Source organism: Aythya marila, assembly GCF_965140915.1.
Source record: "Aythya marila genome assembly, chromosome: Z".
In the NCBI taxonomy this organism is placed as follows: Eukaryota; Metazoa; Chordata; class Aves; order Anseriformes; family Anatidae; genus Aythya; species Aythya marila.
The window spans coordinates 33,874,059-34,018,237 of record NC_139080.1 but is presented as its reverse complement, the minus strand read 5'-3'; the positions used below and the strand labels follow the sequence as shown (position 1 = coordinate 34,018,237).

The window sequence follows — 144,179 nt, the reverse complement described above, 5'->3', positions numbered from 1 at the left end:
CAACTAAATCTATCTGAACCATTACCAAGCACCTAGGAAGGAAAACTGTCTGTGTATAGAATTGTTTGGACAAGAATGAAGTAGGTATTAGTGGGAACAATGGAACCAAACATCTGAAGGCTAGAAATGAGTTTAAAGTGTAGTAGCTGGAATAGTTAGGATACCCATATTCTGCCAAAGACTCTAACTTATGGTACTAGGATGAAATTCAAGATAATAAAAACAACAACAAAAAAAAAAAAACAACAAACAAACAAACAAACAAAAACAGACAATCAAACAAAAAACAACTACTAGGTAGTCCAGGGATTAAAACAAAACAAAACATCTGGGAAGACAGGGCTTTTCTTAAGATTTCCTAGTAAGGTGGTTGGAGAATGAAGAGTTTTAAATGGTGAAAAAGTGACCCAGAAAATCAGGATCTTGATGTTGATCTGCACTTTCCAATTCTGAAATGTTTACTTTGCTCTTTAATTTATTATTATTATTATTATTTATTTATTTTTAGCTGTTAGGTTCTGAGCTGGAATTCTGGTTGCAGCATATTCCTCAAAGTATCCTGTGCAGGTGGCATACTTGGAATAAAGCTGGTTTAATAACTGAGGGATTTAAGTCAGATTTAGTTGAGATAAAAATAAGGATAAATTAAGCTTGTAACATTTCCTTCCTGCCTTTATCTATGTGACACTTCACTACAGCTAAAATTATGGAGGAATGAGGCATTTCAGATGAGAATAAAGTAACCATGAGATAGAAGCATTAATGAGGAGGGAGCTATTTTTTGTTGTTGTTGTTGTTTGTTTAGAAAGCCTTTCCTTTTCAAACCTGTCCTCCCTGCTGAGAAGAAAAACAAGATGAAGGAAAGGATTTCCATTGAATTTAGAGATGGCAGAGTCATCCTGGAATAACGAAAAAATGTTTCTCACAGGAGTGAAAGTCAGTCACTACATGTATGAAACTAAGAGGGAGTACGACAGAATCAGATGATGTTTCAAGACAAAGAAATATATTTTATTGCTGGGAGAGGACAAGGGCAGGAAGAGGAGCTCTATTTACATCAGAAGTTTCATGCATCTGGAGAATGTCTGACAGGCACAGAGTACAAAAGGGGACTGTTTTAGCCATGGGGACCTCATTGTGAGACTTTGAAAGCATGGCAGGCATTTGGAAAAGGACGGAAGCCTAACTCAGAACCAAATTTAAGTTATTCAGTACAGTTATCATCCTGGTGACAAATGTGAGAACTAAGTGAGCACAAATACAATGGAAGGTATTTAAATTTGGATGGGTTTGAAAACAAATGCTTGATGAGGTTCATAAATGTCAAATGAACAGATGGAGCTGAGAATGAAACCAGCAGGGAGATAAGGCAGAGATTGCTCCAAGCAGGGGTGGAAAACAGGAAACTCCAGTTGGTGGGCTGCAGGGTGAGGGTGAGGGAGCCAGGCCTGCCAAGATAAGAGCAGAGACAAAAGCAGATATGGATGGTCCTCAGGCAGCAATGAAGAGCAGGGGTCTGTGCCTTCAATAATGGGAAGAAAGACCCTTGCTTGCAGATCCTGGAGCCACAGAAAGTCTGGGAGAGGGGCAGGTGTGGGAACCCGCTTGCAGCCATGGACAAGGACGTGCCCCTGTAGGTCAGTCTGCCTGATGACCTGTATGTGGCACCACGTTCTGACACCAGCAGGGTTTGTGGTGAGCCACTGCTGTTCCACATATCCCTGACAGGATGTTTCTGCCTTGCACACAGCCGTTGCTGTACAGGGGGTGTATACATGACCACACGCTGTGTGAGCATCTGGAGGGCATGGGCAGTCTTGGTGGTCTGTGCTTGTATTTGGGACCTTGTGCAATGCAGCTGTGGCACAGACTCCGAGGTCCATGGATGTTTCGCTATAGATGTCATGCCAGAAAGTGAAAAATAAGCAAACCTACACATTTGTAGGTTCTTTTTTTGTACACACACACACACAAAAAATAAGTTGCAAGTTGCAACTTCCTTTCATTCAGGTCATCTTGCTCCTGCATGATGCCCATTTTAAGAGTCTGCCGTGACTCAACTTTATTTTTACACCACCTTAAAAAGTAGCCTAATGAATGCATGCACTGTGCAATGTGCTGCTGCTGTAAAGTTGCCCTAAGCAAACGACATCTTCCCTGTAAGCCTCAGCTGTCTCATAATTCTAACGAGTAATCGACCCTGATAATGCTGTCCACTAACTGCTGCACATTGGGAGTATGCTGCAGACCCAGGTGACTGCAGGTATCAGATACCAGGAATTTCCATTCGTGTAAGTTGTAGCAGGTTTCAATAGGATGCCTAGTGGTACTCTTAAACCAGCCTTCAAGCACATTATCAAATATACACTGACTCCTCTCATAGCATCAGACACTGTGCTTTTGTCTAAACATATATTCACTTTACATGTAGAAACATAAAAATCTGCTGATTATATATTTCTTTGTTTCTACAGTCTGATTGACAATAACTAACACCCCACCCCCACCCCAAAACAAACAAACAAGCAAACAAAAAAACTGGTGTTCCCAAACTTCACCTTTCAAGGAATCTTGCCAAATTGAAAATACTCCTTTCCCTTCAATGTCTCTTTTTTTTTTTCCTTTTTTTTTTCTTTCTTTTTTTTTTTTTTTAATATATATACATTATTTTTGTTCCTTGCATTCCCACCACATTGACTGAAAACAATATTACTGAAGAATAAGGTCTATTTTTTCTTTAGTTTGCTTCGTTAAGTTAGAATATGCCAAGCACAATCATTTGCTCTCCATGGGTACTGTTTAGGAAGGAGTACTAGCTCCCTGGGATGCTGTGAATTGCACTGCTATGCTTACTGTGTTTCAGAGATGGTCAGAGTGTGGTATGTCTGTAGCAAAATTTTTATGTGCATCAAAACTCAGTAAGTACCACACTGATGTATGTTCCTTCATACAGTTAAAATTCTAAGGCTTTGCACTCTTAAGTAATTTCTTTTTTTTTTTCTTTTTTTTTTTTTTTGTGACAGACTGCCTTTCTTTTCCATCCCACACACAAGGTGGTATGCAAGCAAGACAGAAATGTAAAAGGTGCTTAATGACTCCAAACACTTTTGTCTTGACATTGCTTACTTATAACACAGACACGTTTCCCTTAAGAAGCAATGTATTTAGGGTTCCGTGCCATTCTAGAATAATCACTATACATTTTGTGTTCCTTGAAGAAAAAATAACACTCAGAGTAAGTAGAAAAAATGTTGTAAAAGAAGAAATGTTATTTTACAGCCAGATAAAGACACTTGCAGATGTTCTTGCAGGAAGGCTGCTCCAGAGCTTTTATTTCACTATAAATGGTTCTAGTCCAATATTCCACCCTTCTTACACTCATTTAAAACTGAATCAGAATTCAAATAAGGATTAACCACCCACAGAGTCTGGCACAACAATAGAAGCACTTGCTAACTTTTTTTCCTATGTATTATTAGCAAAGGGAATCTAGGTTATAGAGTTTCATTACAAATTATGCCTTTTAATTCTTTATTTTCTATTTTATTTTTATTTTTCAGTTTCATTTCAACGGATGAAAATTGCCACATGCCCTTGTGGCCTAAGGTAATCTTCATTCAATAAATGTCTTGGGTAGTGAATAACGGACATTTTTGTGAGCAAGAGGAGAAGTGACTCAGAAAAAAAAAATAAAATTTGATTTCATTTGCTGAGGTTGAGTCTAGTACTTGGAAAGAAAAGGGAAACATTTCTAGTCTATCCATCCCTCTCCCTTAGACATTTGTTCAGAATAGGTAAAATCAGAAAAAGGCAGGAAATATTTATAAATGTTCATCTTATATTTAAATGTAGCTTTTCCTTCAGTCATTTTGAATGTTTGTAGTAAAGAAATGGAGGAAATATTGAGTTATCAAACAGAATGTAATTGATTGAAAAAACAGCATTTTATTTTTTTTTATTCCAGCCTAATTTTCAGGTCATAACATCTTAATGGATGGCTGAATATTGAAAACACCAACTGATGCTAAATACATCTACATAAAATTAGTACTGTTAAGATTGAGAAGGTGTATCCAAATGTGGAATTCCAATTGTGGAATTAGCTGGGTTATTGTCTTCATACCCGGGTATCTGCACATGCAACATCAGTAATGAGATTACTGAGGTAACTGCATATATATATAAATATCTTTGCTAAGATTTGGAGATACAGTTGAAAAAAAAATTGTGATATTGCCTGAAAATGTTATAATGAAAGGGATGGTCTGACAAGCTACCTTAATTGAGACAATAGTAAAACTCTCACTGTTATTTTAACAGGGCAAGAATTTCACCTTTGAGGCAAGTTCAATGAAGTTTTCCCCCAAACTGTAAAGAAACTGTAGTACTCTGTGCTACATAACTGTTCAGCTTGAACTGCAAGTCTAGGGAGGTTAAGAAGAAAGCACAGCATGAGGTGTTGGCCTCCTGCATTTCTAGTGAGGACTCTATCAGCTGCTGACTGCATGGATGTACTACCAAAAGTTGAAAAGTTGAAAAAAAGTTGAAAAAGTTGAAAGTTTTAAAAAAGTTGAAAAGTTGAAAGGCAGACAAGATGGAGATGACAGAATTGTAAGAAATGGAACTTGACAGAGCTTTACTGGTTTATAGTATTACCAGTACCTTTCAGTGGAAATCTATAGTCATATTACATAATTTCCTGTGATTTTTAATTAAATCTGAAACTAGCAATTAGGCCAATTAATAGCATTATTTCTTCCATTGCAGTAACAGAGCTTCATTTATAAATCTTGTCCCCACTTTTTATTGTCTAGATTTCTACCTTTATTTTTCTTCCCTAACAGCTAGTTCCCAGTTAGGGAGTATATAACGTAGAGACAGAAGTCTTTAAACACTGGTATGAATTACACACACTGTGATTAATTCCACTGAACCAATGTAGATGGTGTGAGAGTAAGTTTTTTCAAGGTTGGAGCTGTAAGTTACACCACTATGCATGGTAAAAATGAGATTCTGTGACTAGATCCTGCATTTATTCCCACTTTTATGTACATGATAGCATAGTACACACACACACACACAAAATATACACCTCAGCTGGAAAACTGGTTTTAGAAAGTGATTCTTTCAATTGCTGACATCCCGTTTGATTAAGAAGGGTTCATCTTTCAAGATATCTGTTTTCCCAGCTCTGAATTTCATGTCCGAGAACTTAATTTGCTAAGACACAATGTTCTCTGATTTAGAACAAAACAAAACAAAAAATCCCAAACCCCACCAAAACTAATTTCCTTAATTTTCTTTTGGCCAGACTGTTACATTTCTATAGAATTACATCCACTCCAGAGAACAAACTATGCAGCAGAATTTTTTTCCAAGTATTCATAGCTTGTATTGTCATTGGATAAACTTTTCTCCTGTGCAATGAGCTTGCACGGCACCCAATCATATCTTCCTTTTCATGTAATACTTCTGGGGAGAGAGCTGAAATAGCACAAAATTCTTCAACAATATTCTGAGAATTCTCAAGTTGTCCTAAAGAGATCTTACTTGCACTGGGAAGTCAAACAAACTCCAGTGTTTATCCTCTGAGCTTTATGTCCCACTTTAGGACAAATGCTGCATCACTGTGATGAATAGGGCCAACATTCCTCTGCAGTATCCATGAGCTTTTTACATTAATTTTGTTTTTAGTGTTTTTCCCTGCTTTTAGTGCTTGCTCATTGTGGATGTTCTGTCTCAGATTTCTGCGGAGAGGAGAGGAGAGGAGAGGAGAGGAGAGGAGAGGAGAGGAGAGGAGAGGAGAGGAGAGGAGAGGAGAGGAGAGGAGAGGAGAGGAGAGGAGAGATGGAGCTTGTAAATGTGAAATCCTTTCTGTAGTGGTGAAAAAGACGTGCAGTTTTCACATTCAGCAATGATCATGGGGTGAAATGTGAAGGACTTGGCTGAAAGAATGGCATTTCCTTTGTTTAAACATGGATTTCAAAATATACTGCTGTTCCTTCAGCAAAGTTTCGGTCAGCCTGAGGGTTGCTTTGCCATTTGTGCTGTTTGGTGGCCTCAGGCATGAGCATTGACTGGCAGGTGAGGCGTCCCTTTTGATTACCCATTCAAAACCCAGCTATACACCAGCACTCCTATAGCATGACTGGTGTGGCAGATGAAAGTGAGTCATGAGGTATGCACCATGCATGGTCCTCTGCTAGAAACCATTCAGACACGTAGGCTAAAGACTGTGAGGTAGGTAACAAGTACTACTTTTCAGCGCTAAAGTAATATGCTTAAGCTGGGAAGTTGGAAGAAGGGTGGAGCTGGCTTTAACCTTCCTCAGTGCAACACGTTTACCTGATAAAAGCTTAAAAACGCAATCTGAACTTCATGTTTTTAACATTATAGAGGTTCAACTACACACTGTTGGATGGAGTGCAAAACAAGAATTATACATACACACACACACAAAATATATGAAAGACATATGTTTAGTGGAATCTAAATCTTACGGTAATGAATGGGCTAAAATATGAAATTTGCTAGTCAAACATTCATCTATAAAGTATTTGCTTTTCTCTACACATTGTTATAAAACATGCCCTAAATTAGTCCCAAGACACTTGCCTTTCAAGTTCATGTTGTTTTTTGGATCTGCAAACAGACTGAAAATGACCAGCTAGTTAGAGACAAAGCACAGGATTATTTTTTTTTTAATTATTATTATTATTGTTTTCTATTAAGAAAAAGTATAACCAAATTAAATGTTCAGATTACTGTGATCAGCTCCTGTATACTTATTTGCATGACTTGCTAACACTTTTGCACATTTCAGGAAATTCAATTGCCTTTTTAAAATTGAGGCTGTAGTGTTCAAATGAAGTACCTACCCTTCAACTCAGTAGGTGCTTGATGGAGCTGAGCAGCTGCACCAGCTTGAAAAAAGTTTCTATTGTGCATTGCTCATAATGATCCTAAAAGCAAGAACTGACTGTTGCCAACCAGCACAGCTCTCCACATTTTTTGCTAGTAAAAATGTGGAGAAATGTGAAAAAAAAACATCACTTAAAAGACTGATGTTGCTGGGTATTTTACCCTGGGTTTCTTTCCCTTAGGCTGATATATCTCTTTGGACAAGCCTTCTCTTCTGTGATTGTCATCCTGCAGACAGTAGAATTGTAAGGGGTTCTGTCGTGGGTGACAGAGATGGAAGACAAAGCACTGACTTCTGTTACTTCATCACTACCTGTGCCCTTTCCCTGGCTGTAATCTCTTGATGATACCCCTGGCTAGGTAGCATTAAATATTTGCTATTTAGTCCACACTGCAGCTAGATGAGGAAGTGAAAGACATTGTTTTCCATATGCTGACTCATTCTGAACACCCAGTGCAAAAGTGCTAACCAGAAATAATAATGTTACATTCAGGTGTATACCACATATTCTCTGAATGTGCTCTTCGAAGTTTTGTGTTGTAACTAGGCAGGGTTGTACCTGATGATGACCAACTCTGCTTGCTCTGCTGACTGGCAGGTGTGGGTAGCCCTGCAGAGGTGGCACAATCTGACCCTGTGGAGCAGAGCTCTTCACACCACTTGGTAGCAATCTCTCCAGCCAATTAAGGAGATGTGTGGATGAAGTCCAAGGGGAGTTGCAAATCGTTCACCTTGGCTGGGAGAATGAAGGCTCTGGTTTATACAGGCAGGGCTACAAGCAGGGTGAAAAGGAAAGAGCTGTTTGCAAACAGTTCCCTTTTAGGAGAGACACAAATGAACTGGACACTACTGTAGCACTAAAACAAAAGTGGTATTTCAGAAGGGATAGGGAGAATTTTTTAATCCCTCATCTCTTGCTAAGCACTCAGAGATGAGTACAGCATAGGATTTTTAAATGTTCATGCTCCCATTATGGTGTGTCAGTGAAACATTGCTGAGAATTCATGCTGTATTTATTCACTCTTGCTTACAATGACATGGCTTTGATATTCAGATCACAAACAGTATGGGACAAATGCAGCACCAAGGGGATCTGGCAAACAGTGGAATGGATGTCTTCAGTTGCGGTAGTTGAAGAAAGTAGAGGCAAACACTGAAATTCTGTAGAGCCTGCCTGTAATGCTTTCCACTGTCAGACAGGACAAAATGAAACATTATTTAGTGATTTTAGAGGTGTGAATATTAGCTGGAAAAGCTGCCACTACTGTGACTGTTCCTAATGCCAAAGATTTATCATGTTTTTGTGGGTTTTGGAGGTAATATCCTCAAACCAAGTCTTCCGCTGTTCAGTGACAAAAGTGAAGAGCTATGTTTCTTTGGTAAGGTCTAAGGCTGAGCTAGAAATCATTAGACAGAGGAGGATGCCTATCTCTGACCAAAATAAGAATTCTGATCCTTTCTTCTCCTTTACAGAGCTTGGGTTAGTCAAATCTAGGAGACCATTTTGTAGTGCTGATCTGTGATGCAATCATTATGATTTCTTCATTTCATTAAAATCTGACCTTTGATATACTTAGAGGAGCCTCATGAAAACAGGCCTGAGCGTGACCATTTTTGCATAAACTGAGTTTTTCTTTTTAAAATGCTACAAGTAGGGCTTAGTTGTTATGAATAATTGGACCCATACACACTTTCCCTTATGCATAGTCCTGCCATCAAACCACATTCTCTTCGAGCCAGCAAAAAAAAAAAAAAAAAAAAAAAAAAAAAAATCAGTGGAAGAAAATAATCTGTCCATTCTTAAATGGTCCTTCATAATCAACAAGTTTTTCTGCTGCTCTGTTGAATCATTATTGTGTATCTGTGAATGAAGGAGCAAACGATATGAACTGTTAGTAGTTCTATGGATGTATTACCAAAATAACTCTTTAACTCCTTCATTAAACAAAATTCTCTGTTCATATTAAATTTTAAAGGATTTTGAAGAAAATAGCCTTCTTAGAAATTTGGAGGCACGGAATATCCATTGAGCAGGTGTAGTGGGTTTATGTGGCAAGGTTTTGGTAGCCACATAAACCCACTACAGCAGGGAAACATCTTTGCTAACAAATTTGTTAATCTTTTCTTCCCTACAAAGAGTGACCCCCAGTGATCTCCAATCATTTGACTACTATGATGTGATCTCAGGAATCCTTTTCACAGTGAGGGGTGGTGGGATAAAAATTAAATTTTGAAGAGTACATTTTTTTTTATTTTATTATTTTCAGAATTATAGAATGGTTGAGGTTTGAAGGTGCCTGTGGTAGTCATCCACTTGGTGGCTCAACCATCCTGCTCAAGCAGGACAACCTGGAGCCAGTTCCCCAGGATGATGTCTAGATGTTTTTTGATGATCTCCAAGGAGGGAGACTGCACAATCTCTTTGGGTAACCAGTGCTAATTATCAGTCACACAGACAGTAAAGTGTTTCCTGATGTTGAGAGGGAACCTCTGAACAGTGTGTGCCTATTGCCTCTTGTCCAGGCACTGGGAACCACTGAAAAAAGACTATTTATCACATTGACAAGATCCCCACCCCCCACCATGAGCCTTCTCTTTTGTTGTCTGAACAGTACCAACTCTGTCCACCTTTCCTCATAGGAAAGGCTCCAGTGTCTTCATCATCTTATGGCCCTTCATTAGACTCTGTCTGTTAGCTCCATGTCCCTCTTGTCCTGGGGACCCCAGAAATGGACACCACACTCCAGGTGTGGCCTCATTAGTGCTGAATAGAGGGAAAGAATCACCTCTCTCAATCTGCTGGCAACTCTTTGTATAAAGCAGCTCAGGACACCAAACTTGCTGAGGGTGCAACCTGTCACATCATCCAGATCATTAATTGTCTTGTATTGTTGCCTCAAGGCACTGGCAGAATTATTTCTCATGTTACGTTTCTGTAGTAGTGTCTCTTGGCTTCCAATAGAAGTACAGCTTGTGTGTTTGTACTTAAGAAACAGGATGTCCTGATGCAGGACACCTAGAAACTTGCTGGGCTGCTGGAGGGTGTGCCTGTGCCCAGCAATACTGTATTGTGAATACCATGTGGAGTCAGTTCCTCAAAAACTGCTAACAGTTGTCTTTATAAGCTGTTTGCTGCACTCACGCTCTGCACTTCCATCGCCACATATGAGATGACCAACAGGATTTTTTTGCCATTGTGGTGTGAATGTTAATTACAGGATTATCCTGGCCTCTCCGGGACATGTAGCCAGCTGAGCTCATTTCACTGCATGGGTAATAAATACCACGCACATATCCTGTTTCCTGAGCTCACACTGAGTATTTATATGTATGTAGATTTGATGGTTTATTTCAACATTTATCACTGTTTCCCAGCTCATTTCCGCCTTTCCTTCTCCCAGAAGCACAATCCTTCCTGAATTATATCAAAGTACATTTCTGGGTGGTGAACACTTGTTTCCGGACAGGTAACACCCAGCAGAAGCAGATAAGTTAGATAGCTGATGTCTCAGCATGCATATATTATTGAAGCCTACATATAGTTAAATATATATATATGTATTGAACTGAATTCTAACACAGCTTCTGTATGTCCTACTAAAGTTGGCAAAAATATAACTCTGCCAGCTGGTGTGGATCAAACTTCTCCTCACTCTTCGTTTTACTCTGAGCTATGTATGACACAGCAGTTGATGGTGTGCCTGAATGTAAAGGAAGAAAAGAGCTGAAGCAATGAAGTTACATCTAGTCTCTCATCTTTGCCTGTGTACTATATCTCCACTGCTTTGTCAAGTCTTATCTCATACCTACCACATAGGTGACGGTTTATTTACACATAAGATAATGCTTTTGTCATTACTATATGTAGATAAACTTTATTTTATTGGCAATTTTATAGTTATGAGGTCTACACATTCACTGCTGATCTGTTGTTTTCTTGTTTAGAATGTTTTTATAATTCAAGAGTGGGGATACGCACTTTTTATCTTAAGTAGTTCCTTATGCTTAAAATATATTTCATCTTCAAAATAAGCCTGTTTCTGTTTACAAATCTTAGTATTTGTACAAATGACATTTTGATGTCACTACAAACTGGAAAAAAAAGTCTTCTTTTTCCTCTGTAAACTCTTCTAACATGGATGGGAACAAGTTCTGCACAAATTCACTAGTCTGCATTGACCTACTCCTGGAGGGAGAGCTCTCAAAGAGAACTCTTTCCTCTGTACATTTGTAGTTTGGACTCAGCTTGGAAATTCAACAGAATTCAACTTGGAAATTCAACAAACTTTTACAACAGTTTTTTCCTTATCTGGGAGAACTGAGAAAAGACCATTTCAGAAAGGTCACAGATGCAACGTTTATTCAACACTGTATTCTGATATTAATAATTTTAATTATTTCAATTTGAATAGTTTAGCTCTGTATGAAGAACTTTTTAGTTGTCTCAGACCATTACAGTAACATTTATCCAACCTTTCTCCTCACACTCTTCATGCAAAAGTCTTTTGTATTTATGTAGCTCTTAATTTTTCTGCCTTCAAATGACAAAAGTAATATCGCTAGGTTTTAGTGGGAATTTTTCAAGGTGTGATGTTTGGGTTTTGACTCAAAGTGTTTATTAAATTTCATTAGTCATATGAATACTCCTCACAAAATGAATTTAAAGTTTAGGGAACAGTCATTTAAAACCAACAGACGTGCATCTGGAATAAAGAAAACTTAAACCTAGTGGAGGGGGACCAGACCAGTGAATATTTAAGCATATTAGACGTACAGAAGTATGGGATCTCACAGGGTGCACCCAGAGTTGCTGAGACAGCTGCCACATGTCACCATGACATCATTCTTGGTTATCTTTGCAAGGTCATGGCAATCAAGGAAGTTTCCTGAGGGCTTGAAGACAGCAAAAGTTACTCTTTTCTTAAAGACAGGCAAGAAGAAGGCTCTAGAAGCTCCGAGCTGGTCAACCTTGCCTCCACAAGGCAATCAGGAAGATTGCCGAAAAAACAGACGTGGCGTATTTCCAAACGCTGAGGACAAGAATGTGTTTGGAAGTAGTCAGCACAGGTTTATGAAGAGGACATCATCCCTGACCACACTCATAGTCTTATCTAATGGGATGCTTGGCTTGCTGGATGAGGGGAAAGCAGTGGATTTTGTCTATCTCAACTTCAGCAAGGCTTTTGTCATTGCCTTTCATAGCAATGTCATAGACAAGCTGATGAGGTATGGGCTAGGTAAGTGGAAAGTGAGGTGGATTGAAAACTGTTTGAGTGGCTGGGCTCCAAGGGTTGAAGCTTCTCCAATGAGAAGCAAAAAGTCCAGCTGGAGGTCAGTCACTACTGATATACTCCAGGGGTCAATACTGGGTCCAATCGTGCTTCTGTCTTCTTTAATTTGACATATTGCACCCTCAGGAAGTTTGTAGGTGATACAAAACCATGAGGACTGGCTGTTACATTGGCTATGTTGTTTTTCAGGACCTTGACAGGCTGAAGAAATGGGATGACACAAACCCTGAAGTTCAGAAAAGGGAAATACAAAATCTTGTACCTGGTGAGGAGCAATTCCATGCACCAGTACAGGCTGGAGGCCAACTGGTGTGAAAGCAGCTATTCAGAAAAGGTCTTGTGGGTCTTGGTGGACATCAAGTTGGTCATTAGAGAGCAGCATATCCTACTAGCAAAGTAGACAAATGGTATCCTGGCCTTCTTTAGGCAAAGTATTGCCAGCAGATTGAGGGACATGATCCTTTCCCTCTGTTTGGCACTGGTGAAGCCACACCTGGAGTTCTATGACTGGTTCTGGGCTCCTCAGGACAAGAGAGACATGGATCCACCAGAGAGAGTCCACTGAAAGAGTAGCCTATGATTTGGTGACTGATACAATTAAATCAAATGAAAAAAAAAATAAGATCTATTAATGTTTCTAGTACATAAAAGAAAATTGAACTTCAGAGATGGAATAGGTGAGTAAAAATATATGTTATGCAATAGATGGCATTCATTTTCTATTTTGGCAGCTGTTCCTTAACAGGTTAGTTTCAATGAGAGATAGGGGGAGTGAGTGAATGTTAAGATCATCTCCAAAAGTTGATAGCCTTTTACTGCATTCCATGAAGAGTATTTAAAGATGCTTCATTCCATGAAGAGTACATGTACTTAAAAATCTGAAGTTCTTCATTTGAGACCAAAGATAAAATACTACATGTAAAAAAGAGATACTGCATGACTTCTTAGTTACTCTTCCCAAATGTTCGGTGAACATGTTTAAAAACTTGATTACATGATTCTGGTAGATTATACCTGGGTTAATGCCAGTAAGTTACACACTCCAAGAAAGGTGAAAATCTCCCCAAACTACAGTGAAATTAATGCTGCCAAAAGCGAATTGAATACTCTCCAAAAGTATTTCCAAATAAAACTCCTCCATTACTCAGTTGGGTGCCAATAAACAGGTCCACTTTAAAGCTTGGAACTTTAAGTGCAATGAAAACCAAGAACTCATTTGCTACACTTTCATGACAAGCAGGATTTTATTTTTTTTCTTTTAATTTGAGCTATTAGAGGGCACATACTATATTAAAAACAAAAACAACAATAAAACAAACAAACAAAAAAGAATAAGTTGCCTCTCAGCCTCTCAGGGCTTTACTTAAATATAGTGATCATCTTATAGAGAATAAAAGAACAGGAGGAAGAGCTCTAAGACGAAATTCCTTTGCAATTATTTTGGTGAAAATATAGGGTCTTCATTTTGACTTATACCATTGTAACTGGGGAGATGATTCAGTTTTTGTTTGGAAATTGGCTGTGAGTTCCTAGTAATTTACCTGCCCTTTTATGCTTATTTATTTATTTATTATGCTGAAAGTTAGTCTAATGATATTTTTTTAGTTAACTGATAATGCCTGTATCCAATCCAGCTGTCAGGCACTGCATGTGCTATAAACACGTAATTGGAACATCCTGTTGAGTAAGTGTATAAATAAAATATAATAGTTTAAATACAAATCAGATAATTACAAAAAAGTATCCAGCTATGCATATGATTATTTTTACATTGTTAACATTATACATTTAAATCTTTTATGTGTCTTTGATCTCTAACAGAATGTTATGAGCCAAATTTAGCTTTTTTGTTACTCCAGTGAGCGTCATGCAAACATACCAGTAAATATATATTGTCCCCTATGCTGTTTTATCTTGTACCTTCTTTTCAAAGACATTTTGAGGTATGTCTCCTACAAGCCATGCTAAGCGCAGGAATTTGACCTGTTGTCATAACAGCTTGACTGGGCTTCCATGGAAGCCTGCAAAACTAAGTGCACTCCCAGGCTGAGTGACCAGAGCTGCCCATTGGGCAACTAAGTCACAGGTACTCTCTCTCATGCAACATGATGTTAAGCATCTCTGTAGAAGAAAAGCAAGGAAGATTTCTTACTAAATAATGCCCAATGAAGAAAGAAAAAATACTCTTAATGTAATTCTGCAGAGCACCTTTCATTATAGGAGGGAAGTGGACACCTGAATTTGCTTTCCCTTCACTACTTTAAATATTTTGGGGGTGAGGAGGGCAGTTAACTTTATAAAATCAGACACAATTAGCTGTCAAATTTCCAGGTATGCAACACTATGGCATGTTATAAAATGTCACACAGACATGTACATGGTACCTATGGCTGTTGATGGTATCTGCTGCATACCAATGGGCTTCTTAATGAGAGTTCTGTGTATAGGAATTGATTTTAATTTTCTATTTCAGTCTGTGAATAGCTATTGTTCTCAATACACAGTGTCTAGCAAAGTGTTTAATGGTAAAAAAAAAAAAAAAAAAAAAAAAGTAAGATTTTGAACACAAAAGAGTAGAAGACAGAAGAGACTGAACTCATTTGCTTTCAAAAAATGAAACTGAAATGGTGACAAGACTTTCACAGAAAAAACAACAACAACAACAACAACAAAAAACCTCTGCTAAGTCTCAAAACACTTCTGAGAAAAGACTGATGAAAGACTGTGAAGAAAAATGATTCATCACTGTTTGGGAGGGGAAAAAATGAAGTAGAATTAGAAAAACAAATATTTGGAGCAGAAAAGATGAAGGAGAATGCTCTTTATAAAGTTGATGGTAAACTCAAATGGAATAAAAATTCCGACAAATAGCTAAAGGAAAGACAAAGGGAAAAAACTATAAAATGAAGAAATAAGGTTATTATAGCATACAATATATGTACAGTTTGTTGTTGATTTACAAAATGGCTACAGATAAAAAGCTCCTCTTTTTTGTTTGTTTGTTTGTTTGTTTTCCATCTTTTCACTGAACCTCCTGGAGAGATCCCAGAACTGTATCTGGTGTATGTTATTAAATGCAGAAAAGCTAACATTTTTTTTCCTTATACCTATTATTTTCTTATGATACCTTGAGGACAAAGTGTGATTTTAGATATACCAGTACAAAGGTTAAAAAAAAAAAGTCCTGATAAATCCCTGTGCTTTCTTGCCTCTTACCTGTACAAAGTATCAGTATAATTTTTTGAAGGGCAGTGATGATGTTGTGTGAGGGTGTGCACTGACTCACTTTAACCATACCATAAAAGAAAACTGTTTTTGAGATGGAGGCAGAAAAGTGCAAGAAGGTGAAAGTGTGAACAAACATACTTTCTGCAGTGCTGTGGTAGAGGAGTTAGGGTCCAAAGCAGCAACAGCAGAGGGTATCTCTAGCAGCATCAAGCTTCTATAAAATTACCCACACATACTGCTGCTGCCCTAACTTTGCACTATGTCTGGCTGGGCTAACACCACTCTCCTTTTGGTTACCCTGGCTCTGACCCTGAAAACCCCATTCTGATAGCAGAAAAGGATCAATCCTCTCATCTACTGTGCTAGAACCCACCACTTGCCTTCCCCAAAACACATGCTGAAACCTGCTTTTCACAGCCCAAATGGGCAATATCAGAAGGATATTAAGTTCCCAGCCTGCAGTAGAAAGTCTGCTAGCAACACTATAAAATAATCATGAATGCATCTGAAGAGTTAAGGAGCATGGCTGTATGAGAATGGGGTGGGTGGGTGGATGTGAGGCAGTCAACATGGTCAACCATGGGAGAAGAGCTCGGGAGAGGAATTTCTTATGATCAGAGTACCTTGCAATACTTTTCTTTGACACAAATGTTTTCATATATGTTTCTTGTGATAGTCTTTCCACACATTTATATATAAGTTTGGTTTACAAAGGATGACATGTGCACCAATATGCTAGGGGCCCTGTGGCCTTACTCATTTATTTATAGCTGACAAAGGATTCAGTAGGTTTTGAAATAAAATATTTATTTTTTTTTTCAATGTATTAAAAGTGTTCTCCTAATAATAGAGGTTGTTATTTCAAAATATACTACTGGATTAATTTAATCTTCATGTAAAGATATTTCTGACTTTCCTTCTAATGATATTCTCCCTGTTGGCTGTGTCTAAATGCCTACCCCATTCAGTGTTAATACTGTTGTATACAGCTCATGCCTATGGAATACTATGCAACATGGAAGTAGTTTCTCCTATCTTTCTATATCTTCCACACTACCTCATAAATTTTTCTTCACAGCCCCAGGCCAGGAGCAGGAAAAAAAAAAAAAAAAAAAAAAAAGTGTTTTTTCCCTGCATTGCTCATGGAAAATAAAAATAAAAATCTGAAGCAATTAATTCAAAACAAAATTGTTTTTTTAATTTGATTTTTTTTGTTTGTTTGTTTTAATTTGAAACAGAATTGTTTTTTATTATTAGTGCTCTCCCAAACAAGTTATAACTATAGTACTGATTTAATTGAAAGATTATTCATCTATGCCATAAATTTCCACTTACAAGCACTGAAAATGGAAAGCCAAGATATAAAAAGAGGAGTTATCCTTGCAAACCTTTTGTGTTGATCTAGCATCTGTCCTTGGCATACCAGCCAGCAGAGACCTCTAGAGGCTGCTCATGGCTTCATCCTCCTGCGCATTGGCATCCATCATACAGGAGATGCATCTAAATACTCCACCATCTGTGGGACAGCCATTTGCTCCCATGGTGTGTACATGAAAGTCCCACAGCTTTCCCATTTCTGGACCATATGCTGCTCTCATTTATATCCCATGGATTTGGAACTCAGGCATAATGTAAATGGGAAAGCCTAGTTATCAGGATCTGCTGTTTAATTTATGCAAAACTAGGGCACTGTCATTCTGTAAATCATATGGTGCACATTTTCAGAATTCATCATTTACATAAAGGTGGGGGTGTCCTTAAAAGTGGTTGGGAATGTACAAAGGCACACATCTGAATCACAGAATTCACACCCAGATTTCTATTACTACCTCATCTCTGACTCTGTAATATTCTGATTTTCACATTTCAATTACATCATCAAAGACACAAAGACAAAATTTGCATCTGCGTAGGTTTCCAAATACCTTCCATATTTTCAATATTTAGTTGCATCTGCAGTTTTTATTAGCAGCAACAACAACAACAACAAAAAACTCCTCTTCCTCAAAATTCTATGAAGACTCTTCTTACTGTATTTTGAAAGTACCAGTTTATTCTACTAATTATTAGGTCTTCTTTGGATGTTAGACATTATTCTCTTTGAAAATTAAAATACTGAGCTGGTTCTACCATGGATATAAAACATGCACATGTAATCTGTCTTACAAGTCAGAGGTTGTGGATTTTTTTCTTTTAATTTAAAAATAAATAAAAATCTTATGGGTCTGGTAAACATCAACAGAAAAACTTAGAGTTCTGCTTCCATCAATGCAGAGTCACAATTTCCTGGTGCACATTAACCAATTCCAAATATTTAGAAATGTTGTGAGCCTTTTGTTGATGTCAAGCTGTTGGGCCCATGGCAGCACAATGCTGCAGATACCATCAAGTAATGCAACAGCAAATTGGACTTTGACTAAGGTAATTTCTCCCACCCTTGCGGAAGCCAGCCCTGATTTGCTAGGCACTTGGTAGTGTCTAGAAAAAGGAGTGGAGAAAGCTGCAACAGGGTAGACTCCTCATTGTATTTGCTGCCCTTGTTCTTTTCTCAGATGATGTTTTTTTTTCTGTTGTCCTGTGTGAAGGCCAAGTGCACAATTCTCTGAGAGTTTCTGGCAAGGAGTTATTTGTTTAAATGCTTTGTGGATTTGATCTTCAATACCAGCCTCCTAGCGCTATAAATCTATTGCCTCTGCAATAAGCCACCGTACCACTGAGGCAAACCACTGAACAATTGCTGGTGCCACCAGCAGACCTGTTTATTTCTGTTGCTTTGAAGAGCTTTATTAGGGCAGGCTACTTTTTATGTTGCATTTGTAGGTATTTCTCATAACTCACACTACTGAAGATGCCCTTCAGTAAGGACTAGCAGTATTCCACAGGGAGGAAAAGAAAAAAAAAAAAAAAAAAGAAAAAAAATAGTGAAGAGGTGCTGCCTTTGTTATGCAGTTAATCCTTCCCTTTACTTTCTGAAACACCAGCACAGGGTATAGAGGTTAAGGAAACACACAGCTGCTCACTCCAGCTTCCAGTAAGCTAGTGATGATCATCAAGTTGCATCCGCTACTCATTGCATAGTTATAGTAACTGGAGTCCAACAGTGTCTCAATGCCTCATGGAAGAGCAGAATTAGTCTGTTGGGGTACAACTGGTGCTTGCTGAATTTCTGGAAAGTAGGTAGGATGAAGCAGGGTTTAGCCAAGTTTCTTTTGTTGTTAAGTGATGCCACCATCTGGTGAGCTATCATTTTTCACAGCTGATTATCAGGATACCCTCCACAAGCTGAAGAGGATTATGGTTGAAGGTCAGCTCACCCATGCCTAGATGGATGCCCTTCTAGTGACCAGGATCAGGACAGCTGTTTTAGGGTCTGCACGGATGTGTGAAGGAAAGTAGGCACTTCTGAGGTGAACAGAGGAGCTGCGTGTCAGTTAGACCCTATCCAGGAACGTTCTGTGTTTCTTTTGGACTTTATCATTTCCTTGCTGGGGTGAATTCTGTGACCTAGTGGTAAGGTCAAGCCACTGAAGAGTTATTAAAGCCTTGAAAGTTCTTGCACATGGAACAGCATGAAGATCTTGCTTGTATGGCAAAGACGTGACAAAGGGGACACTCAGCCAGCAAATATTAGCAAAGTCTGAATGATTATGCAGCCTAGCAATTTGAGATGGGCAGTCTGCTATTACTTTTTAAAGTCCAAGTCCTTCTATCACTTTTTGAAGTCCGAGTAAAATACAATAGCACTTAACTAAATACAACCCTCTCTTCCCGAAAATCTGTATTTGTTATGCTATATTTTGTGAAATGTATCTTCTGCATGGAGGTCAAAAATCTTTCTCTCTCCTTTTAGCAGGAGCTTGGTTACTGAAGGGACAAAGTTTTCCCCTGTATTTTGTCAAAATAAAAATGGCTGCTTAGACATTTGATTCTTCAGAAAGGAACAAGTAGAAAGTTTGTCTCTCTTTCACAGAGACAATCCCTTCTCATACAGTACTTATTGCTGTGTGATTGATCAAAGTACCCAAGAAATAGGTCAAAGCCTTTACAGCACTACACGCCATGTTCCATTTGCTCTCTGGTTTATGTTGATTTTAAGAGGCTTGTCCTTCCCTTAATACCAAATATCTATTCTTCTCCATCTTTGATCCTAACCACATTTCCCAGTCTGCATGTTAAGCACAGTTTCCTGAAGGCCTGATTTCAACTGTCTTCTTTTTGCTCATATAGCTGGTCAGAGAACTTAATGTCACTGAGGCATATTCATTCCAAGCTCTGTAATCATCCTCCTGTACTGGGTATTATGTATTTTATACATCTTAATGCCAGCTGTCTGGTAATGATCAACAATGTGGGACTGATTATTGACTTTCATGAGAACTGTGGAGATTGTAAATAATACAGTCTGTTAAGTTTGATGAAGAGATGTTAAACTTGCTATGATTCATGAAGCCAAGAAGAATATTAGTCAAGAACAGACCTGTTGCTGATTACAGTGGCCTCTTTAGAGCACAATGTTCATTTCTCGAATCATTCATCAAATCACCTCATTGTAGTAAAATGATACTTGTGCATAGCCAAGACAGATAGCAGAAATCAGTGGGAGGAGACAGGTCTTGGTGAAATTCTTTAATTTCATTGTGCTCCAAACCACATTCCACCTTGAAAAATCTTGTATGAGCTTCTAAACCCTAAGGAAGTAGAGCAATTTGCCCATAATGGCTTTATCTAGATAAAGATTTCTTTTAAAAGTGTCATTTAATAGACATTTTTTCTTCTTTCTGCTTTTGCTTTTTTGGTTTCAGTGGCCCGTCTCAACTGTTTTCATCCTGCATGTCAGTCAAGGACTTTATTTCTTGGGGTGAGTTTTGCATTTCTTTGTCAGTAGTTAATGACATCACTAACACCTAAATCATCCTGAAGAATCTAACCTTGTGCTCTGCTTTGGGTGTTAGGACTACCAGCAGTTATTGCAGGAAACAATAAAGAATCACAGTCTTGGCATATGAAAATGTGAAATATAGAAGAATAGCATTATCAGCTATTTCACTCTTTAATGTGATTATAAATCTACCAGTTCAATATATCTGGTCCTGGTAAACTATCTGCCTATATATGTATTTGTGTGTGTGTGTGTGTGTGTGTGTGAAAAAAAGACAGAGGTATGTATAGAAGTATAGCAGGAATGTGAAATATGTGTGTGTAGGGGGGGTTGGGTGGGGGGGTTCAAACTAAAGCAAATTCTTTCTGCTTAGCTTGGACTTCATCATTGGCATGAATTCCTCCCTATGAGAAAAAAAGACTTAACTGGGCCTCCTGTAACTTTTGTTGTGTTTAGCTCCAGTGTGTAAAACACTTTGCTACCCTCAGATGGCAAAGTATCAGGAGGGTAGACAGCTGTCAGAGCAGTTCAAATCCAGAGATAGAAGCCAGGAATTTGTATTTTCAGTCTCACATCCTGTGGATCCATTTGTCTCCTATACAAGGATAGTTGAAAAATCAAGGAAACTGTATTTGCAGGACTTGGAGGAACAGAGCAAGAAACCAATCACTGCCAAACTTTAAGTGCAAGTGCTCTTTTCAACAGCTCTCCCAAAATGTCCTAAAGCTCATCTTAATGATATCAAAGTCCCACATCAGGAAGTTACAAGCACATAAATCCAAACTAGCCAAACTAGTACAAGAAATCTGTTACAATGCTGATTGATTAATAGTCACTGGAAGGGAGAAAGGATGGCACCACATGGAAATGAGACCCTGTGCTGCCTCCTTGGCTTACTTGTCCTCCTTAGGCTCAGTGCAGTCCAAGCATTAAGGCCTGACTGTCCAGGATGCCCAGGCACCCACCATGCTCTCTCCCACTCCCCCCAGCCCTTTCCTACCTGTCTTCCATGGAAAGGAAATGTCAACATGTAAAAGAAGCATAGCCAGTGACATCCATGTATCTGGAAGCCAGCGTAGCCACAATGTCCATTTCTTTAGGCTTATTTCTAAGCTGTGGAGTGTGGTGAGGATAAGCATGTCAAATACACAAATGTAACAGGCATGAATATAAGCTACAATTTGATACTATGTAAATTAATATCTCTCTGTTTCTGATCAGTGATCTGTTTGCCTAGGTGTCACTTGAAAGTCCTGGAAAACAATGATTTGCTTGTGGCAGCTGAAACAGCTAACTTTGGAGGTCCACTTTATTTTAGGCCCACTTTATTTTAGTTTCTAAATTGCAGTGGGTGCTACTGGCCTGTTTTGGTCTGAGTATTACCATTTTGTAATGTTCATATCCAGGATCTAGCCTGTTTTAAACACCAGGGTCATGTATTCTCAAATATGCATGCCTTGTATACCTAAGAAAATATACTTTGTGTGTGTGTGTGTGTGTGTGTGTGTGTGTGTCTGTGTGTGTCTGTGTGTGTGCGTGCGTGGTATGCTGTTGAAGCTATTAGGCTACCAGGTAGAAGTATAGCAGAATTGGTGTAATGAGTAGGGAATGTTGTACCAAAGGTAGATTTCAGTTTATTTTGATGCTTCCTGTAGTGTTAATTCTGCAGCTCTTTGGGATTCCTGGAGGATTAGTCAAGATTTCAACTCAAGGAGCATGAGATTAAAAAGGGAATGAGAGGAGGTGAAATGTTGTGAGAATACTCTGGGAAAAAAATCTTCCCAGACCAAAGCTGATAATGAAGGTTTGTCATTCCCTCAAGGAAGGGATCTGGTGTAAAGACAGTCTAGTTCAGCACTTGTTAAGGCTATTATTGTGCCATTCCTACCTCCTCTTTATGTTGAGGGTAACCAGTTCCTGGGTCTCTGCTTATTGACAACTTCAAGTTTTATTTCAACTTTCCCATTCCCTTGAAAGTCAAGGAAAATTTTGTAATACAGGTTTAATGGAACAAAAGTTATTGTCCTCTCAAGTCTGGACTTGTGTTGCAATGGTCAAAGAAAACTACAGTTATCAGTGATCATGTGTAACCTCTGGCTGGATTTCCAATACCAAATTTTGGCCCAAAACTGTTTCTTTAGATGCTAGGAATTCATTATTTTGCATACAAATGATTGGGGAAAGAAAATGCAAAATTAAAGTTGCTGTTCAAGTAAAGATAAAAATACCTTTGAAATTGTTTAACACTGAAAATCTCTTCAAACTCTTGATGCTATAAATCAATCTATTTCATGATATACTAATCTTCATCAGTATAGTTTCATTTGGCTGCAGCACTGAACAAGAAAAATACACTCTACTATCTTGTAGTCGAGCACAATGATTGTACTGACATCTACTGGTATAATAATATTTTAAATTATTTTGTGTTGTATTTGAGTTAAGAAATGACTAGCTTTGTTAGGTGTGTTAGAGAAACTTTCACTCCCTGCAACTCCTACCCTCCCGTCCAGTCCTGTCCCGTCCCTCACCTCCCCTCGCCTCCCTTCCCTTCCCCTCGCCTCCCCTCGCCTCCCTTCCCTTCCCCTCGCCTCTCCTCGCCTCCCTTCCCTTCCCCTCGCCTCCCCTCGCCTCCCCTCACCTCACCTCCCCTCGCCTCCCCTCCCCTCCCCTGCCTCCCCTCCCTTCCCCTTCCCTCCCCTCCCCTGCCTCCCCTCCCCTCGCCTCCCCTCCCCTCCCCTCCTCTTCCCCCCGCCTCCCCTCCCCTCCCTTCCCCCTCCCCTCCCCTCGCCTCCCCTCCCCTCCCTTCCTTTTTCTTTTTCTTTTTCTTTTTCTTTTTCTTTTTCTTTTTCTTTTTCTTTTTCTTTTTCTTTTTCTTTTTCTTTTTCTTTTTCTTTTTCTTTTTCTTTTTCTTTTTCTTTTTCTTTTTCTTTTTCTTTTTCTTTTTCTTTTTCTTTTTCTTTTTCTTTTTTCTTTTTCTATTTACAAAACCAACTGTGCTATTGTACTGATATCTTGGTAATAATAGGATATATTTTCAGGAAATGCATTTTCATTTCAACCTATCAACAGGTTACAATTTGGTTATTTTGGTTAACGTTTTTGGTACACCAACAAATTTGGGTTGGTATTTCAGTACCCCTTAGTCATACATTGAAAGAGATTGGTGATGATGCAGGATAACGCACTGCTAAACTCAAGTGATTGCAATGACAAAAAGGTTAGACCACAAAAGTAATGGTAGGCAGAAAATTTCCAAGTCAGGGTTTAAAATCGCCCTCCTATTACATGAGAAATGCTCCATTATCACTCTGACAGCACAGACATCCTGCAACCCAGCATCTGTATGAGGACAGAAAAACAACCATCTCTCTCCTGCAATCACCTCTGACTAAAGCTATTTTAACACTTCATGGAGGAGTTTTTAATTTATAGCTGGCCGAACACATCATGAAATGAAATGGAATCCTATTAGAAATGAACATGCTGATATATATATATCCAATGTTAGAAATGTTCTATCTGATTTTGATTGAGAGTCCCCTGACTGCAGAATAACATTCCTCATCTTGACCAGAAAAGAGAGACACAACGGTCATTGTGCCAGGAATGGAGAGAAAAAAAAGACAAAGAAACTAGATCCTCTAAGATTTAGCAAGAAATTTGTATGCTCTCTCTTTCAAAGGATTTTTGGTGTGGTCTGTTGAAAAGTCCACTTGGAAATGAAAGGTGTAAAGTATTTAGCAGCTGTTGCTTGATTTTTAGCTATGATCATCATTTAATTGACCTCATTAATGCAAAACATTAACATAACACATTTTAGTGTGTTAGACTTAACAGGGTAACCTTTAGAAATGGTTGATATATGTTTTACCTGCAGTCGGATTGGAAGTAGTACAGTGTTATGTTTATTAAATTTGATTTATATATGTATTTTTTAATCTCAGGTTTAGGACTTTATCAAAACAGTAAGAAATTATGAAGTTTGAGGTGAAGGAGCATTATTCTTGACAAGTGATTAAAAATGTAATTTAGGATTTGATAATACTGTTAAATACCTTGATTACCAGTAGCTTTGGACAGGATTGTATGTGAGCAGATTTCAGATTCTTTGTAAATTAAAATTCATAATTACATTACATTTATCCTTTTATGCTTTGGTTATTATAAGGATACATCACTCACTATTGTTTGCTAAGGGAAACTGCTGACCAGTAACTAAGTTAAATGCTTTCCCTTTACTGTTGTGATATAAGCTTTTTAAAACAATAAAAGATCACAAGAACTTGACCCAGTCTAACCCATCTTGACCCATCGTGACATGGTATGTTCTCAATGTGGCTTTAGAACAATGCATTAGGAATATAAACTCATTTATAATAAATGGTTATTATTTAAAAATATTTTAAACTGTGTTTTTGTTTCTTTTGTTTCTTTTTTTTTTTTTTCTTTTCTTTTATAGACTGATTTATATTTGCTATAGATAGTAACAATATGAAAAGTAGCTTTTAGCTGGGGTCATCCAACCAAGTACTTTACAAATTCTAGTTTTAATACATAGCTCTTCTGCAGTGTTAATTTATGGGAAATACATTCTTTCTGCATTTTTTAGTACAAAATAATTCTTGTATATCATTCAATAAATCCTAAGGCTGTGGTAACGGAAAATCTAAACTGACATCCAGGGCTGAAAATAGTGATTTTATTTAAGTTATTACGGAAATGCTGCTGTAACTAGAAAACCTAAATATTTGAAATGAGAACTTAATACCCCTAGACAGCTTAATTCAACTTTTGAACCCTAAACAGCTTAACTAAACCTTTCATTTTCAAAGTGTGAGAATTCTGCAATACAGCTTGCTCTTTGAAAAAGGAGACAAAGGTGAGCATACTGGTAACTTGTTACAGATATTTTCAGAAACTTTGCTTATAATTAGATATCTCACTTTTATACCTATATGACTAATTTTTCCAGCTTATACCTTAAATGTTGTAAAATTTTGCCAGCTATACCATCTTGACAAACCTATCACATTCTTCACGGCAGTAGACTTGGCATCTACCTTTGAAATACTGTCCTTAAACAAAGCGTGTTCCAGAATAAACTTGTCAATTCACTGATATTGTGATCATGAAAGAAATTTTAGTAAAACCAGTCTAACTTAGTCTGGAAAGTATGGGGCATCAGATTTTACGTAGGGTCTTCTTTTGCCAAGATCACTAGAATCTATTTTAATAGATTCTACTTTCTAGTTAGCTACTGCACTTCTTCCAGGAAGGCACTCAGGTATTACATGACTGGTCCTAATGAAGAGTTTGAGAAAATTATGATTTTAAAAGTAATCAATATTTTCTGTCTTATGGCTTTTCATGTCTTTATATTTAAGTTTTGAATAGTTTTTTATCCATATATATATTTTTTTTTTCTAATCATTCCCTGAAAACTTCTTTCCTGTGGCAGGGAGTTCCACAAATTGTACAAAGATTTACATTATTCTAATTTTTACCTTCTAGTTTAATTTGAGAGCTCCTAGTGGTTGCATTGGACAAGGCAATGAACTACTGTTCCCCATTTTCCTTCTTTGTATCACTCTCTGCTCTACAGTTTCCCTCAATCAGGTGGACTTCCTGTAAGCAAAGATTGTACCAGGTATTATGGTGTTTGTTGGGTGAAAATGTCTGATGCTGCACCAGTGAGCTAATTTGTATACATTTAATTTTAATCTTTTTAAAATCCTTGCTTACATTTTACTGTATTGTAAGATAGTGGTGGTATGTTAATTGCCTGCATGCACTATATATTGTTTATTGCCTGTAATGTATGTTTGGTACTTTTGTGCATCACGATGGAGCCACATGGGTGTCAGAAGCAGTGTGGTCATACTAGGACAGTGTCTGCCCGGACTAATATGCTTTGCTGCCCATAGCAAATAAGCAGTGTCAGAGTATTGCACTAATGCAGATCTAATGTTTCAGGTGCCCCAAATATCTCTGAATGTCCAAAGGTATTCTGCCTATACTGCCAATATTGCCTTTATTTTGCCAATACTGCCTATCTCTGCACAGCAGGGCATAATTACCCATAGGTATATTTGAGATAGCAACAGCACCACTGACAAGAAGTCAGGACTGGTCCCACAGGTCACTTTGGAGACCAATTCTGCAAAGAAACTGCTACCTTTCTTGCTCATTTCTTGTTCCATAAGTTACAGTTATAGGTTCCATAAGTTACAGTTGAGATACACTCCATTATACTTAATGTCTTTCCTCATCAGACACTTGATAGAAGTAGTCCTTAAACTTCTCTTAGTGTTTGTTGGGTGTTCACCTGATTTATTTACAGTTTTGAATAGAAATTAAGAAAACCTTTTTTGAGCCATATGCCAAACTAATTTGAAGTATAAATCTCTTTTGTTGATTATCCCCAAAATTCTACAATGGAAGTCTATCAGATTTATTATTTCACTCACTGAAGAAACACTTCCTTGAGTTTTAACAGATGTTAAAATTCCTTAATTTCTAGAGTTTGCAATTCTGCTTGGTCTTAATGAGTACCTTCAATACCTCTGGGTTACAAAAAGTTTATGTTCTCACATTCTGCCACACTTTAAAGGAAAATACCCTTGTAAGAAAAGTGTAACTGTTACTGTTGCTGTATATGGTACATGCTCCCTTCTCTGACTGATGATGCTTTGTACTGGGTCTAGTGGAAGCTTGATGCAGCTGGGAGTCTGAAGGCAATACTGGTAAGTGTATTTTTTATCTGTTTATTTTCCACAACTATTTATAGCTGGGTATGGGTATAAGCTTGCTGTCCCTCAACAAAATTGCAGAGTAAGTCCTATTACACTGTTCTGAGGATGAATTTGCCTGTTTGAAATACTTTGAACTTTCCCCTTACAAATCACACAAAAGTATTAAAGTCAAGACGCTCCCAAAGTTTGGGAGGTTATGCATGTATTAATGACAGACATATTTGGACCCTTTCCTGAGACCTGAGATTAAAAAAAAAAAAAAAAAAAAAAGCTGGTAAGAAGTGTGGACCTGAATCCAAACAAAATGTGATTAGTCCAGCTCGGTTCAAGTTTGCAAATGTATTTGCATGCCTAGTCCCTTTCATAGCTTTTAGGGCTTTGCTGAAAGTCCTAAGATATGGGCAGAAAGTATATGGTGTCTTACTAAAGGACACTAGGACAGCAGTTGCCTCAGCTATGAAGAATATAGACACAGGTATTGAAATATTTCTCCCTTGTGGGACCGAGGCACTTCTTGTCATATATGATTTTCAAATAATGAAGTTTTCTGAGTAGCTGATACCTGAAATAACAAGTTGCTCTCCTCCACCTGTAGTAGAGATGTCCACTTACACACAGAATAATTCAGTGTACAGGCTCTATGCCTATTGCATAGCAGACCTTAACTCAATTTTCATTCCTCCCTGTGTTTGGACTGAGGGTTTTCTTGATCAAGTACACTGATGTGACATTTATGTAGTAAGCGTGGTTTAAGAATTCTGCTTTTAAATGTAATGTATGTGACACTGTGTATGCAGTCTGCAAAGTGTAACACTCAGTGTCAAATGTAGGAACTGTGTCTAAGAGTAACTGTAGTTAGGATAGTCCAGCTTATTTTTGCAATAAATGTGAGCTTAAATCCCTTCCAAGAGGGTTTTGAAATTTATTGATTTATCTAATTGCCTGATTCTTGCTTTAAAACAGTGAAGGAGAAGCATAGTATCCTTTGGTCATTATGGTACCTGGTTAGGAAGGGAAAGCCTGGCTTCAGACCTCAAAATGAGATAGAAGTATGTTTGGATTCCTAGCAGACCTTACCAGAAGGTAGACCACATGTGTATCAGGAAACAGTCATCCAGGTAGATGAAATGTCCCAAACAATGTTAATAGATTTCAAGGAGTGAGGTCTCAGGTAGCAGACTTTGGAAAGTCTGAGTGTGGGGTGTAAAATTACCAGTAACCTTCTTTAGGTACTTACATATATCCAGAGAAAGACTTTTTGATCTCTTCAACTCCAAGAAATTCTTTAGAAACTTATTTATTTATTTATTTTTATTTTCCTGAGGATATTTCAACATCTAGTCTAATATTTAATTCATAACACTGGAATAGAGAGTGGTGTTATTAGAAAAAGCAACAACAAAAGACTTCTGCAGTGCAGGTGACCTTGTAGGCTGTACTGGGTCTGGTAAAACCACCACATAGGCACAGCTGTGTGAAGGCATCAGCAATGTTCTTGCAGTCCACACCAATTGTGATGCATTAGGTCCCAGAAAGGAAGACACAAATACAGTAACCTGGAGGAGGGAGGACAAAAGGCTTCTCTAAGCCACTTAAACTGGATGAAGGGCTCTATGTTTTGTGGTGGTGGTGAGGGGCTCCATGCTAGCGGTCTACAGAGTCCCAGCTGGTTTATGCACGGGAGTCCTAAAAACTACAAGAGCTGTTCTTCTACCAGCTTCCCTCAAGTTTTTCCTATTGAAAAAACATTCAATGGGGAGCAGAAAGTGTAGAAATGTCTCTCATTGTCTGCAGTAGCTCCTTTCTGCTGTTCGAATAGCTTTTTACAAAGCAGATGTGCATTTTGGATCTTTAAGAATGTCTATGCATGTTAAGGTAATATAGGGTTAAAAGACACAATGGGCTCGGTGTTTTTGCACCCTTTACCTCCCCTTGTTTCGGGTGTTGCCTGGGCACTTAGATTTAAAAGCTCAGGTTATCAAATGATATGGACATGTGAGGAACACAGGAGGGAAAGTCTGGTTTATTATTTTTTTTTATTATTATTTTTTTCTGAAATGACATTGTTATTCTTCATTCCTCCTGCATACAAATTAGATTTAGAGTTCAAATATTAGTAACAGCAGCTTTAAAATTCATCACTTTGCAGTTGTTAAATCCATTTCCTCTCAGTTTGTCCCCTTGGCAACAAAAATAAAAAGGCAACCATACGATGAAAAAAAAATTGCATCTCATCTGAGCCTGTCTTTGCATAACACATTCTGAGACTCTGTCTGGTTGCTAACTTGACGTTGGCTCAAGACAGAAGATTGGAGGAGGGAAGTTTATGAGTGCTTTGAGATCTTGCCCTGTGCTCTGCACACCGTATGAATTCTTAAAGACTGGAAAAAAAAAAAAAAAATAAAAAAGAGAGAGAGAGAGAGAGAGAGACTTAGCTAATGACAGTGGCAACACAATCTCGTTAGAAAATAAACAATTTTAACCAAAAAAAAAAAATATATATATATATAGGAAAGCATTTTACTGCTGAAATTGAGGAGTTACCACAACTGTGTGTTTTTATATAGAATATTCATTCTTATTTTTAGTTATGATGTAAGTCTGGCATTTACTGAATGGCTAAGGGCAAATTTTCACATGTTGCATATCAAGTTCTTTAAAAGCTCCTCATAGCCATACCACTGTGAGAAGGAACCCTTATATATGAGAAGCAGATGACCTAACTGAAGAGGTGTACTTTAACAGAAAAAAGGGATTTACTGAATCAGTTTACCAGAGTAACACAGCTCTTTTAATGCTAGTGAGAGTCCCATTGGTCTAAATTCATATCCGCTTCATTTGCTAAAGTGATTTTCACTTAATACTAAAGTCCTGTTTACGAATGATGCAAAATTGACCATACAGTTGTCAGGTACTTGTAAAAATGGGCTTATTCCAGAAATGCCACCCTTTTCCAGTTTTTCAGTTAGTTCAAAACTCTTTCCAAGTGGTATTCCTTTTTCATTTTTTTCTTATTATATTCTTGGTGGTGTGCAGAAACCATGAATGCCTCTGTATTGGCTGAGCATGTACATGGGAAGGCAAGTCTGGTACCAATCAAAGAAAATAGTAAGGATTTTTGCATTAGTGAACCTGCCTAAGATCTTAAAAACTTGGCCAGTAATAGGCATGCTCATTCACATCTGGGCCAAGAGTCTGCAGCACAGAGCACCAGAAGTTTCATCCTTTCATCCCGCTCACAGAATAGGAGATGTTCTCAATATGGGAAAGGTTACCCCACTCTGCCTGTCTTTACAGGTGCTGATCTTGCTAGACAAAATATCATTGGCATGGGATGACATGGTTAATTGCTAATTAACCATTATTTTTTTCCTAGTGCTGGAAAAAAAAAAAAAAAATTCCTAGTGCTGGGGCACCTGAAACATTTTTTTCCTAGTCCTTTCCCGGTGCTGGGGCCGGTCCTCTTTAATATCTTCATCGATGATCTGGATGAGGGCATTGAGTGCACCCTCAGTAAGTTTGCAGATGACATCAAGCTATGCGCATGTGTCGATCTGCTTGAGGGTAGGAAAGCTCTGCAGGAGGATCTGGATAGGCTGCACCGATGGGCTGAGGTCAACTGCATGAAGTTTAACAAGGCCAAGTGCCGGGTCCTGCACCTGGGGGCGCAATAACCCCAAGCAGAGCTACAGGCTGGGAGAGGAATAGTTGGAGAGCTGCCAGGCAGAGAAGGACCTGGGAGTGATGGTGGATAGTCAGCTGAATATGAGCCAGCAGTGTGCTCAGGTGGCCAAGAAGGCCAACGGCATCCTGGCTTGTATCAGGAACAGTGTGGCCAGCAGGGCTAGGGAGGTGATCGTCCCCCTGTGCTCAGCTCTGGTGAGGCCGCACCTCGAGTACTGTGTTCAGTTTTGGGCCCCTCGCTACAAGAAGGACATCGAGGTGCTTGAGCGGGTGCAGAGAAGGGCGACGAAGCTGGTGAGGGGCCTGGAGAACAAGTCCTATGAGGAGCGGCTGAGGGAGCTGGGCTTGTTCAGCCTGGAGAAGAGGAGGCTCAGGGGCGACCTTATCGCTCTCTATGGGTACCTCAAGGGAGGCTGTAGCGAGGTGGGGGTTGGCCTGTTCTCCCACGTGCCTGGTGACAGGACGAGGGGGAATGGGCTTAAGTTGAGCCAGGGGAGTTTTAGGTTGGATGTTAGGAAGAACTTCTTTACTGAAAGGGTTGTGAGGCATTGGAACAGGCTGCCCAGGGAAGTGGTGGAGTCACCATCCCTGGAAGTCTTCAAAAGACGTTTAGATGTAGAGCTTAGGGAAATGGTTTAGTGGGGACTGCTAGTGTTAGGTCAGAGGTTGGACTCGATGATCTTGAGGTCTCTTCCAACCTAGAAATTCTGTGATTCTGTGATTCTGTGATTCAAGAGACTATAACTATTTCCTTTGGAGGTGTCAGCTGACATTTAATAAACCTAGTCACACTATTTTTAGTATAAATCCAATGTGCAGCTACATCATAAACAAAGTGAAAGAAGGACACAGATACACATTTTGGCTTAGTCTCTACATGTAACTTAAAACTGAAAGAGTCATGTGGAAGCATCCTCATCGGAAAAGCACCTTCTGGAAGGTCATGGAGCAGTTGTTTGCCAAGTTCCTCCATACACAAAACTACTTGGCAAAACTGCCTGTAAATTCTGTGGTCATTCACTGCCCTCTTGAACAGACTACAGCTCTGATGCTGGTTCATGCCTGGAACTGGAAGACACCATTTTGGTAGTCCAATAGGCAGGAAGCTGTTTATCCCAAACAGGTAATATTTTCACTCTTCCTGGGAACCCAAGCCTCAAGACTGTAAATGCCAACCTTTATTTTCCCTGTGCCTTTAACTTTGAAAACCACTAAAGTAAATCTGAACAGAAACAGCTCTCTAATTTCACAGTTTGGATCAGAAGCAAATAAGAAAAAGACCAGGACAGAATCTCAAACATGCTGATTAGCTCAGTAGTGTATATGGAGGAAAATACAAAGTATTTGGGCAGTACCACAAACAGGATGGTACTTTTGTGTGATGAACTGCAGAGCCATGTGACAAATTGATCTATGCATACTGGTTTGCTTTAGTTTAGTTCCATCAATTCATCTTCAAGAGGATTTATTCTGAAAATAAATCAACATGCCAGATAAATATTTCCTTTTCTTCCTGTAAATGTGGCTCCCTCCTATTTAGCATGCTGTAGTTTAGCTGTCTGTAAAACCAACTGGTTGATCATGTGGCATTTTCTCAAATAAATTTATATCATTGTTCTAATGTCTCAACACTTAGGGAAGAGGTACAATACATAACAGCAATTTATGTTAACTTAACAACAGTTAACTGCATACAATTCTATTACTTATACAATATACAATGTATATTACATATACAATTACAATACAATACAATACAATTCAATACATAACAGCAACATGATTAACTGCATACTCCTAAACTGGTCAGGTCAGTTCTTCCCATTCTGATTTTAAAGCTCAGAGTACTCTCATGTAAGAATTATCTATTTTTCTAACACAGAATTTATTAAAGATATTTCACTTTTTTATTTTTATTTTATTTTATTTTATTTTCCAAATACTGGAACAACTGTTGTATTGGTGACTACACCTGGTTACATGGTGCTCTGGACTGTGTCCCCTGAAGCACTTAATAAAAATAAATAAATAAATAACATTTAAATTAGATTCTCTGAGAGTGAGGTGTGCCAAATATGTGCTTACCTTCAATGAGACATATTAAGAAAAAAAAAAAAAAAGTCTTAATCTGAACAAACCAGACTCTCCTTGTAGGTATTTTGTGTCTGAGAAATCTATGATAATGTTTATAAGCTTTGTCACTTACTTGGCTTCACTCCTCTGCTATGGGCAAGGCCTGTGGTTTTAAACAATCCTGTTTGTGTGTAAATAAATGCCCTTTTAATTTGCCATAATTTCAAGTATTTTGTTTTGTAGTCATAAATAATTAACATACCTTTTATGATTTTTTTTGCTCCGGTCTACCTTAAGGGGCATACTTTCTCTTCTACGCACATGTGTAACCTCCAATAGCAATAATAACAGTTATGAAGTATGGCCCCAGGGGAGACAATTTCACTAAAAACCTTTAAAATGTAAATCTACACACCATTCTTGCCAGCATATATGCTCCAGTAAGTGAAACTAATATTCTGTACCTACCAGCATAATAATCCAAAACTTGAATAAATTTCAAGTGCTAAACTTAAGAGAAAGTTCCTAATTTTAACTTTGCATGACAACATGCATGGTGTTACCTCCTACTGCATACTTACTTGTTGCTGTCTGACTTTTGAAGTGTAACTTTTATGTTGAGGTAACAGAGGAGAAAAATGTTATGTTTAACTTGATTGTGTGTTTCTTCTAGTATAATTTCTTGAAAATGTAGTAAAGAAGTATTGTATTCTAATGAGTTCCATGAAAAATAAGAGGAAAGATGCTGATCCAGCTTTATTTGGACAGATAAAGTTAGAATGCATAACCACGTACTTAACATAAAACTTTACATACTAAAACTTTAGTCTAGCAGTTATAGCAATTAGAATCACACTTGCCTTTGATCTCAGATTGTTTTCTAGTTTAATTCTGCTTAATGCAATGGATTACTTTTGGTGTACACATCTGGGAATAAGATTTAATATATAGGAATAATTAGCATTTTCTGACAAGGAAGGTTATTAGTGGTGTTTAACCTAAATTTTGCGTAAATGCTCTGCTCAGAAGTGTAATATTGTATATATGTATGCATAAGTACATGTGCATAAACATCAATAAAATAAGTACTGTTAGTACTGAACAGTAAGGTTATAAAAGCAGAAATGTATTCAATTGTTATTTAAGCTAGTGCTTATAAAAAAGGTTTATTGTACTATTATGTATATATATACTTAAGTTCAGAGATGGGATTTTTCAAGCCTAAACATAACATATATAAATATTTCAGAGTTCTTCCTCTCACATTTCCTCTATGTATCTAAAATACATATTCTATCCATCCTGCAGCTGGACATCCAATACAAAAATACCATACAAAAATACCATTAAATAAAAACAAAAATCAAACAAACAAGAAACACAAAACAAACAAACAAAATGTTTTGATACACAATCCAGTGTGATAAAAGCAGACAATTGCTTTTGTGAATGCATTTATTTTATTTTATTGTATTAGGAAATACAGTGACTTGTGACTTAATGGACACATATCCTTGTTTTTTTGTAAAGACATTTTTTGGAGTTCACTTATCCTTCATGTCTTCTAATCTAAGCAGTGCCTTGTTAATATTAACCTCTGCTATTTTACCAGCAAGATATAACCAATGACTACAGAATTAAGTCAAATAGTTATCTCATCCAATATTCATACTTCCACCATGAGTATGTCTTAAATCCGCCAGAGAATTTAAATATTGCTGGAGATTAATATAAAAGAACATTGAATGTTTTTTTAGGTCCCATTCATCTTCTCCTTAAGAGATCTTTCTGACAAAATAAAACGTTACAGATTTTGTTGTAGTAATGGTATTTTGAAGAAAGTTTCTGTTTTAAAAAGTTTAAAAAACTGTTTGCAGTTTTACTTTAAAATCACATTGATATATGTATGTAGATATATCTTTTGTTTGTGTATTTGCTTTAAAAAATTGTGAACACATTTAGGCTTGAAATACAAATTAGATTCTCTTCCCTCACATATTGAGGACAGCATCCCTCAAAATTGCATAATAATGGCTGCTCTACTTATGCTAATGCAGCTATAACACAAACTTAATTTTGTGTGTTAGGTGTACATCACCTAACCTACCTTGAGGAATCTTTAATAGTTTGAGACTTTATATTTATTTTATTTATTTATTTATTTATTTATTCATTTATTTATTTATTTATTTTCCTGGGGAAGGACTAAAAAGGTAAAATGGTTTCCTTACTGTGGAATCACTAAAATTACTTTTTGCCCTACTCTGTAACACTTTTGATAAAAAATAATAAAGAAGTAAATAATAATTGTTTCTGTCTGTCTAGTTATTTTTCTAAACCTATTAGTAGGCATATCCGCCAGACTAGTACTGTAGTCTAACCCCAAATGGTTTTCTTTGCTATTTTGCTAGATCTGTATCTGCATGACTCTTCATAAGTGTCATCAACTATTGTAAATGAGAGCTCATAATTTTACTATGATGGTTATTCACAGTACAGTACATTTACTGAGAAGGCTAGCTTTGCAGGTACAGTTATGTGAGTATAATTAAGCCCATGAAAATACTTTTAGAACAGGCAAGGCCTAAGGTAGCATGATGTTTTGAACATCAGTAGGTATAACCTACTTATCATATACTTCAAGGGATTTGACAAGATCTGAATGTAATTGAAATTCTACCTGAGAACAGCAGATTGCATGTTAAAAAATTATCTGGAAGGTATATCCCATACAACACAGATTGCTGTGAGGAACTGTTACATAGCTGTTGTTGTTATGCATCAGGAGTAAAATACCACTGCACCTAATTCTGATCATTTTAGCTCCAAATAAAATTACAGACTTCACTGTATTTGATTTCATTGGGATGCTGTGGTTAAAGCCAGAACAACAAAATAAATAACAATAGCTGTCTGGTTTTGCATTTATCTATTTGACTGTGGATCATTTGTTAAATAATGATACATGCAAATTGTGCCTTATACATAAGATTTCACTCTAGAGTCAAAAAAAGGCTAATGTAACATGGAAAGTAGGTGGGGCAATTTATAGGGTATTCACTGTTATAGCAATAGCAAACACAGCTCCAATATTTGATCTGGTGGGCAATATGCTCACCAGCACACACTGGATTGAGCAATATAACCTGTGAATTAAATATTGAAAATGATTTTTTTTTTCATAGCCAAGAAGTGGAAGAATGATTGTTAAACATATAATTACATGCAGATTTGAATATGTATCAGAGAAACAGGTCGCTAATCATTTGGAGTCCTTCAATCTGCCAGCTGTAATACATGAAAAACATTGTCTTGAGGGTCAATTTTTTTTCATAAGTTAATCTGTCAAATAATAACAACAATAATAAAAACATTACACGTACAAAGAGTGGTGTTTCTTTAAATTTACATGAGAAATGTTCTGCTTTTTAAAGCGCCAATACCGGTATTGCACTCATCGATCCTCTCTCGGATAAATAGGTTGGTATTCTACCTTATCTCCAAAACAATTATATTCTTTAATTGTTTTTTGGTACAAAACAACAACAAAAAATATTGCTTGAATATCGTAACACACTCAAATCCATTTGCAGAAAGAACCAAGCCAAAGCGAGAAGGGAGGCGGGAGAGCTGGGCGCCAAGCAGCTGCAGACCCTGGGCTCTTTTCACCACAAAGAGTCTCATTGCAGCAGAGCCGCCATCTGCATTTGCAACATGGCATTATCTCTTGGCAAGGAGCAGTGGAGCCGATGGTCTTGATGATGTGATGTCCGAGCATGCAAACTTAAGAAATCAAGTGAAATAATTGCACTTTTAATTTTTTTTTTTTTTCAGAATTATTTTTTACTGTCTTACCAACCGTTTCTTCATTATGTGCATTACTCTCACGGTGTTTATACTTACGTGAAAGATACACAGCACCTTATTTTAGTTGCTGAAAAAGAGGGAAAATCACCTTTTTGTTAGCCTTATGACCTCATTCGGCATTTTGGCTAATTTCACGCTTTATTTCCAAACGTTTCCCCTTTCCCTCCACTCAACCCCAGACTCATCTTGCTGACCCAGCGGGGATGACGGTGGTTCTTTGGGGTGCAAGCAGGGGTAGGTAGCTTCGTGATCTGCGCTGCGCCTGCATGAGGCTGGGCCCGGCTGACCTGCAGCAGGAGGCACGGCGCACGCCACAACCCGAGAAGCTCACGGGCGAGTGCCCGCTTTTTACAAACAACAAAAACAAAAAGGGACAAGAGGGGAGGGCAAGCCCAGCCGCCCGGTCCCATCCTGGCGAAGGGTGTGCGCTGAGCCAACCGGCCCCCTTCGGAGCCTCGCCTACGGCCGGGAAACCGCTGGCAGGGCCCCGGGCAGAAGACCCCTCGGCTCCCCCCGAGCCCTGCCGAGCCGAGGCGATCCGAGCCGCGGGGGCGGCGGTCAGGATTAGGTTTCAGGCCGCCGGGGCGTGCCTCAGCGGCTACCCCGCGGCGCAGCGCGGCCGGCGCCGTTACTCGGGGTTGGGCAGGGCGAAGGCAGAGAGCGGAGCCGGGCGGGTAAGCGGGGCGCCGGGCCGGGCCGGGCCGGGCCGGGCCGCCCGCCTTTGTGGGGACCCGTGGTGGTGCCGGGGCCGTGCAGGGCCCCGTGAAACGTATTTATTTCCCGGAGCGTGACCGTGGGGATTTCGGCTCGCCGGGTTGCGGGGAGCGGCTGGGAGGAGGAGAGAGGCCGCGGGGCCGTGCCGGGCTGAGCCTGTTGCTGCCCCCGGTCCCCGGCCGCGCCGTGCCGGCCTGGCGGGCAGTCCGCATGTAAACAACAGCCGCGTCCCCCCCGCCGGCTGCGGGAAGGTCCGCCCGCCGCCCCCGTGCCTCTCCCACATCTCTTTCTTTCTTTATTATTGTTTTTTTATTTTCCCCTGCCAGGGGGCGCCGGGGGTCGAAGCCGGGTCTTGGGGGTGGGGGGGTGGAGAAGAAGAGGGGAGTTGGCCGCTCTCTGGAAGCGAGAACGGGGCCGAGCGGCCGGCTTGCACCCGAGCCGGAGCCCTGGGGCTCGGATGCAGGGTGCCTGTATCTGCTGCTGCGCTGGTTCGCGGAGCTGGAGCCCGACAGAGCTTTCCGAGGCCCCGCCGGGTCTGCGTGAAACACGGTCCTTTCCGTGGGGTGGGGTGAGAGGTGCAAGGCTGAGAGTTAGTTTTTTGCCTTTTGGTGGGTCTGGTCGTGCGAAGAGAAGGGTTTGCTCTGTGGGACGGTCTGTTTCTTGTGTGGTGCCCCTCCCCTGCATCCTGTGCGTTCCTGGGTTACTGGGAAGAATGATTGGGAAGAATGACAAAGGCAAACCCTCACAAAGCTGACCCTTTGAACTTGTACCACATTTAATGGATTTGATTTATAACTTGGCTAAGAAGTGTTATTTTCTCTTTTTCCCTTTCTCTTTTCTTTCAGCTTTAAAAACAGTGCCTCATCCCTGTATATTTTTGCTCCCTTTCACACACACGAGACTTTATTAGCGTAAGCTGTTGAACAGAAAATATCATTATTGGCTATAGTACTGGAAAGGATAGCTGGAGTCCATTGCCCAAGCAGAGCTGTCTGTATCTTGATCAAATTAAAGGGCCTGGCTTCAGCTGTTGTGGGAGTCTGTTGTGTAATACCTTGTGGTTTCCATATCAGCAGTGCATTTTCCAAGATAACAACTTGTTGGGAGGGAAGAGTTTAAACTAGTGAAACGGAAAGTAGAATATTTGTGATGTTTATATGGAAATGGAAAATAATGTAACATTAGAAGACAAAGAATGCAGAATTAAAATATCTAAGGGCATATCAGCATAGACATTAGCAAGCAGTGTTTTAGTGGCAGAGAACATCATATTTTTTTTAAGTTGTTATCCATTTTTAGATTACGTATTTTTTTTTTTATTTCTATATTGCATTAACAGAGCATGCATGCAACATTTACTGATAATGGCTAGTGTTTCTAACTTCCTTTGTGCTACCAAGAATTTTTTTCTTCCGGAACAGGATGTGTTCTTCCCTCTTGTCACATAAAAGTGTATTAGTAAAGCTAGATTGCTATCGGCAGTATGGAGAAAAGAGCTGCACTACTTACATACTAATAGATGATCTTTATTTTCTGTCTGGCACTGTGTCTGTGAATTCTGTGGAAATTAATGTCATACAACTTTGCAGGTACTCAGATCACTGTAAATGGTTTTAATTGATAACATTTTAATCAGTGCCTTGAAAACCAAAATAAAGGCCTTTGAAATTGTCTGGTTCGTGTTTCCTATAAGAAAATTTAAAGTTCCATAGGTGGTATGAAGTAAGTTTTAAAATCTGCTTTCTATTGAAGCATCCTGATGAAGCAGTTTAAGCCAGAACAATACTATGCCGACGGTATGGTGTATCATCATTGGTAAGAACAATTTTGTTTTGCCATTGACATACACAGCAAGTCAATACATAACTGTGCCATTGAGTGTTTAGTGCCCTCTTCTCACACACAAATTGCTTTGGAGTACTGTTGCTGCTGCTTATGAAATAATTGGCCTAGACAGATTGAAGTATTTCTTTTAATAGGGTTTTCAGAGCAAGTCCTTACATCTGAACCACCTTGTACAGTAGACTGGTTACATGATGTAATGACTTCCTGCATTACTCTCCTTTAATTTTCAGAAAATATAATAGAAGTTCTATAGTGTCTTCAGCTTTAAAGGAAGATGACAACTCTTCATTGAAGATCAGTGGCAATTCATCAATGATGCTTCTTGTTTATTCATTTATGAGTACTTCTTTCACCTCTGTGAAGAGTCCAGTATACATTAAGAAATGCAGCTGTTGTTGGAACTGCATTTAATTAAGCTTAACTGAATTTAATGAATATGTTAATCAAATCTGTATACTAAAGAAGTAAATAGGCAACAGTAACCATGCCTGGATTTTATACTGACTCAGGATATGTAGTGTCACATATATTCTGCATATTCTTAAAAATTGCTTTTCAGTTTCAGAAGCTAATCCTATACTTCTGGTGTTTGAAGCAAGTGTTTTCAATTAATGCCAATTTAAACTGTTTACTGAAATATATGTATATATATTTGTAAACAGATTATCTATTTGTTACTTTACTTACCATAAAAAAAGTTTCCCTGCTCTGTTGTTTTTTTTCAGTACTCTTACTGAATATTTCTGAATATCCTACATCGCATAAGTTTAAGCAGAAGGTAGAAGCACAAAGTGTAGTTTAGGCCCAGTTCCAGGTTGTAATGGTAACTTATGCATCAACTAACATGAATATTACATTCACGTAGAGGTTCTTACTGAGTTACAGAACATTATTAATTCAACAGAAAGGAAAAGATTCTGCATTTATCTGAAAGCACTGTAAGTTTCCTTAAAACATTAGTGTGATGTGTACAGAAGGCTAAAATCAGTTGAGTGTTCAAAATTTAATTTTCATAGTTGGTTCAAAAGACGTTCCTTAGCTCTTTCAAAGGACTTTCCTCTGACATGTAGAGCTGCTACTATCATCCTTTTACGTGTTTTTGATATATTCAGTATTTTGCTAAATTTCAGGGAGCGTCACTTTTCAAACCAAACTGCTTATAGTCTTAATGTAGGCTATCTATTTGTGAACCACTTTTTTTTTTTTTTTCCCTGCTTTGAATGTTTCAGAAAAATTTTTGCATTAATAAAGCTTTTAAATGTAAATTTCACATTTCTCTTGTTACATTCCTGGTAGTCAGTGGAAATCTGCTTTGTTTCTTGTGGAACAGAGCACATTAATTTTACCTGTATTTAGTCCTTACAAATTGCTTTTTCTTTTATTGAATCAGTTCCTCTTCTGTCATACAGAAGCATGCAGTCTGAGCATGCAGTTCCTTGACTTGTGAAACAGGTGGTTGTTGTTACCTGCATGTTGGTGACCTGTCAGTGAAGTACTGGGCTAGCCTTTTTTCACATCTCTATTCATTTCCACTTTTTGTTTCTTTTTCCCCTCTTCCCCTGTTTGTCACTGCTCTCCTGCATTTATTTCCACATCCACTCAGTCCATGCTCAGGTATGTATATCACTTTCATTATGAGTAATGAAGGCTATACCTGTCAAGCTGCAGTGGTCAGTCCCATCTAATATTGCTCGTAGTCCTTGAAAGTGAGCTCCCTTCACGACAGTGGAAGAATGAATAGGAAGCGCGAGACCTTTCAGTTTACCTTGGATAGTTTCAGCTGCCTTTATATTGACAAGTCTTGTCTTCCAGGAGTTCAGGCATCACCTTAATTTTCTCCACAGGGATAGTAGCCAGTGTGGCAGAAGTAGCTGGGTGAAAGAGAAGAGCTCCTTTAAACTGCAGGCAATACCGAAGGTTTAGCGGTAATTAGTATCTTCCATTTCCTGTGTGGTTTGGTTTTCATTCTTGTGCCAAGCAGGGCTAACATGCCCGTCTGAGTGACAGAAAGCAGGGGAAAGGAAAGACAGAGGATAACAATCAAGTACAGAAGGATATATATACCTCAGCCAAATTCAAGCCCAGGTGTTGAAATTTAGATTAGGAGTTTTAAAATGCTCTTTTTAGCAGCTACAGAATATAGGTGGTGATTACCATGTTGTTTAATTGAATCAGATTTGGTTTTTAATCTCATGCAGCTCCTAGGCAAACTTTGTGCCTAGAGATCGCTCTCAAGATAGGTGTTTCCTTTGTATCCTGAGAGCGCTTAAAGTAATGGAAGAGCTATAAATCAAAGCCTATTACCATGTTTTCTACCTTTGTCACTGCATGTTTGTTAATCCCGTGCTATGAGTGTTAGTTTTTGAGGTATTTTCTGAAATGGATTTATGAAATTGTAGATGGAGTACCCATCAATGAAAAAGAGTAAGTTTCCTTGTTGAAACTACATGATCGTGAAAGAGTAATAATTAAAAGTGACTAATTTTTTTTGGTGAATCTTCTGTCTGTTTCACTAAATAGTTTGCATAGTTGCAGTGAAGAGGAGGTGGTAAATATAAATTTAATGTCTGGTTTTTAAAATTCTTATACCTATGGATTTTAGTGTTTTAGGAGTATGTTCTAAGAAATCAAGACTGCAGCATGTCGGCTCTTTTCTGGCAACAGAAAACATAACTTACAGAAGAAGGGTAGCTGCAAGAGTGTAGAGGTACATAACACACATTTTTGTGTGTTAGTTGGGGATTTCAAATTTTAGAAGGGCAAGTGTATTAATGAGTATATGAAAGGGACCATCTTTTATCTTTTGTGCATGCTTAGTAGAAGGTTACATATCTTTCATTGTGTACCTGGCTAAAATTGCGTGTGCTTTTTACTTTCTTAAAAAACAGGAGGGAAGAGAGATGTCTTTTTTTTTTTTTTTTTTTTTTTTTTTTTAAGCTGGATCTGTCAGATACCCATACCTTTTAAAAACATTGAAGTGCGATTAACTTGCTACTCATTTAGCAGTACTTCAAGTAGCCAAAAAAAAGTGCAATTCATTCAGTCAGTGTTCTTATTACTGTGAAGAGATTAATGAACTTTTGCTCTGAAACACACAAATAGTTAAAGCCACTTTGAATTAAGCTACTAAGCTCTTTGAGTCATGAACAACCTTTGTGTCATTTATAGGAGGGTAAGTTTGGGCTTCAGACTCCTCTGATACAGACAGCCAGGAGAATGGAAAGTAAGACAATCAGAAATATCTCACTTGTGTCTCTAGAATTTGTCATTGTGTTATAAAAACACTCTCTGTAGCAAATGATGGCTATACTTCTTTCAACAAATAAAACTGTGCATCCTTCCCTCCACACTTCTCCCTGGACAAGATTTGTTCCAGTGCATTTTTACTGAAATACCTAGAATCAAGCCGCTTTAAATGCCAGCAGTTGCTGCTGCAGTGGGTGGTGGTTGATGATTATAGATGTCTGTGCAGTGCTTGCTGCTCTTGTACTTGGGCTACATTGATGTGCCACTAAGCTGGTGCTGACAAATCCCGCTTGCTAGCGTGGATAGGACACAGCAGGATCATGGTCACATGGTTTTTCGCCATTTACGAGTGTGCACAGAGCAAAGAGGGGTCATCTTGGACTGTGAGACACAGAAATACTGGTGCGCCTCAGTGCCTTGCTTCTGCGTCAGAGGAAGTGTCCTGAAGGAAAACATCCTGACGGCAGTTTCAGTCTCGATCCCTTTTGGTGCTGCAGTCAACAAAGGCATTAAGCGGGTCAGCTGAGGAGGCAATTTCTGCCAATATAAACACGCAATAAGGATAATTAAGGAGAAATAAAATAAAGGGTGAGTTTAAAAAAAAATAATGATTTGCTGATACTCAAGTAGCTCTGGAGCAGTATTCCTACCTCTAGTGCATGAGGTAAATATAAAGTATATCATGAGTGCCTTAGCAGAGCTAAGCACTTTTTTTCATTGCAGATTAAATAGGATCATCTCTATCTCTAGAGTCTGTTTAAGTGACTTCTGTTAATAAGTGTCCATTTTTAGAAAGCTTCCATTACAAATCATCAGAGATCATTATTCTAGGATTGCACAAACACAGTGGTGACCTTGTCCATTCTGTCGCCTGTAAAACATGCTTTTCACAGCACACTAAGAATGATATTTTAGGCAAGTTGAAACATAATGTAAAGCAAGATCCTGCAGCCTCAAAAGATGTTTGCTCTTTACAGCTGCTTCTCTTCCTGAGATTCTAAGGGACCTAAAGCAGAACAGTAAACTTGTAATTTTCATGATTAGTTCATCAAAAGGTTAGAGTTAAAGGTATTATAGCAGTGTGCATGTGCATGCAGTAGCATAATAAAAGGGTCATGGGACAGATGTGACAGAAGTAATTTCTTTTTTTTTTTTTTTTTGATGCAGTTCTCTGCATCCACAACACAGCTGCTTGAGCAGTTGTACAGAAAGAGCTGGAATGGTGAAACAGGGAAAATCTGCTTTAGTTGGCAGTGCCACTGAGAGGAGGACATAAACAGGACATAAATGGCTCTGTTTGTAAATAGGGGCTCTGAATAGAGGATGCGATAGTTGTTTTTTTAATTTTGAAGTAAAAGCTATCAGTGCTTAAAGTTTGGGGAATCCAGCTTCTTTCTTGATTTTTAAATAGCCTTATCCCATGTGAAATAGACATTTTTTTTTTTGTCTTGATTTTGAAGGGTTACAAGGTGAAAACGTAAGATATTCTTTGGTTTTGTTTTCAGATCTGGTAGTCATGTGCTGGGATTACCTTGTTAAGTGAGAAAACATTCATGAAGGCTTGAATTTCGTGCCTCTCTCTAAGTAGTGTATTGTCCTAAAAATGATGATCAGTGTTTCTCTGGCAATGTATTAGTAAATTCAGACACAAATAAACTGATATGAAGTTTCAGGCATATTGAAACTAGGGAAGTCTTGGCAAGGGAACCTGAAAACATTCTAAATCCACTTGAATTGAGTTTTCTGTACAAACTGCAAATGATACGTGCTTGTCAAAATATTTGTCTTGGTTTGTGATCCTTCTAACTGAATCCATGTTGAAAACTTTTTTCTCGCTGTTATTGTGAGGATTGACTCATGCTTATCCTGCTCAGCTTCTACAAGTTCTATTTATACTCTTGAATTTTAGTTAGGCTCTCACCCCCAGAGATCTGTCAGTATCACCCTTTCTTGATTTTCCTTTTTATGTACGAAGAAAAAGTCACTTTTCCTGAGTGTTTACTGATCACTGTTCTCTGTGTGGTGATTTGCTCACCAGACTGAAATTGGGATGTTGTCTTAAACTGCTTTCCTGTTCTCAAGAAAACAAAGGTACTGTTTTGGAGGATAATATGAAGAAAGGCACAGCTGATTTCATGTATCTGCAATGAAGTTTGAACTCCTCACTTCCCTTTAGTTACCCATCTCCATCATTGTTGTGGATGCATGGAGGGACTCTAGCACTAATCCAATCTGAACAACATCAGACATGCTATTAAAAAACAAAACAAAGCAAAAACCCTAACAAAAACCCTAACGAAAACGCACCAACGCCCCAAAACCAGACCAGTTTCAGAAATTTATTCTTCCCAGGACAGAGCTTCCTGCCTGGAAACTTATGTTTGCAAAAATTGGCCGTCATTCATATATAACTTTTAATACCAGTGTATGTTAATAGTGGAGGTTGTAGTGTGACAGGCCTGGATAGCATTAACATGTCATGGCTTCAGTGACTTTTCTTTTTAAAGGTGACTTTAAAAGGTAAGCTGCAACTCATGCAACTGAAATTGTCAACATAGGGCTTGAAAACTGAACCCAGGGGTAATGCTTTTATGAATCACTGAAAAGGAAAGCAATGAAATGCTGTAAAGTGTCAGTGACAGCTGTGATTCATAGCTTCTGATTAGAGCAATTCAGGAGATGTTGTGGAGCTGTATACAGACAGAGCCTTTGATATGGAAATGTAAAAATATTACAAAGTATATTCCTAAAAGCAATTTTCAGGAAGGTTTTAAGCTGTAAAGTAACTCAGAATGTGGTCACCTATGAGGTTATTCTAATTATTCAAGGAGATGTAGTTTTTGTGGGTTGTTATTTTGGGAGGTTGTATATTGCTTTCAGAAGTCAAACTTTTTTCTTCTTGTTCAGAACTCAGTACTTAATAGTCTATAAATGTGACAGTTTTCCTTGTCTGATATTTTGCAGGAAAATACTGTATTTGCTACCACTTACCATATTGGAGTAGAAGCTGAGAAGCTGAAAAAATGTTGGAAACAATTGGTAATCTTTTTATTTGTATCACTGTATTTTTTTAGCTAAATTAAGTGTGCTTAATAGATGTAGGATGTTGGTATATACTCCATATATTCTATACAGCCGAGGTAGGTTTTGTAAAAAACAAACAAACAAACAAACAAAAAAAATAAAAAACTTGCCCATATAATTATACATACATAATTTTTTTACCATAGGAAAACACATCATTTGTTTAGTGTATTTATCTTTTTCAACTTGTTTTGTTTTAGTCTGTAGTAGAATTTTAGAAGTTCATATGGAAAAGACAAATGTTTCCTTTTAGAGATATTTGTGTCACTTCTTATTTACAGTTGCCTGTACACTTATGTACACTTACGTACAGTTGCTACAGTTCTTGTAAATGAATTTTAATGAAGGCTCTTTCACTTTTGCAACCCAGTTTATAGTGGAAAGAAGTGTAATTTTCTTTGCTCTCTGTCTTGTGCTCTGCCTCTGACTTCCTGATTCATTAAGACGTGTTTGGGATGTTTTTTGTGTTCAGAACTGAACCACTGAAGTCCTCTGTAGTTTGAACAGAAGAGGGATTTATTAAAATCCATTGTGTGCTTCCTATGTCTCTGTTCCTAAATTTACACTGACTTGGAGTGAATTATCTCTACAGATACGCATCGGGCTCTCCAGGCCGTAGAGCGCTTACAGGCAAAGCTACGCGATCGAGGTGACATTGCAAATGAGGAAAAACTGAGCTTATTAAAATCGGTGCTGCAGAGTCCTCTTTTTAATCAAATTCTCAACCTTCAGACTTCTGTTCAACAGCTGAGAGATCAGGTAGGAAAAGCAACCACCCAGACATAAGAGAAAAATTGAAGGTGCAAAAATAAGTGTATCTCTTTGCATGTTTTGTAGTGAAATCATTAAATTAAAGGTCTGATCCAAAGCTTCAGAGAATCGAGGAGGATATACCAAGTGACTTTTCTGGGTTTTATCGTGGCCCGTAGTGTATACACGCACTTTTTACGTACGTACTTGTAAGATACGATGTGCACTGTAGGGAAATAGTGGTACTGGGTAGTAAGTTAATGTACAGCTTTCTGTCTGTCCTTCAAAAGGAAGCAGTATGTTTTGTTTGTGGTCTCACTTTTTTTTTTTTTTCTTTCCTATGAACCTTCTATTGATTCCTTATATCTTAACCTGCTAAAATGAGAATATATAAGTGAAGCTGTGGAAATGTTGGCTTCATAAAGCGATGAAGATATATTTTTCTTGACATTGGAGTAAGAGATTAAGAAAAAGTGAGAGTTTCTGCCTCCTTTCTCCTTGCTCAGGAGTTTAAGTAAAAGTATGACTTTTATGCCTTCCTTTGGTGAGGAAGAGAAAAGGGGCATCTTATTTTTATTAAATTTATTATTGTCATCTTGCTCTGATGACATGGAAATAAAAACTTAAATATAAAATGTAGTTCAGTAACTAAACTACATATCTAGCTCTGCAAATAGTTTTTCCTGTTGAATTCTGCAAGATGGGTGATTGTGTGACTAGTATGCAGAAATGCTGAAGTAGGAGTAAGCAGCCCCTGTGTTTTGACCATATCATCAATATGTAGCTGCATCTGGTCTCTGGCCAGGCTGTAGCTGGTGAAGAGTCCTTGTCTTCCTGAAGCTAATACAACTGCATGGTAGAAGGGCAGAGTCTGGCCCTTTGCTGTTTCTTGTAGATCATCTTGATGCTATTTTACATAATCAAGAACTACGTTAGAGTGGTGCCTATTGTGCCATGTGTGACAGTGTTTTTTGAAATTTGCATTTTTGGTACGTGCTGATTTGATAATATTGGAGTGATTAAAAAAATATAGAAGGAATGCTGCTCTGATGATTTGTTCACTCTGTTATTTGGAAAGTGGTACACAAAAATACATGGATACTTATGTGGTGATGACAGTGGAAACATACAGTCCAAAAATAAGGTGTGCCTGAAACATTAGAGGGAATTTGCTTAAAAGGCAGATGAAATTTTTACTTCTAGTCATTAGTTTTGAAGTTGAAGGTTGCTTCTGTTTCTAAATACAGTCATCTAAGTGAGATGCAACTGATAGTCCATAGGTTATTTCAGATGAGCATTTTTTTTTTTTAAATCAAGTAATAGTTTCACCAGCAGCCCCAGCCTTGCAGGTCTATCTGTGCAGTAGCTTCAGTGTTCTGTGCATGTAGCGCAATATATACGTAGTATCCAATCTAGCTGACAGGGGAACCACTTGTACATGTATGTGATTTTTTTAATATGCACGTATATGAATGCCTGCACATGCAAATGTGAGTTCCCATGTGTGGATTTGGGTGACCTCAAAGAAATTATCCAATATTTTCTCTACGTAATCATTTCTTCCCTGCAGTATAACTTGAAATAGTCTGTTTCCTCTTTGCTTTATTTAAATGTTTATAAATAATATTGAAACAAGGGGAAGAATAAGTGTAATAGGCAGTCAAGTTAGAAAATTAAATTTCTTGATTTCTTGGCATTTTCAAAGCCCCAAATTTGTTCAAGGCCGCCCTATAGTTTTATTTATTTATTTATTTATTTTGATGGCTGGAAAGGCACTGTGATCTTGGAACTCTTAAATTAGTAGTTGGTGAAAACTTCAAGGCAGGTGAGTATTGACCAGGCTTTTTGGCTGAGCCCTGCCAGACAGAGGATGGAGACACATTGTTTCCCAAGCACTTGCAGTCAGAGCTATCTTTGAAACTTGTCAAGTGGTGCTGAGCTAGTTGTAGCAGTCTACCCATTGCAGCCTAAGATCGTTAAATTCTCTTGATCCTGCACAATAAGCTGTCCTGAAGTTGAAACGTGGTCTCTGTCTTCTCAAGGTAAAGTGTGACAGTCTGTTAAATTGTTAATGTGTTTCTAATTAGTTGATGAGTTTTTGAAGAGTTAGAAGACTACTGCAAAGTTCTCAGGAGAAGGGCATCTGTCAGTGAAGTATTGGCTTGGAGGAGAGGATGGGAGCATAGGAGCAATGATGGCAATTTACTTTCTAAATTAAACTGATTTCTTGCAAGAATCCCAGTAGAGGTAGATCATTAAGTGAGACGTACTTGTGGGCCTGTAGTGGCCACATAAAAATTTCTGAGGGTTGGATATATTTCTGTCATGTGGCATGGTATCTGGAAGGTGCAGGGTTGATTGTGAGACCATCTTCTGTTTGTGTAGTGAGTCTTGAAAATGTCCTGGCAAATCTTGTAAACATCAGTCATATTCTATCAAGATTTAAGATGTAAATACACAGTTTTAGCATACAAGTACTTTATGCATTCCTGTGAGTATTCTCACCTTTTTATGGTCTAAAATATTAAGCTTCCCGTGTTTTGTTTTGTTTTGGTTTGGTCTGGTTTGGTTTTTTGTTTTTTTTTTTTTTGACAGAAAAGTGATCGCTTGAGCACCCAGAGATCTGAAAAAGAGTGTCAACATGCAAGCAGGTGTTTCAGATTTGCTGTCCCGTTTTCTTAAAGCTTCTGCATATTAATTGAAACTGATCCTCTTCTATTGTTGTTGTGTGCTTAACGAGAACCTCTTGAGTTTGCATTTGTGTTTAGTGGAGTTGTGCGGAATGAACAGTATGTTGCTTCAGATGGATATTGATGAGGCACAGTCCCGAAGTCAGCAAATATGAAGCTTTGGTGCCTATTGATAGGTGCTCTAAAGGTTGTTTTTTTTCTTAGATAAGCGAACAGTTTTTGTTTACGCTGCAGATCTGTCATTGCAGAGTTAAGAACTTGAGTCTAGGAACACTGAAGCAATGTTTTGTTGAGAATTGTTATCCTGACTTCACCAGTCCCTTGAGTTGAGGAGTGCTGAAGCAAACACTTTTTTTTTCTTTCTCCCTCTTAGTATCCTTATTCCGTGGTGAATGCTTGCTTTCTGATTGTGAAGAGCAATCTTGTTTGCAGATAAAGGAGTGACAGAAAAGAAAAACTGTGACTGTGATGTTTTGAACTTTCCAGTTAAGAATCTCTTAAGAATGTTTTCTTTAGCATATAAAATGTATTAAAGAAAACACCCAGACAGCACTGGCAGCCCTTCTATGGCACCTCTAACTCTATTCTATTCCTTTCTGCCTCTCACTTATCTACTCTGCCTCTCTTCCACCTCCCTCCTTCACTCAGCTCAGTGTTTTACCAGAACAAAAAATCCTTTCCTTGGCTAGGCTACATTCCTCTAAAAAGATTTTTTTTTTCTTTGTGAGCTCAGTCATAGTTTTTTATACACAATAATTCAGTAAAGGAAGAATTCTGCCTGCAGTGCAGCCACCTACTAATTTGCATGTGATAGCTGGGTGCCCAGCACTGCAAGACAAATTTAGGAAATGAGCAAGATGGAGAAACTGCATCTTTCGTAGTGCCTGTGAATGGTCGCTTAGCGCTGTGATTTGCACAGCATACAAGGACTTCTAGTTATTATTCTGAGCTCCTTCCTACAACTGCGCCATTTGTTCTGTTATTTGAAACAAAGTAGTTCATACACTCATATGAAAAGCTAATTTGGTATCTGCTCTGTACCTCCCGAGGACGGAGCCCTTTCTCAGGGAGGTGAAGGAGCATTTACCAGAATTGCTTTGAAGCATTACCAGGGAGCAGGGTGCCTTATGAATAGCTGCTGCTTGTTCCAGAGGAGACTTGGGAGGAGATTTCGGTGCTGCCCTCACAGTGTTTTTGTGTGTGCTGCCTTCTCTTTTGGAGAGGAATTTGGAGCAGGCAGGGAGGCTCCTGCATGGAGCCTGGCAGCTGATCCTTGCCTGTGACCTCCCATGCAGGCCTACTGTGCGGCTGACTTGTGCTTCACCACTTCTGTTACCACTGTTGCTCCTACTGCCACATTTGCTACACAGCACACTTTCATACTGGTTGAAATACTGCCTTATGTTGCATGCGGTCTCTGAGGCTGGGGACTTTAAAAAGTAGAAACACCAGGAATTTGTTCTTTTGACAGCTGAGACCTAGCAGTGATTATTGCATTGCTTTAAATGCTGATATGCTCACAGACATTACTTTTTTTTTTTATCAAAGACGTTTTGAACAACCAAATATAAGTGCTGTCTGAATGCATTTAGCATCTATCTGCGCAACTGTAGTGTAGGTTTTATCATGCTCAATGGTATTTGTGAATTTTCTTTTCCTCTTATGCCAAATTATGTCCATATATTGTTGATGTTGTGTAAAGTAAGAAAGAGGCCAATCAAGGACAATTACCATAAGCCAAATTATAAAACAAAGCAACGTTCTTTCATACATTACTTAAATAAACACATTGCTATAAAGGAACTTCTCAATACAGAAGTAGTATAGTATAGTGATTTTATTATTATTTTATTATTGCAAAGTATTACAACTCATATGCTATGGCAACTATTTCTTGAAACGACAAGACCATCATCTTCCTAAGATTTCTACTTGTGACTTATTGCACCCCCAGAAATGACATATACTTCTGTGATTAACAATGACATACACCAGTTCTCCTGATTTTTTACATGCTGTAAGCTTGTATTTGAAGAGGTGGAGTGAAGAGAGGAAAACCAAGGAATCATGATGTTCCTGTTCTTAGTTTGTGTGGGGATTCTAATATTCTATCTTTAGGGACATTGTAAATGTCATTTTCAAATAGAAATTATTTTAAAGTGTGCGTGGGTGTGTTTCAGGAGAGAAGGGTAGACAAATTATTAAATACAAGGTTTTTTACACACACATGTATGCAGAACTTCATTCTGTTAACAGTTTGGTAGATTTTCTTAGACTTCTCATCACAAGCCAGAAGCAGAAGCCACGTTATGTGAGGTAGGTTTCCCATGTTAAGCACATCCTCTATTGAACATGTAACTGTTTATTTAAAAAGAAAATGATTAAAATGAAGTGTTACTATCAATTGTTAGAGAAGAGGTAGTGTTTGATACTGCATTGTAGGTATTCTTTAATGTAGGTATTATTTCTAGGTATTACTGAAGGTTTGAGATGAACTTTTTCAAAGCTTTATTTAAACTGATATTAATTGGATGTGCTTTTTAACTTTCCATGTTTTATATAGTGTGCAGCTCTTCTTTTCAGTGATACATTAACCGTTATGCAAATAAAGACTATCCAGTGTCTTTAAAGTAATAGAGTTAATAAGCATTTATGGAAAAATGTCTTAGAAAATCCTGAACAATTTCCATCTCAACACTAGTTTGGAAGGCAGAATGAATACAGGGGTTCAGTCGGTTCCCACACCTTTGCAGCAGTGTACCACGTAGCTCACAGAAATGTACAGAAAGGACAAGGTGCCAGGCTGACAAGGTAGGTCCGTATTTTCAGTTTGAACAGGATTTGGTCTGTGAAAACATACAATGTGATGCTAAAACATGAATCTGTGGCCTGTTGCTACATTTTTTTCTAGCAAGTAGATGTGAGAGTTTTCTAACAAAGAGGAAAAAATAATTTCCGAAGGAAAATGCCATATTTTAATGAAAAACACACGTTTAAGAACTTCAAACTTATCTAGAGAAGAAAATGGTGATACTAGTAATACGGTCAGGTGGAAGTTAATGTGTCCGTTGTGGTCTGTTGTTTGAGCATTGCCAACAGTGAAATGACCTTCCTAAAGCAATACTTTGCTATGCAGTTCTATCAGAATGTTCACAGAACTTTCTGCAGGATGTGCACAGAGCTCCTCTATATACTGATGGCTGTGCTGTACTGGATGCTTAATGCATGAGAAGAACTCTAGATTCATAGAAAACATATATTATACAATTCACAGTAAAGGGAATGTGTTGTACTCAATAGCCTTTTATTTTTGAGATGTAGCTCCATTTTTCTATTTGCTGTTTTTGCATACAGAAAAATAAGTGCTTTATTCTGTGTTTGAGCAAGACAATACCAAGATATAAACGTTATTTACATTATTCATACCATTGTAAAAGTGCCATGCCTTAGGAGTACTGTGCTTTGCTTGATCTCATTTTTTTTTGTGCACGGCATGATTTTTCCAGAGTTTTATATTGCTTCCTATATTTGTGTGTGTAAAGGAGTGTTCCTGCTACAGGGAGGACAATGCTGCTCTATATGGTGAGAGGTTTCACAGGCTGGGATTCTCTTGATGATAATAGTTCACATATCATATGATAATATGGAGAGATTCAAAGTGAAATTAATGAAGAAGGGTAGGGTTTCAGACAGTGAGGTGGGCACGGCAGCAGTTCCTCAGCTTCAGCAAGCTCCTATGCCATAATATTCTATTTCTTACCCTTTTTGTTCATTTGTTTTAGCCTGCATGGCTCTTCCTGTTCTAAAGCAGAGGGGTTCTAGCTTTATTTATAGTCTCAAATTTTGCTCCTAGCATAATTATAATTTTATTTCTTTTTGTTCTTTTGTCTTATGACTATGCACACCATTCAAAGGCAGTTTTCACAGACGCTAGGGTTTCTTAGGACTAATGATAAAGCCAGTGACCCTTCCCCTTCCTGCCATCCTGACTGATGAAACTTAAGTTCATGCCATATTAAAAGGGTCCCAAGATGAAATAGTGTTGTGTTGAGAAAGGTGCTAAATGAAATGTAAAGCATTTAATACATTTTTTTCTCCAAGTTTAATCACGTTGGCTGGAGTCATTACCACTCACAACTGCTGAGCCTTGCCTACTTAGTTTGAGGTTATCACTCCAAAGGTTGCATCAAAGCGGTTTTATGAATTCTCACCACTGTATGTGGCAGTTGGTTTTGGTCATACTGTGCTGTTCCTTGTCTAGGCTAACCTTGCTGGCTTTGCCGGAGTTCTTTTGTGACTCCTTTCACCAAGCAAGTTCTGAGGATGATAACCTTCAGCAGGAAGGGCAGTTAAGTGCTATTTTATGCTATGAGCAGAGTGATTTAGAAAATGAACATGTATCCATGACTGATTAATGCTTGTGATAAACATCATGTTTTTCTTCTTTCCCATTTTGTTATGGCAGAGCAGGCTAAGTGTTATTGAGGGCTTTTCTTTCTAGTGCTGCCTTGTATTAATTCTTCCGTAACTTGTTGAACTTTCCAGACGGATAGGGTATTCAGCAAATGACATTTGTTCTATTATATTTTCCTAAAGCACTTGGATGAGAAGGAATTGTGTGATGGAGAACGGTACTGACTTTTTTTTTGTTGTGTCTGGGCTGTTAGGAGAATGATAAGATAAATTTGAAAGGGGTAGCCTGTTTAAATAGTTAAGACTGGCTGGCACAGTAGCCATTTTAGAATAAGTTCCCAGATTAAGGAAATTTTGTTGATGCTTGATATATAAAAATAAGGCTTTGAAGAAGGGGAAACAATGTCTGTTGTGGTAGAGACTGCTGCAATTTTTGCACTGTGAAACTATTAAAAGTATTTGAGGACAGGGTATTGTGGTCCTGAGTAGAGGTCAGCATGCCAGGCAAGTGTGACACAGATGGGTCTGGAGTAAAAAAGTGCATGCTGACGGACAACCATCAGGCGAGTGGGATAAGAGGCAGCTGAGGGCTGCTTCTCCTGAGCATTGTACATTCATTTGTGTGAAGTGATGTCTCCATTCTCCCACCCCCAGCCATGCATTAGATTGGTCAGCCAAGACCTGCTTGAAAGTGGGTAATTTACTCTGTCTGGGCAAGATGGGGACTTCTCTTATTTTCTTTTCTTCTCTAAGAGAAAGGTATTGTCACAGCTGTCTGTGTAAAGGTACAACTGCAGCTTTCAGATCGGCCTGGTGATTTTAGAGTTGCTCAGTAATTTTGTATATAATTGTAGCTCATGTAGGGTGTCACAGTGGCAGCCTCAGTGTATAACAGTGCAGAAAACCTGACTGGCATAAATTTTATTTGGACCATTGTTTCCTGCATAGTAGGTGAGGTTTCTTTCTTTTTTCTTTTTTTCTTTTTTCTTTTTTTTTATCAAAATGCGCATACTTTTCTTCCTTGTAAAATAATTGAACAATTTGATTTTTAAAAACCTGGCAGTATAGAAAAAGCTTGTTCAGACTTGTTTACCACTACAGTGATTTGAGTTATTCAAGCTGCTATGCTGATGTGAACAAAAGAATTTTAGGGAGAGTGTGCAAAATAATTTTAGATTATTTTCATAAATTTATTTCATGTTTTAGCTCATAATTCACAACTTGTCAACTATAAATACTAAGGATAATTTATCTTTTTAAATTGTTGTTCTAAAATTGCAAATTGTGATTTTAAATATTTTTAACAAGCTAGCACCTATTCATTGTGCTTTGTGGTAAGCATCTCTGGTGTGTGAATAAATCTGTGTTGTTATCAATCTCTTTCAGGTAAATATCACTCCTTCCATACATTCCACTGGTGAATTGCCCCAGCTTCTCCACCATGGTGTGAATGCGGGGTCCTTACCACATAATGAGTCATGTTTGTTGGCTCAGCAGAACGGCAGCCCAGCTAACGTGCTAGAAGCATCAATGAGATCCATCACTCCTCAGATTAATGGGAAATCCTCTAGCGATGACTTTGAGCAGCTGGTCAGAAATATGTCCCAGGTAAACATGTCTTCTGTTGACCCTAAAATGTGGCAAACAATAGCATACTTGCTGTAAAAAAATAAGATAATCTCTTCATGTGAGGAACAACTAGTAATGAGAAAGCAGGATTGGAAAACTATCCTTGATGTTGTTGCTGCTGATACTGTCTTTAGTTGAGCAGTGTGACACTCATAGATCTGCATGCCATTATCTTTCTGGGCTCATTGCAGGACTGATGTGTGCATGCAGAAGATGCTTTGTCAAAGCATGTTTTTGTCTACATCATTTATGAAGCCTAGGTGTGCTGCTTCATTGGAAATAAGACTAAAAATTCATTTTTGGGCTTACTGTGCATTGTTCTGTAATCTTACTACTTTTCTGTGGTAGACAAAAGTAGTGTTTGAGTCCCTTCAGTGGCTGGGGCTGAGAATAGACAGGCATGTATTTTAGCATTTTTCTAATTAACCTTTAATAGAGCTTGCTATAGGAAGTCCTCAGCTGTTCTTCTGGAAACACTTTTGCACAGTTCTACTTTTTCCTCTTTTTGAAATTCATCCTCATTTCTTTTTGGCATCAAAATTTCAGAGGGTACAGGCCAACTTTGTAGACCTTTGTATCTTAGTCTTGTCACTAATGATCCTGCACTCATTTAGCTGATTTTTTTCTGGTTTTCCTCTTCTGATCTAAGGAACCTTTGTCTCTCAAATCTTTTGTAATTGCTAGCTTTCTATATGATAGCTAGAAAGGAGCACTGAAGAACTATATTTCAGTTATCAGCTTGTGTAGCCTTGCACAGCTCTAGAAATAAAGTTGGAAACTTATTTACCAAGCTGTTTACCACACTCATTAAAGCTGCTTTTTGACATTTTTAATATTCATCCACTTTTCTTCTGCCAAACAGGGTCGTCTTGTTGAGACAATTGAGCTAATTAAACCTGTAAGTGGTGGTCTGGGCTTCAGTGTTGTGGGACTCAAGAGTGAAAACAGGGGAGAACTGGGAATATTTGTGCAAGAAATCCAGGAGGGAAGTGTGGCACATCGGTAAGAATACTACTGGAATATTTTTCTGTACCAAATGTTAACATGACGCTGTGATTTAGTGGTGTTATTGCTATTGTATTTGTCGTACAAGAGTGTTCTTTGCTTTTATTATATGCCATGTGTCCTACCAGGTTTAAAATAACTCATGAGAGCAGCTTTTATAATTTTGGAATAGAGTGCTGTATGATTTGTGCTTGAATTTTACTCAGAAGTAATTTCTTTGTGGTTTTCTTGTAGTCTCTCCCTTTCAACAGGGAAAAAAGAGAGGCTACAGTTCTATGTCATGGCTTTAAAAACTAAAATACAGGTGTTGGCATCCTTGATTACACTGAAAAAATAACTTTATCCTAAGAAATCCATTGCAATTAAAAGGGTTGGTTGTGGAGTAGGGCTCTGTTATACACGTGTAAGAAATCTATCTTTTAACTCAAGCGAGGCTTGACCTGAAGTCTGTGGACTATTAAAAAGAAGTACTTGGTGTTATCAGAAACTCGGTGATAACAATAGCTTGTTGACAGTATGGTTTAGACTTTAGTCCTGATTCCACTGATTCCTAGTGATCAAACTCATTGGTGAATGGCAGCGATACTGGTTCATGGCAGACTCAGTGGGGTATATCACTCCGTTCAGATTTGCTGATTGGGATCCTGGTTAGAGGTGCTTCGTGGTGTACTCTGCATGTCATGGGGGATGGCTGGATCATTTTGCTGCTATATGTCATTACAGTATTTTTTTAAATTGCCTAAATCCCTCTTTTCCCTTCTCCTCATTTCCCCTTAGCCCCCCACTCCCTTCCAAGTGACTTTTGCTCCTCATATTCCAAGGAGTTGAGACCTATCTTCAGTGAATCAAGTCCTGCCTGACTTGCTGGCAAGAAGAGAACTATTCAACAACTGTTACAGGACTCATATATCAGAAAGGGCCCAGCAATAATAAATCTTCCAAAGCACTCTGAAAAACAGTTCAAGTTCACAAGTAAAATATTATTGGTTAAGGCAAAATAGTGTTTTTCCTGAAAGATACTGAGTACCTTGGCTTCTACACTACAGGTGTAGAAGCTGATATAATAGGGAGCCTTATTTTTGTTGCTGCTGTTTGCTTTGTAAAGCACTGCCACTTCGGGATACTAAAGGCATGACTTCAGAGTTCTTGCTGGTTTGTTGTGGAAGTAATAGAAGGGTGGAAAAGGTAGAGGATAACTTGTCTGTTTAGGCTTCATACAGTTCCTTTGAAGTAGGTCTGGGGAAAGGCTCAGTATGTAATTCTACAGCAGTGTTTCCTTTGTCAGGAAGTGAAGTATTATTCTGTAATTTATTCAAACCTTATTTTTTTTTCTCATTTAAAAGGGATCTTTTGTATCATTTTCTTTCTGTTTCTCTCTCAGCTTACCCCCACCCCCCCCAAAAGGAGGGGGGGGGGGGGGGGTTGTGCAAAGCAAAATTAGTTTCCATAACATCTTGATGGAAATGTGTTCCATTCTTCAGTTCAATAAATATTCAGAATGGGCGCACTGAACAAAATAAAGCACTTGGTCTGTTAAGCAAGAGACTCAAAGTCAAGAATAAACATAAGTTCCCAGGCTATGGTTGGTTATGGTTGGGAATGACTGAGGCCTAATGTGCTTAGTCTCAGATGGGGGTACACGGAGAAGAAGGCTAGCTAGGGGGTAGCAGCCAGGGGAGAGTGGCAGTAGGATTAGCTTCAAAGGAAGCAATCATCAGGGTGCCACATCAGCTCCTTTCAGCAAAACTGCAGGGAAAGATTAAAAAGTGGGTGAATACAGAGCAGGATATTAAAAGTATTGGAAAATTGTCAAAATACTGTAATTTCTCTGGCAACACTCTCTTGTTTTTTTGTTTTTGTCATCCCCCTTCCCTGTTTATACATATGTGACAGAGATGGAAAGCTGAAGGAAGCAGATCAAATCCTTGCTATTAATGGACAAGCCCTTGATCAGACAATTACACATCAACAGGCTATCAGCATCCTACAGAAAGCAAAAGATAACGTCCAGCTAGTCGTGGCCAGAGGCAGTTTCCCTCAGCTCATAAGTCCTGTAGTTTCCCGGTCTCCTTCTGCTGCTAGCACAGTTTCAGCCCATTCCAACCCGGTGAGTATACCCCAAACGTATGTTTATTCCGTTTTGGGCATGTATGTGCTTTCTGTATTGAGACACTTTTTGTAACTTGTATGTATATTTCCTTCACAGTTCTAGAGATTTTTCTTCCACATATTTGTTTCACTTTGTCCCATACAAAGAGTAGAAAATATTAAGCCTTGCTGCTTGTATCTCGATGTTGGCCATATTCATTCTTCCCATCACCAAACTCTGTCCACCAGTGCAAATAGAACCTATTTGTCTTACATTGTAAAGCTCAATTTTGAGTTAGTAGTAAACAGGATCTTTTTCTTTCTTTACTTCTGCTTGTGTGTGCAGACATTTTTGAGGAATTACAGTCTGATTTGCACTACCAGCTGAAAGGGTGCTTCTCTGTTTACTCCTCAGTTGTCTTTTTAGCAGTTACTCTCACATAAAGCAACAGGGAGCCATCCAAATGCCATGCCTGGGTATGCACTATAGGACCTATAGAAAGCAGTTCTGCTACATTTTCTTTCTTTTGAAAGCTTTTGCACATCTAGTTGAAGAGAAGTTAGCTCAGAAGCATGGTAATATTACGCACGCTTTTCTCTTCCTGGTGTCTTCCTCATGTAATGGCTGATACGTTTTTGCTTCCCCTGGGGTTATACAACCTATCTTTGGTTCCTGTGTGTTTCATTGTTCATTTATCTGTCTCTTCTTCAGGGTGGTCTAAAGTTGGCGGTATATGGAATGATCAGCCTGGAAAAAAGAAACCATTTTAGTGTTCATTTTATCCATTAACGTAAAACATTTGGTGACATAAGAAAATAGTAATTCTGAAATCATTTTTACGGAGATGTTGCTGATGAGCTTAACCTTCCCTGTCAGCACATAGAAAAGGCCTACATTCTTGCAATTTTCCTGTTACATACTTATTTTCTTTATGTCACTACCTCTGTATTTTCTGAACAGCATCTGCCTCTCGAAAAAAATGTTCCTTTTAAACCTGTCCTAGGTCCTTCTGTTTTTTCTTATGCATATCTTTTCTATTTGTCTTGTTCATTAAGCTTTCAGTTGCTGGTGGAAAGCAGCTTATCTTAAGGCATTCTTTTTCCTTAGGGCATTGCTTTATTGTCCTTGGTTTATGTTAAGACTGTGGATACCCAAACAAATACTACAGGGCTTTAAATTTGCAGCACCTTGATTTACTCCAAACTAGTGACTTATTTTTGAGGTCCTGCCTGGTGGAGTACCAACTGTGGTTTTAAATTTTAGATGAGTTTATGATGTGATTTGTTCTTACACTAAACAATATCATGAAAACTCTAGTCATCCGCTCAGTACTGTACCATATGAACTACTATTTGTCTTTCTTTTAGAGCAGTTATGTCTGCCACAAAAATGAAGCCTATAGTCAAAGTTATTTCATTCCAATGCTGTTGACATCAGACAACGCAGAAACTGTTGTTCATTACACTTCTGCTAATGTATAGCTCACAATGTCTAATGCTGCTTTCAGTCTCAACCTCTGAATGGGGTTTATGCTTTCTGTTGTGCTTTGTTATAATTGCCAGCGTGAACATGTACACATCTGAAGATTTTATTTTACATTTCTGCAAGATTTCCCAGAAGTGGTATTTTTCTTACTGACTGAAATGAGTCATGGAGGTGGACAATCATAGGTTGTTGCATACATTCTTTCAGCAATCAGGTTGAAAGGCTAAACACACTTAACTGATGTCAGAGTATGTGGGAATGGCACAAAGCTGCTCCAGGGAAGTTTCAGACTGGACATTATGAATAAAATCTTCACTGTGAGGGTGGTCAAACATTGGAATAGGCTTCATCGAAAGATGGTTGATGCCCCAAGCCTGTTGTTGTTCAAGAGGCATTTGGATAATACCCTCATTAATGTGTTTTAACCTCTGGTTGGCCCTGAAGTGGTCTGGCAGTTGGAATAGATGATCTTTGAACGTCTCTTCCAACTGTTCTATTTTGTTCTATTCTGCTTTCTTCTCTACACACATCTGATTCTTTCAAGAGGAGGTACAGCTGTTAAAGATGAGCAATTTATTACTAAATATTATGTAATCTTACATGTAATAATAACAGTTGAAAAGGTCCCACATACCTGCCTGTAGTCTACCTGTCTTTATTTAAAAACTCGCCCAAGAAAGAAGAGAAAATACTTTTATTTTAATACATACGTACTTATTTTAATCACATGCAAATGTAATGTTTATTCCTTTGAGGTTCACTGGCAGCACGTGGAGACCATTGAGTTGGTGAATGATGGCTCAGGTTTGGGATTTGGGATTGTTGGAGGAAAGTCAACTGGAGTGATTGTTAAAACCATCCTCCCAGGAGGGGTAGCTGATCAGGTAAATTCAACTTAACCTTCTGTTTACCATTCTGTATAGTGTGAAGTTAAACTTTACTTTTATATTCATGCTGAATAATGCTAGCTTTTTTCCTCTAAATATAAAAATGAGAGAGCAAGTAATGAAATCTATCCTCAGTAACGTAGTGTTTAGTGGAGTGCATTTTATTGTACCAGTCGGGTTAGGCTCCAAATGACTTTTTCCAAACTGTTACGTTATATCTGTGTGGTGCCGATGCCTTTAGACTCCTAATTCTTTCATGAATATACTTGTTGTGATCTAAGGAGGGACTAGTCTGTTTACCTCCTCTGCCCATACAGTTGTGGTGGTTCCGCTCGAGTGGGCAGCTGAGCTCCACCACAGCCGCTCTCTCACTCCTCCTCCTCCTCAAAGAGGAACAGGGAGAAAATATGTGAAAAGGGCTCAATGGTTGAGATAAGGACAAGGAGATCATGCAGTAGTTATTGTAATGGGCAAAACAAACTCGGCATAGGGAGACAGTAAGATTTATTGCTTATTACTAACAAGCTAGAGAAGTGAGAAACAAAGGAAAGAAACCAAAAACCTTCCCCCACCTCTTCCACCCTCTTCCACCTCCTCCCCCCGAGCGGTGCAGAGGAATGGGGGAATGGGAGTTATGGTCAGTCTACAGCACTTCTTCTCTGCTGCTCCTTCTCAGTCACTCTCGTCCCCTGTGCTGTGGGGTCCCACCCACAGGATGCAGTCCTTGATGAACTGATCCGGCGTGGGCTTCCCACAGGCAGCAGCTCTTTCAGAACTGCTCCAGATATGGGTCCGTACCATGGGGTCCATCTCTCAGGAGCAAACTGCTCCAACCTGGGTCCCCTATGGGCAGCAGCTCCTGCCAGGTCCACCTGCTCCTGCGTGGTCTCCTCCACGGGCTGCAGCGTGGAACCCTGTTCCACCATGGTACTCCATGGGCTGCAGGGGGACATCCTGCTTCACCATGGTCCTCACCACAGGCTGCAGGGGACTTCTGCTCCAGCGCCTGGAGCACCTCTCCCCCTCCTTCTTCACTGACCTTGGCGCCTGCAAGGCTGTTCCTCACTCCTCTCACTCTCCCAGCTGCTGTGTGGCGCAGCGTTTTTTCCCTGTCTTAAATATGCTCTCACAGAGGCGCAAAACAACATTGCTTATTGGCTCGGTCAGCAGTGGGGCCCTTCCCAAACATGGGGCAGCTTCTAGATCTTTCTCACAGAAACCACCCCTATGGCCCCCTGCTACCAAAACCTTGCCACGTAAACCCACTACAACTGTTAGAAAGAATGATGCATCAGCTTCACTTACTTGAGGTTGAAACAGGCATCTGGGCTCATGTGTCTGCTTCTTGACACAGCCCGTGAGACTGCCTTTGTTCATGCCTGAAGGGCTCAGAAGTGAAATTGGTCATCACAGGCCATTTCAAACCTGTCCATGAGCAGATAGATTAATTTTCCAGACATTAATGCTTTTCCTGTGGGCTAAATTTCTGTGAAGCTTTTCTATTGGTAAAATAAATAGGAGAGTAAACCTAAATAGATATGAGTGTAAGGTGATATAACTACGTGAATCACGCTAAGAGAGAAATGTATTTTATTTTGAAGTTATGGTTAATCTTGTGGGCCATTTTTTAAACAAGCATAAATCTGAGTGTACATTTTTAAGCTGTGTTTGGAAATGAAACCTGAAATTCTCTAAACTACATACAGCTGTTAAATATTAGTAGGTAGTAACCATAACTATGTGTATTTTTTTCACATCCCAGTGACTTTCCTTGAAAAAATGATGTGCAGGATATTTCTGGGGAAATTTTTAGTAAAAGTAATATGCTCTTAGGCAACATATTTGTCTTCTCCATACTGTCAGGGTATTGATGTGGCATTCAAAAAAAGTCACCTACTTCATATATATTAAAAGTAACTAAAACCATGTAGTCATTTTCTATTTGTATGATTTATGGAAGAAGTTGCAGGATTTTACTAATTTTTTTCATTATTACTCTTCTTCCAGCATGGGAGACTGTGTAGTGGAGACCACATCTTGAAAATTGGTGATACTGACTTGGCTGGAATGAGCAGTGAGCAGGTGGCGCAAGTTCTAAGGCAGTGTGGAAATCGAGTGAAACTGGTAATTGCAAGAGGTCCTGTTGAGGAGCCACCTCCACCAGCAGTCCCACCAGGTACTCCAATACCTATCTCGACACCAGAGAAGCAGGTAAGCAATATATAAGTTAATATATAATAAATACACTTAACTTTTGCTAAACTTTTACTTTAGACTTCATTTTCTTTTTACAGCTGTTCAAATGTCTTTCATGCTTATGTTCTCAGAATTCAACATTTTCATATGTAGTAGTGTTATTTTTTTTTATCTTATACTGTGGGAGGCGTTAAATGCTGTCAGTCCACAGTGCAAGGTGCTACATGCTTGAGGTCTTCTGGGATCTGGGCTTGGGATTAGAAGTTATTAAGGTCATACGTCTGGGTTGATTTACCCTTTGACTTGCTTATAATTATGCAGTGATACTTCAGGAATAGCAGAGTCCGTGTAATATTTTCTTGAGACATAGCATGCTGTTTCTTCAGCATTTCTCTGTCCACTTACCCTTTTACTCTCCAGGAGCACTTATTTCTATATCATTGCAGCCGTCCATCAGACAGTTCTTCTCTGTGCCAGCCACCACACAGAAGCTGCCTCTTTCCTGCATCACCTGACATTGCTCATTTACTAGTCATTTTCCAAAGAAAACCAGCTGCTACCGTTATTCCCTTGCTGATGATTATACTCTGTAGTGTTACTCCTCAGACTAGCTATGACTCCTCTACAACTCCCAGCTACAGCTCTCAGCATTAGCTTTGTCCCCTCAGAACCTCAATGATATAGGTCATTCCCGCATTTGCTGCAAAGCCTGTTTTCAGGGAAGTAAGGAACAGTAGTATTGTGTCGTATGCTTTGGGGCCTACAAGTAGATAACATTTATGCATTGCAAAGAATTTTTCATTTTCTTTTTCCTGTTGTTTTTTCTAGACGTATTCTACAAAGTGCATTTCAGGTATATCCCTAATAAGAAGCCTTTAACAATTTCTTGCATGATTACCAGTGTTTTGCCTTTGTTCCTTGTAGTGGTATATGTGGGAAAGAAACAGATGTGTTCATCCCATCTGTTGTGTTTATCAGGCTAACTAAGAAAGTTACTGTTAACATGCACACTGAGTCTTTTCTGAGTATCTGAGAGGAGAGAGTGGTGGTTTTGTGTCTCTACAGTACTGAGGCATGAGACCCTGCCTATATTTCAGATAAAAGGATCAGTGCATGACCTGTGATGTAGCAATTTCTGAAGGAAAGCTGAATATGATAATTTGTCTGTGTGTATTTTGTTTGCCTTTCTGAGGTTATGTGATGAGATTTTAAGGGCCAGTTGCAGGATTGTGGAATTCCTAGTAACAAGAAAAAACTTCAAAGCCCACAAGAAGCAAAAACTGTCTTTTTTTTGCCACCTTCCTTTTCATTTCCGTTGTTTAAAAATACCCTGTCACTCGTATGCCACTTCTGGCAGAAGGCACACTGTTTTTAAACTATGCCTGCCTGCACAAAGTCTCATTCATGGAGTGAACATTCAGTTAATGATACTGCAACCTCCGTAATATGGATTTGGGTGTTAAACATGAATCGAGTGAAGATGATGACTGTTACAGCTTTGTTTGTCTGTTTTCTTTCTAGAAAATATATGGTGGCTAAAGAATATGTGAGGCCCTTGACATTCAGTAAGAGCAGAATGCTTCTCCAAAATTGGCATTTCTCATCCTGTTCAATGTAGATATATTTCCTGTAAAAAGTGATGATGTTACTGAAATTGGAGCAGATTTTTAGCATTGTAGCTCCCTTGAAGTATTCTTTCTCTCCCCACCCGCACTTTTTTTTTTTTTTTTTTTTTTTTTTTCTCAAATAGCTTTTATTTTACTCAAATAGTCAATGTGGGTTTAGATGATATCTGCTTGGTTTCCATATTAACACTTTACAGATATTAGCTGTTGTTTTTTTGTCATGTAGAAGAAGCAGAAAAAAAAACAGAGTATAGCAATTTCATCACAGATTTATACTATATTTATAAATGCTCATTTCAAATACGTGTGTAAGTACTGATGTCCATATAAATACAATGCAATTGAAGGTTTTTATGTTCCAATCTAAATGATTCTATGGTTCTATGTGAAATCATATATGTATCCGTAGTAGCTATGGAATTGGCTAGTAAGTACACATTTTAGACAGCTGAAAGATTAAAATTTATTGGAAAAATAAGTTTTTAGTGTTGATTATTTTTTCTGTTAATACAAAAGCAATATTGTTAAAATGGGAATTTAATATGTATCCTCCTGTAATAGATATTTTCATTAACAATAAGTAAATGAATTCTTTACCCTAAAATTCTTTGTTATTGAAATTCAGAGTGCTGTAGTAGGTGTTATTGAAGGTTGTCATTGTTTAGCTAGCTGGAAGGATAATTGCTACTTGCTAAAAAAGAAATTTTAAGTCTTTCAAAAACAAGAAAAATAATTTCCTCAGTAGAAACAGCTTTTGTTAAGTTTTAAGCTTGGTATGCATAGGGAAAAATAGCTATACTTATTCAACAAGAATTAAAACAAATAGAATACATAATATAATTTTGATTATTATAATTTTTTAAGAACACAACAGTCCAAAATTGGTTCTTAGGAAGTACCAGAACGGCAGTAAGGTATGTATAATAGTATTTATGCACGGTTTGTGTAACTTACTGTACAAGATGTTTATGGTTAAATTTGTTCAACTTCCACCAGTCATTTCTCTCATCACATGACTTTATTGGCTGGAGAGTAGTATCTCAGGGGCACTGGGACGGAGAAGGCATGGTCTGCATTACTTTACAGTTAGGAATGTTATCTATGTGTATATCTCTGCTGAATACCAAATAAGAGCAGAAGCAAAGTTGGTACTCTTTTTTTTTAAAAAAAAAAAAATTATGTCTAACTTTACAGATCAATGTTAATGACATGAAAGTGTGTGGTGGACCTTTTTTAAAAAACAACACACTTTCTTTCTAACTATACTTTTCTTATTAGGTGGATGCTTCTGTTGATAATTGTGAAGATGGGGAGAAATTTAATGTAGAACTCACTAAAAACATCCAGGGATTAGGAATAACTATTGCTGGTTACATTGGAGACAAAACATCAGGTAATGATAGATTTCTGTGATCTACTAAACAATTTATTATGTAGTATGGTGTAGTTGCTTTAAATTTGAATGCATGTAATTTAGTTTTGCTATAGTATCTCACAGAATCACAGAATTTCTAGGTTGGAAGAGACCTCAAGATCATCGAGTCCAACCTCTGACCTAACACTAACAGTCCCCACTAAACCATATCCCTAAGCTCTACATCTAAACGTCTTTTGAAGACTTCCAGGGATGGTGACTCCACCACTTCCCTGGGCAGCCTGTTCCAATGCCTCACAACCCTTTCAGTGAAGAAGTTCTTCCTAACATCTAACCTAAAACTCCCCTGGCTCAACTTAAGCCCATTCCCCCTTGTCCTGTCACCAGGCACGTGGGAGAACAGACCAACCCCCACCTCACTACAGCCTCCCTTGAGGTACCCATAGAGAGCGATAAGGTCGCCCCTGAGCCTCCTCTTCTCCAGGCTGAACAAGCCCAGCTCCCTCAGCCACTCCTCGTAGGACTTGTTCTCCAGGCCCCTCACCAGCTTTGTCACCCTTCTCTGCACCCGCTCAAGCACCTCGATGTCCTTCTTGTAGCGAGAGGCCCAAAACTGAACACAGTACTCGAGGTGCGGCCTCACCAGAGCTGAGTACAGGGGGACGATCACCTCCCTAGCCCTGCTGGCCACACTGTTCCTGATACAAGCCAGGATGCCGTTGGCCTTCTTGGCCACCTGAGCACACTGCTGGCTCATATTCAGCCATCAACCAATACTCCCAGGTTCTTCTCTGCCAGGCAGCTTTCTAACCACTCATCTCCCAGCCTGTAGCTCTGCTTGGGGTTGTTATGCCCCAGGTGCAGGACCCGGCACTTGGCCTTGCTGAACTTTGTACAGTTGGCCTCAGTCCATCCAGATCCTCCTGCAGAGCCTTCCTACCCTCGAGCAGATTAACACATGCACCTACCTTGGTGTCATCTGCGAACTTACTGAGGGTGCACTCGATCCCCTCATCCAAATCATCAATAAAGATATTAAAGAGGACTGGCCCCAGTACTGAGCCCTTAAGGGATGCCACTAGTGACTGGCCTCCAGCTGGATTTGACTGCATTCACCACAACTCTTTGGGCCCAGCTATCCAGCCAGTTTCTAACCCAACGAAGCGTGCGCCAGTCCAAGCCAAGAGCAGCCAGTTTCTTGAGGAGAATGCTGTGGGAAACGGTGTCAAAAGCCTTGCTGAAGTCAAGGTAGACCACATCCACAGCCTTTCCCTCATCTACCCAGCGCGTCACTTTGTCATAGAAGGAGATCAGGTTCGTCATGCAGGACATGCCTTTCATAAGCCCATGCTGACTGGGCCTGATCACCTGGTTGCCCTGCAAGTGCTGCGTGATGACACTCAAGATAATCTACTCCTTGCTAAGATTTGTCATATCAAGGCCAAGTAAAAAATGAGTCTTCATGTCTGTGTAGACACTGGTGTATCTTGACAGCTCTTAGAACCCATTTTTTCATGCTTTATCTTCCCATTGGAAGTACTCTGAGTGCGATGTCCTGCATCTGGGCTGAGGCAATGCCAAACACAAATACAGGCTGAGTGGAAAGTGGATTGAGAGCAGCCCTGAGGAGAAAAACCTGGGGGTGTTGTTGTTGAGAAACTCAGCATGAGCCGGCAGTGTGCACTTGCAGCCCAGAAAGCAAACTGTATGCTGGGCTGCATCAAAAGCAGCATGGCTGGCAGGGAGAGGGAGGGGATTCTCCCCCTCTGCTCTGCTCTGGTGAGACCTCACCTGGAGTACTGCGTTCAGCTCTGGGGCCCCCAGCACAAGGAGGACATGGACCTGTTGCATCGAGTCCAGAAGATAGCCATGAGGATGGTCAGAGGTCTAGAACACCTTTCATGTGAAGACAGGCTGTGGGAGTTGGGGTTGTTCAGCCTGGAGAAGAGAAGGCTCTGGTGAGACCTTATAGAGGCCTTCCATTACCTAAGGACTTAAGGGGGCTTACAAGAAAGCTGGGGAGGGACTATTTGTCAGGGAGTGTAATAGTAGGACAAGGAAGAAAGGTTGTACACTAAAAACCAGTATTTTAGATATTAGGAAGAAGTCCTTCACTCAGAGGATGGTGAGGCACTGGCACAGCCTGGAGAAGTTGTGGATGCCCCATCCCTGGAGTTGTTCAAGACCGGGCTGGATGGGGCTTTGGGCAACCTATTCTGTGATTCTACTTGTTAGTCAGAGCCGGAACATTTGTTGAGTGGAATGGGATTCTGTTAAAGTTTCAGAAACAAACAAAACAGGCTTGTGACCATCAGACCTGATTTCATGGCAGTTCATGCTAATATTTTTCTTTATGTATAATAATGTGAATAACAATGTTGGAAATCCAGATATTTTCCCTTTCCTTAGCTGAAGTTATTTGAAATTGCACAGTGCTTTTTCTCAAATTGATTTTTTTTTCTTCTGTAGATGTTTTTATATGCGGCTTGTACCTTCAGATTTAAAATCAGTAGTTGTCTAAAATATGTGTTTTTTTTTGTTTGGTTGGTTGGTTGGTTGGATTTTTTTTGTTTTGCTTTTGTGCCTATTTTGCTATTGAATGAAATAGACTTAGAGCTGTGGTTAAGAGCTGGTTCAAACAAACATTGTAGTCCTGCCAGTTTATAATTTTCTCCGTTTGTTTATCTAAGCATACAGCTTCTTAAGCAATTACGAAGTACATAGAAAATACAGAATTTACTAGGTTAGTACACTCAACCTGAACTTTCTGCGCTGCAATTCTAAATCTAACCAAGTGTAAGAAAGACTTTTTTTTGTCAGTGTTGTTTTTAACATTTAGATTAGATTAAAGTAGAATATTTTTTGTTCCTTTGCAGTAAACAACGTACATTTGGAGTAGTAAGATTTTGAGTAAAATTGGCTGTAATGCAAGCTGACATTGATTAGACTTATTCTTTAGGAATGTTTTACTGGAAGCATGTACATTCATGATGATTCTTTCCTTGTTTTACCTCAAGATTGGGTTTTCTTTCTTTTTTTCCTTTGGCTGGTGACATTAGTAGGTGATTGTTGCATTATTTAAAATGTTTCTGTAATAAATTTATTTGCTCTGTTTTTCCATCCCAGAACCTTCTGGTATCTTTGTGAAAAGCATTACAAAAGGCAGTGCTGTTGAACATGATGGCAGAATCCACGTGGGAGATCAAATTATAGTTGTAAGTAAACAAAGAAATAAAAATACTTTTCTGCCAAGCTCTGTACTTATACAAGTTGTGAAGGAGCGCTCATGTAATACTTAAAACGTTTAAGATTGGCGTTGAGATGGTGAGTTGTCTTTTGACTGAGAATTCAATTAAATTACGTTTCTGATTTTGCTACCTTTTAGGAGCTTTGAAACTGATAAGGCAGAGTTTCAAAGTTTAATACAAGTTAAGCAACTGTTTTCAAAATTATTTTTCAAGTAAGTTATTAAAATTTTAAATGGTCAGAGAAAGAAGAAAATATTTTCATGCATAATATATTGCTTTTTTGATGAAAATTTGGTCATAAATGAAGGAACCACGCTTAGATCTTAGATCTAAGTCTGTCTTAGATCTGTACTTGCATTTGTGTGAAGGCAGCACTAACAAATTATGATCTCTCTCCTAGTATGAATATGCCTTCATGTTTGTCTGTGAAAGTATGTATGGTTTTTATAATGTTTTAAATGCTGAGTTCAAATGGCTGAAACAAATCAATGCGAAATTTGATTTCTTTTGCTACTTCAGATGCAGAAGGAGAAAAAGATTTGAGATGACTGTAGGCAAAAGGATAATAAATGTTTTAAAAATATGTTTTCCTTAATTGTGGTGGAAAAAATAAATACTCCCAGCTTATTTTAATTACTTTTTATTTAGAAGGGCACCAGAGTTGGAAGTAGTTCAAAGAAGGGCAAGGAAATGACTAAGGATATAAGAGGAGCCATTCTTCATGCAAGAGGAATTAAAATAATGGGATATGTGTGCTATATACATAGGCCTAAACAATTAATGGGCCAAGGGGATGTAACATTGCTTCGAAGTTTTTCAAAAATTACAGATTCCAAGGCATGAGATGTAGAAAGAATAGGGTAATACGGAGCTTGCAGAGAGGAGAATGAAATGTTGTGTGTACTAGGGACAATGGAATGAAAATGAGAACGCCAAAACATTTCTTGAGTTTCAGAAAGCAAAACTGAATTAATGAGGTAACAGGATGACTTCAAACAGAAGAGGCCAAATTTCTATTTCTTAAAATATTAAAATTCTGGACCATAAATAACATCTGGACCACTGATAGAGTAATTGGACTTTATAGTGTTCAGACTTTCCTGCATCTGAGATTACCTGACTCCAGAATTGCTATGCTCTGTAGTTCTCCCTATGACAATGAATGAATGTGTCCCTCCTCATGCCCCTTTCACAAGCTGTTCCAGCCATGGCTGTGTTGGTTTATTTGCCATGTGTCTTCTGCTCGGAGGTGGGGATGTTTGTGCAGCTTGCCTGCCTGCCTGATCCAGAGCACCTCGCACAGCACTTGCTTGTGCTCTTGCTTGTGTCCTCTTCCACCTCACAGAGTTTATCTGCATAGTCCCATCATGGCAGGTACTCACTTTGCTGTGGTACAGGTTGGTACAGCTTTTGGGTAAAATGCCTAGCGTGCCGAACATCAATATGTCTTCCAGGTTTTTGTTCTTGTCCTTCTACTTGCTTTTTGCTCTTACAGATGCGGTATGATCGTGACATTACTTTTCCCTGGACATTTTTTTTTTCTGGTTGTTTTCTTGCTGGCTAATAAACTACTCAATCCTGCAGGTGGATGGAACAAATCTTCAGGGTTTTACCAATCAGCAAGCAGTTGATGTTTTGCGACATACAGGACAAACAGTTCGGCTCACTTTGATTAGAAGAGGGATTAAGCAGGAAAATCATATTCAGCCCCAGGAGGAGTTCAATGCTGCTGTTGAAAGGGACTTACTGTTACCAACAATGGATAGTGGCACAGCCAAAGGTAATTAAATCTGGCTTTGCTTTAAATTTGGCTTGAAATATTTTTCTTCTCAATTACAAACTAGAAATAAAATTGGTCAGTTTCATTCTGGACAGTTATTCCCGATGGCAGAGCATGAGGGCAGAATTTGGTCTACTATGATATGATGAATCTTTTAGAAACAGTAGTATTATTTTCTACATTTTCAAAGCAAACCTTGAAAGCACTGCACTCTTGGCTGAATTCCTTGAAGACTTTGATCCTGCAGACCTTTGAAAGGTAAGAAGGCAGTGAGTATGTTATTAGTGCTGAAGTGTGAGAGTGGCATTGAAGAGCAAGCAAAGAGATACCCTCCATGTTGGGAAAAGCAAGTCTCAGTTCTTTTTACTTACATGTCTGTGTCACAAGGTGGAGGTATGAGAGGAATGGGTTATATGTAGAGGTCATTAATAATCTGATGGGGTATTTATTACATTTGTACACAAAGTTCAGAAGCCATGGCGAATATTAGTTTTGCCACTGAGATCCAATTAGTGAAGCTTAATCTTAACTGTGCACATCTTGAAGTATGTGTGCCAGATCTTGAGAGAATATCCACATGGAGGCTGGATGATAGACAGACTTATTCATCTACTTACCTCTGCTGATACCAGTCCAGAAAATATATTTCAGCTCATAGATTAAGGCATAATCCTTAATTTGCATAAGATTTTGAAAAATGTACTATTGTGTTCCCTGTGTAACATCCTCTCAGTGCTCTGAGACATGCCTGTGAAGTTGGTGAAAATGGCAATGCATAAAACTGAAAGCTGGAAGTTGTTTTTTCTTCTTTTTCCAGATAACAGTGAAACAGAACAGGGATCTCCATCATTGCCATGCAGTCCCAGTGCAATAAACGTTGGAGAGGACATTAAACAACAAGAAACAGGTTCACAATGTTTAATATTTTATTCTGTGAAATGACACTTTGCTGTGCTTACGCAAAGGTCAATTGTTTTATGTGCCTTTCAATCATCTGTGTGCTATGCAACTAGAAAGTGGAAGTAATCATACATGAAAGTGTGTACTGTGTGTGTACTCCTGAGTGCTATAAGTCAAATACTGTCTTTCACTACTACTGAGGTGTGTCTGAAAACAACTGCATTTATTTGTCAAAAGATGTCACACAAAGCATTCTGCTTTCTACATGCTTGTGTTTCTTTTTATTGTAGTTGTGTATTTCCACTTGAACTTTTTCATTAAACCTTTTGGCCTCCTTATTCCCCAATATGCTTTCTCTTTCCAACTCAGCATGCCCTATCTTTCCAATTCCTTGCAGCTATCTAGCTAAAGTTTGAGGACTTTTATCTTTTGTGATAAGTATCTCTCTCACAAATTCCCAAGCTTGCATTCATTTCAATCTGTGCTTTCTGTTAGTGTTTGAAATTCAGACAGTTCTGGAGCACTGACATGCTCTGACTTTCCCGTATCTTTTATGGAAGTTATTATTTTATAATGGGTATTTCCTTTTCCCCTTGAGATGTTAGGGCATTGTGCCTCATTTCAGATTTCCTCTGTGGATGTATATTTTCCAGATTGAGACAGCACTTGATGTGTTTTCTAATATCTCCTTGATTTCATAGCTAGAGAAGCTGAAAAGCATCCATCTCTGTGAGTTATCTAGTAGATATCTTCTTGGTATATCTTTTCATAAATGCTGCTTTCCATTATTCTAGATAGCTGAAAACTTTGTTTTTAATACCTTCCCTTCAGATACTGCAGGGTCTCTGCTTTGAAGGAAGTACTGTTATATTTGAATGCTGCACAGTACCTAAGCAGCTGGCTTTATTTTCGTTGTTTCTGAGCAATGTCTAGATTTGTGACACTGTCTGAGGCTGTCAGTCACCTTAAATTCTTACAGAAAACCAGTGGGAGTTCAGAACTTAATCTTTGAATAAAGATTTTAGGCTTTGTCTATGATTAGCATTCAGTTACAAAGTTTATTTTGATACTTGCTGTATGCACAGCATGGACTGTGGACCTTAAATATATAGGGTTCCACTAAATTTGCTGTGCTGTTTTATCTAAATACTGTTTGTTCCTTCTGTTTGTTTGTTTCCTGCCTTTAAATCCAAACAGTTCAAATGAGGGAAAAGTGAGTAGGAGAAAATCATTTTTCTGTTTTATTCAGATTGCAGATAAACATTCAATTGAGTTAAGAGTTGCTGCAGTTTGCTGCCTAGCTTGTCACTGTATTTTTCACAGCATCATGACTTTTCTCCCCTCCTTCTATTCCAACAGGAATTTCATTGCAGCTCTTCCACTGCTAGTTATTTCTCATTATATGTGTGCATCTATCTGAATCTATTTTATTTTTTATTTTTTAAAAAGGAGCTACAACTTATGTTCTTCCACTGCCCTCTAGGGCCTACAGGTTTAAAAGATCTTTTATGGTCATGCTCAGAGTTTTGAAAATATAAAACCTCAACACTTTGTTTAGAAACTCACTCCATTTGGATACGCTTTGTAAAATGTATCCAAAAGTCCAAAAGGAGCAGGATTCAGTATTGCATCTGTAAATATTTCAGCCATCCCACTGAATCAGTCTGACCAGCCCACCAGTCTAATTTAACAAATCTGTGGGGCATCTATGTAGCTTCTTTATTTCATGCCCACTTAATTTCTTTCTCAGGTAAGGTTGCATTAATGTCACTCAACACCAAGGCTGGTTTAAATCTGTCCTTTAAGACAGACTTTTTGACTGAACTTCATGTCTTTCAAAGTACACTTAGCTTTGGGGCTGGGATCAAATATGATTTGGCAGGTTTTAGTACTGGTAAGCCCAAACCCAGTAATAAAGAACATGTCAAAATTTTAGTCATATATAGGAGAGTGCTAGCGTTATGGAGTGAATGTGTAATCTTGTGTGGTGCGTAAACTTTACCAGAAATAGGTTTAGACAGAAGTTTTTATTTTTTGTCATAGTAATCTCAGACGTAACTTATAGATTTTCAGCTAACTACTACAGAAGAAGCGGCTACAAAGGCAAAGTGGCAGAGGATTATGGGTTCAGATTATGAAATAGTGGTAAGTAAATTTTAATTATTATTAAGTGTCCTTGAATTGGTCCACGTATTATGTTGTTAGCATACAGATAAAATATGTGCATATTATATTTGTGCATTTATTTATAAAGATAATATATACACTCATTAATCTGTTGGGAGGTTTTTACTTTATACCCATATGCAAAATTTACAATATTTTTCTGTAGTGATTCTGGTAAAATGATCACAATTGTCTTAGGTTACTGTGCCGACGGATATTGTTTCACAGATTTCCTGCCTTCATGGGGATAAGCATGTATTAGAGAAAAAATAATATTTAAGGTAAATTTCAAAACTCCCTTGATTAGGCAGAATTTCAAGCTAGTGCCTGAAATCTCTTACCCATTCTGCATACTGAATGGATTGTTTGATACAGCAGTAGAAACAATACATACAACATTTACTGTAGATACAGCTGTAAAGCAGTACCTGAGTTTAGGACTTTATTTCAAAGTGATGTGCTTTAGTCTCTGCAAAAGCTTTAGTCTCTTTTTAGTCTCTTCCTTAGTACTTATTTTTACCTTTAACTAAATTATCCTTTTCTCAACCCGTGAGTTGTTTCTTTCTTTTTCTTTCCCTCCTCTTCTGAGGGAAATTCTTCTGAGGAGGGAGAGTGAAAGAGCAGTTGTGGTGGAGTTCAGTTGCCTAGCAAGGTAAAACCACCATAGACCCATCCTGTCCAGGTCCCTCTGCAGGGCCTTCCTATCCTCCAGCAAATCGACATTTTCCCCCAACTTGGTGTTGTCTGCAACTTACTAAGGGAGCACTCAATTCCTTCATCCAAGTCATCAATAAAGATATTAAAGAGGATGGGCCCCAACACTGATCCCTGGGGAACACCACTGGTAATTGGTCACCGGCTGGATTCCACTCCATTCACCATCACCTCTCTGGACCCAGTGCTCCAGACAGCTTTTAACCCAGCAAAGAGTGTCCCTGTCCAAGCCATGGGCTGCCAGCTTCTCCAGGAGAATATTGTGGGAGACTGTGTCAAAGGCCTTGCTGAAGTCTAGGTAGACTACACCAACAGCCTTTCCCTCATCCACCAGGCAGGTCACCTAGCCGTAGAAGGAGATAAAATTGGTCAGGCAGGACTTGCCTTTCATGAACCCATGCTGACTGGGCATGATCCCTCGGTGGTCCTGCATACTCTGCATAACTGCATTCAGGATGACCTGATCCATCACCTTTCCTGGCCCTGAGGTCAGGCTGGCAGGCCTGTAGTTCCCTGGGTCCTCATTACAACCCTTCTTGTAGATGGGTGTCACATTAGCACATCTCCAGTCATCCAGGACCTCCCTGAATGACCATGACCAGTGATAGGTGGTGGAAAGTGGCCCAGCAGTCACATCTCCCAACTCTCTCAGGACTCTCAGGTGGATCCCATCTGGTCCCACGCACTTGGGACAGTCCAGGTGGAGCAGCAGGTCTCTATTTCCACCTGAACTGTGGGAGTTTCTTCTGCTCCCCATCACAGACTTTCAGGTCGGAAGGCTGAATATTCCGAGAATAAGTGGTCTGGCTAGTAAAGACAGATGGAAAGAAGGCATTGAGAACCTCAGTAGTCATGTTCCTCCCTGCATCCAGTAAAGAATGGAGATTCTCTTTGGCCATCCTCTTGTCATTAATATATTTATAAAAACATTTCCTCTTTTAGTTGACCGTGGTGGCCAGGTTGACCTTGTACTGGGCTTTGGCCATCCTCATTTTTTCTCTGCATATGCTGGCAGCTTCCTTATACTCTCCCTGAGTTGCCTGTCCCTTCTTCCACTGGACAAAAACTCTCTTTCTCCCAGACACAAAGTGAAAGTTCCCTGTTCAGCCATGCCAGTCTTCCCTGCTGACTCATGGCACATGGGGACAGCCTGCTCCTTTGTCTTTAAGACTTCCGTGCTGAGGAGCGTCCAACCTTCCTGGACCCCTCTACCCTTCAGGACTGACTCCCAAGGGACTCTCCCTCCCAGTGTCCTGAACAATTCAAAGTCTGCCCTCTGAAAGTCTAAGGTAGCAGTTGTACTGACCCCCCTCTTCTGACTTCACCAAGAATAGAGAACTCTATCATGGAATGGTCACTCTGCCCAAGACAGCTCCCAACCGCCACTGATGTAGATGGACTTCAGTTATGCAATTGCCCTCACCCCCAACCCTGGGACTGCTCTCCCAGGCTCATCTCTGTCAAGTCTTATTTCCCCCCCCAGTTCCCCTTTGTACCTAGTTTAAAGCCTTCTCTACGAGTCCTGCCAGTTGCAAGGCTAGAGTCCATTTTCCCCTTTGAGACAAGTGGGACACAACAGCAGCTGTCAGGCCAAGTGCCAAATAAACCTCCCCATGATCAAAAAACAAAACAAAACGAAAAAACAACAACAACAACAACAAAAAAATGCTGCAGCTGCACCAGACTCTCAGCCACATACTGATTAGTTCAGCCTTCCAGGTACACTCAGTATCTCTCCCCACCACTGAAGAGATGGAGAAAAACACCACCTACACATTCACTCCATCCAGTAACTGCCCCAATCCCCTGAAGTCTGTTTTGATATCTTTCTTTATCCACACACAGGGGGCAACATGATCATGTTATTTCAGATACGTTTTTTTTGTTTGTTATGGTTCCTGGATGACACTCTGTAAATCCACAGTGATAGTTTTTTTTCCAGCATAGTCTTAATAGCCAGTGATTGTGTAGATTACACTGATTGTGGCCTGTAGATTTTAGTTTTTATCTGCTATTCGTTTTATCCTCTCAGTGCTCGTCATCCTGTTGGGACGTTGGATTCTTTCTTTTAAGCTGCTTCTGTTATTTCACTCAATGCTACTGAAAAGCTTAAATTAGTAACTTGACACATTTGTTTGCAGTTTCAAGCCTGCATTATACATGTCAGTATTTCTAGTTTATCCCTACAGGAATTCTCATTTCACTATATGTAAATTGAATCTGAAGGTAGCACATATAGCTTTCAATATGACAAAAAGTAACTTCTTTTTTTTTTTTTTAATCTGTTTTAGGTAGCTGTAGTTAGCAAATTCAGCGAAAGCAGTGGGCTAGGGATAAGCCTTGAAGCTACAGTGGGGCATCATTTTATCAGATCTATCCTACCAGAAGGGCCAGTTGGACGAAGTGGCAAGCTGTTTAGTGGAGATGAGCTTCTGGAAGTAAGAAAAATTTCTGCTTTATTTTAGTCTGCTTTCAGTAGAATTCTTGAGAAGTGACTTGCTTCTCACAGGTTACAACTTTGGGAATGTAGGATATCTTAACAGCATACCACCCATTACCAGAAGTCTTTGTGTACACAATTCATGTGTGCTTACTACATACTTACGTGACTGCATCTGCACAGCTGCATTTCTCAGCTCATAGCTGATGTTTCAGATACAATTGAAGTCACGAAAAAAGAATACCCAGGAAAAGCATCTAGAAATACCCCTGTACAGTGAAGGGAATAAACACCTGTTTACGTTTCTAAATTGTTTTTTTAGAATTAAGATTCGAGTTTTGTTCACATGAATGCAAGAAATCAATATGATGTATCTGTTTTCAGGCTTAGTATGCCAGTTCCTATGCAAATCTGCTAGTGTTGTTTGTTTTCATGCTTCTATGTTCTGAATTTTACACAGGGGTTCTAAGGTGTTTAGTAAGATGGCATCATATAATCTATGAGACTCTCCATTCAGCTCAAAACATATCCTTGCACTGATTCTGAGCATCAAATTGAGTAGAAACTGAGGGCTGAAAATCTATTGATGTTTTCATAAAAATCAGACAATTAAGTGTTTTGGTTTTTTTTGTTTCTTTTTTTCCATTTGTGTTCATTATTCTTCTGCTAAACACTGTGCATTCTTTCATTCTTGAGGTGAATGAGATCTCTCTGCTCGGAGAAAACCACAAGGATGTGGTGAATATCTTGAAAGAACTGCCAATTAAGGTGACAATGGTATGTTGTCGTCCAGTAGCTCCCCCTATCAGTCATCCAGAAGTACTGGATGGTATAAGTCTATCGGAGGTTCAGCTCACAGAAAAGGTATATATATGCATGTATGTAAGTATTTTTTAATAAAAATTACTAAGAAAACAACTTCTTCCTTGAGAAAAAACATGTAAAGATCTTGTACAAGATTAGAAGTCTCTTTTAATATTTTGGGACTTGGGACCAAATAAATAGGAAAAGGCAAATTCTATTCATCAACTGTACTTTAGGCCAACCAGAAGATATACATACTGTTGGGACGTTGGCAGAAAATTGGAGACACAGGGCTTTCTACCCAAATACTTAATTTTTGTTCTGCATGTGGGCTGTGGGGATATAGCAAATTGAACTGTGTTGTCTTCAGAATCTTTATATTTCATGTAAGTTTGAAGCTAGGTTTCTGTGTTTGAGTTGAGCAAGCCTGAGCATGCACTCCCTGACAGACAAACTTCTGTCACTCTTAAGTTCGAAGCTCTGGGCTGTCTGATGTGTTAAACATGTAGGAATGGCCTACAGTGTAACAAAACAATAGCATTTGTATGAAAAGAAGCTCAGTTAGTTCTGACTTCTGGGCAAGACACAGAATTGAATTTACTGTTGTTAAGCTTTGCTATGAAACTGAGGGAAGAGAAAAAAAACATGTACGCTTGTGTGTATGTACATATGTCCTTATGTGTCTGTGTCCTCTTTTTTCAAATGTTCTGACTCCTGTCAGTGCTACTATATTTAGATCAAGGCATTTTTAGACATACCATTTAATAACAGATATTTCCTTTATATTTTGATACATACACTAATGAGGCTTTCTGAAGTTTTTAGTTTGATGGAAGTTCTGCTTTGTAAATACTGTTTCCAAGGAGTGTTTTCGTATACTTGCATCATAGATATTTTGTTACAAGAATATGTGAATTCTGTGCTAGACTTAACATAATTTTGTTAACTCTGTTTGCACTTTTTTCGTGTTTAGAGAAACACCACTTAGTTTTTATCTTGCTTTTTGTGAACAGAATTTAGTCTCTACAAATTCGCAAACATTTACATTCTATGGAGTTGGTGAACATACACTGTTTTTTCCCAGGCTCATGTCGAACTTGGTTTCATTGGCTCCTCAGACACAGAGGGAACAACTCTGGAAATGGCTGACGAGTCTCAGAGTATGGAAGAGGTTCAGAGCTCTTCTTTGGCAATGTGGGAAACAGAAGTACAGCACATAGACCTGGAGAAGGGGAGTATGGGTCTTGGATTTAGCATACTGGACTACCAGGTAACTTCTACGCTCCTTTCTTTGAGTAGGGAACTCAATGCTCTGTATTGTTGGGATCTTGCAATAAGATCTAAATAAGTATTTTAGTGGTAAACGTTAGTGGAAGCCAGGCAATGTAGTAAAGCTGAATGGATGTCACTACCAGCAGGCATCGCACTAGCTACATTACCTATTTGTATTACTGTGTTAAGAATAATGATAGGATTCATGTGGCCAAGTCTGGCAAGAGGGTCTTTCCCAACAAGCTGGCCAGACTTATGAGGGCATCTTTAAACTAGACTAAGAGGGAAAGGGATTCAGTTTTGACTAATAGAGAAGAGCCAGGAGTTGCTCGTGTATTAGAAATCAACAGGAAAACATGTGTGAAGTGCCTCAGAGGAATTTGGGTGTACACATCTTAAAAGGTTGCAATAGCCTGACTGAAGCACCTCTATACCAGTACATATACTATGGGTGAAAAACAGGAGGAGTTGGAAGCCACCATGCAGTTAGAAAGTTTTGATCACTTATTATCACTGTGACTTGAACTTGGTGGGATGAATCATGTTACAGGAATGCTGTGGTTGATGGCTATAAACTACTCAGAAGGAACTGGCAAGGAGGGAAGAGGGAGGGGTTGCCCTCAGTGTCTTTTTTTTGTTGGCTTGTTTGTTTTGATTTTTTTTTTTTTTTAAAAAAAAAAGGATTGACTGCACAGAGCTGCCTTTGAAAAACAGTGATGAGCAATTTGAGGGGTTATGGGTAAAAAATAAAGGGAAAGCCAACAAAGGAAGCCTTGTGTTTGGAGTTTGCTGCAAGCCACCTTAGCAAGGGGAACCTGCTGAAGAAGCATGCTTACTTCAGCTACAGGAAGTGTTGTGCTTGCAGGCTGTAGTCCTGCTGGTGTACTTTGGTCACCCTGACATCTACTAGAAAAGCAACACAGCAAGCTGTAAGCAGTTCAGGAGACTTTTGGGTAACTTCTTAATGCAGGAGGTAGATAGCCTAATCAGAGGAGTAGCATTAAGATACTTGTTGCTTACCAATGCAAATAAACTAATTAGAGAGATAAAAATTGGTGGTAGCCTGGGGTGTGGTGACCATGCCCTGCTGGAATTCATGATCCTAAGGGCTCTGGGACAGGTGAAGAGTAAAATCAAGACCCTGAATTTTAGGAGAGTGAACTTCAAGTTGTTTGAGTGGGGGTGACTTCATGGTAAGTAAACTTCCCTCAGGGATTAAGGTGGAGAACAGGGCTGGCAGTTCTCTAAAGATAATAGGTCTTGATTCTTATGTGTAAGAAATCAGGCAAGGAGGGCAGGAGACCAGTATGACTGAGTAAAGACCCTCCTGGTCAAATGAAAGTGAAAGAAAGAAATGCATAGGCAGTAGAGCCTGAAGCCTGTATCCTGGGAAGAATATAGGGACGCTGCCTGGATATGTAGGAATAGGATCGGGAAAACTACTGCAGAGTTGGAGTTGAATTTGTCAAGGAAAGTGAAGTATGATAAGAAAGGCTTATCATACTTCTTCATTTACAGCTACATTAGCCAGAAAAAAAGGTAATTATAGAGAATTTACCCCCTGGTACAGATGGCAGAACTAGTGACAACTGACATGGAGAAGACTGAGGTACTTAGCATTGTTTTTCCTCATTTTCTCTGGTAAATCACTGCTTCCACATCTCTCAAATCCCTGAACCTCAAGGCAAGGACTTGGAGGCACAGTAGGGGTGGGGGGTGGGGGTTAGGGAGACCCAGCTATTGTAAGAGAAGATCAGGTTTGAGACTACTTGGGGAACCTGAACATACCACAGGAACATACTGCAAGACCACAGGACCTGATCAGGTGCATCCCAGGGTCTGCAGAGTATTGGCTGTTGAAGTCACTAAGCCACTTTCCCTCATGGCATTCAGGCAAAGTCCCAAGTGACTGGAAAAAAAGGGAATATTGCACCCATCTTTAAAAAAGAGTAATAAGGAGGATGTTGGAAACTATTGTTGAGTCAGCCTCACTTTAGTACCTTGTAAGATCATGGAACATATCCTCCTGTAAGCTTTGTCAAAATGTGGAAGACAGGGAGATGATCAGAGACTGCAGACATGGCTTGACCAAGTGAAAATCATGCTGCCTGACTAATCCAGTGGCCTCCTATGATGGAGTGATTGCAACAGTGTACAAACAAAAAGCTACTGGCACTTCTCTGAGACCTTTGATGTCATCTCCCACTGCATTCTTGCTCCTAAGTTGGAGGGATATGCTTCTGATGGGTGGGTTGTTAGATGGATAAAGAATATGCTGGGTAATGGTGTCCAAAGAGCTACAGTCATCAGCTCCATGTTCATGTGGAGAACTCTTATGAATGGTCTCCGTCAAGGGTCTGTGCAGGTGTCAGTACTATTTAATATCTTCATCAACAGCATAGCTGGTTGGATGGAGTACGCCCTCAGCATTTGTGGATGACATGAAGCTGAGAGTACCTCTCTTGAGAAGAAAGGCTGAGAGAGCTGGGAACATTCAGCCTGGAGAAGAAGCTCCACAGTGACCTTCTTGTGGCTTTTCCAAACATAAAAGGGGTCATAAGAAAGATAAAGACTTTTTAGCAGGGCCTATATTGAAAAGACAAGGGAGAATGGTTCTAAAAAGAACTGAAAGAGGGTAGATTTAGATTGGATATAAGGAAGAGATTTTTCCATGACGATGGTGAGATGCTGGAACAGGTTGCCCAAAGAAGCTACGGATACCTCATTATTGTAAGTGTACAGTGTTGGGTTGGATGGGGCTTTGGGAAATTTATTCTAGCAAAAGAAGTCGTTGCCTGTAGCAGGGAGGTTGGAACTAAATGATCTTTATAGGTCCCTTTCAATCCAAATCATTCTATGATTTTGTGATTTTACAGGTTCTCATGGTAATGATTTTACTTATCCAGAAAAATAAATAATCAGTAAAATACTAGGCTCTTGAGAAAGCTGAACCTCTAGTGCCTCAGGTGTAACGAATGATGTACACATCTTAGAATACTGAGGCATCTTGCCATGTATTTTGCATCTGCAGCGAGGGTGCCCTTGCTAAGAGAAAGATCCAATAAAGGACTTACATTCTTAAAGCAGGATTTATCAAAATCCAGAACTGTAATTCCGAAATCCCTTGCTTAGCTGCTATCTAGGACGTGCCTAGACATTCTCATTCATTTTGTGTTTGACTTGAAAATTCCCGGACATCTCAAGGTGTGATTCATATTGTGTCCCTGTGTCAGAGCAGCTGAGTGCCTGTCTCCTGCCTCCGCTTGGTCAGGATACAACAAATGTTCCTCCTGTGTTTCCAGTTGTCACAGTGGATATTTTTTAATCTCTGATCAAAGTCAACTAACTTTCCCTCTGGTCAGCACAGGCTTTTGCCTGAGTGTTTGGTGGTCTAGCAGGTCTCTGCTGAATCTTTGCCCTAGGAGATTGTCGTGGTTTAACCCGGCCGGCAGCTAAACACCACACAGCCGTTCGCTCACCCTCCCCCCTCCCTCTCTGGGACGGGGGAGAGAAATGGAAAGTGAAGCCCGTGAGTTGAGATAAAGACAGTTTAATAAGACAGGAAAATAATAATAACAATAATAATAATAATAATACAATGATGATAATAGTACTACTACTACTAATATGTACAAACAAGTGATGCACAATGCAATTGCTCACCACCCGCTGACCGATGCCCAGCCTAACCCTGAGCAGTCCGGCCCCCTCCCCCGGCTAGCCACCCCTATATATTGTTTAGCATGACGTCAGATGGTATGGAATACCCCTTTGGCTAGTTTGGGTCACCTGTCCTGGGTCTGTCCCCTCCCAGCTCTTACTGCACCCCCAGCCTGCCTGTTGGCAGGACAGAGCAAAAGGCTGAGATGTCCTTGGCTTGGTATAAGCACTGCTCTGCAACAATTAAAACATCGGGGTGTTATCAGCACTCTTCTCATCCTAAGCCAAAACACAGCATTCCACCAGGTACTAGGAAGAAAATTAATTCTGTTCTAACTGAAACCACGACAGAGATATACACATTGTACTTTGCATATGGAGGTCGCTTAAAGGTGGAAGTTATTCCCATGGTGTGTTGCTTAAGAATAATCTATGCCCCAGAGGTATTTTTGCACTTGCACACTGATAACTGTGAAGAACAGTGTAGTTTAGTAATCACAGAATCACAGAATTATAGGGGTTGGTAGGGACCTCTAGAGATCATCGGGTCCAACCCCACTCCCTAAGCAGGTTCCCTAGGGCAGGTTGCCCAGGTAGGCATCCAGACGGGCCTCAATCTGAAGGATATAGGCATAGTCAAGTACTCATATTACGAAACAGCAGTTATGATTTATTGTGTTACTCTTAATGCTCTTAAATTAGACACTATAGCTGAGCCTGAGTATTTGGAGTCCATATTAGCACACACTAAAGCATATTTTTGCTTCAGCCTTTTCTGAAGTGTAGATACAAAATGTGGTTGTGTATGTGGTTACTTAAAACATTATGTTTTTTAAGAGTTGTTGGAAATACCTTAAATTGTTGTATACATTTTACTGTGAGTTTGGTTATATCCTACAGGCCTAGGAAGCTTTCTCAAACTCACTTACCTTTTTTTTTTTTTTTATTTGATATTATAATACTTGTGTCCTGTGTTCTCACCTTTGAGATGGGGTTAAAACATTTCAGTTTGTTTCCAGAAGTTCTATTTTCATCTAAGACTGTGAACAATAAACTAAGTTTACAGTAAGATTTATGCTTGTGTTTTGCTTTTTCCATCCATTTTTTAATTAATTTTCCATGGACAGTGGATAAAGTGAAGGTTGATTTTGTATTTCTGATGTTTCATACAGTGGTAGGCCTGTGGGAGAGTACATTATTCCTTACCCCAGGGAAGACTTTGAGGGACGTAAGAATCACATGCACTAGAAAGCTGATTTTTTTCCAAAAATATGTCATGCAGTATTATCTCAAGTGGTGGTATAAATACTTGTTAAAATAGTGAGGAAAGTGTCAGTATTCAGGTCCAAGCACGATGTCCAGCAGTGCTAGCTGTATTTCAACTTGTAAAGTTTTGTTTCCTCATGGCATTCCCTTTGTTGCATTAATTGCCATAATTAAGGGTCTTCTCTCTCCCATTCCCTCTCTCAAACACTCTCTCTCACATTAACTTTCAGAGGTCTCTAATTCCTGCGGTTTTGGTTGCTGCATTTACGACATGCATCCTTTCAGATGTACATTCTGGCACGGAAATTGTTGCAATTGCTTTCCAGTTTGTAGATGTTTGTTTTTCTCTTTCCTTTGCTATCAGTAAAGTTGGTACATTGTTACATGTATCTCGTATTTTTCTATGCATGCACACAAGTGAATTGCCATGTGTTGGAAGCATTAACATCTAATGATCTTCCTTGTGAATGTAATTTCTAAAAGAGTTATGAAAGTTTGTGTACCTGTTATGATTGTTACAACAGAATTATACTTTCCTGTTCAGAGAGCTTGATGTTAGCTTATTTATAAAAATATCCGTGCATTGGAGGATGGAGATTTGAAAACAGTTTTCTTTCTGAAAGGAAGATCGACTTTGTTGTGCCTTGTTGCTGTGTTGATATGTTCCCGTCTCATAAAGTATTTGGTTAGGCAGACACGAGGACTTTACTCTTTAAATGTGCTTTACCAGCTGAGCAAGATCTGGTGCCATGGTGGTTCTTGAAATAAGCTGTTTGTTCCACTAGAGATTGTTAACTTTCCCCAGTCTGAACTGTCCATCTTTATTCACAAACAGCTAAGTGTAAGAGAGGATGAGGTCTGCACAGTGTCATAGCAGTAGGAAGTATTTACATTTTTGGTGTGATTACTCATTACTATACATACTGCACTCAGCAGTTTAACAGTGTTTTATGCTGGAGATTTGTGATGGAACATCACGTAGAAAAGGTTTTCACATTTAGGAATAGAAAACAGAAGGAAGCATAAATATACAGTTGTATGGACAGGGGTATGTGTTCCTGCTGAGGGTTCATCTGGAGCAGGGCTGCATTGTGGATCATTAAAAGTGCATACATAAAATAAGTCTACCAAGATAGAGTAAATAAAATGAAATGTCTTTCTTCCTTTTACTCAATTAGGATCCTGTTGACCCAGCAAACACTGTAATTGTAATTCGCTCATTAGTTCCCGGTGGTGTGGCTGAGCAAGATGGCAGACTTCTTCCTGGAGATCGGCTTATGTTTGTCAATGATATCAACCTGGAAAATGGCAGCCTGGAGGAAGCAGTGCAAGCACTGAAAGGAGCCCCAACAGGAACAGTTAAAATAGGAGTTGCCAAACCACTGCCTGTAAGGATTTGGGAGTGCTGTGGATAATTTTCATGTCATTTAAGCTGGTACATAATGATCCTGACTTCTGTGTACACTTTCTTTGCTTTGGAATACAGCCAGGTGACACATGAAATCCAGAAGACTGTGTGTATGAGATTCCTTGCATGCAGGAATGGCCTGTGTAGTGCATGACAGGTGTGGTGATTTCAGGACCTAGCACGCCAGTCCCCTAGCAGAGAAGCAGTGAAGCATCTTACAACCAGCACAGTCTTTCTGGACTGCAAACTGCTAGACATAGTTTTGTACATGTTACAAGATTTTCGGAATGTGCAAGGTGGTGACATAAAGACAGTTATACATTGTTTGGAATTTGCCTACTGCACTACTTCATAAGGTCTGGTCTGCTATATGTGTAGCACATATGCAGTCTTTCTGTACAGACTATGTACTTAATTTAAAGAATGGTAAATAGTCTTAAGGTATCTCAGCACCTGCTGGTTATTTTGGTAAAGCCATAAATAATTCTGGGCTTGATTTTAGAAAGGAGTCTCTAGCAATTAGGAGAATGAGGTTGAATAATTGCGTTCCTTTAGCCATTCTGGGGCAAAAATACATAATGAGTTTTAAGAGGGAGATTATTGATCTTAAGATTTGGATTGTATGTGTCTTTTTCAGTGGTAACAAACTCCATATATGGAAGACCTAGGGTTATGGAGATAGTGTGTCAATATGGATGCTATGCAGTTCTGCATCCATGCGGTTATATTTTAATAATGTACTCTGCATTCTGAGGGCTGGTAAGAGTGCTTATTTGCACAGCATCTGTTCCACATCTCTTCCTCTTGCATCTGGAAGTGTCATGATTTACAAATAAAAGAGAATATAGAGGATTGGCCAGGACAATATACATCTATTTCAAGATTATGTAAGGATACAACTAATGAAAGATTCCTGTGATTTCTAAACTGTGTATACTTCCTTAGTGACATCTCAGGTCAGTGAATTTAAAAAAATCTATGTCACAGCTACCACTGAGAGTATCTTCCTGAATTATCCCTACCAAAGTGGGAGCATGGACTAGTGTCCCTGGTGTCTATAAATTCAAGTCAGTAGAATGCAATTGGTATTATATGTAGAAAGATCAGTCTTACTGTATTTGTAAGGCCAAGTGATTTTTTGCAGTTCATTTTTGCTTTTTACACAATGACAATCTTTGTAATCCTTGTGAATGCAGATAACCAAATTTTCATTTTCAGTGCATGTGAAGTAGGTAGGAGGGAATAGCTAATGTTTAAATTCATAGAAACTCTCCTCATAGTAAAGAGGGCACTTTTTAAACTTTCTTTGTGAGATTTATTTCTATAGGGCAAACTGTGTGTCACACACTAAAACGTCTTGCAAATCAACGTTGTCTTACTTAAAAGGGCATTCTGAAAGAGAACCTTCATGGTTGTTCTGTTTCTGTTCCTGGAATTTTGTAAACATTCTGCATTTCTACTTTAATATGTCATGTATGATTTTACCAGTTAAGTAAACATTTTGAGTAGTCACTGGCTTCTTTACAATACCAGCTGAGTGAACCTAACATCAAATTATGTTGGAAAAAGGTGCTGATTTGCAGTGAGAATTATGTTTTGTCCTTTTGAGCCTGTTAGACCTGGCAGATACACCTTAAAATACAGGCAGTGGATTCAGTGCTCCTTTGATCAGGAATATTCGGCAGCCTGGGAGGTTGTGTAGGCCTGTACTGTTAGGCTCTGTCCCTTGAAGCAGCTCCGGCAGTTCTAGTAAATGCTTAGTAAGAGCAGAAATTGAGAATTAATTTAGACTAACCTGTAGGTTCTGTGGTATAGCTGGATAGGTACTTTTTTTACTTGAGTATCTAAAGTGACATGTGAAGCTGAATCAATTCAGATAATTTTGAAAAAAAAAAAAAAACACATCTCTTCACCTATTCAACAGTATAACTGTGATTGAAATGAACTCTGATGCATTTGGAATTGATTTGCCTCTCTAAACCTCCCTCACATGCACTTTGAACACCCTGTGTGCTGGCCACTCAATCCAACTCAGAGCTTCGTTCTTTCTGCAGCTTTCACCAGAAGAGGGCTATGTCTCTGCTAAGGAAGATTGCTTTTTCTACACTGCCCAGTCATTTGAGGAGGAGGGGCCAGCTGATGCAGCCCTCTTCCATGCTGATCTAGCTCTGGTTAGTGGCCCAACTTAAAAAAGATTTCTTAAGTCTTTGCATTTCATAATGAAAAAAGGTTGCGTTGTCACTGTTCATGCTTATCTTTTAGTGTTTACTATCACCACGTTTCTCATTCACTATAGTTGAGATGAATTCCCACATGGTGGAAACTGGCATTTAGAGATTTTGGCAGTTTGCATGGGGGGGAAAAAAAAAAAAATAAAAAATAAAAAATTTTGCTGAGATTTTCAAAAGATCATGGCCATCCATGTCTCCTTGCTTCCACAGTGCATCCCTTTGAAAATCTTAGCTTGTGTAGAGCAATGTTCATGTGCTCATTTGGTAAATAAATCTTTTTGCCTGTGTTTCATATTATATGACTCTACTTTCCTAGCTGCCTTGAAAAAAGTTTTGGCAACTCTTTTTACATGTAAGCCAGCCTTACAAAGAATGCTGTCCATCTTCAAAAGCTACCAATGCTTTCTTCGTGATAGTATTCTTTAAACTTCAGCATCAATCAGTGATTATGAGATTTGCAAACCAAAATGTACAAAGACTTGTACAAAGAATGTAACTTACCCGAAAGTTCACTGCCTTACATGGCCCATAAGTTAGAATTAAGAATTTAAAGAAAAATGTCAAAGGAAATAGGAATCTAGAACAAATAAACAAACAGAAAAAAAAATATTCAAACATACATTCTCATGATTATTCATACTGATCTGGGACTTATGTTGTTTTTAATTGTTTGGCCCCCGTTTTCTGGGGATATGAGTAGGTAAACACTAAACACCATAGCTTAATTCATTTAAGGAACAAATTAAACAAAATAAAAACCTGAAATGGACCCTTCCAAGGAAAAATCTCTGAATTACTGATTGCAGTGTGTTTGATATTTTTTCACGTTTGCAAATGACAAATTGTTTTTAATAATATGCTTTTTAACAATACTTTTTTTTTCTTCAGTTTGTTATCTTGATGAACTAGTTAAACTGCTAGTTATTTCAATATAATAGGATTTGCCTTACTTTATTTATAAAGGAGAAAGAAGTATGAAGAAACAAGGTTATGTATTGAAAATATCCTTTAATTAAAGATGGGTAGAAAAGATCAGACTAAATCTTAAGGACTTAACTTTTTGACTTCTATGTGTGATTCATATAAAAAAAAAAAAAAAAAAAAAAACAACTTAAAAGTGAGCTGAATGAATATAGCAGATAATTATACGGTTAAAATTGTCAGCTATGTCAACTGACTGTGAAATATGCAAAATATGAAAATGAATATGCAATCATCAAGTCAAAATGTTTGCAGAGTGCATTCACAAGGAACTGGTTTTAATAGATAAATCTATGCTCAGATTCTTCTAGTCTTTCCCCTTATTACACAATCCTTATTTAGAGCTTAGCTTTAGTATCACTGATGTGTATTTTCCAAAAGATGGGCTGAGAGTGAATTACACCAAAGGAATAGTATGAATTATTTGTTAAGCCTTTAGGGGTTGAGACAGTAAAAACCAGATCATTTGTACCTCAGAAAAGAATCAATCTTTTGAAGTCACTGTAGAGTTTTGCTGTTGTTGTTGTCCATCTGACAATGAATAAATTCATTTCGTGATTAACCTCAAAAGCTGCAAAACAACACTTAGATCCTATCTCTGCAGATGGATGTTTACACTTAGTTGCTTCATATAAGTTTACAGTATGGTCATGGTTATGAACTCCACTGACTATTTTTGTTAGCATACAATGTTCCCTTGAGCTCTGCCAAGGGAGATAAAAGTATAGTCACAGTATAGAATATGAAGCACCATGAACTGAGTTCTTTAGGACCTAATTTTATTATAGTATTTGAAAATTCTTTTCAAGACTTGTGTATTATATTGCATTGAAGAACAAGAATACCCCTAAAAGAAAAAGACTACTCAAGTTTGGAACTCTTTTTAAAATCTTATTTCATATGTAAGATAATAAAAAATATTTTTAAAATTATAAGAAATATGACATCTGACTTTTTATAAATGTTTTGGAAAGAGTTGCAGTTTCTTGTCTTTTGTGTCACTTAGTCAAGCTCATTTTTTTTACAGCCTTAATTATTGTAAAAGAATTAATCTAAAAGAAAATAGTAGTTGCCAACACCTCATATTTCTATTAGCAGGCACTAGCCTATTTCAGCCCTACAATTTGTTCCAGTTCAGACTCCAACTTTAATTCAGATGTTCCTTGCCATCTCTGAAGATGGACTAACATCTCTTGTAACTGGAAGAAGAAGTTTTTCCTACTGTGCTGTACAAATCTAACTTCACTGTAAAACTCAGAGGGGGAAAAAAAGCGAAGTGTCAGTCAGTTAGTGGCGACTGAGGTACATGTGTTTGGGGCTTATGTTGCGTGAAGGTTACAGACAGCCTGGCTGATTAAATTGCTTCTGTTGTTAGGTGGACTCTGGAGAGGCAGATCTAGTGGATGAATCCACCTTTGAATCTCAGTATTCTCCAGAGAGTGACACCTTCCAGGCTTCAATGTTAGCTCTGCATGGCAGCGCCTGTAGTGATGAGCTGAACTACTCCCTTCCCTCGTCAACTCCCAAGGTAAAATAAGGATGATTTTATTGATAATAAAACTTGCTTATGAATGTGAAAAGGCTCAGTGTTCTGTATGCAGCTGTATTACTAGATGTTGTCCTCGTTCCATCTGCACAACCATTTGTTACCATTTTAAATTACAGTTTTATTTAAGATAATGCTGTTGTCTTCCAGTTGTCTGTGTGGAAGAGAGAGGCAGGTGGAAGATTGAAAACTTGGGCTACGTTTTGTATAGCCAGGTAGAATACTGTGAGATACTTGTAATGTTAAAGCTGTGGTGAACAGTCTACTACAAAAAAAAAAACGTAACTGGTAATACTTCAGAACATATTAAAGAGTGGTAGCACAAAATAACTGCATCGTTCTACAAAATTCTAGATTTAGTAAGTTTTCATCCTAAGCTTTGTATTTTTATTTCTTTGTAGTTAGAGTACTTGTTAATCAGATTACTTTGTTCTTGCATAAATTGTTCATAATTATACTGTAATTAAATATGAAGCATATCGAACTTCTGGTTGCTACTAATTTCTTTTTTAAATTTCTCAAGAATATTACAAAGACCAGTATCTTAATTCTTGCTGGTCACATACCGTTATGATTGAATCAAAGTTGGCTTTGTTTCTCTCCATGTTTTTTCATTATCCTTTATCTTGTCAATCCATAGATCTATTTCACTAATCCAGAGTCTTTAGAGTCATTTCTCCTAGCACTCACCGTTTTTGAACCAAACATTGTAGGGATTTCTTCCCAGGCTTACAATCTCTGATCTTCAAAAGAGTAGCTTCTGCTTTTTTCTTCATGCCTGAGCCACGGTCTCTTTATCCATTTTATATTTGGCCCATACAAGGCATTGTTTTGGAAAGCTAAATTCATCTTCTAATGGCTTCTCCCAATCCACAGAAGAGCACATCTCTGCTGTCCCCATGGGACAGATTGCATTGTTTAACTCCGTAATTGTTACTTAAATGGATTATGCATTTTGCATGCTGAGAAGCATTTTATGAGACAAAGGTTAGATTTACATTATATTTCATGTTGCTGCTCTAGGAATCATTAAGTTATTTTTGGTTTTAACTTAAAGATGGCTTTATTTTCTTTTTTTGTTTGTTTGTTTGTTCATTTTTAAACATTATGGTCATGACATTTCACTGCTCTTCTTCATGCACAAGTATGAAGGGAGTGTTAAATTCTCTACAAGTAATATTTTACACTGTGCGATTATGAATGGCTTCACAAAGTTAACATTGCAAGGACACTGGTTGGTAAAAGAAAACTTCAGAAGCAATTGAAATGCAGTAAAAATGAAAAAAGTGCTATTAGGTGTAACAAGGAATGCAGAGGTATTTCACTTATTTCTGACTACAAGGACAGTTGAAATGCTGATTCTGAATGCCTTCGCTGTCAAATTATGTCAAAAATAAGTGATGAAAAGATATTCTAAGTCAAACTAATCAAAATGCTCTAAAGATGTACCACATAGATGTTGTTAAAAATTCCTGAAATTTTGTCTTCAAAAATCAAAGCGTTGGCTTTCCTTAAATGAACAAATTATAAACGTGCATATACTGCTACTTTAATACACATGCATGGCATACGGAGTAAATGTTAAACACTGTATGGGTCTTTGTAATGAATACATCTCACTGATTTGGAAATTAATACAAAACATAGTTAAAAGTAGGTGTCACAGGTCTCTTTGAAACCTTATGAAACCATTTAAATAGATTATAGTCTTGGTGTTCTGTTCTCCAAAAGGTAGGAAATTATTTCATTGATTACATCATGCAGATTAGCTGTATTTAGGCCTTGCTCAATTATCTTCTCAGATGTCACTTAAACCAATTGTTTACAGGTGAACCTTTTTTGATGATGTCTGGGTACAAAACAAGCATGTATGCACCTCGTAAATAATGAGGGGAAAAAAAAAACAGTTTTAAGACTGTTGATACAAAATGTTGCAAAACCTCTTGAAATCGTGTGAATTTTGATTTAATATGTACTCCAAAATAAATTGGTGAATCATGTTTTTATTCCCACTTTATGAAAAAGTAGAAGATTAATAGGACCAGTAGATAAAAACTGAAACAGATAGAGGTAGAAATTCTCGTGACTACATTTACCGCATTTAAGAGAAAATTCCCTAATATTGATAAAGAACCTGTACATCCAACCTCTTAGTGTTTGATATATCTCCTTAATATCTAATGGCCTACATGTTTCTAAAATTAATTACTTTGAAAGCTGGTCTAGAGAATGTTTGGATATTTTTCCAGAAGCTAGTGATTGTTGAAATCCCTTAAAAATATTTGCAATGGGAGACCTTGGGATCTTGGAAATCTAAATAAATTTCATATAAAGAAATTTGTCCTTTAATGATGCTTTGAATAAAGCACCAGCAATAAGTACTGATTGTTAAATTTCTGTAACTGCATCATTGTATTGCAGAGCTGTCACACTATGAAACTTCCATGTTCATTTATTTGCTGAGATTTGACTAAGTTTTTACTATTTCTTCTTTGTATGGAAGGGGCATAGATATATGTTTCTTCTCAGTTAAACAGATAATCAGATTGTGTGATTATTTTATAAGCTGCTTGAAGTTACTTGTAGTGTGCAAAGTGATTTGAAAATAAAGACTTCGATCTTGCAAATTTCTTCCACCTTAGGAAGACAATTGTATGCTTTAATTCTAGTAAGTTGATGGTAGTGCTTGTGTCTGATTTGAGGATGTCTGAGTGGACACCACTCTGCTGAAGTTAGTGAAGATTTCCTGAATGATACAGTATTAGAATTTGGCCCTCAGCAGTAACTTCAGCAAACGTGACGCCCATCTACAAGAAGGGCCGGAGGGCAGACCTGGGAAACTACAGGCCTGTCAGTTTGACCTCAGTGCCAGGAAAGCTCATGGAGCAGATCCTCCTGAGAGTCATCATGCAGCACTTGAAGGGGAAGCAGGCGATCAGGCCCAGTCAGCATGGGTTTATGAAAGGCAGGTCATGCCTGACGAACCTGATCTCCTTCTATGACAGAGTGACGTGCTGGGTGGATGAGGGAAAGGCTGTGGATGTGGTCTACCTTGACTTCAGCAAGGCTTTTGACACCGTTTCCCACAGCATTCTCCTCAAGAAACTGGCTGCTCTTGGCTTGGACTGGCACACGCTTCGTTGGGTTAGAAACTGGCTGGATAGCCGGGCCCAAAGAGTCGTGGTGAATGGAGCCAAGTCCAGTTGGAGGCCAGTCACTAGTGGCGTCCCCCAGGGCTCGGTGCTGGGGCCGGTCCTCTTTAATATCTTCATCGATGATCTGGACGAGGGCATCGAGTGCACCCTCAATAAGTTCGCAGATGACACCAAGTTAGGTGCGTGTGTCGATCTGCTTGAGGGTAGGAAAGCTCTGCAGGAGGATCTGGATAGGCTGCACCGATGGGCTGAGGTCAACTGCATGAAGTTTAACAAGGCCAAGTGCCGGGTCCTGCACCTGGGGTGCAATAACCCCAAGCAGAGCTACAGGCTGGGAGAGGAATAGTTGGAAAGCTGCCAGGCAGAGAAGGACCTGGGAGTGATGGTGGACAGTCGGCTGAATATGAGCCAGCAGTGTGCTGAGGTGGCCAAGAAGGCCAACGGCATCCTGGCTTGTATTAGGAACAGCGTGACCAGCAGGGCTAGGGAGGTGATCGTCCCCCTGTACTCAGCTCTGGTGAGGCCGCACCTCGAGTACTGTGTTCAGTTTTGGGCCCCTCGCTACAAGAAGGACATGGAGGTGCTTGAGCGGGTGCAGAGAAGGGCGACGAAGCTGGTGAGGGGCCTGGAGAACAAGTCCTACGAGGAGCGGCTGAGGGAGCTGGGCTTGTTCAGCCTGGAGAAGAGGAGGCTCAGGGGCGACCTTATCGCTCTCTATAGGTACCTCAAGGGAGGCTGTAGCGAGGTGGGGGTTGGTCTGTTCTCCCACGTGCCTGGTGACAGGACGAGGGGGAATGGGCTTAAGTTGAGCCAGGGGAGTTCCCTGGAAGTCTTCAAAAGACGTTTAGATGTAGAGCTTAGGGATATGGTTTAGTGGAGGGCTGTTAGCGTTAGGTTGGAGGTTGGACTCGATGACCTTGAGGTCTCTTCCAACCTAGAAAATTCTGTGATTCTGTGATTCTGTGATTCATATTCATTGATTTCTGTTATAAAATAGAAGTCTGAAGAATCAAGTAAATTCTGTAGAAGAATGCCTGTAACATTCTACTGAAGATAATGATGTAACAACAAATACTTTGAAATTCTTGCATTCTTGGTATGGTTTAACCCTAGCAGGCTGCTCAGCACCATGCAGTTGATTGCTCACTGTCCCCAGGTGGAATGGGGGAGAGAATTGGAAAGGCAAAAATTGTGAGAACTCAAATAAGGAATTCATTCTCCGCTTCCCATTGGCAGGCAGGTGTTCAGTCACTTCCAGAAAAGAAGGGCTCATCACACAATTTCACAGAACGGCTGAGGCTGGAAAGGACCTCTGAAGATCATCTAGTCCAATCCCCCTGCCAAACAGGACCACCTACACCATGTAGCTCAGGATGGCATGCAGGCGGGCTTTGAATACCTACAGAGAAGGAGACTTCACAACCTCTCTGGAGAACCCGTTCCCATGTTCTGTCACCCTCACAGTAAAGAAATGCCCTCTCATATTCAGCTGGAACTCCATATGCTTCAGTTTGTGCCCACTGCCCCTCGTCCTTTTGCGTGGGCACAACTGAAAACTGTCTAGTTCCATCCTCTTGACGGTCTCTCTTCAAATATTTATATGCATTGATGAGATCTCCCCTCAGCTTTCTCTTTTCCAAGCTAAACAAGCCCAGTTCTCTCAGCCTATCCTCATATGACAGGTGCTCTGGTCCCCTATCATCTTAGTAGCCCTGCTCTGGACTCGCTCCAGTAGTTCCATGTCCCTGTTTTACTGGGGAGCCTAGAGCTGGGCTCAGTACTCCAGATGCGGCCTCCGTTACAGTTTCTTGGGAAGTCAAACACCATCACTGCGAACATCCCCTCCCACCCCTCTTCCTTCCTCTTTACCTCTTTTATTGCTGAGCATGATATAATGTGGTATGGAATATGTCTTTGGTCAGTTCTGTCCCCTCCCAGCTCCTGGTGTGTCCCCAGACTCCTTGGTGGCAGGGCAGCACAAGGAGCTGAAAAGGCCTTGGCTCTGTGTGAGCACTGCTCTGCAGTAGCTAAAAGATGAGAGGGTTATCACCACTATTTTCATTAAAAATCCAAAACGCAGCATTATGTGAACCACTACAAAGAACGTTAATTCTATTCCAGCCAAAACCACAACAGTTCCATGACATTAATTTCTACTTAAGATTTTAGCATGAAATATACATTTTAATTATACTACAAAATAATAATGGTTGTTTATTGTCTCCTGTTTTTAACAGGCTGTTGGAGACGAATTTTTAAATGTGGCAGCTGATTACCATATATCCAACAAGAATCTGTACAACATGGATCTGAGTGAAAGAGTGAGAGAGCAAAAATCTGTTTCAGGCAAAAACCTGGAAACTGCAGCTGCGTTTACTAAAAAGGATCTGCCTCTGGATGTTTCGGTTATCAACCAAAATGAAAATGAAAACACAGAAGCTTGGGCTGCATCTCAGACAACAACAGAATTTGCACAAAGTACAGGCCTTGCTATTACCATGCAGCTTGATGGCACTGGAAAAGTAAATATTTTTTTAATAATGAAAAACAAACAAGCCGTGTAAAGGCATTATTAAATGATAGAATCTTCTGCTGAGGTTGATGCTGGCTAACACCCACATACAGTTCTTTGCTTGTAATGCTGAAAGTCAAATGTGTGCTGACATCAAACTTTAGAATTTAGTCAACGTAGCCAAAACAGGAGATAATTTATAGCTTCAAGATAGTAATCTCCCAGAGACTGGAGATGCAGTGGGTGTTTAAAAGTGTGCTCATACTCACAGTACAAGACGCTGCTGGAGCATGGTATACTCATTGGGCAGACCAGAGGTCTAGAGCAAGGCTTTTCTGTTAACTTCTGCAGATCTGGACATATGGAAGAAGTTATATGCCGGTGCTCATGCAAGATTGCACAGTTCAACTTTCATACTAGCTTGTGGTGCCAGTGTGTGCAAATACAGTTTTTCTTTATATGACAGTTGCTATGACTTCCTTCAATTCAGTGATTACTTAAGAAATTCTTAAAAGAGTTGCAATTTTATATTAGCTTTGTTACTTTAGTATTGGCAAATTGAGAGGCATCTCTGGTGAATGAGTCAGTGAGCCCTTGAATTCATCCCACCTATTTTAAGAGTGTAACTGGTGTCCCTAAATTAACAATGTATTTTGCAATATATTCTATGTTACATAGTGAATGCACATGTATGAGTTTGATCTTTGATCTGACTTTTCTAGTGACTGTATAAGGAATCTGTATTAATTATAGCTTGGTAAAAGGTAAGATGAGTTAAGGTCTGTGTCTAGTCATATTTTTATATTGGCATTCTGAACTGATGTTATTTTCCTTTGTGTTAGGATCAAGTACTCTCAATGGAAAAGAGCTGCTCAGTATCTGTGGAGGGAAGTTCCACAACCCCAAATTCAGTCAAAAATATATATGAGAAGACCATCACTATTGCAAAAGGCAATTCAAGTCTAGGTAAAGTACCTAATATTTTTTGTAAATTGTTCAGGAACGTCCTTTCTGTTTTTCTCCTGTGTTTCCTGTTCTACCAGTGAAGATTAGTCAATCCAGTTGCTGTCTGTCACCTTTAACAGCAAATAAGGTGCCCACTCTCACTAAGGATTTTTTCTATAAAGGAAGTTAGTCAATCCTAAATGTTAACAGTACAGTTTTCATACATTGTTTTTTTATTTTCTGTGCATAATGCAGTGGAAAAACAAGATAGGGCCAACAAGTGCTGTGTTTTGAGATTAAAACAAAACAAAACAAAAAAACCACCTGTGGTCAAAGAGTTGCAGATTCAAATACATGTAAAAGTGAAATCGTCTTGTTTTCTGAAGCTAGTCAAAAGGATCTAAACAAGCCATTCACTTCCTTGATACTGATTTTTACATGTATCATGAATTCCAGTATTTTTGCAAATCAGATAATTAATTAATTTAATAGGTAGTATTTGTGACTTAAAGATGTCATCATTTTCTAGAGAATTTCAGGTTTTTAAAGATCTTCAATCTGCAACATCCTGAGCATTCTGACTGTTGTCGACGGGAGGAAGACACATACGCTCAATATGAGTGAACAGTGAACTTCAACTTTAATGGATAGCTCAGTCGCCTTTTATCTAGTTCGAACATAATCAACTCATACATATTGCAAAAACTAAGCTCAGGATTGGCTAACATCTGACTAGAGGTGCATTGTGGCATTAACAGGCACAACAGGCTGGAGAACTCCTTGTCCTCTTCAAGTCATAGAATCATAGAATGGTTTGAATTGGAAAGGACCTTAAAGATCATCTAATTCCAACACCCTCCCATGGGCATGGACACCTCCCACTAGACCAGCTTACTCAGAGCCCCATCCAACCTGGCCTTGCCCAGGGATGGGGCATCCACAGCTTCTCTGGGCAGCCTGTTTCAGTGCTTCACCACCCTCTGATTAAAGAATTTCTTCATAATATCTAAAATACCCTTTTTTATTTTTAAACCATTCCTCCTTGTTCTTTCGATACTCTCCCTGACTGGAAGGCTGCTTTAAGATCTCGCTGGAACCTTTTCTTCTCCACGCTGAGTAACCGCAACTCCCTTAGCCTGTCCTGAAAGGAGAGGTGCTCCCTGAGCCCTCTGATCATCCTTTTGGCAGTCTTCTGAACTTGTTCTAATACTTCCATATCCTTCTTGTGCTGGGGGCCACAGAGCTGAATGTAGCGCTACAGGTGAAGTCCCGTGCTTACATTCCTATGTCTAAGAAGCTTATTCATAAAATCATAGAAAGACCTGGGTTGGAAGGGATCTTAAAGATCACCTAGTTCCAACCGCCCGGACGTGTGCAGGGATGCCACCCACTAGATCACTAGATCAGGTTGCCCAGGTCCCCATCCAGCTTGGACTTGAACATTTCCAGTGATGGGGCATCCATAACTTCTCTTGGCAACCTGTCCCAGTTTCTCACCAGCCTCTGTGTCAAGAATTTCCTCCTAACCTCTAATCTAAGTCTCCGTTTTTTGTTTAAAAACATTTCCCTTTGTCTGATCATTATCTGCTGAAGCAAAAAGTTTCTCTCCATCTTGTTTTATAAACCCCTTTTTAGCACTGAAAGACCACAATTACATCTCTCCAGAGCTTTCTCTTCTCCAGTCTGAACAACCCCAACTCCCTCTGCCTGTCTTCACAGCAGTGGTGCTCCAGCCATCTGATCATCTTTGTGACCTCCTCTAGACTTGCTCTAACAGGTCCACATCCCTCTTTTGCTGGGGGCCCCAGACCTGGATGCAGTACTCCATGAGAGCAGAACAGGGGGGACAATCATGTTCCTCGCCTTACTGGCCACACTTCTTTTGGTAAATCCCAGGATGCAGTTGCCCTTGCGGGTTGCAGGTGTGCACTGCTGGCCAATATCAAGCTTTTTGTCCACATATTGGACAGTTCCTAGTTAGTCAGGGTCGTCTTCTTACACCTTAGACAACTGTGTTGATTTCAACTGCACGTGAATGTGAGGAACTAAGATCACTAAGAGATTTCTAAGAGATTTTTGTAAGGATTTCTGTAAGGAATTTGATAAACCACAAGTTTAGTGTCTCTATTACTGTTGTTCTTTAAGTATTTCTTTTCTCTTATATAGATACATAGGCAGATGTTTATGTGTTTGGCTGAATCTGGGTAGCCTCTGGGTTACAGCTGCTTTTTAAACTCTGTTCAGCCAGTTTCTGTTGTTCAGCCTGTCTCCCCCAGTCTTTAGTTCATAGAGTAATGTGTTCAGTCTTTGTCTTCTGTAGTCATGTTTATATATAAATGGTTAGAATTTTCTTATAATCAGTATCTTTGAAGGCTTTGCTCTGGGTAGCTTTCACCTTAAAGATCATCTTCTTCCGCTCAGTCTGGAAAAGAATGTAAGAGATGATGAAGACAGAACTTCACTCCCATTGCTTACTATCTTGAAGTTTACATGCAAAACCAGGAGAACACAAGTGGGGTGTTCACTGCTTCTTTCTCTAGTAAATCTTCCTGTATAAGGCAGTCTTGCTTCAGTTGCTTCCACTTGTTAGGGAAAACATTCTTGTTGGTCAGTGCACAAAAAGTAGTGAAAACAAGTTTGGCACAGCAAAGATGTTGAGGGGAAAACTCTGTTGGGCCTGCAGGTACCTTTCATTTGCCTTTGTGAAGAACAGTTTTTCTTAGAAGTGTCAACAGTGTTGTTATCATGAGCATTGCTGCCCTGAAAATTATACTGAGAACCCATGTATATAAAAACAATCACTATGACGTGAAACCCAGCAGCGCAACTAAGTGCCAGTGGATACCCCATGGATGAGTAGGGGGAAGACCATTTCTGTCTCATTTCCCATTCATGAAAAGAAGGAGTTAAATGGTGCATATAAGCCTCAAGAAGTATTGTCCTGCTTTACCACTGGTAGGATTGTTATGTAAATCAAATAATGGATTAGATTTGTCAGTAGTGCACATGCTCTTGCAGAAGTCAGGATTCTCTTCTGGGCCCAATCAATGGGCTGCCGTAATTTTGTACAGAAGATTAAGAATATTTGATATTATCCTTGTACTTCTAGTTAATCCTTTAATCATTTTAATTCTTTTCCTAAAAAGAACCATCATAAACAAAACTGACATGTGGCAGATGAACTCACTGAACTACTCAGAATTACAAATTCAGGTTTTTTGAAGCCATTCTGTTACCTTTTTGGTTGAGACCTTATTTGATTGTTGGCTTATTTTCTGCTTTGAATTTCCGCTGCTCTTTGTTTTCTTATATTGAGCTTGATACATGAAATAACATAAGATAAAGTCAAGATACTGTGATTGTGATTTGTAACTCCTTTCTCCTGTTAGAAGAAAGAAACTCCAGGAGAATAAGGGCAATATTCAGGCTTGCTGACGTTGGCAGGTCGAGTGGCTGTATTCTGCCTTCTCAGCTTCTTGTTATATTTCTTTGTCTTGTCATTCAGAACTGGGGCTCAGAGACTATATTAACTCTTACATGTTTCATGCCTTTTTCACTGTAGGGATGACAGTAAGTTCCAATAAAGATGGCTCAGGAATGATAGTCCGTAGTGTCATCCATGGAGGCTCAATAAGTCGCGATGGACGGATTGGTGTGGGAGACTGCATCCTGTCCATTAATGAAGAGTCAACCACTAACTTGACCAATGCACAGGCCCGAGCTATGTTAAGAAGGCATTCGCTTATTGGACCAGATATCAAGTAGGTACACCTCAAACATTAGTTGTGGTAGGAAAAGGCTAATAATCAAAATCTGATGAGACTTATGCAGATTTTTTAATTCAGAATTTTGTTTGTTTTCACAGTGTGGATTTATCTTTAAATTACCCTTTCAGATAAATAATTCACTATTGAATTACAGCTTCGTAAGTCTGAAAGATAAAATCACTTGTGTGGGAGGCTCTGGGTGTTCTTAGAAAACTTATTGCTGTGATTAGTTTCCATTGTCATTACTGCCCTATCTGTCCATATTGAAAGTATAGGATTTGTTAGAGTTCTGCATTTACAGTATGATTCTGCTAAACAAAGTAAGGATTTCCTCAAGGTATTTGTGCTTCTGAAAGGTTAACTGTCTGGCAGTTGCACAAGTGATTTCATCTGATGGAGACCTTTCTTATGGATTTTTTCTTTGACTGCCAGACAGAAAGTATGATACCTGATGTTAATGCAGAAAAGTAATATTTAAAAAATGTCAGTACATCTATAATAAACAGCAGAAATGGGCTGTTCTGTGAAGACACTTCCAGGTTTTCATTAATACATATGAAGGAGCTTTTGCTCCTTCATACATAGATGTCTTCATACATAGTACATAGATGTCTATACTTTGGAGACCTATTGTTATTATACTTTAAACCTATTTAATGTGAGTCTTGAAAAATCCACTTGTTCAATGAGAAAGTTTCTTCTTCTCAAGTTCAGTTTACAGAAATTCAACTTTCCATCAAAGTACAGTTCTTTCTAACTGTCATGGTTGTAGAGTTAACTTTTCCCATATATCCACAATCTAGAAATGAGGTGTTCCTGAGCTTGTGGCCAGTGCTCCAGACCTGTCAGTGCTGGGTTTACAGCATTAAAAAAAAAAAAAAAAAAAAAAAAAAAAAGACCTAATAGCTGTTTTTCTGAAACCCATGTTAGTATGGACTGGGTCAGGTCTGCTAATGGAATTACCAGAGATGTTGTTAATAAAAACATCTTTTTTTTTTTTTTTTTTAAGAACGTGTCCTTGAAAATGGTCAGTTCAGTCCCAGTGTAACAGTGTAGTTTCTATCTGTTAAAAACAGACTGCAGGGCATTTGCTTCTTCCTCAGTCATACACTACCTTTGAAGAGACCTGGCATTCTGAGAACCGGTGGGCAAGGTATCTTCACTGTGGGTTGTAGGTTTAATACAACCTATATAGCTGTCATATTTGTAAGATCAGGACTTCATACAAGCTTGTTTGAATGGTGGGTTCTGCGCATACAACTGATTACATTTATAGACAATGCTTTTGTGAATATGAGCAAGTCAATGTTGATAAAACTTGATATTGATTATTCTTGTAAGATTTCAAACTGTATTGTAATTCCAACTTCCATGACTGAAATCAGTTGGTATGTACACACGAATATGTTTGTACATCTGCTTAGATACGCATATGCCACAGCACGATTTTTTCTGCAAAGTCTTTTATTAGTACCATAGTCAAGTGATCCAACACAGATGTATTCATTTTTTGTGATTATCCCTTTATAGCTCTTTATTTGTGCTATGTGAATATAAGTTTTGCTTTATAGTCTTAGTCTTTTTCCAGATACATTGGAAATATCAAAATCTCATGAGATGTGAACATTCAGATGTCCAAAAGATAAGTTCATCACCTCCTTCTGTAAGAAGCTGAGGTATTCACATTCTGACTTAAGAGTTTTAGCTTTCATTTTACGTTTAATGTTCTTCGGTGCATTCCCATGATAAGAGTTTAGAGTGAAGCCATCTTTTGTCTGTCGGACAAATAAAATTCCATATCTTTTATTAGCTTCTAAAGGAATCTTGCAAGAATAAGGACAATATTTTTTGGCCTACATAGTTTTGATACAAATCTACTTTATCACCATAAATAAACGTTTCAGTAATTCGCACTTTTAGGAGAAGTACAAGATTCCGAAAAAATACTGTGATGCAAATGCGTGGGTAAATGTGTCCCAAATCAGGAATTCGGAGGTACAGAGCACTATCTCATGACAGTTATTCCTGTTTTCTAAGAGGGGTCCAGAGCTATATAAACACTGTTTCACAGTTAATGTGATTCATGATCTAAGGGACAACCTTTCTAATAACCAAGCATTTAATCTTTTTGGTGTCATGCTAGGGAAACAAGGGTGTACAACCACTCAGATGTGGTTGTATTATTCCTTTATCCATACAGGGCTGCCTGACACCTTAACTATTAAGCTGACACCTTAACTATTAAGATGAACTTTTTGGGGGTACCAGGTTGACCCCAAAAAGTGATTAAGCAGGAATATTTTAATTTCAAACCTGTCTTTCAGTGGCAAACGTTGTTTACTAAAAGCACAGGAAGCCATTCTTACTTGCTGTGTAAAGGCTTTTTTATTTTATTAAAGGAAATCCAATTTTTTATAGTTTAGGAGCCAACAATCTGTAGTTCCATTTCATGTATTCTTTTTCTTTTTCCCTTTGCTTGTGGAAAACCAGATGTGTGGCCTTACCAGAATGCATTCTGTTTCATATACTCCACCGTTCCAGGAGTTCTTATATTTCTGTAATAATAGACAAGGTTTTCTGCTCAGAGGCAGCTGCTTCTAATGTCTGTCAGATAATCACCAATCTGAATTAGAATTCACCTGCCTTAACCTAAAGTGTGGGGATGATTTCCTGATCAAGGAAGAGAAGACAGATTGCAATTCTATTTTGCATGCTTGTTAATAATCACTGCTGTAGACAGTAATAAAGATCCTTTCTGGGGGAAGTATAGGTGAAGTAGAGATGGTAAAAAAGAGAAAAGAGAAAGTTAAAAAAAAAAAAAAATGGCAGCTCACACTTTTAACTACATAAGTATGCCTCTCACATTCAGCATGAGACAGTGACATTTGTTAACACCGTTGTAAAAAGATGCTGCATCGTATGCTTCACATTCTAGATCTTCTCCAGCACCTGCTGATGATCAGGCCCTCTTTTATGTGTGAGTATTGGCGATTCAGAAACTCATTATGGCTCTGTGTTGCAACTTGTCTGTAAAATCATTCCATGCCATGCTTTTATTACATCTTTAATAATGTCAGGGATATATCCAGATACAGGTACATACTCTCTCTGTCTTTGTGTGTGCATGTGCATGTATGGATGTATATATAAAAAAATGTGTGTGTATACTTGTGCTTTTGTGTTTGTTTTTTTTTTTTATACATATAATATATACACATAAATATATATATATGTGTATAATGGTTTAAAACTTGAAGATTATAGCATATTTACTAAAACCAGAATACAAACGTTTTCATTCAAAACAATTACTGCTAATGACAGCCACCCCAGATGTGTTCAGAGCATGTGTGTGTGGGGGGAGTGTGTGCTTTTACAGGGCTTCACTGTTAGAGTTGTCCTGAGTACAATGTACTGATATCTGGATTAATCAATGTCAAATTTTCTGTGGCACTTATATTTTACTTTCTTCATGTATAAAAAGGTTCAAATTAGAACTTAATTATTAATGACAGTTATTTCTGCTGAACATTCTCCATACATTGTTACTTGGTTTGTTGGTGTTTCAAGGTTTTGTGTGGCTGTTCAGTCAAGCATGTGATAAATGTTCCTATGTACTGCATGCATTCTTGTGTTTACAGATGTTTTCATATGTACACCATGGTGTTTCCATTGTCGCTGCTTTCTTTGCTAGCACATATCTTGGTGAGGGGGTGGTAGCTCCCAAAAAAGGAAACCAGAGTACTTTCTCCTTCAAGCTGTGCAGCTATGAAAAAGAGGGAATGATTAAGCCCTGTGTATAGTAGACAATTCACCTGTTTCCTCTCTTCTGTGTCTTCATCCATATTTCTTAGCAATTGTTTCTCTTACTACCTTCCCAGTGACTTAATAAGGCAGATGTTAGTCCTTTCTGGGGATGAGCCATTCAGATGCCTTGATGAATTTTTATTTCTACCTTAAAGCACAAGGGTCAACATAGTTGACCAGAGTCTCCCAGGACCTTTCATGTTCTGGCACTCTTGTCACCTCAGTCTGGTTCCTGGCACATGATGGGGCATTCAGGATGGTGATGGATATCTTCAGACCTTGCTGTGACCTCCAAAAACCGAGCTGCAATAGCAATCCAGCAAATGATGGATTTGATTCACTGTGGGCTTTCAGCCCATGAACTACTAAACTGAGAACAGATTCTTGGCAGATGTGGAATATAATGCAGTTAGTGCAATCTGACCTTGCCATGTCTCACAGAAGAAAGGACCAGGAAAGAGAGAGACTTAGCAAAAATGAAATTCTAACAAACATACTCCCTAAAGCTCTAATTTTAAGCAGAGCTGGGTGGTGCATGTTCCTTCTCATTTCAGTAATAATCATAGAATCCTAGAATGATTTGGATTGGAAGAGACCTTAAAGATGATCTAATTCCAACACCTCTCCCATGGGCAGGGGCCCCTTCTGTTACACCTGGTTGCTCAAAGCCCCATCCAGTCTGGCCTTAAACACCTCCAGGGATGGGGCATCCACAGCTTCTCTGGGCAACCTGTTCCAGCACCTCACCACCCTCTGAGTGAAGAAGTTCTTCATAATATCTAATGTAAATATACCCCTCTTTAGTTTAAAGACATTCTTCCTTGTACTATTATTACACTCCCTGAAAAAGAGTCCCTCCCCAGCTTTCCTGTAGGCCCCCTTTAGGTACAAGAAGGCTGCTATAAGGTCTCTCCAGAGCCTTCTCTTCTCCAGGCTGAACAACCCCAATTTCCTCAGCTTGTCCTCAGAAGAGAAGTGCTCCATCTTTGTGATCATCGAGTCTCACGAGAGCAGAGCAGAAAGGGAGAATCACCTCTCTCGCCCTGCTGGCCACGCTGGTTTTGATGCAGCCCAGGATACAGTTGGCTTTCTGGACTACAAGCACTCATTGCTGACTCATGTTAAGTTTCTCATCAACCAACACATCCATCTCTTTAGGGCTACTCTCAATCAATTCTCTCCCCAGGCTGTATTTGTGCTTGGGATTGCTAAAAGCAATAGCATGGAGAGGGGAGAAGGATTCTCATGGACAGTCACATCAATAACATAGCTTAGCTTATAGGAGCAGTTAAGGAAAGCTTTGCAGCTCACTGAACTTCAGAAATTAGCAAGCAAGAAAAAAGATGAACTCCAACACAGAATATATCTTTTCATACATTTGATCCATGCAATTTGGTTTTCTTTCCCTCACTTTTTTGTTTTCAAAATGCAAGTAGATGTTCTTGCTTATATTTGTGAAATGGCTGAAGAATTATTGGTGTTTAGTTGTAGATAAGAACAAAGAGAAAAAATACATATTTAATATTCCTTAGAGTTCTTAGAATTAAGCAGTTAGAACCATAGTTAAGCACTAGAATAGGAATAATGTAATTTTTCCAAAGAGATAAAGGAGCTGCCAAGTGATAAATTCGTCTGCATCAGTTAGGTGATAGTCTTTCAGTTTTAGACACACAATCTTAAAATGGTGGAGTGAACCTCTTTCCTTCTTGGTTCCTATGCTGAGCACAGAAATGGAAGCTTACCTTCATAACACAGTTTTCAGGAGATGTTTGTAAGTAGCATGGAAGGCATCATTTGAGCTGCACCTTTTGAATGTCCTAGCACAATGTCATTTACTCATTCATATAATTAAAATCTACATGGTATCCCAGAAACCTGTAGCACATCTGGTTTGCCCCACCCTTAGCTGATTGGTAATGCTGGCGTTGCAAAGCAGGATGAGGTAAGGACTACCATTACCCTTGGGCCTTAGAACCCTTCTTAGTTTCCAGTGCTCCCTGTTCAAAAGGATAGGACAAGAGATGAAAGATTCTGGGGACTCTGCTGTCAGCGATCCCTCTCTGCATCTGGGCGCGGTCTGGGCACATATATTTCCTATTAAGGCATTTGCCATTCTCTTATCTGTGCTATGAACAGCAGCTTCTTGCTACATTTTAGCATAAAGGAGACTGTTGAGATCATCTAGCCAACAGAAACATTGCTGGCAACTCTGGTTTCTTTAAGTGCAGCTGCCTTTCAAGGGAAAATATGTTATTTTCTGCTTACTTTTATGGGGTAAAAGTTAATGAATTTGATTGAAGTGGAATTGATGGCTGTAACTGCATTTTCTTTCTTTGAAACACGGCTTTGGCTTTTATAGTGGCAGTTTTATGGGGTTACTGGGTGGTGGTTCCCCAGTAACATTTGCCCCTGTGAGAATTTTGTGACCATAATACTAGGACTTTGCTGTAACTTACCACATTTAGAATTGGAGATGGCTGAGAAGTAGTTGGGATTATTTGCAAAAACTAAAGAACTTCTAAAAGCATCATTACTCTTTTTTCTTCCCTCTTGCCATTATCCATTTCACTGCTAGGCTTCACAGAATAACTGCTGCATGTCTTGCGCACTTCTTGGTCCTGGAATGATCTCAGCAAACACAGATATTAGGTCATTGACCTTATGCTGTGTGTTTGTTCGCTAGTGTATACTCCACAGCATTTCAGAATGAGAACACTTTGTGTCAAGCACGTAACACTTGAGTATTTAAAAAAAAAAATTGAAGGCAGAAAAACAGATCTCAAGGAAAAGAAAAATAAGCAGGTGACAGTATAGATGATTTAGAAATTTCTTTCAAAAGAACTGGAGAGTTTCTCCTGTTCAGCATCTAGGTGATGGATGATAGGACACACGTTTTTTGTGTTCTTTTTCTGACAGTCTTAATTGTTACCACATTTTGATAGCTAAGCTGCATGTGGGACAGTCAAAGGTTTTTGACTCAACAAAGCCTAAAGTAGGGCCATGTCTTTTATTTGTGTTTTTAGTTCATAGTGTCGTTTCTGGAAGTAGAAGGAGGTTTTTTAAGAAATACTTTTCATGCCTTAATGTTTTTCCTTTTCTTTGTTCCTCTCTCCCCAGTCTGTTGTGCCATTTCTGTTTCTGGCATTCACACATGATTGAGTTACACCAGGGCTTCAGGAGCATGTCATTTGGCTGGTGAAACACAACTGTCTGTCTGTCCCAAGCTGGCTGGAAGTGCATGGTGATGGGGAGGAAGGAACTGAGCAGAGGATTGCTCCCTGCAGCTTAACTGGTTTGCTATAACAAGTTTGTGAGTCCAAAGCCATGCAGTATTTTTAACGAAAAGCATGGAAACCTAAAACAGATACGAAACCTCTATAGAAAGCACAAAACCTGCAAACCAACTTCCAGAAGCATATTCAGCCAGCTTTTAGGATGGTAATGGTGCTTCACATTTTGCTGATCTTCCAGTGTTTGTCTTTGCACGGGGAATCTGTTTTGACTGAAGCAGGATTGTCTCTATTACACTCTAGTCACTCTTAAAGCACCATGTACTTAGAATATTGAGGCCAACTCTCAAAAAATCAAGTGCTGTTCAGCTGTCTAATTTGACCATAAATGCTTATTTGCTGTAAAGTCAAAAAGGTTGTATATAACTCCTTATTCCGAAGGCAGTGCCTGTTATGAAGTAGTCTTGAGTGACATCCTCATATCCATTCCTCACACCCATGAAGGGTATGTCCACCAGTGCTCATACTACTTTAATCATGTTCCATTTTATTACAGTATTACATATGTGCCAGCAGAAAATTTAGAAGAGTACAGAGCCAGTTTGGAACAACAGACAGAGGAAACTGTGCCCATTGAACTTTTTCCTTCCCATACAGTCAGGTGAGTCAAAAGACTTTTTATCCCATAGGACTCTTAGATTGAGCTTTTTGCATACACTTCGCATAGTTCAGGATGGCAATTTTTTTTTTTTTTTAGAAGAGCTGATAAATGGTTACTTTTCCTCAGGCTAGCCTCCATTAAGAAAAAAAAAAAAAAGTCTATTTAAAATACAGTTTTTGCTTTGGTTAATAAATTTTTTCTGACATTTTTACTAGGCTATTTTATAGGTGTTTGTTCTCTCCACTGAGGAGATTGCATGCTGTCTCATCCAAAATTCCTCTTAAATACCATGCAATTTGATTTATGTATTGCCACAAATATTCTGTGCTTCAACCATGAGAATTTAGTATTGATAGTCTATCCTGAATGTATACTGCAAGGAATGAATTTTGCCATCTTTTTCCTTGCCTTCAAAAATTCATTACTTACAGGCCAAAATATTCAGCGTCTAACGATTTTTGTCTTCTTTAACTTAAAGTCCAACAACAATAACTGTCCTTGAATTTTTATGTTGTTATTTCTTCCATTTTGGAAACAATAAGCAATTATATTTGGTTGTAGTTCTGAAATACAGGTCTTTGTTCTGTAGCTGTCGGTTGTTGGCAACGTAAAATCAGAGACAAATGGATGGGGAATCCCTGAATGCAGTATGTGTTCTAACAGTTTTCTCATAAGGCAGATCTCTGTACTGATATGAATTCTGTGTACAAATACAATGCTGATCCTGTATGTGAAATTTTGCAGAGAAATACAGTGATTATATGGGATTTTTTTTAAAATGAATTGCATGCTCATGTTCATCAGCAGGGAAATCCCAGAGCTTCCAGAACGTGAAGAGGGGGAGGGAGAAGAAAGTGAACTTCAAAATGCAACTTTCAGTAACTGGAACCAGCCCAGAAAGTAAGTGCAGATCTTGTACACTATAAAATCTAAATCTAATCTGAAATTCAAAAAAATTGAAACCTGTTGCATATATTGTGCATTGCAAGAGTAATTCACTGTTGATTTTTACTGCTGGTGGGCTAAATCCCTGCAATCTAACATTTTCCTTGATTGCTTTGGTAATTTATTTATTTATCTATTTATTTATGTATTTTTGGTAAGCCCAGACAGGCTTACTGTCTGGGAGCCAATAAGAAAAGATGAAGAGAAGGATACAAAGTTTTAATTAGAAGCCAAAATAAAGTGAACAACAGCAGGCACAATTACAGACTTTCTGAGCAATCTAATAGATTCACTCACTGAAAGACAAAAATCTAGGCAAGGAGAAATTATTACTGAATGTTCTTAAACCATCTTGTAAATCCAGGAGTCTTCAGTTGGCACCGTCACAATCACAATAGATCATTTATTTTGCTCCTTGTTTTGTCACAACAGGGTTGAACTTTGGAGAGAGCCTAGCAAGTCACTGGGGATCAGCATTGTTGGAGGACGAGGGATGGGAAGCCGCCTGAGTAATGGGGAAGTGATGAGAGGGATCTTTATCAAACACATCCTGGAGGACAGCCCAGCTGGCAAAAATGGAACGCTGAAAACGGGAGATCGGATTGTGGAGGTACCAGCTGAGTGCCTTTTGGATCTAGTACCCCCAGCATCTCAGGAGTTGCTGAGATGGATGTTTGGTCTTGGGCAGACAGCTCTGCAATTGCTACAGCTGTCACCACGTGAGCCATAGTGTACTACTGTGTTACAAACACAGTAGTACCATCTACTGATGTCTGTGTGCAGTTTTAAGTTGATTTTACAACCTGAAGCATAGATATGGGAGAAGGGATCTACAAAAACAGTAGTTCTACCTGCCTCTCATAAAACCAGCATGTGTAGGAAAAAGCTTAAGTTTGGTGAAGCTAAAAAGTTTTACCTTTGCATACTGGATAGCAACAGAAATGGCCAGAGAACAGGACATCATGCAAATAAATGCTACGCTTATTTCCCTTTTAATTTGTACTCGGGCCACATCATTCTTGTGCACTTCAGGAATTAAGGAAGATACTATTTTTTTTCCTTATGACATATAGAAAGGTGGATTTGATACGGAGGTGTTGCAAGGAAGTTGAGAGCATTGCGTTCATACCTGAAGATAGTGTAACCGGTGGTGCTGCAGGGAAGAAATGATCTAGATTCATCATCTTCTGCTTATCCAATCCTGTGCTTATGCAGCAATTTCTGCATTCTAGTTCAAAGATGTTTAAGGGTGGATGGATGTACTGAAAGGGATGTCTTTCCTGTGATGGTTATCAATAAATAAGACATGACCCTGTTTCTGTTGTCATGCCATGTCACAGGAACTGTACTTCTTTTCATCCTGCTGAATGTTTTTATCTGATTGTCCATAAGTAAGAACGTAATGAGCAGAGTGATGGAGATGTTAATACTATCCCTGGGTCAGACTGCACATTCTTTACCTAGTGATACTAAAACTGGAGATAAGTGGCTGCTGCAAGATCTAAATATAGGACCTTGAAATAATACATTAATGCAGGCAGCACTTACTTGGACAAAATAGAAGATTTTTCCAATGGACGACAAATGGGGAGGTGAAATTTTGCTTGATGGCTACAAAGTTAATAATTATTCATTATTGCTGAATGCTTGGTTTTGTAAGAATGCAGTGATTGTCTCTGAGAATGGTGCTTGCAGAAGATAAAGTGGGTGATCAAAATTATGTAACTAAAGTCTTGTTAATATGACTAACTAACTGGATGGTTTCAGTTTCTCAAGTTGTGGCATATTTAGGGTTTTCTTGTCTTTTCTTTCTATCAGCGCATACAGTATTTCAGACATGGAAGGTTGCAGAGAAGCAGTGTTATTGTTCAGTCCCTTATAGGTTTAGAACCCTCTCACAACTGCTTTTTCTTTCTCTCTGTATTTTACATTTGATAGTTAAGTTTAAGATTATGTTAGACAGTTAAAGAGGTAGGGGTAATCCTCATTTTATAACTCTGTGTGCAAGAATTACCACTAACAAATAACCTTTCTGTGTTAGCTTCTAGCTTTTATTGTGGTCATTGTGAGAATGCTTCACTGATGCTAATTTCACCATAACATGGTTTTTACCTGGATAACAAGACACTGATATATATGAAAGCATGATAAGGAGCAACCAAGCAAAAATTTGTCCTTAGCCATCCTTTGTAAATGTTTTATTTTAGAAGAGAGAAAGCTCATGGATTCTGACCTGAAAATTTATCTTCTGGGGATTGCATCTAATAGCTGAATCTGGCTTTACATTATTGGTATTTTTAGTAATAAAAAAAAAAAAAAAAGAAAAGAAAGAAAGAAAAAAAGTACAGACATCATAACTCATAATGAAAGACCTTCTAGCGCTTAACCAGTTTCAGTTTGGAAATTTAAGATCTTGGGGAGGTAGGTTAGTCTGAGATAGGTTTTATAGGCAGCAGTATTTGGCAAATGCTGCAACTTGTTCATATTATCATGTCTCTTGTATTACATTGCCTGTGGGGAAAAAATATGGCACCTGAACCAGGAATGTTGAAAACTCTGTATTTAAAATCATGGACATTTATTTCATGTCCTTTCAGTGTTCTTTGAAGTCTCAAACCTGTGTGTGAGGGACATAAACAAGGCCAAGTCATTGGAAGCTTTTCCACCAACAGGTTTGGGCTTAGGTTTTATACGAGGTTTCCTGTCCAAAACCCAAAGCTGATTCATGATTCTTGTAGCTTCTTGTAATGTTAAGATGAGGCCTTCCAATTACAGGTGGATGGAATTGATCTCAGAGATGCCAGCCATGAACAAGCTGTGGAAGCCATACGGAAGGCAGGCAATCCTGTAGTCTTTATGGTACAGAGCATTATAAGCAGACCAAGGGTAAGCATAAAAAATATGAAAAGAGACATATTGTGTAGTAATAGATGAATGGAATGTTCAACGTGGTGGTGTTTGGGAATGGGATATTTAAGCCTGAAAGTTCCATCTCAGCTATTTCAGGAACAAAGATTTGATTTAAGTATTATTTCCGTTTAGAATGAAATCGATTTGGATTTGGATTTACCCTCCAGCACGCCGTTCTCAAACTATTTTGAAAAGACTCAAGAATGATAATTTGTTGGGGGGCAGAGTAGGAGTCTAATTAAAATCAACTCTTAGAGATTGACAGCATGTCTGAGGAGCGCATGCAGAAATACAACACCTGTTAAAATGTTCATTGGACATTAATGAAAGGACCTAGAAGTACGCGGAAGTTTTCTGTCACTAAGCTGCATGGACGTTGCAGACAAAAGCTGATGAGCTTTAATATAGTTGCTTGCATTCACTAGAAACTAAACTTCCTCATTGTAGTCTGTGTACACTGCATGTTTATTTACTAGTTGTCTCATAACTCTTGTTCCCTAGCCAGAGTCTCTTTATAGCCCTTCATCAGCTTCTGCTCCCTGTGGGCAGAAAACTACTAACCCATTTTATCATCAGTCATCAAAGGTAAAGTTGCATGAAAAAGCTCTGTTGAATGTTGGTTATTGATACTCAAGTTACTAAAGTAATGCTTTTGCATTTGCTGTGATGTGAACAATATTGCCTCTGCTGAATGTTCAGAACACTGTTTGGGATGGATGTTACACCATTACTTTATCACAACTTTTCGTATTTAGAGAATGCTCCTTTTTTAATTGCAGTTCTTTGTTCTCTTTCTTTCCTATTATTAAGTTTGTGCATTATTTTTGAATGTTTATTAACAAACTTCTGTTTATTTGTGAGCAGAAACATTGCATATGCTCTTGCTGTACACATGCTTTTCATTGTGATCTTTGTAAATGGCATTATATTTATTGTCTTCAATATTTGAAACTTGCATCTGTACTTCATAGTAAGATCTTATAAGGGAATTTCCTGTCTTCATGCATGTGCAGTCACCCAAATAGTTAACTGCCTGCACACAATAGCTGTACTTAATATGGTTCTGCATGGCAGTCATTTTCAAGTGATGTGGCTAATGAGTCCGTTTCTTTCCCCATTTTTTTTTTACTTCATTTGGGCTGCTGTAGTAGTTAAAGAGTTCCTAAGTGTATTCCAGAATAGCCCAAATAATGCAGAGAAGTTGTGAGAAACTAGTTCAATAATTTTCCTAGTAAACAGTTACCTATCAAATCTGTGTTTCATACTTGCTCTATTCTGTGTACCTCTGAGTACATGTAAGAATTACTCTGTCACCATGTTATGGCCCCAGACAATCTATGTTACAGCATTATGCTTTACAAGATGCTAGGTTGCTTCCCAATACCTCCGTATCCTGGACACATTAATAAATTGCTGAACACAAGTTATACAATAATAATAAAAAAAAAAAGTAAAATTATTCTGTTACTTTTTGTTTTATTTTGCAAAAAGAAGTGAAAGGAAAAGTACCGTTTATTTTAGCACTTGTTTTGCTTGCTGTAGACTGTAGAAGAAGACATGCTTTATGCACATTGTTTAAAACATACCTGTTCAGACAAAAATAATTGCCCCATATTCTGTCCTGGTAAGCAGACCAAAATAATGTGATGCAGTTGCATGGATTATAATTTGAACTGGCAGTTATATTTTAGGTGTTATGCTATCAATACAGATGGTAAAAGGCAAGATTTTGAATTACTGTGGCTGATCCCGTGTTTCCTCTTTTACTAGGACTTCACTGCTTGTATATAAAATGTTTGTGATGCTTATTTTAGCTGCATAAAGTTAATCAAAATACAGTTTATAACTTTATGCAGTGGCTTAATGTACTGTTAGTGTAATAGGATCATTACAACGGTAAATTACATTTCCCAACCTTCTCTTTACAAAATGTGACATCAAATGTGAATTACATATGTAAACGGAAAATCTTGTACTGTAGGGAAACTGCCTGTTGATAATGAGTGGCTTGTCAATGAAGAAATCTTGTTAATACAGAACTCTACCTCCTCAGTTCTGAAGACACTGTAGAACCAAAATGTGTTGTCTTACTAAATTGCATTGCATTTTGCTTTGCAAAATATTTGAGAATAAATCTGTAGGAATGCATTTTACATTTCCAGGAATGTTTAAAAGAAAAAAGCAGTTTAAGAAAGTTTTTAAACTGCAACATATATCTGGACTAAATTACCATGATGTAAATGTACTAGTTGATGCTGCAAGCCTTTCACATTCCTTTCCATTTAGGATGCTTCTTATTTTCCAGTAGCATGAAGCGTACAGACATCAAACATTTAGGCCATAGCTACATAGATACAAGTAATATAGAAATTATTTTTAAGTATATATTTGACAATGTTTCCAACATACTATGTAATGTCAGAGTTGTTCCCTCTTTATTAAAAAGTTTCTGATCTGAAAACAGAGTACAATACAAAAACTACGTAAGGAATATAAATGACCAAAATACACCCTTTGATTTCATCTAAATATGAAAACTTTTTGCATTAAATAATGAGAAGAACTACCTCACATTGTTTAACGAGAAGACCAAAGAATTTCATTTTATTAAATTCAAGAAATCACACATTTTTGCAAAAGTGAGCTGTATTATTAACTCTGTTTAGAGATGTCTAAAATTATTCAACCTTCTATTTTGAAAAGGACACTGAACGTGTTACCACAAGACATAAATCAGATGATGAGAACTCATCTGTGGTTTTCAAAATAAAACTAAACCTAAATTTGTACTGCATTATGACTAAGAATTGCATTCATTCTGATCTAGAAATGCACAATTCTATTTTAGTTAGCTAATTGGTAGGAGTGTCCCATACACTGAGATACTTGTGCAAAATTGTACATATATCACAGTAAGTAAATTTTATGTTGATCATAATGCTGAATAATGCACTTAAGCATTTTGTGGGCTAGAACAGATAGATCCATGCTTTTCATCTACTTTCTGCTAAATGTAGCTGATATATTTGGGTGTACACCCTAGAAGTACAGAGCAAATACTATCTTTAACTGACTGCACCAAAATATATGAAATGGAGATCTTGTGCTTGGCTAGCACAAACTAGTAAATTAACACATTTTGTTTCATGAGTCACAGAGCTTTCATTTAAAAAAATTTTGCTCAGTTTCTGTTATGTTTTCCTTTTAGAACCCTTCCCTGCCTTTCCCGCAGAACAATCTTTTCAGTAGGCCAGCTGTCTTCAGCAGCACTAACCCATTTGCTGATTCTTCTCAGTTCAACACTAACAAGGTTGGATGATGACTCATTGTCTGGTTTTAACTCACCAAACATTATATGTGTGCTTCTTTGCTATTAGTGTCTCTGTTTTTAAGTTCTACTGTAAGAAATTTGGGTAAAATACTGTGCTAACAAGGATTGGAATTCGGTGTAGTGAATTAAGAAGGCAAAGACACACATGCGTGCACGTAGAAAAAAAGTTTTAAAGAAGTTACGAAATGTCAGCTCTGTTAATCCTAAACGCTGAAGCTGAATTAATGAGAGCTGCCAAAGAAGTGGATTATCAATTACAAAATCAGTCCATGTGGTATCTATTAAATTATCCACCTGGGTATAAATCTCTCATCAGTTTGAGGTGTTTTGCTTCTATTTGCTTTGTTTTCTTTTTATGTGGTTCAAACTTTACAGTTTTGATATCACTTTTTTTGCCCCCTCCGTGAAAAACCAACAAACATTGACTGCTTTTGCTTTATGATGCTGTAAATGTGCTTCTTGAAAATTCTTTTAATGCACCATCAACATAATACTTGCATCTTTGGAAATCTGAAAAAAAAGTTAGATTCTGTTTTTTTGTGATTAGTGCTTACTGCATGTTACTTATATTGGGGACAGAATTAACCTCTAACGATAATAAATAAAGGCTTAATTCTTTTGTGCATGCATTTCTGATTTAATAGAAGTTCTCTCCGGCTATACACTTTGGGAGTGATTGTAACCTCTCTCTTTTCCATGTTGTAGTCTGTCAGATATCTCAAATGTACACTGAACTTTTACAATATTTGGTATATAATTGCATGTATGTTTTTGAAATCTCTCTTTGTTACAGTTACAAAGAAAGGGAGTAGTAACATAACATAAGCAATGGCTTGTATTTTCTATATTTTCAAAATTATTTGCAAAAAAATTGCACATATTTTTAGAGGAAAAAAAAAAAAGATTTTGCAGTTTCTACATTGAGATAATGGTCTTTGCCATGTCTGTTAGCTTCCTTAGTAGTGAAATAAGGTTCATGTACAGTAAGAAACCTTGCTGCATCAGGGTCCTTAACCCCCCACATAATTTTGTCCATTTTTAAATGGACTTAATAAATCTACTGCAGTTAATAAAATGAAATCGAGTTGTCATTAATAATGCTGCGTATTGCCAAAGGTACTGTAACATACGGATTGCTGTTTTCTGTTGCTGTAGGAGATATCGAATCCAATTAGGGTTACCTTCCGTTGTTCCCCAACTAACCCTTTTGCTCCCACACCATTCAAGGTTTGTTTTGATTCTAGTGAGCGGGTCATACTGTATGTGTTCTGTGTGTTTGTACATGGCCTGTGATACCTCCTGAAGTACTGCTTCTTCTTTATCTGTGCCTCCTATGTTGAAAGTGATAGTGTGATACTTGCTCCAAGTTTGCTGCCACTTTTAATATTTGCTTGGCTGTGATCACTGACCCTGATAGCAAAATGGGTTCATGCACTGTATGATGCTTTGTGTTTTAAATAACGTAATATGAAATACTGTGCCATGGCATACTGCAAGTATTTCATGAGTTAAAGCATTTTAGGTTTGTTTTTTTGTGTGTGTATGGCCTGATTCAGGGAGCAAAAGTCTTATGTGTGCATAAACTGAGGGGCCAGCTCCTGTTGATAGACATGCACATGTGACAGGCTGAGTCCTGAAGGCAGAACCTGGTCCCCAGCGTCTGAATTGCATAGGAACACCCTCCTCACCCTCTTCACAAGGGAGCTTTGCTTTTACTTTCATTTCAGCATTTTCCTAAAAATCAGACATACTCAGATGTATGTATACATTCATACAGATACAGAAACAAGTACTTTTTCTGTCAGTCAGATCACAGTGGCTGCAGCTGCAGTTCCTAAGTACTCATCAGGATACAGCCATATGTCCACACATATATCTTCTTCCAGAAGACCTTGACAGCAGTGGGTTTTTTGTTTTGTTTTGTTTGTTGGTTGGTTGGTTGGTTAGTTGGTTTGGTTTTGTCATATTTTGTCATTTCTTTATTTCTGCAAAGTTCTTGGAAGCACTGTCATTTACCGAGAACATTAGTAAATTTATATGCTGATTTTTATTTCAAACACAGAGACTACAGTAAGATCTAGCAATCTGGTCTGCTCACACACTGTTTCCTCGTTTTTTCTGTATGTAGCTTTCTAGTTAAACCTCTAGAAAGCACTCTGAAAAATCATAGTGCTTCTAGAACTACTTTCCCTTTTATCCATGCTCAATGCAGAGGTCTGCCACCAAGTTTTCTCCATGTTGAATACATGAACTTTTTATTATGAAAAAATAATTGCTCTGCTATTAACTGGTGTTTCCACCCTTCTCAGATTCTGATGGATAAAATTTCTTTGCTGTAATTTTGTTGCTTCAATTGAGGTTTTTGTTTTAGAGTATAATTTGCATGAACTGTAAGTTGTTCAGTGACATAACATATGCATTGCCTTAGATTTCAAGCACAGACCGGCGTAGCTGATACAATGATACAAAAAAAACCCACATGGCATTTATCAGAACTTTTAATGTAAATCATTGGCTTGTGTGCCATATTAATACTTTCCAGGCATTTGACATTTAAAGACTTCTTCATCAAGCTCCGAGCAAACTTTATGAATGAAAGGAGAATATTTTTTTTTCAAGCAGAAGCAGCATGAGGGAACCAAAATATGGCATTTTCATTTTTGTTAGATCTTTGTAGTAAAAAGAGAATGAAAAGAACTAATTTTTCCTGTGAAATTGGAACTTCCTTAAATCTCAGTGCCACAAAGTTGTTAACTTTGTAGTTTTTTTCAACATCTTCAGTTGAAAGAGGATTGAAGTCTTCCAAGGTGTGTACTGTTATTCTGTGTGCTGTTGCATCTGATAAGGAAAGCATCTCGGTGTTTTTGGCTCCCAGAGACAACATCTGAGACGTTGTATTCAAATTTTTTGTAGGAGAGGTGATTTAATATTTCAGGTGAAAACTGAAATGATAAGAACAGGGCTATGAAGCTAGTGCAACACTTGGAATGCCTTAGTTCTTGAAAAAAATTCTTGTTTATCACCAAACAATTTGCTAAATAACAAAATCTTTAGGGCTTAGATAAGCTTCAGAATGATGATATTCAGGCATGAATTCCTTGCCTGTGTGTTTGCCTGAGCACGTGAAATGGTATGAATTAAAACGCCTAGCCAAATCCGTGACCAGAGTCCATGTTCCCGTATTCATTTGGTAGGAATGGAGGATTGCTAGATTAGATTATGGCATTTGAACATTATGTTGCAGTAGTTTATACTTTTAATTTTTTGTGAACATGAATCTATGACATACATCAAGGCCAAAAGTATCTTTCTTCTTTGTGGTTTAATTTCTATCTTACTTTACGTGATCTCCGTCATGTAACTTACAGGAAATCAGTAAATAGAACTGAGAAAGTCCAGTTACTGTGGATTTTTTTCAGTTATCTGTTTAATTTTGTTTTTAAATCGTCCTTTCCATTGAAAACACTAAGTTCTCTGTTTCAGCTCCCTTTTCTCCTATTTGGCTTCCCAAGCATATCAGAAGAAAAAATACACGTGGCAGCTTTTAAAAATAAAATACAATAGAATTCTTTTACAAATACGGCATATTGTAAAAAATAAGTTGAGTCTTCACAAGAGACTTTTTTCTGACATGTGAAGTGGCACATAAAACTTTACTGAATTGGGCTTTTCTTGTCGGTTCTGTATGCTTCTCAACACATTTTGGAGTGAAGTTCTCTCTTACCTCGCATAGCGTTTGTTTCCATCTTTGATCTCTTGCAGCTTTTCTGTGCCGTGTTACTCATTTAGAATTCCAGCTGCTTGGTATTTAAACTTCAAAGCTATAGTCATTGACATTTTGACATTTTTGTATACTAGGTTGCCTTACGCAGAGTCTGCATTTGCTTAGCCACTGTATTTTTCTTATTCTCCACAGGCATTCAGTCAGTCAGATTCAGAGCCAGAAAAGACTTCATTTTGTAACTTGCCTCTGCCCCCTCCTCCAGCATTTTCAGGAATGAGCGGTGATGTTACACAGTCATCTTCCAGCAAAGTCCAAGAAGATACGGAAAAAGAGGATGAGTTCGGTTACAGCTGGAGTAAGTTTATCCTTGATGATCATTTTTTCAAATATTCATTGTTGAAATAACATTGTAGCAGAAGACACAGGATGTCCAGTTTGAACTACTTTGTTCTTGTGTGTTTTGTGGTTTGGGTGTTAAGCTTTGTTGTCAGCTTTCAGTTGTGGTTGATTAGAGGAACAAAGTAAAATACAAAAGTAATTTGTTCTTCTAAATTGCATTTCGATCTCTGTGTTCCTCCATTGTCTAGACTATTTCTCATTCAGGACTATTTGCAGAATTTCAGTGTAATCTAGGGAACTGATGGCAGTGATATATAATCTCATAATTCCTGTTCCTTGAAGTGTTTTTGGAGTAAAGAGAGTTAAAATTATTGCTTTTATACATTAAAAGTCTTTTTTTTTTTTTTTTTTTTTTAAGAAAAGATTTATTGTTTTCCAAAGTTGGAAAGAAAACATAGAACTAGAAATCACCTAAGACTTAGCTGAAATGAAAGTGTGGTGTATAGTTAAAAATTTCTCATCTAGTTTGGAATTGTGCTATCAGATACTGTTGGACATTGCTCATGACTGTCTGGGTGGTTTGTGAGACTTTCTAATATAAATCCAACCTCTGCTGCCCACACCTTTACATTTAGAAAAGATCATGCAGCGCTATGGAAATCTACCAGGGGAGCTACACATGATTGAGCTGGAAAAAGGAAGGACAGGTCTGGGACTTAGTCTTGCTGGTAACAAAGACCGATCCAGGATGAGTGTCTTTATAGTGGGAATTGATCCAAATGGAGCAGCTGGCAAAGATGGCAGGTTACAGATTGCAGATGAGTTGCTAGAGGTGAGTTCTTGCAATTTATACTGACAACAAAACATACTGACTTAAAATATATACAAAAATAAGATTCTTGCTGCAAAATAGGTGTTTTTCAGTAGATCTTGAAATTCCCAAGGTACCCACATTGACAACACTGGCTACCAAATATATATGCTGGTGTATGGGAAATAGTTGCAGCTGGGATTTTTTTCTTCTTCCTGGTTACAGTAGTATGAAGTAAAAGTGCATGTGCTTGTGTGTTTGAAGTGGATAAAAATGATGAGATCCAGCAGTTTCTGTGTCATGGAGATGTATGGAAGAGCAATGCATTGTGGACCATGAAAACACTGAAGTCCTGTACTCCATCCATCTGTGGAGTGCTTCAGACTTTCTAATTACTTCTTTGTCTAGTGGAAGTGTGGTAATATAAGAATGCTGTTAACGTTGTGTTACATATGAAATGGAAATTAAATAGGGGAAATAGGAGCAGATCCATTTGTATCAAGGACTGTCATCTCATGACAAATTTGAGCTGTTCTCTAGTGGCTTTTCGAAGGAACACAACCACTGACTATGCAACTAACATTCTCAATATGTTTAAGAGCATAATGTTTATTTTTATATTGCTACAGTTCAACTGATGTTCTTGCAGATGTATTCTGTTACAGCATTCACCAGTCCAGCAGCAGTAGTTATGGTAATTAACATTGCCATCACAGAACTGCTCTTCTGTAACCTCAGAACTGTATGTTGAGGTCTAATAATGCACTGTAGTTGAAAAGGAATGGTGGGACTGAATAAAGCATGAGGGTGATACTGAACTCCTACAGCCTGTCAGCGGTTTTGCGTTACTGTTTTTTGAGGTACCTAGCCTCATGCCTGCTATCTGCAGAGTCCAATGTTATATGCTAGGTGGTTCTCTTGATTCAGTTAAAGCTTTAAAGTTCAAAAACCTTACTATTGCAGATGCTGAATATCCTTAGAACACATTGAAACACATCTATCTGAGCCAGTTCTCATATAAACTTACTGTGAACCTGAAACCTAATGCTAAGAGATCCTCTTAGGATCTTCTGAAAGGGGCATCTAAGCTTGCTCCTCAGGTTCCAGAGTTGCTGCTCATCAGCTGTGGTGGATCATGTCTCATCCCCCAGCTGACAGATTGACTATGTTTCTTCATAAGTGCAGGGTAAACACTGGAAGCACTACTGTGTCTGGATTGTCATTTCAAGTGTAAATGGTAGGGCTCAGTAATCTTGTGACAGTGCCTAGTAGGTACAGCTTTCATGGGAGCTGAGGGTTTGCTGTTAAACTCAACACCCAGTTCAGTGTCTTGCTTCTGTTGCTTCCTGTTTGCTGCGTCTCTGCTTCTGTTTGTACTACCTTGGTGTATGTTGTACTATTTACCCTTTGTGTGGGTCCAAGCAGTCCTTTTCAAATAATTTCCCCATTCTTAAAATGGACTTATCCACTGTGGCTTTCCATTTGCAGGAACAAACATAATAAAATGTAAGCCAGTTATGGCTTTGCATATTCTGCAAGTTCACACTGATATCTCCAGCCATATCTGAATCATGTGAGTTTCAGGGGCTTTCAGTGAGTCTGCTCAGCTAAATGAAGACAATGATTCTAAGGTCAAATCTTCAGATTGTAAATGCAGCAACATTCAGACTCCTTTGCATAAAGTGCATTGCTCACAGTTGTGATTTAATAAAGAGTAGTAATCTTATTGCTGAATGTATGTATTTATTTGTTTTGGTTAGAATTTTACATGGCCCTGCTTTGTTGCTCCATCAGGCACAAAAAGGAAATAGACGATGTGCTAAGTCAATACTGTACAACCCAGAGAATGACATTTTTAGCTATGTGACAGTGTTAGACTGAAACTAAACTATAAGGATTTTTTTTACTAAAGAAAGTAAGTAAAAGCTGGACACACCATATTCCTTAATTTTAATACATTTCCTGTTTTAGCCACTGATGTGGGATAGTGGATTTTTTAAGCCTGATCAAAAGATTAAGGGAACTGGAATATTTGCAGAAATAATTTCTACTTTCTTTTACATAGATAAATGGGCAAATGCTCTATGGAAGGACTCACCAGAATGCTTCATCAATAATCAAATGTGCACCATCTAAAGTAAAAATAATCTTTATCAGGTAAGTTGTCTTTAAAAGTTTTATTAAAAAAACATGTTTAATATGCTCAAGTTCTTGCACAGGGATTGTTTCTGTTTTTTAATTTTGGTGAGATAGGTATGCTTTTGTACCCAGTTCTTTGTAGATTTTTAATACGTTTTGAGTTTTCTGTTTTCATATTTGTGTTGGTACTGCTACAAATAAAGCAGAAAAAAGAGCTAGACTTGAACATGTCTAAGAAACATGGCATTGCTTTACCGTATGCTGTACCTGAATCTATTTTAGAAATAAAGATGCAGTAAATCAGATGGCCGTTTGCCCTACAAAGTCAATAGAGGCTTGTACTTCAGGGACTCTTCAAAACCAAGAGGTAAAGTAAATATTTGTTTCTTCGTTTGACTGAGATACTGACACTGTTCTAGATACAGGGGTACTCTGTCTACTTAGCAAATACTACAAAAAAAGAAGAAATCCAATGGAAAAACAAAGAGATTTTAGTGCAGCTGCTACATTTGCTGAATGTATGTATTTATTTGTTTTGGTTAGAATTTTACATGGCACTGCTTTGTTGCTCCATCAGTCACAAAAAGGAAATAGACAATGTGCTAAGTCAATACTGTACAACCCAGAGAATGACGTTTTTAGCTATGTGACAGTGTTAGACTGAAACTAAACTATAAGGATTTTTTTTTTACTAAAGAAAACTCCCTTGTTGCGCCAGGGGAGTTTTAGATTGGATGTTAGGAAGAACTTCTTTACCGAAAGGGTTGTTAGACATTGGAACAGGCTGCCCCAGGGATGGTGACTCCACCACTTCCCTGAAGTCTTTAAAAGACGTTTAGATGTAGAGCTTAGGGATATGGTTTAGTGGGGACTGTTAGCGTTAGGTCAGAGACTGGACTAGGTGATCTTGAGGTCTCTTCCAACCTAGAAATTCTGTGATTCTGTGACTTACTGTTCCTATTTCTTTTTTACTTTATGTTCACCTATCTGAGAAGTAAATCTAATATTGCCATGAATAGGGTTATAGCAGTTTAAATGGATCCATAAAATGACCAGTCCCGCTTTAAATGTATGCATGCTAGTTCATTTTGATGAAAAATGCTGAAAATAGCTGCTCACAGTTGTGTTTTCATTATCAGATTGATCCCAGTGCTGGAAACTCCAGTGTTAGTTCTGACTTCAGTTCGTATAAAAATATTCAGTATGTGGAACTCCCTAAGGTATGTGCTGAAAATTAAATTTACACCAGCCACATTTGTGTTCACCAGCTTGATTTTTTTGTAACGGAGTCCCACTTAATGGGAAACAAACTTTGTCCCTTGCTTACTAGAAGTAAAAATAGAGATTTCTAGGGGTCTTTTGTTCTTTGTTTTTGTGAGTGAACCAAAAACTTTGCTGATGTAATGACTGCCTTTTAAACTTCACATAAATTCTCTACGTGATCTGTATCTCTGAAATAAGTCATCTCTTGACCTAATGACAAAATTTTCAGTAACTAGTTGCTATAGTTGAACAGAGAGTTTGTTTGTTTGCTGCCTAAGGTAAAACATTGCCTGCATTGTTCCAAGTAAATTAATTAGCATTAGAGTATAAGCAGCAAATCCCCTGAAAATAATATATATATTTTTCTGAAACTGTGCAGCTGAGAAAAAATGGCCAAGTGTTACATAACTGTGAAGCTGCCACATGAGGGTAGAAAAAATAAGCTCTTGCTTATTGGCATGGGGAAGAAGAGTCGCATTCAGTGGACATGAGACTAGACTTCACAAAGGTTCACAAGTTTGTCTCCTTGGAAGGCACCTAGCCTTCCCTTGTCAACCAGCACAGTATCTTAGAAATGATGGTATCCAGATGATTTAATTCTAGCTAAAAACACTGGGGAAATTTCACTCTGTCCCAAACATTTGCTAATTTCAAGGGATGAGCATGCATTTTTCCATCCTCTGTATTTTCCATTGCTGTACGTATTTCTTCTGTGGTTTCAAATAGAGAATTTAAGCTATATCATGAAGTTTTATTTACCTTAGTCTATAGTTTCCAAATGTTCTGAGTTCCTGCTAGGAAAACTAACCATATTCTTGGCTGTATTAGACGAAATACCACTAGCATGTCAAGATGGGTGATTCTTCACCTCTATTCAGCATTGGTGAGGCTGTACCAGCAGCACTGTGTCCAGTTCTTGGTCCCCCAGTGCAAGAGACCTGGACATACTGGAAGGAGTCCAACAGAGGGCCACCAAGATTATCAAAGGACTGGAGCACATCTCCTATGAGGAGAGGCTAAAAGAGTTAGGACTGTCCAGCCTGCAGAAGAGAAGGCTTGAAGGGAGGATCTTACTGATTTGTACTAATGCCTGAAGTGAGAGTGCAAAGAGGACAGACCGATGGTATTTTCAGTGGTGCCCAGTGCCAAGAGTAGAGGCACTGGGCACAAACTGGAACACAAGAGATTCAGTCTAAATGTCAGGATACAATTCTCTACTGTACTGGTGATGGAGCACTGGTACAGGTTTCCCAGCAAGGTTGTAGAGTCTCCTTTCTTGAAGATCTTCAAAAGCTGCTTGGACGTGGTTGTGGCAACCTGCTTTAGGTGTCCCTACTTAAGCACAGAGGTTTGGACCAGATGACCTCTAGAGGTCCCTTCCAACCTTAGCCATTCTGTGATTTACTGTAATTCTTATGTCTGTTTATGAATTTAACAACTGAATCACAGTTGACCTACAAAGTTTCAAGAAGAATAAGTTTGAATTTAGATTTGCTTCAGATTTGTCTTGCTAACTATCTTGGTAGTCAATGCACTATTTGTAGGTTGGAAAAATCTGCTATTTCAGAAATAATTAGTTTAAAAGGAAAACATTGATGCATTGTGAAAACTTTTGTTATGTCTGCAAGCTTCACTAGTTATTTCTGAATGTATTCTAGCGTTTTGGTAAATGCAGTACCTAACCATTTGCATATTTCTATTTATCCCAGGATCAAGGAGGTTTGGGAATTGCCATTAGTGAAGAAGACACAATTAATGGAGTAGTTATTAAGAGCTTAACAGATCATGGTGCAGCAGCAAAGGTGTGAGAACATTTTAAATCCATATAGGGAATGAAAAATGTTTTTTGGAGTAGCATCTGTAGTACTCATAGTTTGTTTTTTTTTTCTATTTTGTTTCCAGGATGGAAGAATCAAAGTTGGGGACCAGATCCTGGCAGTGGATGATGAAATTGTTGTGGGCTATCCAGTAGAAAAGGTGCTTCTGAAGTGTAAAGAATAGCATAGAAATCACACCACTAAATATAGGAGATGAATATGTCTAGAACCACTAAGGTTTTTGTGACTGTACTCTGATTTCGTTTTCAAAGCTGTCTAATGAACCAAATATCTAGAGGCTTTGTCTGGATAAGGAAACTACTGTAGAATAAGATAAATCCTGCATTTAGAGCTCAGTTGCTATTTTGTATTAATGCACTACATAAATAGTCTTTCTGTGCATTTCTCTGCATGTGGCTGTTTTTTCCCTGTGGTTCAGATCTGATGAATCAGAGGCACTTAGATGTGGGATAAAAGGCATGAACTATTTCTGAATAATGTATTTTCATATGTATGTACTGGGTCTGGCTGGAATGTTAACTTTCCCGGCAGCAGCCCATACAGTGCCGTACTCTGTACTTGTAGCTGGAACAGCAGTGTTATCACACCAGTGTTGTGTCTACTGCTGAGCAGCAGTGGCACAGCGTTGGGCCTTTCTCTAACCCTCCTAGGGGGTGGGCAAAAAAAGTGAGGAGAGAAACATCACTAGGGCAGCTGACCTAAACCAATCAAAGGGATATTCCATACCATGTGGTGTCACACTCAGCAATAAAAGGTGGAAACAGGAAGAAGAGGGGAGGGGTGGGCTCTCGTTGGGAAGACGTCGGTCCTCCTCTCGAACACCGGATGCGTGCGTTGAGGCCTTGCTTCAAGGACGTGGTCAATCATCGCTCATTTGTGGGAAGTAGAGAGTAATTTCTTTCCTCTGCACTTCCATATAGCTTTCATTTATTTTGTTTGTTTGTTTTCCTCCCTTTTTCCCCTTTCCCTTTTATTTTCCCCTTAGTTAAATTGTTTAGTTCATGGTAGTCTTTATTTAATTATTATAATTATTTCCCTTTAATTAAATTATCCTTATCTCAACCCGTGAGTTGTTCTTTGCTTTACTTCTCCCCCTCCTTATCTAAAGGAGGGGGAGTGAGAGAGCGGTTGTGGGGTTTAGCTGCCCAGCACGGTAAAACCACCACAATGTAACACTTTAAAAGTATGAGAAACAGTAAAATTTAAATGTCTGTATTATGCATGTTAATTGCATCAGTGGTAAATTAGGTCATTTACTGTGCTTATACATGGGGAGGGTCTGTAACAATCAATGTGTTATATTCCAAGCCTGATACTTCAACCCTTTGGAGAACGCTATTTCCCTTTCTAAATAACAACTTGACAGAGTTTCAGGGAAGCTAATTGAATAACTTCAGCCAGATCTGTCCCACAGTTAACTCTGACACTGTTTATTATCAAAGCATAAATGTTTGGCCTTTTTCATTGTGAAGAAAACCTGCAGGATGGTGACTTCTAGCTCCAGTTTGTAGAACCGTTATTTTTCTGTATTTTTGTTTTATAAGTGATACTCCAGCTATATTCTGTATATACGTGTATATATTCTGTATATGCATGCATATATATATATGTATATGTATGTGTATATACACATACATATACATACATATGCACATACATATACACAAATATATACATATATTTATATATATTCTTCATCAGATTTTCTCTTAATCTTTCAGTTTATCAGTCTTCTGAAGACGTCCAAAACCATGGTGAGGCTTACAATCAACTCAGCAGAGGCAGGTAGCCTGACTACAGCATCAGTCAGCACTACCCCAGCAGAGAGGAGGAATATCCAACCACCAGCAACTGTCCCCCCTTCCAGCTCACCCGAACCAGAAGCGGTCAAAAGTAAGGTTCTCCTTGTTTGTCTAGCTTCACTAGAGCTATGAGATAAAAATATAGACCTAGCCTGTAAACAAATTATCTCTTTTTGTATACACTCAACTGTTTCCTGAACTTCAGTTTCTAGTACTTCCAGATTACAGATCCATCTAAATAAAGCAGTAAGGCTCCAAACTGAAGACCTAACTCTTGCTTTCCCACTGGCCAGTAGTAGAGTTGGAAGGGTGGAGGGATTTCCTCTTGCGTCCCAAAGGTGTGTAGCAAGTGCTTGTATCATGGATGTCTAGAAGTGGGAGCCATTTCCTTTAAAGCAGCGAGAAAACTCACCTCATATTTGCTAGAGCAGAAGAATGAATGAGGCGGTCTCACTGTTCAGAACTAGCTGAATTTCAGTCTCCCCCTTTCAATGGAGACTTGAGATGCAAGTGATTGATGATAGTTATTGGTTAAGCAACACACCACTGAGAAGTTAATAGCTTAATTGACTAATGGAAACCTCACAATTAATTCGTATGTACATCACTGCAAGGATTGCTGAGTCATGTTTCTATTGACTATTATTAGTAGTAGTATTGATACACAATTATATCACTACTAAGTTCATAATATCATAGAATGTCCTGAGATGTAAGGGACCCAAAAAGAACATCAACTACAACTCCTGGGTCTGCAAAGAACCATCGAAAAATCAGATCATATGTCTGAGAGCGTTGTCCAAATGCTTTTTGAACTCTAATACCCTTGGTATCCTGACCAGAGTGCAGCCGCCCTCTCTGTGAAGAATCTTTCCCTAACACCCAGCCTGAACCTCCCCTGTCACAGCTTCACACCGTTCCCTCAGGTCTTACCACTGGTCACCAGAGAGAACAAATCAGGACCTGTCTCTGCCTTCCCCCAGTGAGGAAACTGTAGGCCACCATTAAGCCTTCCAACAGTTTTTTTCTAGGCTGAACAAACCAGGCAACTTCATCTGCTCTTCATACATCTTCCCCTCTAGACCCTTCACCATCGTTGTAGCCTTCCTTTGGATACTAATAGTTTTACGTCCTTTTTGTACTGTAGTGCCCCAAACTGTGCACAGTATTTGAGGGGAAGCTGTGCCAGAGCACAGCAGGACAGTCTCTTCCCTCGACCAGCCAGGAATGATATACTTGATGCACCCTAGGCTAAGGTTGGCCCTCCTGGCTGCAAGGGCACACTGCTGGTGCATATTCAACCTACCGTGCAATGGAGCCTCCAGATCCCTTTCCGCGGGGCTGCTCTCCAGCCTCCCATCCCCCATGCTGTGCACACAGTGATGGTTGTCCGTTCCCAGGTATAGAATCTGTCACTTGCTCTTGTTGAACTTCATATTGTTAGTGATTGCCCAGCCCTTATAATTTGTCTCTAATGTCTCTGCAAGGCCTCTTCACCCTCGAGGAAGTCTACAGCTCTTAGCAGTTTAGTATGATTTGCAAACTTTTACTCAAAAAATTTATCTGTGATCACAGATAAATCAATACATAAGGATGTAAGTTGTAAGGAACTTTTTAACACTGTATACGCTGTAGGAACTTACATTAATTGTGGCTTTAACTTTATATATATTATTTATTCATAGTAACACCTTCAAACTAAAAGAGGGTAGATCAGCTATATGGAAGAAATACGTTGGTATGAGAGTGATAAGGCACTGGAAAAGGTTGCCCAGAGAAGATGTGGATGTCCTATCCCTGGGAGTGTTCAAGACCAGGCTGGGTGGGGCTTTGAGCAAGCTGGTCTAGTGGGAGGTATCCCTGCCTATGGCACAGAGGTTGGAATAAGATGATTGTTGTGTCACTTCCAATCCAAGACATTCTACGATTCTATGATATTTATACCATGAGACGTATGGCTTCCTAAAGCTGTGTCAATGGTCAGTTAAAAGTATGAGTGGTGTATAGAAGTTCTTGTTGAGGGCTCCTAGATATAATGACGTGTGTGTACAACCTTTGTTTGACCAAGTACTGGTAGACTTGGAATACATCACTGTATTTCACATTCTTTCTCATGGTACAAATCTGAGTCTGAGACAGAATATTTAGGTAGCTGGACCTTGACTTAGCCCATTACAAAAGGGTAGGACTGACATCCTTGCATCCATGTATGTAATACATTGTATGCACTTCATTTATCTGTGATCTGTGTTGCAGAGTTACTGGTACAGACATTTAAATTATCTCTGAAATAGCATTTGTTGTGTACAATAGCTTCTGTGGCTATCCAAAAAAAGAGTTTGTAGGTTGTACAAATACAGCATGTTGTATGTGATACTATCTCAGTAAACTTAAAACTGTGATCCAGGTGCTTGTTGACCTAGAAGCAGGACAACTGCTATTAAAACCACAGGACAGTACTTGACTAAGGGCAAGGGAGAGTGGTATTATGTGGAAATTTAGAAATGTTTCCTGTAGATTGATTGTTGAGCTCTTACTGTAGAGTATGGTCCCTCAAAACAATATTTTAAAGTCACTTTTCTGATAGTAAGCTGTCTTACCTAGGATGTTTAGTTAATCCTGTAACTAGGATGTTTAATTTTTGTTTTAGATACAAGCAGATCTTCAACTCCAGCCACACTAGCTTCTGACCCCGCTACTTGTCCCATTATTCCTGGCTGTGAAACAACCATTGATATCTCCAAAGGACGGACTGGTCTTGGTCTGAGCATTGTTGGAGGAGCAGACACTTTGCTGGTTGGTTGGAAAAATACCTGTTACTTACATGAAATAATAGTATAGGAATGAAAATATCTGTTAGAAGAAGAGATTTTGTCTTCATTTGTTCTGTGGCAGTTTTATAGAAAGTTACTGAAGATCAGGAAAAAAAGAGAAAAAATATAAAAGAACTTTTGATATTGAAAGTGTAAGTGAACTTCTTAAATATTTTGGTAATTTGTCATTATTCTGACTTTTTGTTAACAATGAATTTTAGCAGGAATTTTCTGTAGCTCTTGCTTCAAAGATTGGGGCATTTTCTTTCAGTATGCAATTTATTTTTGTTGTGTACCCACAGGGAGCAATCATTATCCATGAAGTATATGAAGAAGGAGCAGCATCAAAAGATGGGAGACTGTGGGCTGGAGATCAGATATTAGAGGTGCACTTACTTCTTTGGTCAATGTTTATTTTCATGTGCTAGCTAGACATCTTTCATTTGTCTGTTGGAAAGTCCTGTACATTTCATCTATGTACGCTTTCATTGTAGGTGAATGGGATTGACCTCAGGAATGCCACACATGATGAAGCAATAAATGTTCTCCGACAGACTCCCCAAAAAGTTCGTCTGACGGTGTACAGAGATGAGGCCCAATACAAGGAGGAAGATATGTATGATGTACTCATTATAGAGCTCCAAAAGAAGCCTGGTAAAGGCCTTGGCCTGAGTATCGTTGGGAAAAGGTATGAACATACATGGACAGTCTATGTCTGGGACTTGGGCATGCATGTGTTTCTGTTGCAGTGCTGTGCTCAAATCCTGTAAAGGCAGTACGTGTCATTCTTGTGCCATTCCTAGAGGAACTAGCCCAACATGACTCATCAGAAAATGAGACAATATTTATTGGGTTCCCAACTGCAAGCCATAAAAGTGACCCTTAAACAATATTGTAATTCAAAATTCATGTGTGTGTTTACAGAAATGATACGGGGGTGTTTGTGTCAGACATCGTCAAAGGAGGAATAGCAGATACAGATGGGAGATTGATGCAAGGAGATCAGATACTGACTGTGAATGGAGAAGATGTTCGAAATGCTAACCAGGAGGCTGTTGCAGCTTTGCTAAAGGTATCAGGAAAACAGGAGATGGTTAAAAGTGAAGAGAATGAGATCCAGATTTTTGAAAGCTTAAGTTTTATTCAGCCTGTGTTCAGACTGTTGTTGAGATGTCAGGGAGAACAAGCTTTGGATCTGAATTTAAATTTCTGAAGGCTAGAGCATTCAGATTTTCATATTTTGCCTGATAAAAGTGAGAATAGAGGTAGCACAAACTGCCATATCTTTATATAATAAAAGACCAATACCTAGAGCAACCTAGAACTTAATACTGTGTTTTATGCAACAAATGCCTATTTGTTTAACTATCTCATATTTTTAGAAAGATACGTAGAATTGCCTTTAAATTATACAGAGCTCATCAGTGTAGTTGTGCCAGAAAGTGATTGCTTTAACAGTTATTAGTCTTCATCTTTTCTTTTTTTTTTTTTTTTTTCTGTGTTTATCTTGTGTCACGTTACATCAATTAGATTTTATAATGCCTTTCTCAGTGAGCAAGGCATCTAGGGTAAGAAATCACTTTCTCACAAAGATAACTGAAGTAACCTCCTGGCTGCTGTTCTCAGAACGAGAATTCCTGTTCTCAGTAAACGTTGTGTATCTGATCTCCTCCATTTCCAAATCAGAATGAAGTCATACCTACAACATTTTCTGTGGTCTGGCAGGAAGTCCAACTGGTCAGCCAGTTTGTCTGTTTTCCATACAGAGTTTTGAAATACTCTGTTGCATGTCAGGATTCTGTTGAGTCAGCATTTTCCAATGAAAACCTTCCGCTGGAAAAAATTTAACAGCCTTTATTGATAGCTGACTCTTGGTTATGTAGACATAATCATTCTTCTTTGCATTATTTTAAAAGGTATATTTTTCCAGGTCTTAAATAGTTCCTCCAGCCTTTTTTTTTATTTATTTTTTTTATTTTTTTATTTGCCTAGGGTGAGCACTTTTTTTTTTTTTTTTTCTAATATTTTCAGTGTGTGACCATAATTGAAAATGTCACAACTGCATCTGTGTTCTGATAGTGAACTTGTTAATGTGCTCCTTTGGGGTAATAGTACTTTCCAGTTCTTACCTGATACTTTATTTTGTATAAGGACAATGGGTTTCTTCTTCAATACTGCACTTTGGATGAAGTATTTCTTCCTCATATGCTGCACTTCTACATCTCCTCTTAAAACACCATTAAAACATCACTAAAACACCATTTCATTTGGAAAGTTTCTATCATTTTTGTTAGCTGGCAAGAATTTTGGAGTATACAATTAAGTATACTTAATTAATAGTCTCACTTATTATTTGTATGTTTAAGTTTTTGATACTTCATCCCACTCAGTGGTACTTCTAAATAATTGTCCTGGCCCTGAGAAATGTGGTGTCTAAAAGACCTCAGATATTATTAATGGTTCTGTTTCTTTCACACAGTAAAAATGGATAAAAGCATGATCACTCACACACAGGCAGTCATCATTTTTAGTTCAGGTTTTCATTCACAAGTGAATGATCTACAGCGAGTTGTCTTGAATTGCCTAAAATGTATTTTGTTAAAAAGTTATTTACAATCTTTGTAAAATCCAAATGTATTTAAACTGCCATAAAACCACAAGAATGTGTGAAAATTCCTCCCGTTCTTGCAGTGTTTCTTGTTACGTATCCCCCAGATATGTGAAAAGTTGATACGTTTTTTTCCCCCTCATTTGACTTTAGATTTATCAAATAGGAGACTCCAGGAAAAAAAAAAAAAAGTAAGAAGACGGAATGTGAAGTGATTTACTCACAAGTTCAGATGGAAAGTATTACCTCCCACTTTCACACATAATAACTTTAAAATCTCATTTGTGGGCTTGCATTTTATGTGAGGATGTGGTAATTTTACAGGAGGAAAGCAGCAGGAAAGACTGTTAATGTCTGAGCCCTGATCAAGTCTTTTCCAGGACAAGAAGAAGTCAGTATTATTTAAAAAAATAAAAAGTAATTTAGTAGTAAATCTCTCTTAGCTCTAAGAGAATATCAATAGTATATGCTAGTATATGCTAGCTACAAAGATTTAGAAACCCTGTTTGAATGGGTATATTATGTTGTTGAGTTTGATATATTGGTCTGTTTCTTACTGTGAATTTTCTGATAAATTTTTGAACCTCTCTTAAGGTAATACAGCTAAGGTATGATAAATAAAGGCAGACATCTGTAACAGTAAATTCTTTAGTTGCGTAGGTACCAGAGATCATAGTAACAACTTCCCAGTGGAAAAAAGGGAAAAGCAAAATAGCAACAATACTTAGAAATTTCTGTATTTAAATATGTTGCAAATAGATAGATGTTCTTTTTGTATCATTTTGGAATTCTAGTTTTCTGAAGTGTTCTTGTGATAACACCTTACCTATCTGTTATCAAAATAAGCCTAACATCTCGGTTTCTAAATGTTTGATTGCATGGTGAATTTTCATCTGAGGTAGGTATCTATACATGAAATGCCTCAATGCTTAATGGAACTCAATGCTTAATGGAAACATTGGAACAGATATTCCAATGTGCAATCAATCCATATCACCCAAGTTCCTCTTGGGAGTCAGATACAGAAAAATCACTTAAACTACAGATAGATGTTTGGAAAACCTCCCACTCAAAATCTCTTTAGTTACATCAGTATGGATCCATATTAACAGGTAATTTCAAGAGTGGGAGAGAGATTGCCAACTACCACTTTAAATACCACACTGTCAGCTATATCAACAGAAATACTAAGTAATACTTGGAGGTCTTGTACTGTTTTAGTGCTTATTGTGAAAATACTCCACTTTTACTATTCTTTGAAAAATGCCATCTTGAAAGTACATGTTGACATTACTATTTAGAAGCCAAAACCACTACTCTTTAAAGAAAAGATAATGAAATTAGGCTTCATATGTAGTCCTCACATCTGTATTAGAATACTGTTTAATCCAAAAAGTTCTCAGCTCTGTATTGAATATCATTCAATAGTATCATTCAATCATAGTTGGTATGGTTCTGGACCTGCCGTGAATTCTGTCTTTTTCAGTTCTCACTGGAAGGTTGTTAGTGCTATATTTTCCCCTCTGTTCATACTTCTTTCTTCTTCTACCATCTAATAAGTTACTTAAATATTGTTGTTGGCTTTAATGTTGTAGATACAAGAGATATATTAAAAATGACTCTTTCTTTAGTGTTCATTAGGTACGGTAAGGCTAGAGGTCGGAAGAATAAAAGCTGGTCCGTTCCACTCTGAGAGGAGAACATCCCAGAGCAGCCAGGTTTGTAACTGTAAAACTGTTTAGTCTGGAAGAAAAAAAATGTGGTTGAACAGTGGAAGCAAATAAAAATAGTTAATTTTGTGATTAAAATTATTTTCCATGCACCTGATCCAAGATGAATAGAAGTAGGAGCTTTTATGCACTTTGCAGCTTTTTGGTAGTCATTTTACATGTTCATTTTAGCTAGTTGTATCAGTTAAAGACATGATCCAGCCAAGAGTTCATTCCAGATATAGTAGAGTAGATAGTAGAAATAATAGATTAGATTCCAAGCTCTACTATGTTGTCTAGTATGACTTTTAGAGCTCTTGCATGCGAAGTAGGGAGAGCTGATTGTCTTCATTACCGGAACAAGTTGATGTACAGTTTAAACCTGTTCCCTGGAGAGAGCTGAGTGCAGTAGGGTATTGTTTCAGTAATCTTACTGAATTTCTCTGTACCTTTCATACTCTTAACATAATCTTGGTCACAAGAAACAGGAAACCTTTAGCCTTTCGGTCAGGCTTTTCCTAAGTTTATTTGTTTTATTGTTGTTTTAATATTGTTTAATGTTATAACTCACACCAGTTGCTGCATTTGAATGCATCCTTGATGTGGTAGCAGCTCTCATTGTGATTCTGTGCCAATGTATGTATTGGGATTTCCAATAGGAGCTATTGAAATGAGAGAGTTCACAACTTACCTTAGAACTTTTTGTAGCTACAAACCAGATATACATCACCATCACTATCGTCAGTGATTGAACGTAGATGTAAATAGTTTAAGGTGAATCCTAATTAAACTGGGACTTTTTCTTTCTGAAATTTGGAGTGAACAGGTTAAGACTGGTTAAGGACTAAGTGTCAGTATCCCTTCAGAAAAGGATAATGCCAGTCCAGACAAAAATACACAAGCTCTGTGTGATATTAATCTAAGCTACTAAGTAACAAGTTCACAGTGTTGAATGTTTAGAAGAGTCTGTAAGAGTCAATGAACTAAAACCACTGTGAGCTATGTTGTTCCTTTACATTGTCCTGAGGCTGTAGTGAAAATCCTGGAAATTGTTTAGGGGAAGCTGGAAATTGTGTAGGTGAAACTGAGTGGAGAGTCCAATCTTAGTTTTCGCTTATGGAGTATCTGGATGAATGTGAGGATGCATGTGGGGATGCGTAAAGATTTGTCTTTTGTATTGTGTCCCTACCTTGGTAATGGTGACTGTCTTACTCACCAGAAGGTCTTTCAAGTGACAAAATGTGTAGAAATATCTAGAAATAAGGAGACAGTCAGAAGCAAAGTGTTGCACGGGTCTGTAATTACGCAATCTCTGTTAGTCTAATGACATGTTTCAAACAAGGAGCCCTCTAGAGTGTCCAGGAAACATATAGAAATTCAGTGTATCAGCTTTAACTGGGCACAGAAAAAGTAACAAGATACAGTAAAATAGACTGAATACAATGGGTTATAATTTTATCAAATTGGGTATCTGAAGCTGCTTTCTAATCCCAGTGTAATACTGTATTTAGGTCAGTGAAGGAAGTGGCAGTCTCTCATCCTTCAGCTTTCCAGCTTCTGGTTCAAGTGCACCTGAGGTCCTTGAAAGTGGTCTGAAGAAAATCTGTAAGTTTTTTTGACCCTTTCAGTAGTTTATATCTGTGTATTGGTAGCTGAGATCTGCTTTCTCTAACACATAGTCATAGTATACTATATGCCTGAAAGTGATTCCTTAGTCATTAAATTGTTGCAAGGCTGGTGGTTATTATACAGTACATCATATATCTCTTTGAATCACTTTTTATAAAAGAAACTAGCAGGTGTTACATCAGCAGTTTAGATGCTGAGAATCTAAGTTGAGTGAGAATTATTTTCTGTTTTATCTTAGTATGTCTTTAGTCAAGCTGTCTTACTCATTCTTGGAAAGTATGTGGTCAATTCTGGATACTACGTTACATTAGAATAGCTGTGTAATAGCTCTCCAGTGCTCAGATTTACACCAGTTACTTGTGACCCAAGTATCGCTATCAAATAGTTTCTATTCTACATGAGCATTGCTTAGCATTTACTCCAACGGTTGTTTAAATTGAAAGAATGAATGACTGTATCACCCATTCTAGAAGTATTTCAATGCTATTTATTTAATGACAGCTGCTTTCAAAATCTGTTTTAAAATGTATGTCTGTAATGAAACAGTAGAAAGCTAGAATCATCACAGTGGCTTGGATGACTTTAATGAAAAAGTTTCTTTTCTATACTGATTTAACTTTTTAAATTTATCTGACAACAGCTTCTGAAATACAGGGATTAAGAACAGTTGAGATAAAAAAGGTAAGTTATAGTATAAAGTGATATGTATCAAGAAAGGTTCTGTAAATGTTATGTGTATGTAAAGGAAGAAGTCTGGCCACCCAGTTAATCATTTAGAGGGAGGAACCGATGTAGCAATTGTTAAGTTATTTGTCTACTGGTTCTACTGATCTCCACTACCCATATTTTTAGGTAAAATAACATGACTTCCACCATCACATTTTGTGACCTGTTTTTAAAGCAAATGGAGAGAGAATTAGTAACTGTTACCAAACAGAGTTAAATGCAGGCACAGTTGTAGTGAAGCCAAGGGAACTGTACTAAACTTGCAAGTCCATTATTTTGTATTTCACATTTGTTTGACATGTGTTTTTAGTGGATAGGCCTTTATATGACAGCTGCCAGGTTTTCAACTGGGTTTCAATTGCCTTTCTCATTAACAGGAGCATAAGATCTAAGTTACAGACTGCTTCTGATTGTCTAAAGCACGTATATTTATTTGACTTTGCCTGGTATCCAGTTTCCTTGATTACGCAGATTGTGTTTAACTATTCTCTTTTTAACATTGAATCTGTGAATACCAATTTAAGATAGCAATTTTGGTGGTTAGGTAGTTGAGCATTGCACAGCAGTGAATAACTAGTTTTGTTGTGGGACGCTAGGGGGAGCATAAAGATTAATTCTCATCTGTAGGAGGTTCTTAGTAGGAGACTGATAATAAAGGACAATCAATCCCATCTCTACAGTTTTTCTTGCCAGGCATATACTGACATTAAAGGTTTGATGTTGACTTCTGTAAGTGTTCAGTTTGGTTACGAAAAAGCATATAACTGAGTCAGTAAATTGTCACCCTTCACTGATGGGAAGAACAATGTATTGTACACTCTGTGCTTTCCCAAAATATATTAACTTTTAAAAATGGCTTGAGACAAGCATATTCTGATTTTCATACAATAGGATTTTTATTAATTTTCAAGGTAAGCCTACAATTCTATACGTATTTTTCTTTCCAGAAAAAAAAAAATAATATTTTTTTTTCATGACAATAATAGGGCCCTGCAGATTCACTAGGAGTGAGCATTGCTGGAGGTGTAGGAAGTCCCCTTGGAGATGTTCCTATATTTATCGCCATGATGCATCCAAATGGAGTTGCAGCTCAGACTCAGAAACTCAGAGTAAGTTAATCGTTAAGAAGGTTATAAAGATTGCATGGGTTCTGCACAATAATTACTCTAGACAGGTAATAAGGTACCGATTTAATGATGCAGTCATGATTGCTTCTGGCTGTGACAAGAATTTTTACTATTTGGATTGACAATAAAGTAACTCAGATTGGTGACATGGTAAAAGGTAATTGCTGAAAGGTATATTAACTTGGGAAGGAAGTCCTAAAGAAATCTTGGGTCATAGAGCTGATAAACTTGTGAAAATTCAAAGTAGGAAGGATAGTTCAGAATGATGGATTATTTAAGTGAGCTACACCGGTGAGTCTCGTGGTCATTCCTGTATGTGCAGTCTGTTTCATATCTCATGTTCTCTGTGCTTACCTGTCTTAGGATAGAAAAATTCTTTTTTAGGTTCCAAGTCAAAGTAGGCAGTCTTAACTCACACAGCACTTACATGTGTACTGTATTGAATCTATATCAGAGGTTGTTGAATTTGACTAATGTTCCTTGGAAAATAGACAGTGTTATTTCAGGATTAATTTAAATATATAATCTCTTAAGAAAATGTACTACTTCGACCTGTCTGTATTCAGATGATTTTCCATATCCTTCTAGAATATTAATTCTGTAAAGAACAAGTATTTTTTTACACTGAATACACTAAACTTAAACATTGATCTGCTGATTTTGAGGTCAGATTTTCTACTTTTCCATCACTTCACTATGTTGTTGTGATGTTATCTTGTGTTCACAATGATGTTGTACCTTTGAGAGAAGTGTACCATGCACTCTTCCTAATTTCTTTCTTTCTGCCCTTTGTCACTGATACATTGTAGGTAACTCCAAGTACTCAAACCTGCGCTTATTGAAAGAAAATGCCAAATAAATCTATGTAACTAAACTTATATTGATAGTTATGTTTTCTACATTTTCTTCTGCAGGTCGGGGACAGGATTGTTAGCATATGTGGAACATCTACTGAGGGCATGACTCACTCCCAAGCTGTTAGTGTCTTAAAAAATGCTTCAGGCACTATTGAGTTGCAGGTAAAAAAAAAAAAAAAAAAAAAAAAAAAAAAAAAAACCTCCAGTGACATTTGGAATATTTTCTGAACATTGGTTGCTATGATGTATTGTTTTAGTATCAGTGTTCTTATTTTACTGGCTTTTTTTTTTTTTTTTTTTTTTTAAACTCATTTTACTGAACTCTGTTCTTAGGTTGTAGCTGGAGGAGATGTGAGTGTCATAACTGGTCAGCAGCAGGAGCCACCTACGTCCAGTCTTACATTTGCAGGACTAACTTCAACCAGCATTTTTCAGGATGATTTAGGGTCAGTAAATACATAATAACTGGCTTCTGTAGCCGGTTACTTAAGGTGGAACTCAATCTAAAATGCTTACAAATTGTTTTGTTTTGTTTTGTTTTCTCTTCAGTAGAATTAAAATGTTATTTGATTTCATTTTAAATACAGCTTTCTTCATTTCACTGAGCCTAGGTACCTGAGATTAGTTGATACACCCCAAATTGCTGTTCTCAGACTTACATAGCAAGGTTCTTTCCACAGTGGTACTTTGGTTTCTGTGATGTATTTTTTTTTAACTCTAGGCTATCAAAAATATTTAACTTTTGGGGTATACAATTGTTACCACTTCTGGTATACTACAAGGAACAGCTACGTAAACAAGTATTGCCTCAAATTATGTTATAAATCTGAGGCATTTTTCCAGGAACAGGGAAAGAAGGAATGGGGTTCTTTAGGCACACAAACCCACATTAAAAGATAGAACTTCAAAATTCATGTAGTCAAAGTTTATGTGTGGAGATACATCTATGAGTTATCTGTATAAACACATACGTGCAAATTAACAATCATAACTCAGAGTAGGAGAGAAACAATTAAATCTTGCAACAAAGTGATTGGCTGCTAATTTTGGACTTTTTTTTTTAGGAGGCATAAGGGGTTCCAGGATTTTTAAAGGTGTTTGCTAGGGAGACTTGAGGTACATTTGTAGTTATAGAGGAAATGAAAGTGCATTGCTTAGCTAGAAAGAAAAATGGTTTTGGTTGAACGTTATACATGTTAAATCATAAGTTCAGACAATATATCAATGCTCTTTTTCCCTTTCATTAGGCCTCCTCAGTACAAGACCATTACTCTAGACAGAGGACCAGATGGCCTAGGCTTTAGTATTGTGGGGGGATATGGCAGTCCTCATGGAGACTTACCAATTTATGTGAAGACAGTATTTGCAAAGGTAAGTGTAAATTTGTTCAGTCAATTCATTTATTAGTTCACAGCAGCCACTTTCTTAAAGCATGGCCTGAGTTCAATGCCAAATGATGAGTGGTTTCTCACAGCTTTTCTTGCCCAGTGCAAGTTCTGATCAAAATGTGCTTGCAACATTTGAACGATATAGTTTCAGGAAGATTTAGAATTTTCAAATGCATGAGACTTTGCATATGGCAGAGTCTTTTTCAACTCTCAAAACTGGAAATATTTACATACTTCGAAAAACAGCCCCCCTACCTTATGTTTAGAATTCATTTTCTTCAAGTAATAGAAGGGACCAATTTATTACAGTCTGAAAGGTAGACCAGCATAAAATAACTGAACTCATCTGGACCTTTGGAGAAATTCAGGTGGAACTGAATCCATACTGAATTTACTAACTCAGGGAGCAGCCCTGAGTTAGACTAAAAAAAAAAATGTAATGAAGAATACCAAATGTTTGTTGTAAGTCAAAGTTCATACGTGGATTTTGATTACTGGATTTCCAGTTTCTGGAAGCTATATCAGGTCATGAAAATCTTGCTGTTATGGTACCAGAGACTAGAAGTTACACTAGCTAGACCAACAAGATTAAAGTACAATAAAAATCCTCTAGATCCATCCTCCAGATCTAAGTGTTGTGAAAGTTAGAGAATGCAGGACATACTGCAGCACTGGCAGACTGTTCTATGATAGACTCTAGTCAAATCACTCTCAATCAAAAAATGTTTAAGGGGTTTTGTGTACTATACCCATCTTATTCAGACCATTGGGATGGTGCGGCAAGGAGAAAAAGAAATGCATGAGTCTGCAATTACATGTTGTATTGTTTCAGGGTGCAGCTGCAGAAGATGGACGCCTGAAGAGGGGAGATCAAATCATTGCTGTGAACGGGCAGAGTTTAGAAGGGGTGACCCATGAGGAAGCGGTTGCTATTTTGAAAAGGACGAAAGGAACAGTCACTTTGACTGTTTTGTCATGAACTAGCTGCTGAAAGGGGTAGGATTGACAAGACTATATTATTTACACTCTGCTTAGAAAAGAGAATTGAAATTTGTATAGCCTTCTTGCTCTTCCTGATTCACAGGACCATGTTACATCACTGAAGAAAAATAACATTTAACCATATTTTTGTATGCAATAGAAATATTTCTCCCTCTGTCAAAACACTGAAGATGGAGTTACATCACCTATGGAAAAGACATAATATTTTTCCTAGTAATATTGTAATGAATACTTGTAAGCCACTAAAAAAATGTTTTCATTAATAACCTCACAACAAAATTTAAATGCTTTGCTAAGAGGCTTTGAATATTTCAAATATGTGAGAACAATAAAGTCACTGAATCAACAACAGGATGGCATGGTAGAGTCAGAAAACAGAAATAAGATTATTGGAGAAAGAAAGTATTAACAAAATATGGAAATTAGGGAATGGGAGGAAAAGCATGTAACGTGGAGGCACATAATTAATGGACTTACTTGTGTGTTTTTTGTTTTTGTTTTTTTTTTATATTACTCTACAATGACCAAGTAGAAGGAGTTGGGAGGGGATTTTTTGTTGTGTTTAGCTTTGTTTTTTGCTTGTGTTTGAATTGTGTTTTGGATGGTGGGGATTTGTTCTCAGGCTGGAAAAATTATTTGCTAGTGGAGACTTATCCTGGTGAGAGAGTGCCCAGCAGCTGCAGTATTAGAAGGATTAAACTTTTCTTTCATAACAGTAGTTTTTTCTAGACTATGTGGGAGTGAAAGCAATCTCCCTAGCGTGAAATGTGTGTAAGCAAAGGTTGTCCTCTTGCAATGGGGAAGCCTAAATACTGTCTTAGTGCAGAAGTTTCTGATTGCTGCTTGAATGAAAGCCGTGAACAAACCACTCAGGACATACTTACTTAGCTGAATATACAGCCTAGGTTAATACAATGCAGAAGATGATAGTGTTACAATGTTGCTTGTCACTCTAAAATAAATAGCAGCAAAGATAAGGTCCTTCCTGGACCGAGGAGAGCTATAACCAGGGGTTGATGGTGGTTAGACGGCTGAAGATCAGTTCCAGTGGAGAAGAGGGGAGCAGTGAGACAGCACTGGAAGTCTTTGCATCGGCATTGAGCTGAAGAGGACAGCTGAGGATCACAAACATTATTTGGGGGTTGTTAATTTAAAAAGTGCAAATGCAAGATATTTTCTGGTAAAAAAGATGCAGCCATGGAGCTGTTATTTGGATAGCAGAGTTGTCAATAAATTTATCAACATCCTCAGTTTACTAAGGAGTCTTTAAAACTTTATCCCAAAATCATACCTACTGATACCACTGGCTGATTGTAGTCTCCCTTTGGCATGCCAGTAAATATGTTGAAGGTGAAAGACACCTAGCTAATTGGCATGCCATATACTTGCTGCTACATATACTGTAGCAGCAAGACCCTTCATGTTGATTAGCAAAAAAATAAAAATTAAAAAAAAAAATATCGGCCTTCTTGCTATATATATATGTGTGTCACTTGTCATTTAAGAGAACTCTCTGAATAGAAAATGCAGGCAGTGGGCAGGCCGTTACTAGAGGAAGATGTGAAAGACTAGCATTTGTGTTAGTGAGAAACAAAAACAGTATTAAGAACATCTGTGAAATAGTATTAACAAGTTGGTAGCTAGATCTAAGCGAGTTAACTAAAACCAAACAAAAACAAACACAAACAAACAAACAAACAGCTTTGTCTTATTAACTGTTCCAGAAGTTACTGTGATTGGCAAAAAATGAAAGTACACAGATGGTACCATTACTGACTGTTGTTACTGAATTGTTCTTGTGTGCTCATTCCTTGGTTAGAATGAGAGATGCATACATTAGAGTGTGTAAGGTTGCTTTAAATAGTATCTATATTTGTAACAGAAGTAGTGTACAGATATTTTGTTACTACTGTTGTGTCTAAATGGGGGATTTAATTAAATAAACAGCAAACTCTCAGTGATGAAGAAATAAAGTTGCAGGTGCATTTCTGGTGTGTGCTGGCTTTGTTCATTTTGTTGTGAAAGATTAACCCAAACTTTTTAATTAATAACAAGAAGTTAATGATATTCCTCTTTTTGTGAGCCATCTAGTAAAAGCTGCTTTATTTGTATTTTCAGATTTTAGCTTCACTCACAGTCTTTTAGCACATCAATAAGACAAGATACCAGAACTATTTAGAGAGGAGTAAGAGAGTGCTTTGCTTGTTTAAAACAGACAGTATTTAATAATTTCTCAATCTGTTTAAAAAGTCGTCTGTTGGGCATGGTTCTTGACACGAGCAATCAAAACATTGAGCTGAGTAGCCTGGAATTTTGCTTTTAGCTGTGACCATGGTGCTGGTTCAGAGCACAGGATCTCCCCCAGCCCCTGTGACAGGACAGCTGTTTCATGATCATGACTTAGTGTCTGCTGTGCAATGCATTATGAGGTGTAATAAAGTTAGCAGGCTTAGGGTGATTAGTTTGGTATTCATCATTTGGTATTCAGTGCAACTTCTCTATCACAGGGTTTAGTTCTGCAAGCTGCTAGGTACTGGTACTGTTCTAAGTTCTCATTTTGTTTATGTTAGCTTTTTGTTCAAGTAACCGTGTTAACTTTGGGACTTTACAAGATTGGAGCTAAAAGGCTTGGGTTCTTAAGGGCTCAAGCCCTAGTCTGTTCAAATACACATCGTTTTCTTTCAACTTAAGTCTAAGCTATTCAGTGCCAGTGATCTTAGGGTGGTATTAATGAAAGAGACTCATGTTTTGTAATTGTGCATCTGGACAGAGGACAGCTGGCTCATGGGAATGCACAGATTTAATGCCTTGACAGTGACTAGATATCATTGGCATGGCTGCTTTCCCATTCCCCTGCTGGATTTTATTTCTCAGTTAGGTTTGTGGAAGCATTGGAAATGTTAATTGCAAGTTGAGAGAATAGGCAGAAATTAGTAACTGTTCAGGATCATGTTCCCTTCATCCTATCCAGTCTCTTTTAAAAATAATGATAT

At 38.4% G+C, this 144,179-nt stretch overlaps 1 protein-coding gene across 11 annotated transcripts; it reads left to right on the top strand.

Annotated features, from left to right (window-relative positions):
• Positions 1-37,159: 37,159 nt before the first annotated feature.
• MPDZ (multiple PDZ domain crumbs cell polarity complex component) lies at positions 37,160-143,165 on the top strand. Of its 11 annotated transcripts, none has more exons than XM_082783139.1 (47): positions 37,161-37,373; positions 45,469-45,543; positions 46,181-46,347; positions 54,828-55,049; positions 55,933-56,072; positions 57,969-58,182; positions 60,405-60,533; positions 62,544-62,747; positions 65,636-65,750; positions 68,859-68,947; positions 70,565-70,760; positions 71,578-71,667; positions 73,726-73,805; positions 76,832-76,978; positions 77,677-77,844; positions 78,869-79,054; positions 85,161-85,370; positions 87,445-87,561; positions 89,978-90,130; positions 95,541-95,825; positions 96,658-96,781; positions 100,323-100,521; positions 103,463-103,504; positions 108,121-108,225; positions 109,033-109,125; positions 109,603-109,780; positions 111,946-112,056; positions 119,328-119,490; positions 120,110-120,306; positions 122,351-122,442; positions 122,707-122,791; positions 123,564-123,644; positions 125,397-125,489; positions 125,590-125,664; positions 127,247-127,418; positions 129,978-130,123; positions 130,443-130,526; positions 130,635-130,828; positions 131,065-131,212; positions 134,380-134,466; positions 135,969-136,062; positions 136,727-136,767; positions 137,799-137,921; positions 138,854-138,958; positions 139,130-139,242; positions 140,044-140,167; positions 141,017-143,165. In XM_082783139.1, the coding sequence occupies exons 2-47, from the start codon at positions 45,528-45,530 to the stop codon at positions 141,161-141,163; spliced, it is 6,144 nt and encodes a 2,047-aa protein (XP_082639265.1). In that variant the 5' UTR covers positions 37,161-37,373; positions 45,469-45,527; the 3' UTR covers positions 141,164-143,165. The 11 variants fall into 11 exon arrangements, 10 of the variants coding, with proteins under 10 accessions (XP_082639263.1, XP_082639265.1, XP_082639262.1 ...); XM_082783136.1 differs by having other exon boundaries at positions 109,030-109,125; XM_082783143.1 differs by having other exon boundaries at positions 37,162-37,373; positions 54,939-55,049; positions 109,030-109,125.
• Positions 143,166-144,179: the final 1,014 nt, after the last annotated feature.

Bases quoted from the DNA above. Each gene is read 5' to 3' on its own strand.
- MPDZ (XM_082783136.1), top strand. The intron at 62,748-65,635 runs GTAAGCAATATA...TTTTCTTATTAG, and splicing joins TCTCGACACCAGAGAAGCAG to GTGGATGCTTCTGTTGATAA. The intron at 112,057-119,327 runs GTAAGCATAAAA...TATTCTCCACAG, and splicing joins GCATTATAAGCAGACCAAGG to GCATTCAGTCAGTCAGATTC.